General features: G+C 65.8%; 11 protein-coding genes and 2 non-coding genes across 16 annotated transcripts; 10 read left to right on the top strand and 3 right to left on the bottom strand.

Moving 5' to 3' along the window:
* The first annotated feature begins 16034 nt into the window (after positions 1–16034).
* On the top strand, positions 16035–19870 carry RPS11 (ribosomal protein S11). The gene is made up of 5 exons (XM_065639305.1): positions 16035–16075; positions 16328–16459; positions 18222–18297; positions 18887–19016; positions 19696–19870. Exons 1-5 carry the CDS (start codon positions 16061–16063, stop codon positions 19817–19819), a joined length of 477 nt encoding a protein of 158 aa, XP_065495377.1. The 5' UTR covers positions 16035–16060; the 3' UTR covers positions 19820–19870.
* On the top strand, positions 18356–18444 carry LOC135984637 (small nucleolar RNA SNORD35). Its single transcript, XR_010605682.1, has one exon. It is a non-coding gene; the product is annotated as a small nucleolar RNA SNORD35 (small nucleolar RNA).
* On the top strand, positions 19176–19266 carry LOC135984638 (small nucleolar RNA SNORD35). Its single transcript, XR_010605683.1, has one exon. It is a non-coding gene; the product is annotated as a small nucleolar RNA SNORD35 (small nucleolar RNA).
* A 6637-nt stretch (positions 19871–26507) lies between the features above and the next one.
* On the top strand, positions 26508–29574 carry LOC135996290 (collagen alpha-1(I) chain-like). The gene is made up of 3 exons (XM_065648155.1): positions 26508–26695; positions 28225–28429; positions 29014–29574. Exons 1-3 carry the CDS (start codon positions 26508–26510, stop codon positions 29572–29574), a joined length of 954 nt encoding a protein of 317 aa, XP_065504227.1.
* On the bottom strand, positions 29463–40910 carry FHIP1B (FHF complex subunit HOOK interacting protein 1B). Of its 2 annotated transcripts, none has more exons than XM_065634889.1 (13): positions 40807–40910; positions 40332–40375; positions 36801–37058; positions 36129–36731; positions 35497–35655; positions 35263–35349; positions 34996–35163; positions 34301–34380; positions 33952–34121; positions 32308–33240; positions 32062–32240; positions 31226–31388; positions 29463–30068 (listed from the first exon to the last, which is right to left on the bottom strand). In XM_065634889.1, exons 3-13 carry the CDS (start codon positions 36927–36929, stop codon positions 29809–29811), a joined length of 2931 nt encoding a protein of 976 aa, XP_065490961.1. In that variant the 5' UTR covers positions 36930–37058; positions 40332–40375; positions 40807–40910; the 3' UTR covers positions 29463–29808. The 2 variants fall into 2 exon arrangements, with proteins under 2 accessions (XP_065490961.1, XP_065490965.1); XM_065634893.1 differs by having other exon boundaries at positions 40780–40902.
* A 317-nt stretch (positions 40911–41227) lies between these two features.
* Positions 41228–45982, top strand: CNGA4 (cyclic nucleotide gated channel subunit alpha 4). Its single transcript, XM_065648266.1, has 7 exons — positions 41228–41297; positions 41959–42604; positions 42698–42808; positions 42906–43012; positions 43921–44916; positions 44992–45731; positions 45839–45982. The coding sequence occupies exons 1-7, from the start codon at positions 41228–41230 to the stop codon at positions 45980–45982; spliced, it is 2814 nt and encodes a 937-aa protein (XP_065504338.1).
* A 1205-nt stretch (positions 45983–47187) lies between these two features.
* Positions 47188–50579, top strand: CCKBR (cholecystokinin B receptor). Its single transcript, XM_065635118.1, has 5 exons — positions 47188–47338; positions 48403–48654; positions 48727–48991; positions 49104–49231; positions 50071–50579. Exons 1-5 carry the CDS (start codon positions 47188–47190, stop codon positions 50577–50579), a joined length of 1305 nt encoding a protein of 434 aa, XP_065491190.1.
* A 4602-nt stretch (positions 50580–55181) lies between these two features.
* On the bottom strand, positions 55182–56499 carry TIMM10B (translocase of inner mitochondrial membrane 10B). The gene is made up of 3 exons (XM_065635336.1): positions 56389–56499; positions 56153–56248; positions 55182–55786 (listed from the first exon to the last, which is right to left on the bottom strand). Exons 1-3 carry the CDS (start codon positions 56425–56427, stop codon positions 55583–55585), a joined length of 339 nt encoding a protein of 112 aa, XP_065491408.1. The 5' UTR covers positions 56428–56499; the 3' UTR covers positions 55182–55582.
* Positions 56500–56540: 41 nt separating this feature from the next.
* On the top strand, positions 56541–62787 carry ARFIP2 (ADP ribosylation factor interacting protein 2). 2 transcript variants are annotated; one of them, XM_065635171.1, is made up of 9 exons: positions 56541–56652; positions 57876–57982; positions 58087–58195; positions 59094–59201; positions 60030–60145; positions 60220–60441; positions 60791–60948; positions 61027–61201; positions 61603–62787. In XM_065635171.1, the coding sequence occupies exons 2-9, from the start codon at positions 57884–57886 to the stop codon at positions 61753–61755; spliced, it is 1140 nt and encodes a 379-aa protein (XP_065491243.1). In that variant the 5' UTR covers positions 56541–56652; positions 57876–57883; the 3' UTR covers positions 61756–62787. The 2 variants fall into 2 exon arrangements, with proteins under 2 accessions (XP_065491243.1, XP_065491254.1); XM_065635182.1 differs by lacking the exon at positions 59094–59201.
* A 7348-nt stretch (positions 62788–70135) lies between these two features.
* On the top strand, positions 70136–79541 carry TRIM3 (tripartite motif containing 3). 2 transcript variants are annotated; one of them, XM_065640760.1, is made up of 12 exons: positions 70136–70154; positions 71565–71716; positions 73148–73379; positions 73857–74008; positions 74074–74254; positions 74954–75677; positions 76227–76330; positions 76399–76566; positions 76630–76798; positions 77467–77537; positions 77746–77886; positions 78783–79541. In XM_065640760.1, the coding sequence occupies exons 2-12, from the start codon at positions 71586–71588 to the stop codon at positions 78933–78935; spliced, it is 2226 nt and encodes a 741-aa protein (XP_065496832.1). In that variant the 5' UTR covers positions 70136–70154; positions 71565–71585; the 3' UTR covers positions 78936–79541. The 2 variants fall into 2 exon arrangements, with proteins under 2 accessions (XP_065496832.1, XP_065496825.1); XM_065640753.1 differs by lacking the exon at positions 70136–70154 and having other exon boundaries at positions 71546–71716.
* Positions 79542–81118: 1577 nt separating this feature from the next.
* On the top strand, positions 81119–85583 carry HPX (hemopexin). The gene is made up of 10 exons (XM_065648407.1): positions 81119–81183; positions 81402–81475; positions 81632–81712; positions 82140–82294; positions 82555–82708; positions 82879–83091; positions 83536–83643; positions 84052–84182; positions 85044–85188; positions 85309–85583. Exons 1-10 carry the CDS (start codon positions 81119–81121, stop codon positions 85533–85535), a joined length of 1353 nt encoding a protein of 450 aa, XP_065504479.1. The 3' UTR covers positions 85536–85583.
* A 3525-nt stretch (positions 85584–89108) lies between these two features.
* Positions 89109–98114, top strand: APBB1 (amyloid beta precursor protein binding family B member 1). Its single transcript, XM_065627002.1, has 14 exons — positions 89109–89150; positions 89348–89956; positions 93468–93658; positions 93908–93964; positions 94075–94157; positions 94275–94311; positions 94579–94716; positions 94792–94919; positions 95761–95875; positions 96159–96243; positions 96827–96910; positions 96987–97102; positions 97178–97354; positions 97498–98114. The coding sequence occupies exons 2-14, from the start codon at positions 89428–89430 to the stop codon at positions 97663–97665; spliced, it is 1908 nt and encodes a 635-aa protein (XP_065483074.1). The 5' UTR covers positions 89109–89150; positions 89348–89427; the 3' UTR covers positions 97666–98114.
* A 312-nt stretch (positions 98115–98426) lies between these two features.
* SMPD1 (sphingomyelin phosphodiesterase 1) lies at positions 98427–102118 on the bottom strand. The gene is made up of 6 exons (XM_065627003.1): positions 101869–102118; positions 100369–101129; positions 99777–99948; positions 99612–99688; positions 99084–99229; positions 98427–99014 (listed from the first exon to the last, which is right to left on the bottom strand). The coding sequence occupies exons 1-6, from the start codon at positions 102097–102099 to the stop codon at positions 98605–98607; spliced, it is 1797 nt and encodes a 598-aa protein (XP_065483075.1). The 5' UTR covers positions 102100–102118; the 3' UTR covers positions 98427–98604.
* Positions 102119–113237: the final 11119 nt, after the last annotated feature.

Below are 113237 nucleotides of genomic sequence, written 5' to 3' on the forward strand. Positions count from 1 at the left end.
TAATTCACAGGACTGGCACATTAGCCCGATAAATCTTCTTAAGGAAAGTGCAGGAGCAAAGGAGAAGGACTAATTGCTCTGGGGAACAAAGGCTCTGGGTAATCTCCCAAGGAAAAAGAAATCAGGGCATTAAGGCGTGGGAGGGGAACGAGGCTTCCCGAGCAGCCCGTGGGTCGCTGCCAGCCCTGGGACATCCTGCACCGGCCCCACATCCACACAGGCAGGAAAGTGCGGGGAGAAAATGTCCCCAAGCTGGTGGCAGCTCAGCAGGACGTCCTGAGGGTCCCCTGGACATGGCCACGGACTCACCTGGGAATGGGAATCACAGCTCCGGGGAGTCACCTCGAAACGCCGTTCCCGAGTCCTCTGCCAGGATGGACCTCTGGAGGATAGAGAGCAGGGGGATAAACACCGGGAGCCGAGAAGCAGATGGATAAAGCCAGTGCTGCCCTCATGGGTATCGGGACAGACCAAAATGAGATTCAGAACCAGCCATTGAACCACCAAATCCCAGGTTAGAAGGGGCCACAAGGACCATCTGGTCCAGCCTTTCTTGGCACAAGCCTGGTCTAGACAAGCTGGCCCAGCTCCTGTCCAGCTGAATCTTAAAACTGTCCAATGTTGGGGAACCCACCACTGCACTGGAGCAATTATTCCAATGGATGCCTGTTCTTTCCTGGGAACAAGCCCCTCAAGCTCACCGAGTCCAACTGTTCCCCCAGCCCTGGCACTGCCCCGTGTCCTGAGAACCTCATGTCCGTCTGTCCAACCCCTCCAGGGATGGTGACTCCAGCACTGCCCTGGGCAGCCTGTTCCAATGCCCCACAGCCCTTTGGGGAAGAAATTGTTCCCCACATCCAACCTCAACCTCCCCTGGCGCAACTTGAGGCCGTTTCCTCTGGTCCTGGCGCTTGTTCCTGGGGAGCAGAGCCCGACCCCCCCTGGCTCCAAGCTCCTTTCAGGCAGGTCAGAGATCAGAAGGTCTCCCCTCAGCTCCTGTTCTCCAGCTGAACCCCCAGCTCCCTCAGCCGCTCCCATCACACTTGTGCTCCAGCCCCTTCCCCAGCTCCGTTCCCTTCTCCCAACTCGCTCCAGCACCTCAAGGGCTTTCATGGCGTGAGGGGCCCAAAACTGACCGCAGGATTTGAGTTGCGGCCCCAGATATAAGAAGGTGAACACAGAGTTTGATGAGGGGCCCTTTATCGAGGAATATCATTCAGAGAAGGTTGATCAAGCAGTGTGAGCACCACTCGCCTGGGTTGGGCAGGCGTGGGTAATGTCTTGTCCAGCCACAATGTTGGAATCGGTGCTCACCTTCCAGCAGACCACGAAGCAGCATTTGAAAGCCAAATTAGTGCGATTTCAAATGGTTTGAGGTTAAGTCTGGGGCAACTCGAGACCAGTTTCAGCAAGCAGGCAAGTGCTCTTTCACATCAGTAATAATAAATGTGGTTTTTTTAATGCAGCCCCAAGCTCTTCCGCACGGCTGTGTCACTGCCAGAGCACCCCGAAGGAGCAGCCTGCAAGGGGTCACCTTGTGCTCTGTAAGTGCAGAAAAACATCTTTTATTCAAAGCAACAGAAAAAGCCGCTGGGCCACCCTTTGCTGCTGGCTCGTGCTCCGGGCAATGACGCCCTGGCCAAGGAGCGATGGGCTCCTCGGGCGCTCCCTGCCCAGCTGCACTGTGACTGCTCATCAGGTTATCCTTCTCCTTTGGCTTAGTCACAGTTCTCAGCAAATCTGGGTGGACCCAAGTGACAGTCTAGTGTCTGATCTACTAAAACCGAGCAGCCGCACGCTGTCCCCTGTGTCCTGCCCCGGAGCTACCGAGCAATGGGGACGTTTGTGGAGGAAACCCGGTGGGCTGATCTTCAGGCAGCATCACCCTCGCTGGAGGCTGGAGAGGCTGGGAAGTGTTAGGAGCAGATGGAGGTGGTGGGAGCAGTTGGGTGGTGGTGAGAGCAGATGGGAGGTGGTGGGAGCAGTTGGGTGGTGGTGGGAGCAGTTGGGAGGTGGTGGGAGCAGATGGAGGTGGTGGGAGCAGTTGGGTGGTGGTGGGAGCAGTTGGAGGTGGTGGGAGCAGATTGAGGTGGTGGGAGCAGATGGGTGGTGGTGGGAGCAGTTGGGTGGTGGTGGGAGCAGATGGAGGTGGTGGGAGCAGTTGGGTGGTGGTGGGAGCAGTTGGGTGGTGGTGGGAGCAGATGGAGGTTGTGGGAGCAGATGGAGGTGGTGGGAGCAGTTGGGTGGTGGTGGGAGCAGATGGAGGTGGTGGGAGCAGTTGGGTGGTGGTGGGAGCAGATGGAGGTTGTGGGAGCAGTTGGGAGGTGGTGGGAGCAGTTGGGTGGTGGTGGGAGCAGATGGAGGTTGTGGGAGCAGTTGGGTGGTGGTGGGAGCAGAAGGGAGGTGGTGGGAGCAGTTGGGTGGTGGTGGGAGCAGATGGGAGGTGGTGGGAGCAGATGGGAGGTGGTGGAAGCAGATGGAGGTTGTGGGAGCAGTTGGGAGGTGGTGGGAGCAGTTGGGAGGTGGTGGGAGCAGATGGGAGGTGGTGGAAGCAGGCGGGAGGTGGTGGGAGCAGTTGGGTGGTGGTGGGAGCAGTTGGGTGGTGGTGGGAGCAGATGGAGGTGGTGGGAGCAGTTGGGTGGTGGTGGGAGCAGATGGAGGTGGTGGGAGGAGTTGGGTGGTGGTGGGAGCAGTTGGGTGGTGGTGGGAGCAGATGGAGGTGGTGGGAGGAGTTGGGTGGTGGTGGGAGCAGCTGAGGAGGTGTCAGAGTGGCTGACATGGGGTGGCCCATGGGTCAGCACCTCAGCAGACAGCTCTGAAGGGGGCACGTGGGTTGCAATGTCAGACCTTGGCAGGGCAGGAAGGAGGTCTGGCAATTCCAAAATAATCTTTGTTGAGGAGAACCGCAAAGTTCACAGGCACAGAGAACAGCTGAGGCCAGCAGGGACCTCTGGAGTCCATCTGGTCAGGATGGGCCACCCAGAGCCAGTGGTCCAGGACCACATCCCAGCAGGAGCCCCAAGGATGGAGACACCTCGACCTCTCTGGACAACCCAAGCTGTCAACCCAGCAGGCAGCCAAGGTTGACCAATATTGTCATCAAAAATGTTAAGGTGTCAATATAGTTCTCCTTCATCTCCCAAAGCTCACCCAGACCCCAGGGCAAGCAGTAGGTCCTGCACATCTAGACTGGCCACAACGATTTGCACAGCAGTGGGAGAAATGTCTATGGGGAAAATAAAAACGTGTATAAAAGGCTATCACAATGTGTTTTCATTAATAGCGATATAACCACCGAGAAGGCAGAGCACCTCCAGCTCCACACCTGCTCAGTCGTGACAAATCTCAACATCTTCTCTGAGGATCTATAGCTCTAGATCTATGGCTTACAATTATTTGGTGGGAAAGAGAAATACCATATTTTAGGACTCTCCGAGCAGAACATAATCCTGTGTGAAACTACGAGACAGAAGCTGAGTTATGTATTGGAAACAGTGTGAACGTCTGAGCTTTCTCTACAACAGACGCTGTTGATTCCCCTCACATGTGTATTTGGTGCTCGTCCCTGGCTCTTGCCTCTCTGTGCTGCCCCAGCTTCGGACGTCAATCTGCCCGAGGCCTCCTTCATTAAGGAAGAACAATAAATGTGCAATACGTTGTTTCTGTAGTATTTGGTACCTGAGTTCAAGGTAAATGCAAATAACTTCTGAGCAAAGCTTTATTTCTGAATTTGAAATTGGATTGTTGGGCTGTTGGCACAAACAGCAGCTTCCTTTTTAAGACCTTCAGGAAACTTCCAGGGAGACGCAATTTCTTCCTCTGAAGATCTCCAGACAGCCCCTAATTTCCTAAGCCTTCCGGACGAACGTCTCTTTGCTGCCTGTGTCCATGCTGACATGAACCACCCAGCAGACAAACAGATGATCGTGGGGCTGCAGCACCTCGGGCCACACTCTGCAGACCCCTGGTAAGAGCCACGGTCAGTTTGCCTGAAGCACATCTACAGGAAACCGAATGGATGGGCTGAAATGAGGTTTCATAAGAAAACAAATTGCAAGGAATGGCGGCTGGTGGACCATGACAATGCTGAAAGGCCAAGGGGTAGAGCAGACCACGGCTCAGCTGATGGTTCTGCTGGAGCCTGGGAGAGCACATCCACCCACAGATCACAGAACCACAGAATCACAGAACCAAAGAACCACAAAATCACAGAACCACAGAATCCCAGAATCCCAGCATCCCAGCTTGGCTGGGTTGCAGGGCCCTCTGTGGATCCCCAGCCCAGCGCTGCCCACACAGGGTCACAGAGCGGATCACGCAGGGTCACAGAGCGGATCACACAGGGTCACCGAGCAGATCACGCAGGGTCCCAGAGCGGATCACGCAGGGTCACAGAGCAGATCACACAGGTCGGTCCAGAAGGTTTGAATGTCTCAGAGAAGGAGACTCCACACCCGCTCTGGGCAGCCTGGTCCAGGCTCTGGCACCTCCCAGCAAAGAAGTTTCTCCCCATGTTCACATGGACCCTCCTGTGTTCCAGTCTGTGCCCGTTGCCCCTCACCCTGGCGTTGGGCACCACTGAACAGAGTCTGCTCCATCCTCTGACACCCACCCTGAGATATCGATCCCATTGATCAGATCCCTCTCAGCTTCTCTCCTCCAGCTCAACAGCCCCAGCTCTCTCAGCCTTTCCTCGGCACAAAGATGCTCCAGACCCCGCAGCATCTTTGTGTCCCTCCCTGGACTCTCTCCGGTAGCTCCTTGTCCTTCTTGAACTGGGGAGCCCAGAACCGGACACGTTCCATCTTCTCTGCGATCGGTGCTCCTGTGCTCCAAAACCCCACCAGTGCTGACAGATGGTCCAGCTTGTGAAACCAGGAAGAGGGGCAGATCTTCCAGTAGGACCAAGCCAGACCCAACAGCAGACCCAACAGCAGACCCAACAGCAGACCCAACAGCAGACCCAACAGCAGACCCAACACATCAGCGCTGAGGCTGTTGCCGGCCCTGGCTCTGCTGGTCCAGGTGCAGGACGTTCCTGCCAACACCCAGCTCCACCCGACCCCGTGTCCTTCATAGGCGCCTCGTCATGGAGCGGTGCCACGCTCTGATGGCAGCTCTGCAAAGGAGGTGACATCCAGCTGCGTGTTCAGCCAGAGCTTTGCTCTTGGGCAGCCCCCTGCTCCAGCACATGGTGCGTGTTGGTGGTCTCCCACGGAGTCTGACTTTTTAGCTTAGAATAAGGAGATAATTAAGGGCTGAGCATGTTATTTCTTCTGGTATAGAAGGCAAGCACTGACATGTTGAGGGACACGGTGGCAGGGAAGCAGCTGGCAAGAGCATATGCCAACATGAAGCCCAGTAAACGCTTGAGCATCCTCCTGCTTTCCCCACCTCCTGCTCATTTCATGTTTGCTTCCCCTCGCGTGGCCTCTCCGGTCTGTCCCTTCACGCCGATGTCTGTGAGGGGCAGCAGCCTTGGCCGGGACCACGAGCCATGTGCAGGGAACACAGCAGCGCGAAGCATCTCTGAGCAACGGGCTCGTGCTCACCCAACGCCACAAGATGTTTCCTCAACCTGCTGTGCTATTAGTGGGGTTTGTTTTTCACGGCACCTTCCTGACCCCACCACATTCATCCCACCCGGCATCCCCAGCCTTGACGTTGCGTGATCCCTTTTGTCGTCGGCCAGAAAATCCACGTTCATATTCACTGTGACTGATCTTGTCCTCGCTCCAGATATTTTCCATTCACAACCATGGAACGGAGCTGCTGGAGAGGGGCCAGAGGAGCCCCAGAAATGACCCGAGGCTGGAACAGCTCTGCTGGGAGGACAGGCTGAGAGAGCTGGGGGGTTCAGCTGGAGAAGAGAAGCTCCGGGGAGACCTTAGTGCGGCCTTTCCGGACTGAAAAGGGGCCAATGAGAAAGATGGGGACAGACTTTTGAGCAGGGCCTGTTGTGACAGGACAAGGGGTGATGGTTTCAAACTAAAGCAGGGAGATTCAGGCCGGACATGAGGAAGAAATTGTTGCCCTGAGGGTGGTGAGAGCCTGGCCCAGGTTGGCCAGAGAGGTGGTGGCTGAACCATCCCTGGAGACATCCCAGGCCAGGCTGGACGGGGCTCTGAGCAACTTGAGCTGGTGCAGATGTCCCTGCCCATGGCAGGGGGCACTGGGGGGCTGGGAAGGTCCTTCAACCCAAATCATTCTATGATCACCTGGCGATGCACTTTCCTCTGAGATACAAATCCATCTTGCAGCAACAGCCAGGACTGGGACTGTAATGTTTGCCAGAGCAATGTTGCTAATACACTAATTGATATTGTGACGCCAGTGCCCATTTTGGTGAACAGGCTGTCGTGCAGAAGCAATGCCACCCACACTCCTGCAGCCAGCACACGGCTGCGGTGGAACTGGCCTGTGCCAGCCCAACCACCACCAGCACCCAACCACCACCAGCACCCAACCATCACCAGCACCCAACCATCACCAGCACCCAACCACCACCAGTTCCCAACCACCACCAGCACCCAACCATCACCAGCACCCAACCATCACCAGCACCCAACCACCACCAGTTCCCAACCACCACCAGCACCCAACCACCACCAACACCCAACCATCACCAGCACCCAACCACCACCAGTTCCCAACCACCACCAGCACCCAACCATCACCAGCACCCAACCATCACCAGTTCCCAGCCACCACCAGTTCCCAACCACCACCAGTTCCCAACCATAGCCAGCACCCAACCATCAGCAGTTCCCAACGACCATCAGTGCCCAACAATCTGCCTGTGGTGTGAGGACAAAAGAAATCTGCCACGGGATCTCGAGCACCTTTGCTGGAGAGACAGACTCTCCTCTGGAGGTGTCCTCTGGATGCTCTCATGTCAAGACAGCAGTGTGACCTGGGAAAGCCCAGCCCGGAGCCACCACCATGTGCAGGCTGCCAGGAGCTTTCCACACACGTGTCCTTCAAAGGCCTCTCTAATACAAAGTCTGCAGCCTCAGCTGGACTGCGGGTTTGTATAAATAATATATAAGCATGTTTTGCTGATTGCTCAGCTGCTGTTGCCCTACTTAACTGTGTCTTTGTGCCCGGGCTGCAAATCCTCTGAAGAACGCATTGTGCCTCCTCTCTGCAGGACTTCAGCACATTGCGGAGTGAGTGCCACTGCAAATTAACTTTTAAATCTGGTGGGTTTCGAAATCCCAGAGAGTATTGAGCAGAGGAAGGACCTGGAGTCTATCTGAGGTCAAGAGACAGGACTCTGGGCAAACAGAAAATTGCCTGGGTTGGGAAAATAAATGGTTTGCGATATGTGCACATGAACTCAGGCTGTCCCTCCTGCTCAGGGCTGTGTGAGCCACCGGCCTTTGGCGATGGGCTGGAGCTGATAGCATTTGAGCCTTTAGCTATACTTTAGACTCAGACCAAGAGGAAATGGCCTCAAGTTCCACCAGGGAATATTCAGATTGGATATTAGGAAAAAATTATTCGTGGAAAGGGTTGTCAGGCATTGGAACAGGCTGCCCAGGGAAGTGGTGGAGTCACCATCCCTGGAGGGGTTTAAAAGGTGTTTAGACGAGGTTCTCAGGGACACAGGTAAGTGCTAGAGTTACGTTAGGGTTTGACTCAATGATCTTGAGGGTCTCTTCCAACCAAAATGATTCTGTGATTCTATTTGCAGAAGCCTCAAGTTTAAGCTAAGTTCACACAATTACCATTAACTTCACCAGGTCTTTGGTGCTCAATGACAATCTCTAACTCCTCAATTAACCATGTCACGCAGACCTGCGGGAGCCACAGGGACAGCCACACATTCACACTGGAAAACAGAGCAAAGTGCATCAGCAGATAAAGAACAGGACGCGGGACCCGACACACCGGGACAAGGAGCAACAGTGCAGAAGATTCCCCAGCTGGCTTGGAGGTCCTCACTGGTTTCCTTGGGGAAGTTTGGATCAAACTGGGATTCCCTCGGTCAGCTGGCTAACCAAAAGTCAGCGCTGGACTCTGAGAAGCATTTCTCAGCACTCGCGGTTTGGCCTCCCCATTCCCAGCACAGGCCAGTCACTGCCCTGGGCCTGCTGGCCACACCAGTGCTGGTCCCAGCCAGGATCCCGTGGCCTCTTGGCGACCTGGGCACGCGCTGGCTCATATTCAGCTGTTGTTGACCAGCATCCCAGCTGAAGGGAGATCACAACCACCCAGCCAGGCTGCCGAGCTTCAAGAAGGCTCACAGTTATGGAACATCGTGTTTATGGAATAAAGAGGTTGGCTCATAGTCAAATTACATGCAATGGAGAAGGTGTGTGCGAGACTCCTCGTACCCACACCTTTCTTTGTTCCTCAATAAATGGCTCTTGGAAAAGCCACCCCCTATCCACAGGTTAATCGCATGACGGGCGTTCCAAGCTCGTACGCGGTGATGCCCACGGTGTCACTCTGCTCCTTTGTGGTTTTCAGAGAACAGCCTGGAACAAGAAAAGTTCTTAGCCCAGCTACAGCTCAGCCCTTCACCTCCTCTGGAGCCTGAACCAAAACACTGTGAGTTTGGTCAGGATGTCGAGTGTGTCCATCACACTAGGGAGGCTGCAGCCTCCTGTATGACGTTGGGCAGACTGGTGAGGCATCCCTGGTTCTCCTCACAACCACAGGCTGGCTGGGCTGTGCCCTCTGTGGATCCCCAGCCCAGCCCTGCCCACACAGGGTCACAGAGCAGATCACACAGGGTCACAGAGCGGATCACGCAGGGTCACAGAGTGGATCACACAGGGTCACAGAGCGGATCACACAGGGTCACAGAGCGGATCACACAGGGTCACCGAGCAGATCACGCAGGGTCACAGAGCGGATCACGCAGGGTCACAGAGTGGATCACACAGGGTCACAGAGCAGACCACACAGGGTCACAGAGCGGATCACACAGGGTCACCGAGCAGATCACGCAGGGTCACAGAGCGGATCACACAGGGTCACAGAGCGGATCACACAGGGTCACAGAGCAGATCACACAGGTCGGTCCAGGGGGTTTGAATGTCTCAGACAAGGAGACTCCACAGCCGCTCTGGGCAGCCTGGTCCAGGCTCTGGCACCTCCCAGCAAAGAAGTTTCTCCTCATGTTCAGATGGACCCTCCTGTGTTCCAGTCTGTGCCCGTTGCCCCTCACCCTGGCGTTGGGCACCGCTGAACAGAGTCTGCTCCATCCTCTGACACCCACCCTGAGATATTGATCCCGTTGATCAGATCCCTCTCAGCTTCTCTTTTCCAGCTCAGCAGCCCCAGCTCTCTCAGCCTTTCCTCGGCACAAAGATGCTCCAGACCCCTCAGCATCTCTGTGTCCCTCCCTGGACTCTCTCCAGTGATTCCTGGTCCTTCTTGAACCGGGGAGCCCAGCACTGGCCCCAGTTCTGCAGACGGGGCCTCCCCAGGGCAGAGCAGAGGGGGAGGAACAACCTCCCTGCCCTGCTGCCCACACTCTTCCTCACACCCCAGGTACCTTTGGCTACAGGGCATATTGCTGACCTCTTAGAAAACACAGGCCTGACTGGAGAAAAACAGTGTTAGAATGAGATGATGGAGATGACTGGACAGTTAATACTAAATAAATACTGAGTAAGTATCAACAAAGGCCTAAATGAGATATCTATGGCACTGTAAGTAGGATGTGCAGATAGTTCAGCATCTAACCAAACAATTAAAATGCAAAACACATTGAGCACACCACGCTATGGACGTTTGGCACCTGGGAGGGCTCAGTGTACGGATAAAGGAACAGATCACGTCACACATGACAGACAGGTGACAGGAATGCCCCAGGACACTGAGAACGAGGATCTAATTAAGCAGGAGTAAAAAGGAATGACAGTATCAATTCATCTCTGCGCAGTTAGACCCCGGTGTCCCGTTCCTGCTGTCAGCAGCATTGCTGGGATTTAGACACCAGACTAACTAATCCAGGCCTGGCTGTGCTGTCAGGTGAGCCGGGCTGCGGGCGAGTCCACTCCCGGAGCAGATCCCACCGTGGCCGGGGCCGGGAAGCTGCTCCTGGCGTGTCCGTGGGACCCGTGTCCCTGCAGAGCCGAGGTCCCGGGTTCCCAGAGAGGTGGTGGCTGAACCATCCCTGGAGACATCCCAGGCCAGGCTGGACGGGGCTCTGAGCAACCTGAGCTGGTGCAGATGTCCCTGCTCATGGCAGGAGGGCACTGGGGGGCTGGGGAGGGCCCTCCAACCCAAACTGTTCTGTGATTCTGTGACTTCAAGATACCACCAAGGCCAACCCTGCACACTGGGAAAGGACCAAGCTGCCCAAACAGGCCACATTCAATAGCTACCAGTCTATTTTTAAAAACATCAGTGAAAGCAGTTCCATAATCTCTCGTCGTAACCTAACGCTGCTGGTCGTAGAACAAGAGCACAGTTTTCTGGTTTCTTCCTGTATCGTTTTGAAATATTTCAGCACTTCCTCTGCAGCTGAGAGAAGAAACATCCTGACAGGTCACCACCGTTTTCTGGGCTCAGTCTCTGAAGCTACTGGAGGTTCCTTGAGTTTCCTCTCAAACGCGATATGGATTTTGCACATTTCCTCACAACAAAGGCCCCGTGGTATCTGATGCAGCCAGACAACGCCCAGAGGAAAACTCCCCTGTCTGCAGACAATGTCCGTGCTTCACCTCTGCTGTTTCCTCCTCCGACCCACACAACGTTCTCAAGTGTTTCCTGCTGAGGCCACTGGCAGAAATGTTTATTTAGCCTCAAGCAGAGGCTGCTGCAGGACCAGGGGACGTGTCCCGGTGGGACCCGGGGCACCAGCGACTCCTCATCTCCCCATCTGGACGGCACCTTGTGATGGAAGAGCCTTTCCTCACTTTCCAGCAGCCCACCGCAACGCGTGTCCTCTCGCAAAGCCACAGCGCTGTGCTCTGCCGATAATTAATCAGGGGTTAACCAGGGACTCCTGATTAAGCCACCGTCTGAAATTCCCTTTTGCTTTGTTCTGCATCATCAGGACGAAGCTCGGGGGTCTGACACCCACCGCAGCCCCTCGTTCTGCCCCACCAGACGCCACCGCTCCCCAACAACAAGACCCTTCCCTGGCAGCGGCTTCACCTGAGCAGCCACCAAACACCCACAGGGTCTGACCACCTGGAAAAGATTGCTCTCATTTTTTATTCCCCTGCTCTTGAAAATTCGTTACAAGTTAAAGGCCATAGATGACTCAGTTATATTTTTAGTGTCAAAGAGATGAGTAAAGAAATGTTTTGTTCTTTATTTATTCATGAGCTTACGGATAACTTGGGGAGAAGAATGGTAATTTTCAAAATAATCTAGTTACCTATCTCCATTTCGTGCTGCTTTCCCCCTGAGAGTTTGAAAGGACTTTGAAATCAATGAATATAAAAGTCCTTGAGCTTTTCCTACCGACTGCTCAAACCCTGACACTGCAGTGACCAGTGCAAGAACTGACGCAGGCACTTAGACACAAAAAGATCGACGTCCCAGTGACCAGAATTTATAAATATTATAAATTTATAAAAATTATAAATATTCCTTCAGCCACTGAAGCCCCGCTTTTCCTCCTCGAACTTCCCCAGCCCCTCCACGAGCCCCTGTAGACTCCCACCATCCCCAACCCCTCGGCGAGGAGCTCCGGTCCCGCACGGAGAACGAGCTGCTCGTTGTGACGAACCCATTCCCCGCCAGAACCACAGAATCACAGAATCAATGTCAGCGGTTGGAAGGGACCTCGAAAGCTCATCCAGCCCAATCCCCCCGCCGGAGCAGGAACACCCAGATGAGGTTACACAGAAGGTGTCCAGGTGGGTTGGAATGTCTGCAGAGAAGGAGACTCCACAACCTCCCTGGGCAGCCTGGGCCAGGCTCTGGCACCCTCACCAGGAAGAAGTTTCCTCTCATATTTAAGTGGAACCTCCTGTGTTCCAGTTGGCACCCATTGCCCCTTGTCCTGTCACTGGTTGTCACCAATGGCTCCATCCTCCTGACACTCCCCCTTTCTATATTTATAAACATTAATGAGGTCACCCCTCAGCCTCCTCTTCTCCAGCTCCAGAGCCCCAGCTCCTCAGCCTTTCCTCACACGGGAGATGCTCCACTCCCTTCAGCATCTTCATGGCTGCGCTGGACTCTCTCCAGCAGTTCCCTGTCCTGCTGGAGCTGAGGGGCCCAGAACTGGACACAATATTCCAGATGAGGTCTCACCAGGGCAGAGCAGAGGGGCAGGAGAACCTCTCTGACCTACTGACCACCCCCTTCTAATCCCCCCCAGGTCCCATTGCCCTTCCTGGCCACAAGGGCCCAGTGCTGGCTCATGGTCACCCTGCTGTCCCCAGGACCCCAGGTCCCTTTCTCCTACACTGCTTTCTAATAGAACTCATCTCTATGCTGGAACAGTCGATCGCCATCCGCACGAGTCGACGCTTCACGGCCAGAAATTACTTCGCTTTCAGCTGCAAAACTTCCCCCTGTGCTCAGCCCCTAACGAGGAGGATGTTGACTAACAGAGAACAAAACACTTTTTAGCATAAGAGCTCTAAAAAGCCCTTAATTCTCCCTTTAATCCCCAACAACTTGATTTATGATGTGACATGCAGTAAACAAGGCACCATATGCTGTTGGTTCGATGTATGTTTATTTGCATCGCAATAATGTTGAATTATACTGCTGCCTTTATGTAAGACTGAGTAAAGATAAATTTACTGCCTTTTCTGAGGTACTCGGCTGCATGTGATACACTTGTCAGGACACGAAAATCACCAAAAACTCTCATTTGGACCCAACTCTGGTAATATCACTAACAGGTTCTGAAAAAGGCCTTGAAGAAACACAAACTCTTGTCCGGGTGCAGAGGGATCCACCCGGAGGGTGCCCCGTTTTCTTGAGGTCAAGCAGCGCCGGTATGTCCAGAGAGTCCTTGTCAGCATCTGTCCCCACAGCTGCGACAAGCAGAAAAACCCAGCTCAGGAAAACCCAGCTCAGGAAAACCCAGCTCAGGAAAACTTGGCTCAGAAAAACCCAGCTCAGGAAAACCCAGCTCAGGAAAACCCAGCTCAGGAAAACTTGGCTCAGAAAAACCCAGCTCAGGAAAATCCAGCTCAGGAAAATCCAGCCCAGCCAGGGCTGCTCTCGAGATCTCCCTCAATGGAGAATCCCAAGGGAGCTGCTCTTCCAGCTCCTGAAGAAGTTCGGGTTCCCTCGGGTAGAAGATCCTGTCCATCATCTCCCGAGTCCTTCAGATGAATGATAAATAGAGGGAACACCATATGGGGTTGCATTAGTAAGAACTGAATGTTTTTGGGTCCCTGCGTGTCAGCACAGGTGTCATTTTTTGTCCCTCACAACTTGGGACGAGGAGCAAATTCCAGGCAGAACCCTGTTGTGTTTACAGCTTCCTGCACCCAAAGGATCTGGCTGTGGCAGATACACTACAAACCCGAGGTCTATATATCAATAAATAATGCACTTCTGAGGATTTCTCTCCCTGCTCTCCAGGCAAAGAACAAACAACTGACTGGTGTGCAGCCCAATCCAGTGCTTTACAACCCTCCAGAACTCACATTCAAATAAAAGGAAATTATCTTTCCTTACTCTCCTTTTTACTACTCAGGAGTAAACGCTGGATTAATAAAATGGCATAACAATTATTTTTATTTTCTGTTCCTCTCCAAGTAGTTATTAACCTCCTGCACTTTGTATATCCAGGAAATAAGATAGGCCTAAACTCCTTATTTACACTACTTGCCCTGTTAAGCTGCCTTTTTAATTCTTACTCCCACACACACTACTGTTTATATTTTTATATTATCTATTCTGTGATTCTGTGACTCGAATCCTGGGGGCAGTTTTGGGACCCTCAGTGTAGGAAACGATCACCCTGCCAATAGAACAGGCCCCGGCAGGATCTCCCGGCAAAGCAGATTTTATCAGCGATTTTGCCACGCCGGGTGTTGCACCTAAAGGCAGGCGCACGGAACAGGGCAAAAAGCCCCCGCTTATATCCCCCCAAATCCCAGCTGCAAATTCCCCCCCCGTCCCCGGCGGTTGGTGCTGCAGGTTTACAGACTGCCCGACCCTGCCTCAGTTTACCTGTCTCATTCTTCTGATTCTAACAACCCCCTCCCCTTTCTGATTTATTTAAAATATGGATTCCTGGCTCTTTGGCTAATCTTCCCCCAGGTGGAATTTTTTAAAAAATAAGTATCAATTTCCATTCCGGGGTTAGTACAAAGAGACTCTGCTTTCCATTAAGGATTCATGGTCTGATGTCTCTCGGTCCTTCCCCCAGACTGGGATCAGGCGCCAGGTCCCCAGTTTCGTAAAAGCAACATTCCTTTGTTAAACGTTCCTTACGCCCAGGACAAGAAAGGCCTCGAGGTGCAGGAGCGGGTTGAGAGAAGGGAACGGAGCTGGTGAGGGGCTGGAGCACAAGTGTGATGGGAGCGGCTGAGGGAGCTGGGGGTTCAGCTGGAGAACAGGAGCTGAGGGGAGACCTTCTGATCTCTGACCTGCCTGAAAGGAGCTTGGAGCCAGGGGGGTCGGGCTCTGCTCCCCAGGAACAAGCGCCAGGAGCAGAGGAAACGGCCTCAGGTTGCGCCAGGGGAGGTTGAGGTTGGATGTGGGGAACAATTTCTTCCCCAAAGGGCTGTGGGGCATTGGAACAGGCTGCCCAGGGCAGTGCTGGAGTCACCATCCCTGGAGGGGCTGGACAGACGGAGATGAGGTTCTCAGGACATGGGGCAGTGCCAGGGGTGGGGGAACGGGTGGACTCAGCGATCTTGAGGGGCTTTTCCAACCAAAATGATTCTGTGATTCTGTGACACCCCCCAGCAGCCTCTTCCCAGGCCCCCCAGGTGACAGCCACGGCACCACCACCTGCAGACACCAGACCGGGCCGGTTCACCTCCTGACAGCCCCGCCAGGTTCGGGCTGAGCCCGGTGGCAAGAGGTGGCAGCGGGGACACCGGGCTGAGGGACCCCCCTGTGCGGGGAAACGCGTCTGACCCGGCTGCTGTCGGGAACGTTCACCTGTGTCCTGGTGAAAACTGACCCGGGGCCCAACGTCCTCCTGATTGGGGGCACCAACAAAAACATCTCGGTGGGAAGACCCACAGGACCCTGGTTCTTTTCTGTGCTTAAAAGGGGCCCATGAGAAAGATGGGGACAGACTTTTGAGCAGAGCCTGTTGTGACAGGACAAGGGGTGATGGGTTTAAACTAAAGGAGGGAGATTCAGGCCAGACATGAGGAGGAAATTGTTGCCCTGAGGGTGGTGAGAGCCTGTCCCAGGTTCCCAGAGAGGTGGTGGCTGAACCATCCCTGGAGACATCCCAGGCCAGGCTGGACGGGGCTCTGAGCAACCTGAGCTGGTGCAGATGTCCCTGCTCATGGCAGGGGGGCACTGGGGGAGCTGGGAAGGGCCCTTCAACCCAAACTGTTCTGAGATTCACTCTGGGACCGACCAGAAAGGTGCTGTAACATCTCCAGCCTGTTAGAGCGTGAGCGCTTTGCCCAAATCCCACCCAATTCCACCCAGATGAGCCAGGACAGCCCTGCACGTGGCAGCACAAACAGCAGCTCCAACCCAAACACAAGACATTTGAGAGCTGGACGCTCGTTGGTGCGAAATCATCACCAGGGACATGTTGCCAGAGCTGGCCCGGGGTGAGGTGACGCTGCCAGCGGGACCAGATGGGTTTAAAACACCCAATTTTGGTTGTCCTGCCTCTGTTCCTCAGCACACACCCCTCCCGCTGCTCCAGGACCGTGCCACCCACTCCCTGTCGCACCGTCCCTCCCACTCTGCCCCGGAACAGCGGCTGAATGCCGAACAGACGGGGAGATGTGGTGCTTTGCGGACACGAGTGTTAATCTTTATTGGAAGCTGCAACGCTCGGACGCCATCTTGCCTTCCCCTCAGCGCGGCGCAGGAAGCGGCGCGCGACGCCGAAGCCGCTTCCGCCGCCCCTCGGCCCCGCCCCCTGGGATAAGCGGCGCCGCGCGCGGCCCCCACTTCCTTTTCCGCCCAGCGATCCAAGATGGCGGACACGCAGGTGGGCGCTGCGCGGGGTTTAGGCCGCGACCACCGGGACCCACCGAAAAACCGCCCTCGCCGGGCCGGGACGACGCCCCCACGTCCCCCATCGCCCCGGAGGGCGATGGGGGACGTGGGGGCGTCGTCCCGGCCCGGCGAGGGCGGCAACGAGCGACCTGTGGGGCGGTGGCATGGCGGGGGGGAGCGGCGCTGTGTGAGGTACCGAGTCCCGCGGTTTCTGAAAATATTCCCTTCTCTCCCCTCTCTGCAGACCGAGCGGGCCTACCAGAAGCAGCCCACCATCTTCCAGAATAAGAAGCGGGTGCTGCTGGGGGAGGGCGGCAAGGAGAAGTTGCCCCGTTACTATAGAAATATCGGGCTGGGCTTCAAGACTCCCAAGGAGGTAAGAGGTTCACAGGGTGGTTTGGGTTGAAGGGACCTTCCCAGGCTCTCACCACCCTCAGGGGCAACAATTTCCTCCTCATGTCCGGCCTGAATCTCCCTCCTTTAGTTTAAAACCATCACCCCTTGTCCTGTCACAACAGGCCTTGCTCAAAAGTCTGTCCCCATCTTTTTCATCAGCCCCTTTTAACCACAGAAAAGAACCCAGGATCCTGTGCGTCTTCCCACCGAGATGTTTTAGTTGGTGCCCCCAATCAGGAGGATGTTGAGCCCCGGGTCAGTTTTCAGTTCAGATCAGGAGGATTTTGAGCTCCTTCTAAGTAAAGAAAGGCTGCAATAAGCTCCACTTGTAGCTGCAGCTCCTTTGAGCTTCGGTGCTGCCTGAGCTGTTTGTCCATCTGAATGCTGACAGTCACTGAATGTCCTTTCCTGAGGCCATTTCCTCTCGTCCTTGCACTTTGTAAGGAACGTTTAACAAAGGAATGTTGCTTTTACGAAATTGGGGACCTGGCGCCTGACCCTAGTCTGGGGGAAGGACCGAGAGACATCAGACCATGAATCCTTAATGGAAAACAGAGTCTCTTTGTACTAACCCCGGAATGCAAATTGATACTTATTTTTTAAAAAATTCCACCTGGGGGAAGATTAGCCAAAGAGCCAGGAACCCATATTTTAAATAAACCGGAAAGGGGAGGGGGTTGTTAGAATCAGAAGAATGAGACAGGTAAACTGAGGCAGGGTCGGGCAGTCTGTAAACCTGCAGCACCAACCGCCGGGGACAGGGAGGGGAATTTGCGGCCGGGATTTGGGGGATATAACCAGGGGTTTTGCCGTGTTCCGTGCGCCTGCCTTTAGGTGCAACACCCGGCCTGGCAAAATCGCTGATAAAATCTGCTTTGCCGGGAGATCCTGCAGGGGCCTGTTCTATTGGCAGGGTGATCGTTTCCTACACTGAGGGTCCCAAAACTGCCCCCAGGATTCGAGTCACAGAATCACAGAATAGATAATATAAAATATAAACAGTAGTGTGTGTGGGAGTAAGAATTAAAAAGGCAGCTTAACAGGGCAAGTAGTGTAAATAAGGAGTTTAGGCCTATCTTATTTCCTGGATATACAAAGTGCAGGAGGTTAATAACTACTAGGAGAGGAGCAGAAAATAAAAATAATTGTTATGCCATTTTATTAATCCAGCGTTTACTTCTGAGTAGTAAAAAGGAGAGTAAGGAAAGATAATTTCCTTTTATTTGAATGTGAAATCTGGAAGATTGTAAAGTGCTGGAACAGGCTGCACTCGAGTCAGTTGTGGATTCTTTACCTGGAGAGCACAGAAGTGCATTATTGATATATAGCCCTCGGGTTTGTAGCATACCTGCCACAGCCTTTGGGTGCAGGAGGCTGTAAACACAACAGTGTTCTGCTGGGAGTTTGCTCCTACACTAATCGTTTCCTACACTCAGGGGCCCAAAACTCACCCCAGGATTTGAGTCATAGAACCATAGAATGTCCTGAGCTGGAAGGGCCGACAGGATCATGGAGCCCAACTCCTGTCCCTGCACAGGACACCCCACAGGTCACCCCGTGTGTCTGAGGACATTGTCCAGTCTCTTCTTGAACACTGTCAGCTTGGGGCCGGGACACCTCCCTGGGGAGCCTGTTCCAGTGTCCAGCACCTCTGGGTGAAGAACCTTTTCCTCATGTCCAACTGATCCTCCCTGGCACATCTTCCTGCCGTTCCCTCACGTCCTGATGGTTTCTCTCTGCAGGCGATTGAGGGTACCTACATTGACAAGAAATGTCCCTTCACTGGTAACGTCTCCATCCGGGGCAGGATTCTCTCGGGTGAGTTGTGGGGGTGACAATAAAGCCACGACCCCGAGCGCTGCGCTGGTCCTGCAGCCGCAGATGATGGTTTTTCTCACGATGGTCTGCCGAGCCTGCAGTGGAGGCTCTGACGACAATGCCACATGGCTTCACTGATGCCCGGTGACAGGACCAGCTACTGGCAGCGCTCCTTCCAGATGTGCTGGGTGGGTGGAGATCTTGGTGCAATACAGCAGCTTGGAGCGTTGGTTCTAGGGGAGGGGTCACAGCGTCCTTAGAAACCTTCAAAAAATATGAGAAATAATTTGTTTGGTGGTAGAAATTGGAGTTATGTAGCCTGGCAGTAATAGAACTTGCTCACCTGGTAGAACAGGGTCCCAGAGTGTCCCTCAGGGTGTGTTGGGGCTGATTATTGGGGTGAAAAAGGAGAAATTAGTGGAACTGAAGGTGCTGCTGGCCTGACATGTCAAGTACCACTTGTCCCTGCTGATCCTCTTGGATCGCTCCTTCAAATCCCTGTTCTCCGTGAGTTACACCCCAAATCTCCAGCCCGGTTTGCCGCTGCTCAGTGTGTGTTTCCTTGTCCTCATCACTGTCATGTCCCCAGGCGTGGTGACCAAGATGAAGATGCAGCGCACCATCGTCATCCGCCGCGACTACCTGCACTATATCCGCAAGTACAACCGCTTCGAGAAGCGCCACAAGAACATGTCCGTGCATCTCTCCCCCTGCTTCAGGTGCGTGGCCCCGCGGTGACGGGGGGGCAGTGCTCTGAATACCTCATATGTGTGTTTATATAGATATTTTATACTGCTGAGCTCGGCTTTAGTGCTTAAACTGCAGCGAGTGCCGTGTCTGTGTGTCCTGCGCGGTTCATCGCTGCCCCCGTCCCGTCGCGGTGGTGATGTCCAGTCTCACGATGGTCTGCAGAGCCCCGGCTGCACGGGGGCTGCTGAGAGCGCCCACGGCACCTGCTGAACCGCGGCGGGGGAGAAACGTTAAAAAATCGGTGTTTCTGAGTAAACGCTGAGGAGGAAGGCAGCAGGTTTGAAGGGCGGCGGGTTTTTGTTTCCTAAGCTGGTTTTTGCAGTGCATCTTGCCAGAAAAGCCAGGACTAGCATCACATCCCAGCTGATGTGGGTTGAGAAGTGCTTTGAGCCGGCGTGTGACTAGAGCCGGCGTTCGTGCCCAGCTCGTCCCGCTCTCAAAAAGCTGCTGCTGAGCCTCAAGTCCAAGCTCAGCACGGGGTGACAGACCCCGCGGCACATTCGCCTTCGCAGCTCTGAAAATAAGACCTTGTGTGACACTTTGCACACGCGAGGTCCCTCTCGGTAGCACCACACGATGCGAACGGCTGCGCCGCAGCACAAACAGCTGTGGACACAGAGACACTGGAGCACGGGGGTGTCATTGCAGGGACGTGCAGATCGGCGACATCGTCACCGTGGGAGAGTGCCGGCCCCTCAGCAAGACCGTCCGCTTCAACGTCCTCAAGGTCACCAAGGCCGCGGGCACCAAGAAGCAGTTCCAGAAGTTTTAAAAGTGGCCAACGGAAGATCCGCAGGACGAATAAAACTTTTGTAAAAACGCACCTGCTGTGTGTAACCTGCAGTAAATACAGCGGCACGCATGAGCGTATCGCGGTATGGGAAGGGGCGGGAGGAGCGCAGCTCTGGAGGAAAATGTGAGATTTACACTGACACCGACCTGATCCTCCAGATTTTCTGTTCAGAAATGAGGAATTCGGGTGCGGGACGGGGGGAGCGTGTGGCCAGGTCCTGTTCACGGAGCTGGCACAGGATCTGGTGCTGCCGCGAGCGGGACCAGGTACAGCAGCTCCCACGCTGCATGTTTGCGACTGGCCTTTTTTAATGTGTGGGAACTGGGGCACAGTAAAAACACAGAAAGGGGACACGCTCTGATGGCTTTTGGTCACTTTCTGCAGAGTTCCTGCAGATTCCCAGCGCAGCACCGAGTCGTGGTTCATTGTCTTGCCCTCCCAGCAGCAGATGGGAGATCCCAGCACAACTTGGGTCAGAACCTGAAGCTTCTTAGCAGTAACAGGCCAAGGTGGTCTCAAAGATAATTTCTCTGGAAGCTTAAATACGTATCTAAAGAGGAATCTGCCATGTGGTGGTTTCACACACAAGGTGTCCAAGTGCCTTGTCACAGGCTGGTGACCCAGGAAATGGGAATTAATGCTGAAAAAATGGCCTTTTCTGCAGGATTTTATAGAGGTGCTGGTTTGTGGTTCCAACATTCAGCTGCTGTTCCGGGGCAGAGTGGGAGGGACGGTGCGACAGGGAGTGGGTGGCACGGTCCTGGAGCAGCGGGAGGGGTGTGTGCTGAGGAACAGAGGCAGGACAACCAAAATTGGGTGTTTTAAACCCATCTGGTCCCGCTGGCAGCGTCATCTCACCCCGGGCCAGCTCTGGCAACATGTCCCTGGTGATGATTTCGCACCAACGAGCGTCCAGCTCTCAAATGTCTTGTGTTTGGGTTGGAGCTGCTGTTTGTGCTGCCACGTGCAGGGCTGTCCTGGCTCATCTGGGTGGAATTGGGTGGGATTTGGGCAAAGCGCTCGCGCTCTAACAGGCTGGAGATGTTACAGCGCCTTTCTGGTCGGTCCCAGAGTGAATCTCAGAACAGTTTGGGTTGGAGGGCCCTTCCCAGCCCCCCAGTGCCCCCCTGCCATGAGCAGGGACATCTGCACCAGCTCAGGTTGCTCAGAGCCCCGTCCAGCCTGGCCGGGGATGTCTCCAGGGATGGTTCAGCCACCACCTCTCTGGGAACCTGGGACAGGCTCTCACCACCCTCAGGAGCAACAATTTCTTCCTCATGTCCGGCCTGAATCTCCCTCCTTTAGTTTAAAACCATCACCCCTTGTCCTGTCACAACAGGCTCTGCTCAAAAGTCTGTCCCCATCTTTCTCATGGGCCCCTTTTAAGCACAGAAAAGAACCAGGGTCCTGTGGGTCTTCCCACCGAGATGTTTTTGTTGGTGCCCCCAATCAGGAGGACGTTGAGCCCTGGGTCAGTTTTCACCAGGACACAGGTGAACGTTCCCGACAGCAGCCGGGTCAGACGCGTTTCCCCGCACAGGGGGGTCCCTCAGCCCGGTGTCCCCGCTGCCACCTCTTGCCACCGGGCTCAGCCCGAACCTGGCGGGGCTGTCAGGAGGTGAACCGGCCCGGTCTGGTGTCTGCAGGTGGTGGTGCCGTGGCTGTCACCTGGGGGGCCTGGGAAGAGGCTGCTGGGGGGTGTCACAGAATCACAGAATCATTTTGGTTGGAAAAGCCCCTCAAGATCGCTGAGTCCACCCGTTCCCCACCCCTGGCACTGCCCCATGTCCTGAGAACCTCATGTCCGTCTGTCCAACCCCTCCAGGGATGGTGACTCCAGCACTGCCCTGGGCAGCCTGTTCCAATGCCCCACAGCCCTTTGGGGAAGAAATTGTTCCCCAGATCCAACCTCAACCTCCCCTGGCGCAACCTGAGGCCGTTTCCTCTGCTCCTGGCGCTTGTTCCTGGGGAGCAGAGCCCGACCCCCCCTGGCTCCAAGCTCCTTTCAGGCAGGTCAGAGATCAGAAGGTCTCCCCTCAGCTCCTGTTCTCCAGCTGAACCCCCAGCTCCCTCAGCCGCTCCCATCACCCTTGTGCTCCAGCCCCTCACCAGCTCCGTTCCCTTCTCTCAACTCGCTCCAGCACCTCAAGGCCTTTCTTGGTGTGAGGGGCCCAGAACCGCCCCCAGGGTTCGCGGTTTGGCCTCCCCATTCCCAGCACAATGGGATTTTGGTGCTGGAGGTTTCTCTGCTGAAATCTGAAGGATGGTGAGAGTTGGGGTCAGGGCTGGGGGAGGAGGAGCAGGGGCTCAGCTGGGGGTGCAGGATCCCTGATCTGGGGGTGCAGGATCCCCGAGGGGGGTTTTACAGGATCCCCAGGCCGGAGGTGCAGGATCCCAGCAGATCTCTGGAGCTGATGTTCCTGCCAGGGCTGCATCATCACGCAGGAGCCCCCTGTCCTGCCGGGACCTCGGCCGAGGGCACCTCTGGCACCCCCTGCGCACCCAGCAGAGCTGGGCGAAATGCTGATTGTTCTCCCAGCAGATCTGGGTAAAATGCTGATTATTCACCACTTCCCTGAACAGCCAGATGACCTCTGGCAGGTCCCTGTCCTGCTGCCGCAGGGTCCCCAGTGGTCTCGGGGATCTGGTGTTCATCGTGGATCCACTGCCAGCTCCCGCCTGAGCCCGTCAGGGTCTGCAGGAGGGTTTGATCTGCCCCGGAGCACAGAGGTGGATCCGGCTGCTCCTGCTCGCTCAGACGCTGCTGGAGGAGCAGCAACGGGAGCAGCGACGGGAGCAGCAACAGGAGCAGCGACCAGAGCAGCATCGGGAGCAGCAACAGGAGCAGCGACCAGAGCAGCATCGGGAGCAGCAACAGGAGCAGCAACCGGAGCAGCGACCAGAGCAGCGACCGGAGCAGCATCGGGAGCAGCAACCGGAGCAGCGACGGGAGCAGCATCGGGAGCAGCAACAGGAGCAGCAACGGGAGCAGCGACCGGAGCAGCGACGGGAGCAGCGACGGGAGCAGCGACCGGAGCAGCACCAGGACGGTCCCTGAGCTGGGCCCAGCAGAGTGGGGGTCTCACCACACCCTCCATCTCCCTCCCAGCAGGTTCTGGGGCAGAAAACAGCTTTTCTGCTCTCCAGGCCCTTTCCATGAGCTGAATCGCCTCTCAGAGCAGCAAGACGAGAGGGAGGGGAACAAGTGGCCTCACTGCTAATTAAATCTGATCCTTCCCTTCATTAGCATCACTGTATTTGATGAGGCGGCAGCTTCACCGCCCAACCAGCGGCTCCATGATCCAGAAACCTGTTCCTCCTCCTTTCTGTCAGCCTGAGAGCTGAAGGGGACCCGGGCACCGACCTTTGCAGAGATAAAGCTGCTCTGCTGATATTCCCAAACTGCTCCTGGAAATACTAATTACACTGTCTAATCACCCCCATAGCCCTGCAGGGCACCTGGTTCTGAATGTTTTCACCGAGGCTGCTGTCGGCTCTGAGGGATCTTCAAATCAGCAGAGAGACTCAAGGGGGAAAAATTCACCGTTTTCGCTGTGCCAGATTGTGAGGCAAAGTTTCACCAGGGTGAATGTGGTTAAAGGTTTTAGATGGGAGCTTGACTCAGCTGCACGAGGAACCTTGTCATCTTTGCTGGTTTGAGATAAACGGCTCCTTTTGCTTTCAGAAATTATGAATATTTGAAAATTGCGCAGGCGGCATCTCCGATAAACATTCTCGTTCGCTGGAGCAGCGACACGCGGCGCTGGGGAACAAACCCCCTACATCAGACAGGCACAATTTGTATTTATGACAGTACCTCAATGGTTCTGGGGCCATTCGGGCTCATTTGCAATGAGCTGGTTTTGTTCTGATCCCACGTACGGACACAGAAAAATCCCACACGTGGCTCATCAATGAAGCCCTGATGGTTCGTAACAGGAATTGATGCTTCAGCCTGGTTTTAATGGAAAATAGATCCTGGCCAATTAACTTCTGGAAGGCGTTTTATTTAGCGATTGCATAACGCTCTCATTAAAAATGTATCGGCAAATCACAAAGTAAGTAGGTTAGGAAGTGAATAGATTTCCAAATATATCTGCTAATTGATTTAAAATATTAAATAGGGCTGGACAGACCCTTAGTTCAAAACTAAGAGGAGCCGCCCTGCTGGGGAAGATCACACGGAATCTGAACCCGCCGCTGATGGGAGCTGCGTGTTCCCAGGCAGACGTCCGTGTGTCCGGCTGTTCCGGAGCCCGGTTGAGCCGTTTCGAGGTCTGTGCCACCAGGAAGTCGCGATCCGGGTGGAAACGCCCCACAAAGGGCTTTGGAAACCCAGCGCGGGTTCAGGAAAAACCTGCAGAAGTGGGTTGGAGTGGAAATCGTCTTGGGGCTGAGGAGGCAAACCGCTCGGCTTGAACACGAGGAGGCTGAAAAACAGGCTGATTCTCGGCGTTCGTCCACGGGGAGGGTGCACCGGAGGCTGCGGTCGTGCGCCTTCACCTGGAGGAGTCAGAAGAATCTGTTATGATTGTGCGAAACTGAAGACAGGGAGCAAAAAGACCGTTTGAGCAGCTTCCCCTGGGGCAGCCTCGCGTTGCACAAACTTCAGCTCCGTTTCCACTCCCCAAGCCGCTACCTGGGGTCCCGGTCCGGGCACGAGACCCTCGAGCGCTCTGGGGCGTCTGTCCCCCCTCCCCGGGCGGGACGGGAGCTGACGGTGTCCCCGGGGTCGCGGTTTGTGCTGCACCGGGTACGGTCACAGCCAGCGCGCTCCTGCTGCTCAGGCGCCTCGCGACCCGCGGGGACCATGAACCGTCACTGAATAAAGTCAGACAGCCAGGAGAACGCGTGTCACGGCTGCAAGGACAAGAGCCAGGTGTCGCTCCGAAATCACAGACGGTTTGTGCTGAAGGACCTTCCCAGCCCCCCAGTGCCCCCCTGCCATGAGCAGGGACATCTGCACCAGCTCAGGTTGCTCAGAGCCCCGTCCAGCCTGGCCTGGGACGTCTCCAGGGATGGTTCAGCCACCACCTCTCTGGCCAACCTGGGACAGGCTCTCACCACCCTCAGGGCAACAATTTCCTCCTCATGTCCAGCCTGAATCTCCCTCCTTTAGTTTAAAACCATCACCCCTTGTCCTGTCGCAACAGGCCCTGCTCTAAAGTCTGTCCCAATCTTTCTTCTCGGCCCCTCTTCAGTCCGCAAAGGCCGCACTAAGGTCTCCCCGGAGCTTCTCTTCTCCAGCTGAACAGCCCAGCTCTCTCAGCCTGTCCCACAGCAGAGCTGTTCCAGCCTCGGGTCATTTCTGGGGCTCCTCTGGCCCCTCTCCAGCAGCTCCGTGTGTGTCCTGTGCTCAGGACCAGCACAAACGCTGTCCCCAAATCGCTCCTTCCCATCACACACACAGAACGTCGACCCCGGGCTCTCTGCTGCTCCACTTTGTTACCAAACACGCCGCTAAATCCTTCCCATCATTTCAAAACCAGCTTTGAGATATTTGCAAACAACAACCCATCTTTTCTGCAGCCCGGGGGGGCAGCAGCGCTCAGCCCCACAGCTCGCACACACAGAATGGGACAAAACGCCTCGGACCGGGGGGGTTTATCAGCCTTTGTGCGGAATTTCTGCCGAGGTTCCCCGGCTGACGGGGGATCTGCCGCCTGCCGGAGCGTCCGCCTCGGCGTTCCAGAGACAGCGAGACGGGAACGCTTCACGCTGAGCGGTGGTTATTTCTGAATTAGGCAAAGGAACGGTTTGGGTGCCGGCGCTGCCGCGAGCAGGCGCGGCGGGTAACGCGTCTGCGGCTCCGCAGGAGGAACCGGCAGAGCTGGGAGACGCCACCAGCACAGATACAGAGCTGAGGGTTGCCCAGAAATAATCCAGCCTCCGCCATCTCCCGGTTAATTGGTTTGAGATTAAATTTAACTGTTACGTTGAACGAGGCCATGATCTGCAGATTAACAAAAAAAGATGCTTTTCTGTGCACCAGGAGCTCGTCAGCTGGATGTAACACAGCTGCAAATAGAGGGCAGCAGCTTCTCCGGGGTGCTGGCGCAGAAGATGTTGTTCCAGCTGATGGGAAGCGCTGGAGCTGCTGCAGGACTTCCCTGAACAGCACCCACAGTTCCAGCATCCCAGGGACCGGAGCGGGTGACCCAGAGCCCAGCGGGGTCACAGGGAGACCCGAAATAGTGGGGGATCCACGGCCACCTCGGGGAGCAGCGACTCGACATCTCTTACCGTCTGTAGCCACCACGGAGGGAAACGGGGGGAGAAAGCGGGGAATGGGGAACACCCAGTGCAGCTCAGCTGGATGATGATCTCGGAGCAAAACTGGTCACAAATCGATCTGAGCTGGAAATTAGAAAAAAAGTCTTGGCATCAGGGATGCGAAGTCGGTGGTGGGGGCAGAACCCCCAGGATTCCAGCCTGGGTGGGCTGGAGGCAGCAGGAGACCTGCGCCAGGGGAGGTTGAGGTTGGATGTGGGGAACAATTTCTTCCCCAAAGGGCTGTGGGGCATTGGAACAGGCTGCCCAGGGCAGTGCTGGAGTCACCATCCCTGGAGGGGTTGGACAGACGGACACGAGGTTCTCAGGACATGGGGCAGTGCCAGGGGTGGGGAACGGGTGGACTCGGTGATCTTGAGGGGCTTTTCCAACCAACATGATTCTGCGATTCTATGACCCAGCCAAGGGCGAGGGACTCGAGGTCACCGGTCTCCACCGCGGTGACGGGAGGGACAGTGAGTACCCGGGCCGGGGAGGGGACGTCTCCAGCCGGAGCAGGAGGTGCGGGGGGACATCCCCGCGGTGCTCCCGGCAGCGCCCGCAGGACGGTGTCCCCGGGAAGCGGTGACGTCCCCGCGGGACGTCCTTGGTCTGAGGAGCCGCAGTGCAGCTGGACCCTCCCAGGACCGGGGCTCGGAGCCCGAGGTAAGAGCCGGTTCCACGCCAGGATGGAGACGGCAAAGGCTTCCCAAGGCGGTTCGGAGGAATGGGGAGCAAAGTGCTCCCGCAGTTACGGGCGTGTTAACACTGCGTCCTGCGATGAAAACAGCTGCTAGAATCACAGATGGTTTGTGAAGGACCTTCCCAGCCCCCCAGTGCCCCCCTGCCAAGAGCAGGGACATCTGCACCAGCTCAGGTTGCTCAGAGCCCCGTCCAGCCTGGCCCGGGATGTCTCCAGGGATGGTTCAGCCACCACCTCTCTGGGAACCTGGGCCAGGCTCTCACCACCCTCAGCACTGAGATCGCAGACTCCACAGCTTCCGCCAGCGTTCCAGTTTGGTCTCTCTCTGATCTCTGTCGCGTTGCTTCCCAGTGGAAAACTAAGGAAAAGCCCATTTGAACATGTCCCAGGGTGGAAATCCTCGTCTGCCCACCATGCTTCATGAATAACAACATAAGACGACAGCAAACTGAAATCTGGAAGCCGCTTTGCGAGGCCAGTAATGAACAGTTTTGTTGTGTCAGGCTCCTGGGAAATTCAAAAGCACAAACCAGTTAAAAAAGGGCTCAGAGAGCCCGACGGACGGTTTGCAAATGGTGTGCTCTGTGTTCAGCCCCCAGCGGATGTGAATTATTGGTGGGAGTAGCTGGGATAATACGCTTTTTAATCTGCCTTTCGTGATCGTCACCAAATATCCAGGTACCATTGGAGACTGGGCAGGGGGAGAGGGACCCTGGGCACAGTGCTGTCCCCGCTGTCCCCTGGGCACAGGGGGTGGCGGCTGTGGGGATCCCGGGCTGCGGGGGCAATGTGGAGGTTTAAACCCCCTCCCCCGTCAGCACACGCAGGTCCTGCAGCGTCGCCCGTTCTCGTGCCGCGTCCCCCCCGCAGTCACTTGTCCCCACGCTCCAGGTCTCCTCTGCCCCGTGTGCACCGAGTTGCTTCTGACCTTGTTGAGTCTCCCCTCTGCACCGCGGTGTTTCTCACCCACCCGTCCCACAGAAGTCCCTCCTTTCTGACAGAAAATGTAGGAAAACGCAGTTGCTTTCCCTTTAGCCCAGAGCCCTCCAGTTTAACAAGGGCCCTTTCTCCCGCCCCCGCGGTGCAGACACCCCAATCCGTGGGACGCGCCCCCGTCGTGCCCAGCAGAGCCCACAGCCCCGCGCCGCCCCACGGCTGCCCCCCCCGAGGCTGAAGCTGCCACCATCCTCCTCCTCCTCCTCCTCCGGCAGCGCTGTCACTAACCGAGCCGCACGGCTGCTCCGAGCCCCGGCCAAGAAACCCCTCACCTGAGCGCGGAGGCCGGGGCAGGTGGGCTGGACCCGGGGGCAGGGGGGCAGGAAGGGCTCTCGGGGTCTCTGCTCCAAACCCCGTCCCGAGCAGCGCGAACCCCAAAGCCAGAGGGGGTTTTTAAGCTCCGCTTTCTCCCCAGCACGTCCCAGTGCCCCAAGGCAGGTCCTGGTGGAGCAGGTGCCTGTGGGGGTGGCCGGGGGGTATCCGGGGGGTCCCAGTCCCGTGTCCCCCCGTCCCGGAGCCCCAGGAACCTGCTGCAGCTCCGAGATGGGGCCGGGGTCTCCATGGCCCCCTCCCCCTGCGGGGGCGGCAGCCCGGCCCCCACGGATCCACCCACCATCCCGGTGCGCACAGGGTCCTGCAGCCCCCCAGGCACGGACACGCGTGGACACGTGTACACACACGGACAGACATGCACACACATGTACAGGCACAGACACACATGCACAGACACGTACGCACACAGACAGGCATGGACACACATACAGGCACAGACACACATGGACACATGTATATGCACAGATATGCATGGAGGCACATGCACAGACATGAACATGCACAGATACGCATGGATGCACATGCACAGACACACATGCACACACATGTACATGCACAGATATCCATGGACACACATGTACATGCACAGATATGCATGGACACACATGCACACACATGTACATGCACAGACATGCATGGACACACATGCACATATGTACATGCACAGACACACATGCACATGCATAGATATGCATGGACGCACATGCACAGACACACATGTACATGCAGACACATGCGCACACCCACACACAGATGCACGGGGCTCCTGGTCCAGCAGCCGGGGAGGGGTCGTAGGTGACCCCCAAGGCACAAGCTCCCAGGGCAGACGGGGGCGGGGGGCACACATGGTGCAGGACGTGTCCCCCGCCAGGGGAATGATGGGGACACCCGCCCGGGACGGTGGGGACAAGCTGCCCCCACTCCAGGGACCCCCCAGCCCCCCGCCGTGTCCAACACCGAGACCCCACGGTCCCGCGCCCCCCCCGAACCGGCAGCGCAGGCGGACAGCGCCGTGTGCGCACCGGGACCGCCCGGGCCCCCCCAACCCGAACCGGCAGCGCAGGCGGACAGCGCCGTGTGCGCACCGGGACCGCCCGGGCCCCCCCAACCCGAACCGGCAGCGCAGGCGGACAGCGCCGTGTGCGCACCGGGACCGCCCGGGCCCCCCCAACCCGAACCGGCAGCGCAGGCGGACAGCGCCGTGTGCGCACCGGGACCGCCCGGGCCCCCCCAACCCGAACCGGCAGCGCAGGCGGACAGCGCCGTGTGCGCACCGGGACCCCCCGGGGCCCCCCAACCCGAACCGGCAGCGCAGGCGGATCCCGCGACCAGACCCTTTATTTCCGACGGGCGTTACACAGCACAGACACACGCACCCCCCCATGCACCGGCCCCGCCGCGCCCCGGCCCCCCCGGCCGCGCTGTTGCATAGAGAGGGGCCGGGGGCGGGACCCCCGCGCCCCCCGGCGCGGCGGGGGCCAAGGGGGGCAGAGCCAGCCCGCCCCGCGCCCCCCCCCGCCGAGCGCCGGAGCCGCGCAGGGTCCTGCCCTGCCGCCCCGCACGGACCGCGGCGCCGGCTCCGGTTCGTCCCCAATAAATTAAAAAGGTCCGTGTCCCGGGGAGGGGGGGGGGTTAAAAAGGCGGCCGGGGGTGGGTGCGGTGGGGGTCACTCCTCGGGGGGCTCGCAGAGGAAGGGCGAGGTGACGGCGTGGGCTTGCGCGATGGCCGCCAGCTCCTTGAGGAACTCGCAGAAGATGACGGCGCAGTACACGGCGTTCTTGACGCGCAGCGCCTGCGGGGGGGCGGGCGGCGCCGGCCCGTCCCGCGACAGCGGCAGCGGCAGCGGGGGGGGGCCCGCCCGCGCGCGCGTGGGGCTGTGCGCGTGCCGCAGGAGCAGCTCCCCCAGGGACGGCTTCCGCGTGCGGGCTGCGGAGCGGGGGGGTCAGGGACCGGGACCCGACCGGGACCCGACCGGGACCCCACCCGGGACCCCGACCGGGACCCCGACCGAGACTGGAACCAGGAACCCAACCAGGGACTCAACCGGGGACCCGACCGGGACCCGACCGGGACCCCACCCAGGACCCCAACCGAGACTGGAACCAGGAACCCAACCAGGACCCCGACCGAGACTGGAACCAGGAACCCAACCGGGACCCCACCCGCGACCCCGACCGAGACTGGAACCAGGAACCCAACCGGGACCCCACCCGGGACCCCGACCGGGGACCCGATCGGGACCAGGGGTCACAGACCGGAACCAGGGACCCAACCAGGGACCCAACCAGGACCCCGACGGGGACCCAAACCGGGGACCTAACCGGGACCCTGACCAGGACCCAAACCAGGACCCCAACCGGGACCCCAACCGGGGACTGCAACCAGGGACCCCGACCAGGACCGGGGGTCAGGGACCAGGGGTCAGGGACCCCAACCGGGACCAGGGGTCACAGACCGGAACCAGGACCCCAACCGGGACTGGGGGTCAGGGACCCGGACTGGGGATCAGGGATCGGGACCAGGACCCGAACCAGGACCGGGGGTCAGGGACCAGAATCAGGGCCCCAACCAGGACTCAAACCAGGACCCCAACTGGGATGGGAGGGCAGAGACTGGGACGGGGGGTGGGGCTGGAACCAGACCGGGACCCGAAACCGGGATTGGGGGGCAGGGACCAGGGGGCAGGGACTGGGACCCAAACCGGGACAGGGGGTCAGGGACTGGTTTGGGGGACCAGGGACCTGTACGGGGACAGGGGCACAGGGGACAGGGGCACAGGGGACAGGGGCACAGGGGCACAGGGGGACAGGGGCTGGCCCAGCCTCAGCACAGCCCGCTGCACAGCCCCCCCAGCCTCCTGCACAGCCCCAGCCCCCTATTCCCTCTGCACCGCCCCCAGCTCCCCACACAGCCCCCCACCCCCTGCACAACACAAAATGCAGCGCCCCCACCCTCTGTGCAGCCCTCCCTGCGACACAACCTGCAGCCCCCACCCACTGCAGAACCCAGCGTGCAGCCCCCAGCCGCCCCTGCCGCCCCCAGCCCTCTGTCCAACGCCGTGTGCAGCCCCCGGCCCCCCTCACCCAGCGTGTCGCTGCGGCGCAGGGCCGGCACCGCGCCCGGCACATCCGACCAGTCCAGCTTGCCCCGCGCGATCAGGTACTTCTTGGCCTTGAAGAGCAGCGCCGGGAAGTCCTCCTGGCTGGCAGCAAAGCTCTCGATCTTGTTCTTCACTGAGCCCAGGACCTGCGGGCGAGGGCACAAAGTCACAGCGGGGGTCACAGAACCACAGAATCGCTTTGGTTGGAAAAGCCCCTCAAGATCACCAGGTCCAACCATAACCCAGCCCTGGCACTGCCCCATGTCCTGAGAACCTCATGTCCGTCTGTCCAACCCCTCCAGGGATGGTGACTCCAGCACTGCCCTGGGCAGCCTGTTCCAATGCCCCACAGCCCTTTGGGGAAGAAATTGTTCCCCACATCCAACCTCAACCTCCCCTGGCGCAACTTGAGGCCGTTTCCTCTGGTCCTGGCGCTTGTTCCTGGGGAGCAGAGCCCGACCCCCCCGGCTCCAAGCTCCTTTCAGGCAGGTCAGAGATCAGAAGGTCTCCCCTCAGCTCCCGTTCTCCAGCTGAACCCCCAGCTCCCTCAGCCGCTCCCATCACACTTGTGCTCCAGCCCCTCACCAGCTCCGTTCCCTTCTCTCAACTCGCTCCAGCACCTCAAGGCCTTTCTTGGTGTGAGGGGCCCAGAACCGCCCCCAGGGTTCGCGGTTTGGCCTCCCCATTCCCAGCACAGGACAGTCACGGCCCTGGTCCCGCTGGCCACACCAGTGCTGGTAGCAGCCAGGGTGCCGTGGCCTCTTGGCCACACGCTGGCTCACTCAGCCGCTGTCAGCAGCACCCCGTGTGCCGCGGTACCTGCAGCAGGGACTTGACGCTGGGCTGGAAGACCATGTTGGTGTTGAGCAGGAAGGAGCGCAGCAGCGGCTGCGGGTAGCAGGCCAGCTGGGCCACCAGCCCGGTCAGCAGGAAGTTCACGTACAGCGAGTTGTGCAGCATGTTCTCCAGCTTGGCGAACAGCGCCGAGACGAAGGGGCCTGCGGGAGGGACGCGTCAGGGGGGCGCTGGGCGGCAGGGACCCCCCAAACCCGGCCCTGGCCCCACCTGTGAAGGGCTGGCTGGGGGGCGGCCCCACGGCCCGCGGCGGGCTGGCCACCGCCTGCGCCAGCGGGTCCGGCGGCCGCGGCACCACCCGTCCCGCGGCATCCCCTTCGGGCGGCGCGGCGAAGCTGGCGAAGGCCTCCTCCTCCTCCTCCTCGCGGGACGGCTCGGGGGGCTCCGGGGGGCCGGGGAGGGCCCCCCCGCCACCATTCTTCATCTCGGCCTCGATCTCCTGCAGCTCCTCGGTGAACGCCTCGATGGTGACGCCGGCGCCGTTGGGCTCGGCCGGCGCCCGGGCCAGCAGCTCCTCGATCAGTGAGTCCACCGAGGGCAGCGGCTCCCAGCCCGGGGGGGCCCCGTTCTGCGCCGGGACCGGCCGGTGCTCCCGCTCGGGGGGGGGCCCCGCACCGTCGCCCTGGGGGCTGCGCCGAACCTTCTTCACCACCACGTCCCCCTCGGGCCGCCCCGGCTCCGCCGGCCCGTGTGCCCCATTCACCAGGCTCCCCGAGTCCTGGCCCTCAGGGCCGGCCCCCCCCGTGCCGGGGTCACCACCCCTCGGGGGCGCCCCCTGCCCCTCCCTGGCCCTCTCCTCCGGCAGCCCCCGCTTTTTAGTCCGCGGGGTGGGGGGTCCCGGGGGGCCGCCGGGCTCCTCGCCGTCGTAGGGGGCGGACCAGACGCGGCAGGCCCACGCGCAGCGGTCGATGCTGCGCCGCGCGTCCCGCAGGTACTCCAGGTAGTTCCTGTCCAGCTCCGACACCTCGTCCCAGCGGCCGCGGTGGCCGGGGCTGCCGGACGGCGTACCGGGGGAGCGCGGTGTGGGGGCGGCCGCCTCGGGGGCCGCGCTCGCCGGCCGCATGAAGAAGGAGAGGCGGGATGGCGTGGAGGGCTTGGGCACCGTCACCACCGAGGAGGCGTCCACACCGGGGCTGCCGTGGCCTGCGGGACAGCGCGGGGGGTCAGAATCACACAATGTCCGGGGTCGGAAGGGACCTCAAGAGCTCATCCAGCCCAATCCCCCCGCCGGAGCAGGAACACCCAGATGAGGTTACACAGGAAGGTGTCCAGGCGGGTTGGAATGTCTGCAGAGAAGGAGACTCCACAACCTCCCTGGGCAGCCTGGGCCAGGCTCTGGCACCCTCACCGGGAAGAAGTTTCTTCTCATATTTAAGTGGAACCTCCTGTGTTCCAGTTTGCACCCATTGCCCCTTGTCCTGTCACTGGTTGTCACCCAGAAGAGCCTGGCTCCATCCTCCTGACACTCCCCCTTTCCATATTGATCCCCATGAATGAGTCACCCCCCAGTCTCCTCTTCTCCAGCTCCAGAGCCCCAGCTCCTCAGCCTTTCCTCACACGGGAGATGCTCCACTCCCTCCAGCATCTTCGTGGCTGCACTGGACTCTCTCCAGCAGTTCCCTGTCCTGCTGGAGCTGAGGGGCCCAGAACTGGACACAATATTCCAGATGCGGTCTCACCAGGGCAGAGCAGAGGGGCAGGAGAACCTCTCTGACCTACTGACCACCCCCTTCTAATCCCCCCCAGGTCCCATTGCCCTTCCTGGCCACAAGGGCCAGTGCTGGCTCATGGTCACCCTGCTGTCCCCAGGACCCCAGGTCCCTTTCCCCTGCCCTGCTCTCCGGGGGCACGTACCCCTGGACCAGGCTGCGTGTTCCTCCTCGCGCTCGGGCGGCATCGGGCTCTCGGGGCGGCAGCAGCGCGGGACGAGGGACAGGAACTTGGCGGCCGTCTTGCCGTAGATGTCCAGGTCCCGGACCGCCCGCTTCTGGCTCAGCATGACATGGCTGCAGGGCAGCAGGTACCTGGGGGGCAGGGGCTGCAGGTGGGGGCCGCGAGACAGGGGGACCCGCTGGACCCCAACGCCTTCAGCAGTGGGGCAGGAGATGCGGCTGCCCCACGTACTTGGCTGGGGGTGATGCCCCCAACCCAAAGGAGCCCCCTGGGCGCAGGGACCCCCCAGCGGCAGCACGGGGCCGGTTACCTGAGCACCAGCTGCAGCATCACGTCCTCGCAGTTGAGGCTGAGCAGCGTCCGGAAGAGGCTCAGGGACACCATGCAGAGCTGGGGACGGGACGGGGGTCAGGGGGCCATGGGGCGGGAGGGCAGCCCCACGGGGCAGCACGGGGGCTGGAGGGCAGCCCCATGGGGCAACACTGGGGCAGGAGGGCAGCCCCATGGGGCAACAGTGAGGCAGGAAGGCAGCGCCATGGGACAACAGTGAAGCAGGAGGGCAGTGCCATGGGGCAGGAGGGCAGCCCCACAGCGCAGCGGTGGGGCAGGAGGGGAGCGCCATGGCCGGACATTCCATGGGGCAGCACTGGGACGGGAGGGCAGTGCCATGGGGCAGGATGGCAGCGCCATGGGGCAGCAGTGGGGCAGGAGGACCACACCATGGCTGGGCAGCGGCTATGGGGTCCATGGGGGGCCATGGGGCAGTGCCACAGCCAGGCAGCACCTCAGGGGTCTGTGGGGGTCCGTGGGGGGCTGTGGGGGCCAGAAGATTCCATGGGGTTTCATGGGGGGCTGTGGGGCCCCCCACAGCCAGGTAGTGTCTCAGGGGTCCGTGGAGGGGCTAGGGAGGCCCACGGGGGTCAGGGGTTCTGTGGGGTCAGTGGGGGGCTATGGGGGACGGGGGGGTCCGTGGGGTCTGTGTGCTGCAGGCAGCCCCGCGCTCACCCGGGAGTTGCTGTTGATTCGTCCCACCAGCGTGTCCAGGATGGTGGCGTTGTCGTGGCGGTGCAGCAGCACGAACCGCAGGAAGGTTTTCAGCAGCGCCGTCTCGCTCACGCTGCGCAGGAACAGGTCCAGGTAGGCCGTGCTGGCAATCATCTCCTCGATGGACGTCTGGGGGGGGCACAGCTGGGCACGGGGCGAGGGGCACCCCGGGTGCTGCCCCCGCGCAAGCAGGAGCAGGAGCCCAAGCCCAGCAGGGACGTCCCTCACCTTGTGCAGCGCCGGCCCCATCACGGGGACCAGGAAACCGTTGTGGACGTAATCGACCAGCTGCTTCTGCACCAGGGGGTGGGCGACCTGCGGGGGTCAGGTCCATGGGGGGTCAGGGTCACAGCGGGGTCAGGGCCACGGGGAGGTCACAGGGGGGTCAGGGTCACAGGGGGGTCAGGGCCACAGGGAGGTCAGAGCCCCAAGGGGGTCAGGCCCAGGAGTCCCCGGCCCCACCTGTATGACGGCATTGCAGAACTCCAGCGAGTTCATGAACAGCACGAGGGAAGAGACGCCGATCCAGTCCTCGCGGCGCAGGCAGTGCCAGTCATCCCCTCGCGCCTCGATCTTGCGCGGCAGCGACGAGTACAGCGCACTCAGCCCCGTGGCCAGGACCTGGGGACACCGGGACTCAGAGCCCGCAGCCACCACCTTGCCCGCGTCCCACCACAGCCCTGCCCGTGTCCCCTGTCACCACCCTGCCCGTGTCCCACCACAGCCCTGCCCGTGTCCCCTGTCACCACCCTGCCCGTGTCCCACCACAGCCCTGCCCGTGTCCCCTGTCACCACCCTGCCCGCGTCCCCTGTCACCCCCCTGTGCTGTTCCTGCCTCCCAGATACTGGAGTCACCAGGTCTACAGCCCCTGTCCCAACCCCTCCCTCCCAACACCAGTCCCATGGGAAACCCGCCCCCCTGTCCCATTTCAGAGCCGGGGGGCTCTGCTGGGCCCTGTGTCCCCCGTGTCCCCAGCCCCCCGCCAAGCCCCCCGCTCCACCTTCCTCCTGCCCCCCTGTCCAACCCTGGGGACCCGGCCCCGCTGCGGGGACAGGAGGACACAGCGCCAGGTCTCCCCACTCCCCCGCCGTACCGGGCAGAAGTAGGAGTTGTCGGTGATGGACTTGGCCACGGCTAGGTTGCCAGCAGACATGGCCATGATGAGCAGCAGCGCGTCGCGGGCCTGCTGGCCCAGGATGCCCTCGTGGTGGATGAAGGGGATGAGGAGGGAGAAGATGATGAGGTTGGCAGGGCCCTGGTCGGCGGGGCTGTGGAAGAACAGCTCCAGGACGGCGGGCTCCTGCGCCACGGACGCGCAGAGCTGGCTGAGCAGCAGCACCAGGCTGTTCTCCAGCGCGGCCGAGCCGGGCTCGGCGCACAGGCTGAGCAGCCGCAGCAGCGGCGTCAGCACCGCCCGGTGCCGCAGCAGCGGCTGCCGCGCCTGGCTGATGAGCATCTCGTAGAGCTTCAGCTGCTCCACCTTGCGCTCCTCACACGGGTCCCCCTGCAGCTGCCAGCCCAGCAGCCGCTCCAGCACGTCCTCGGCGGCCACCATGTCCAGGATGGGGCCCCGCGGCGCCTCCCCCCGCGGCCGGTCCTGCGCCAGCAGGTTCAGCATCTGGTACGTGTGGTTGCGCACGGCGCTCAGGTCGTCGGGGGCCGGGCTGCAGCCGCGGCGCTCCAGGATGCGCAGGACCTGGGGGGACACGGCGGTGAGCGCTGGGGGTTCCCCGCCTCCCGGCCCCGCCCGGGCCCGCCCGCTCACCTGTGCCCAGTGGTTCTTGAAGACCATGAGGCAGGTCTCGGGGTCGGCGGTGACCGGGCTCTGCAGGCTGGCGCTGCGGGGGGCTCGCTGCCCGCCCCCCCGCGGGTTCAGCTTGCTCAGCCAGCTCATCCTCTCCGTGGGGGACACGCGCTCACGGGCAGCGTGATGTCCCGCGGCGGGGGACGGCTCCCACTGCGGGCTGGCGGCGCCGGGGGGGCCGCGTGGCCCCTCTCTCCATCCTGCTGTCCCCCGGCTGGGCTGCGGGGAGAGCGGCGGCTCAGAGACCGCGGGGTCCGGGGCACCCAGACAGTCCTGGGGGCGTTCACACCGCCGACGGTGGGCACTGCTCCCCGGCCCCTCCCCACGGGGCAGGGAACAGGTCACAGAACCACAGAATCGCTTTGGTTGGAAAAGCCCCTCAGGATCACCAGGTCCAACCATAACCCAGCCCTGGCGCTGCCCCATGTCCTGAGAACCTCATGTCCGTCTGTCCAACCCCTCCAGGGATGGTGACTCCAGCACTGCCCTGGGCAGCCTGTTCCAATGCCCCACAGCCCTTGGGGGAAGAAACTGTTCCCCACATCCAACCTCAGCCTCCCCTGGCGCAACTTGAGGCCGTTTCCTCTGCTCCTGGCGCTTGTTCCTGGGGAGCAGAGCCCGACCCCCCTGGCTCCAAGCTCCTTTCAGGCAGGTCAGAGATCAGAAGGTCTCCCCTCAGCTCCTGTTCTCCAGCTGAACCCCCAGCTCCCTCAGCCGCTCCCATCACACTTGTGCTCCAGCCCCTCACCAGCTCCGTTCCCTTCTCTCAACTCGCTCCAGCACCTCAAGGCCTTTCTTGGTGTGAGGGGCCCAGAACTGACCCCTCCAGTGCCCGAGGCCGCGGCAGGGCCGGCTGCAGGGCCGCAGCGCAGCCGTGCCACTGGGGGGAAGGCGGCAGCGCTGGCGAGGAAGAGGAAGGACGAGCAGCCGGGGCGGCACAGCCCGGGGCTCCAGCTGCCAGCGCCACCTCCGCACCCAGCGCCGCACTTTGAACCCGGGAGCCGGCACAGCCTGCGGCGTGGGGACACCCAGCAGGGGCACCTGGGCCAGCGGGGACACCAAGCTGCCATCCAAACCAGGGCCCGTGCTGGGACACAGAGCGGGCTGGGGCCGATCCCCGGGCAGGGACGGGGACCAGAACGGAGCCCCTCGGGGAGGTACCGGCCACCTCCACAGCGGTGACCCCGGGGGGACACAAGTGTGGGACACGGGGGAGGCAGCAGGTCCTCAAACCCAAATCCTCGGTGCCAAATACGTGAGCTCAGCTGGCATGAGGGCTGCAGGACGGGGCTCCCGGCAGCCCCAGCGCCGCGGGGACGGGGACACCGGCAGCACCGGGCTGCGGAGCGGCGGGGACAGCCCAGCGCGGGGCTGCGGCAGCACCAGCGCCCACGGGCGCTGCGGCACGAATCCAGGGATATTTATAGGGCCCCAGCACCGCGGTGTGGGGACAGGCACCACACTGCCTGGGGGGGCCACCACAGCCCCACGGCGCCCGGCCCAGAGCCCCCACACCCCTGGGGACCCGCCAGCCCCTCGGCAGTGTGTGCGGTGATGGCAGCGGCAGCCCCTGCGCCACAGCCCCCGCAGCCCCAGCTGCCCACCCTGCCAGAAATAACCTCCCGGGCAGCGTGTGCCGCAGGGACACTGGAGCGGGGACAGCCCGAGGGGGACAGCCCGAGGGGGACACTGGAGCGGGGACAGCCTGAGCAGGGGCAGTGGAGCAGGGACAGCCGGAGGGGGACAGCCGAGCAGGGCTGGGTGCCACGCGTGCCGAGCGCGGCAGGCATGCCGGAGCACGCTGGGGTGGCGGGGCAGGCACGGGGCCCTCCCTGGGGACACACTGGGAGCAGCCGGCGTATGAGGCCCCATCCCGCACCGGGCACGGCTCCGGCCTGCACCGCGGTCCCACCGGCAGCACGTGCACACCAGGGCTCGGCAAGGAGCCGGTACGAGCCACCCACGGGGACAGCGAGGGCCGGCCAGGGACACGGCCCCGCGGCACCGGGGACAGAGCAGCTGCCCCAGGCGGGAGGAAAACCGGAGGGGCCGTTAACGCGATGCCACACGTGCGGCTGGAGCAGGGCAGGCAGGCACCCGGCGCCGTCCCGCTGCACAGAAATGAGGGGCTGAAGCCCCGGGCACGGCGGTGCTGGCGGCAGGGACGGGCGCACCCTCCTGCGGTTCAGGGGTATTTATACCACGGCACAGCTGGTGTCCCGTTCCAGCGCGGCGAGGGCTGACCACGGTTCTAAAGTTAGACCTTGCCTAAGACCAGCGTGCCGGGCCAGCCCCTGCAGACCAGCCCAGGGGCAGCACCCAGTGCAGCAGCACCGTGGCCCACACCGGCTGTGCCAGGCTGCCCCGCACGGTGTCACCGCATGAGGGGGACGAGCCGGGCAGAGCAGGGTGGTCACCAAGGCTGGGACACGAAGGTGAAGGCCAGAGTGGCTGTGGGTGTGACACGCAGGGACGTCCCCAGTCCTGCAGCGGTGTGAGGGCCGGCACCCCCATGGCCAGTCTGGCGCAGGACCCGTGTGCCACAGGGACACCGAGACAGCGCCGAGAGCCAGGACTTGCCAGCTCCCCCAGCGCCAGCTCCCTCCCGACCCGGCAGCTCCCAGAGAGGCCCGGCACTGGCCAAGAGCCGCTGGTGCACGGCACGGTGCCCTGAGCCCATCCGTGCACCGGGAGCGCGTCCCTCACCCGCCAGCACCGGCCCCCGGGGACACGTCCTGGATGCAGGAGCAGCCTTGTCCTGCTCGCAGGGACACAGGGACAGCCAGGGTGCCACTGCAGCCAGGGCAGTGACACCGGGGGCACAGCCGCCCACCTGGGCCCCCACCTGGACACCGAAGACCAAGCAGAGCGCGGGGAGCTGCCGGCACAGCGCCTGGCTGTCCCCAGCCCACGGGGAAGGGACAGAGCCCAGCGCAGGCACAGGGGACAAGGGGCTCCAAGCGGCCACTCCCGGGGTCCCATCTCTGCACCCGCTGGTCACTGGACCATCCTCTGCACCCTGGAGCTGGGGACACGGCACTGGGTCACCTGCTCCCCGCAGGGAACCGTGTCACTGCTCATAGCCATGCCCGCGGCACTGGCCAAGCACCCAAACTAGCCCGCTGGTGCCGGGGCGGGAGCTGAGCGCCAGGTATCCCAGCGCCCCATGTCCCAGCGCCCCATGTCCCAGCGCCGGGTGTCCCAGCGCCCCATGTCCCAGCGCCCCATGTCCCAGCGCCGGGTGTCCCAGCGCCCCATGTCCCAGCGCCCCATGTCCCAGCGCCGGGTGTCCCAGCGCCCCATGTCCCAGTGCCGGGTGTCCCAGCGCCGGGTACCCCGGGGGTCAGAGACAGGAGGGGGACAACATGTGTGCCGGGGCCCAGGGACACCCCAGGGTGGCGCATCCCCACTGCTGGGGACATCGCACCCCGGTACCCCGGCAGTACCGGGACCTCCCGGCCCGGGGGCGCTGCCCGAGGCGGAGCCGCCTACCTGGGGTCAAGGTCGCGGCGGGTCCCGTCCCATCAGCGCCGCGCCTGGAGGGGACAGACGGGGCACGAGGCGTCGGACGCGGGACCGGCCCGCGGCCCCCGGCCCCGCCCGGCCCGGCCCCGCCGCTCCCGCCCCGGCCCAGGGCGCCCCCGGGACACCGCCCGGCCCGCAGCGCGCGGGGACACCCGGGGCCGCGCAGCCCCGCTCGGCCAAGGGCAGGCGGCGGCCCGGGCGCCCCGCGGCACCCAGCACAACGGCGCCCGCCCGGCCCCGCCCGGCCCCGCCGAGCCCCGCCGGCGGCCCCTGCGCGCCCCGCCGCCCCCGCCCGCCGCTCACCGGCCGCCCCGCCCGCCCGCCGCTCACCGGCCGCTCACCGGCCGCTCACCGGCCGCCCCGCCGCCCCCGCCCGCCGCTCACTGGCCGCCCCGCCCGCCCGCCCGCCGCTCACCGGCCGCCGCCCCCGCCCGCCGCTCACCGGCCGCCCCCGCTGCGGGCCCCGCGCGCCCGCCGCCATCTTCCCGCCGCCGCCCGACGCACCGGCCGCGGAAACCCCGCCCACGGCCCCGCCCGCCGCGCCCGCGGCCCCGCCCACCCGGCGCGGTAGGCGGGGCCGACAGCGGGGACTGGGCGGGGAAGGGACACCCCGAGCGCTCATTGGCTGCGCTGCGCACGGGGCGGGGCTCGGGGCGGGGCCTGGGGCAGCGTGGGGCCGGGCGGGGCCGCGCGGGGACCGGGCACCACGTGTGCCGGGTGACCCTGCACCGGGTAACCCCTGCACCGGGTAACCCCTGCACCGGGTGACCCTGCACCGGGTATCCCTGCACCGGGCACCACGTGTGCCAGGTGACCCTGCACCGGGTAACCCCTGCACCGGGTGACCCTGCACCGGGCACCACATGTGCCAGGTGACCCTGCACCGGGTGACCCTGCACCGGGCACCACGTGTGCCAAGTGACCCTGCACCGGGTAACCCCTGCACCGGGTGACCCTGCATCGGGTATCCCTGCACCGGGCACCACGTGTGCCAGGTGACCCTGCACCGGGTAACCCCTGCACCGGGTAACCCTGCACCGGGCACCATGTGTGCCGGGTGACCCTGCACCGGGTAACCCTGCACCGGGCACCACGTGCGCCGGGTGACCCTGCACCGGGTAACCCCTGCACCGGGTAACCCTGCACCAGGCACCACGTGTGCCAGGTGACCCTGCACCGGGTAACCCCTGCACCGGGTAACCCTGCACCAGGCACCACGTGTGCCAGGTGACCCTGCACCGGGTAACCCCTGCACCGGGTAACCCTGCACCAGGCACCACGTGTGCCAGGTGACCCTGCACCGGGTAACCCTGCACCGGGTAACCCTGCACCGGGCACCATGTGTGCCAGGTGACCCTGCACCGGGTAACCCTGCACCGGGTAACCCCTGCACCGGGCACCCCATGTACTGAGAACCCCTGCACCGGGCACCACGTGTACTGGGCACCCCGGGTAACCCCCGCACCAGGTACCCTGTGTATCGAGAACCCCTGCACCGGCCAACCCATGCACCAGGTACTCCTGAACCGGGCAGCCAATGCACCGGGCACCCCGTGTACCGGGTACCCCTGCACCAGCTGACCCCCACTTGCAGAGGGCACCGCCTGGCACCAGCCATCAGGCACCGACCTGCCCACGGGCACCGGGAAGGGTCAGCGGGTACCAGCCCTGCGGCCGTCCCGGGACCCTGCCCCGTACCGGCAACCGGGCACGGCCCCGGCACCCGCACCGTGCCCCGGGCCCCGCTCCCACCTTCCCATGGCCACAGTGTCCCCCCCCCGCCCCCAGGTACCCGCTCCCGTGCGCGTCCCTGCCCTGCGGACCGCTGGGGGTGCCCCGGGGTCCTCCAGCAGCCCCCGGTCCGGCGCTGGCACTGAGTCCCCGGCTGTGCCACCCTGCAACCCCCGCACCCCGAGCACCCTTCCCGGCGCTGGGTGTTCCGGGGGGGACCACACGTGTCCCCCCCGCCAGCAGCACGGCCAGGATCGGGCCCGGGCCCGGCGCGGGGGCTCCCGCACCGCCCGGAGCCGCGGCTGCTGCCGCCCCGCCGTCCCGGGGGGCCGGGGACGCCCCGGGGAGCCCCGCGTTGCCAGGACGCGCCCGGTGCTGGCGGAGCTGGGCGGCCATTCCCGCTGCACGATGCTGGGTGCCGGCTCCGCGCTGTCCCGCCGCTGGGCTCGGCCCCGGGAACACGGCACCACCGGCGCCGCCGCCGGACCCGACACCGGGCACGCCCGGGGGTGAGCGGGGAGCGCGGGGCACGGAACCGCCCCCTCGGCGCCGCGGGGCCGGGCGGGTGTCACAGCCCTGAGGTCCCTCTGCGCCCCCCGCAGCGCCGGCGCCCCCCGGGACTGGACCCTGGACCCCTCTGGAGACTGGTACTACTGGTGGATCAGCATCGTGGCGCTGCCCGTGCTCTACAACTGCATCGTCCTGGTCTGCAGGTGCCGGGGGGCGCCGAGGGGGGCCCGGGGTGGGGTACGGGGTGTCCTGGTGTCCCCGGCACTGTCCCAGCCACGGTGACGCCACCCGCGCCACCAGGTCCTGCTTCCCCGCGCTGCAGGAGCAGCATGCGGGGCTGTGGCTGAGCCTGGACTGCGTGTGCGACGGGATCTACCTGCTGGACATCGCCGTGCGGCTGCACACCGGTCAGTGCCGCGCCCCGCCACGCCCTGCCCCGCCACGCCACGCCCTGCTGCACCCTGCCACGCCCTGCCACACCCTGCTACGCCCTGCTGCACCCTGCCGCACCCTGCCACGCCCTGCCACACCCTGCCACGCCCTGCTGCACCTCGCCACGCCCTGCTGCACCCTGCCACGCCCTGCCATGCCCTGCTGCACCCTACCATGCCTTGCTTCACCCTGCCACGCCTTGCTGCACCCTGCCACGCTCCGCCACGCCCTGCTGCACCCTGCCCCGCCCCGCCATGCCCTGCCACACCCTGCCACGCCCTGCCATGCCCCAGCTCCAGCCCCGCCCCAGCCCCCCGCCCGCCCCACACCTGCCCACAATTGCGCACACAAATGTGCACTCAGCGGTGTGCACGGATGTGTTCATGTGCACACAGGTGCACGTGTGCACTCACAGCTACAGGGAAACAGCCCCACATTGCACGCACACGTGTGTGTGTGCCCGTGTCTGCACACACACACACACATGCACATACGCACGTGTCGGGCACAGCCGTCACCAACCCGCCAGCCTGGCACAGGGGGTGCGCCTGGGTGGGCGCTCCAGGGTTCCAGCACCCACTGCCCAGCCCCTCCCTCAGCCCCATGGGCAGGCCAGGGGACCCCCAGCGACACCCCACGGGACACCTGTAGGGTCCCTTCCAGGAGAACCAGGCCCAGGGACACCCCGCGCCCCATCCCAGGCACCCCCCCCATCCTGCACCACCAACCTCCTCCCAGCATGCGGAAACGTGGGGCACCCCGAGCCCCTTACGTGGACCTCCCCTCTTGCTGGGAGCCCCTCCATGTTAACGTGTCCCCACCCCTGCAATGTCCCCCCTGGCTCCCCACCGCATGAGGCTGGGTGCTGATGCGCTCCCCCCAGCCTTTGTTGAGGACGGCATCCTGGTGCGGGACCACGGCCGCATCCGGCGGCGCTACCTGCACTCCTCGGCCTTCCCCTGGGACGTGGCCGCAGTGCTGCCCACCGACCTGCTGTGCCTGCTCCTGGGCACGGCGGTGCCGGCGGTGCGCGCCAACCGCTGCCTGCGGGCACCGCGCCTCTTCGAGGCCTTTGACCGGCGGGAGACGCGCACGGCGCACCCCAACGCCTTCCGCGTGGCCAAGCTGATGCTCTACGTCTTCATCGCCATCCACTGGTACGGCTGCCTCTACTTCGCCCTCTCGTCTCGGCTGGGGCTCGGCGCCGACGCCTGGGTCTGCCCCAATGCCAGCCGCCCCGGCTTCGCCCGCCCGCTGCGCCAGTACCTGCACAGCTTCTACTTCTCCACCCTCATCCTCGCCACCGTGGGTGACACGCCAGAGCCGCAGCGCGAGGAAGAGTTCCTCTTCGTCATCGCCGGCTTCCTCCTGGCCGTGCTGGGCTTTGCCACCATCACGGGCAGCATCAGCTCTGTCATCTCCAACGTGAACGCAGCCGATGCCGCCTTCTACCCCGACCCCGAGCCGGTGCGGCGCTACTTGCGGGCGCAGGGCGTGGGCGGGCGGCTGGCACGGCGAGTGTCCCGCTGGCACCAGCACCTGCGGGCACAGCGCAAGCTGCCGGCGGAGCGGGCGGTGTTGCGGCACCTGTCGCGGGGGCTGCGGGCCGAGGTGGCGGCCAGCGTGCACCTCCCGGCGCTGCGCCGCGTCGGCCTCTTCCAGAGCTGGGAGCCCGGTGTGCTGCGGCAGCTGGTGCTGCGGCTGCGGCCGCAGGTCTTTGGCCCCGGCGAGTTCGTGTGCTGCCGCGGGGACGTGGGGCATGAGATGTATTTCATCCGCGAGGGCCGGCTGGCCGTAGTGGCTGAGGACGGCATCACGCAGCTCGCCGTCCTGGGCGAGGGGCTCTACTTCGGGGAGATCAGCCTCATCAACATCAAAGGTGAGCCCCCCAACCCCCGGCAGCCCAGCACAGCCCCTCGACCCCCCAGCCTCACCACAGCCCCTGCCTCCCCAGGAAACACCTCGGGGAACCGGCGGACAGCCAACATCATGAGCATCGGCTACTCCGACCTGTTCTGCCTGTCCAAGGAGGACCTTGCGGAGGTGCTGGTCGAGTTCCCCAGTGCCCGGGCCGCGCTGGAGGCCAAGGGCCGCGAGCTGCTGCTGCGCATGGGCAAGCTGGACGTGCACGCCGAGGCGGCAGCGGCGGCAGCTGCGGAGGAGGCCGAGCGCCGCGTGCAGGCGCTGGAGATGGCGCTGGAGGGTCTGCAGACCCGGGCGGCCCGACTGCTGGCCCAGCTGGAGTCCAGTGCCTTCAAACTGGCGCTGCGCGTCCAGCGCGTCGAGAGCCGGCTCCGGCGGCAGCAACGTGCTGGGAGAGAGGGTCCTGCTGGGAGAGAAGGTCCTGCTGGGAGAGAGGGTCCTGTCATGCTGGAGCATGCTGCTGGGGCTCAGGGTCCTGCTGGGGGACTGAATCCCACCAGGGCACAGGGTCTCACTGGGGTGGAGGGTCCCAGTGGTGCACAGGGTCCCCCCGGGTCATGGGGTCCCAATGGGGCTCAGGGTCCCCCCAGGTCACAGGGTCCCAGTGGGGCACAAGGTCCCAGAGGGGTGCAGGGTCCCCTCACATTACAGGGTCCTAGAGAGGTGCAAGGTCCCAACAAGGCACAGGGTTCCCTGAGAGTGCAGGGTCCCAACGGGGCACAGGGTCCCCCCAGGGCTCAGGGTCCCCTCAGGGCTCAGAGTCCCGCCAGGGTTCCGGGTCCCCCCAGGTCACAGAGTCCCCCCGAGGCTCAGGGTCCCCCCAGGGCTCAGGGTCCCAGTGGGGTACAGGGTCCCTTTAGGGCACAGGGTCCCCCCAGGGCTCAGGGACGCGCGGGGGGTTGGGGCTCGGGGAGGATGGGCCCCCGTCGCTGAGTTACCCGGGGCTGGGACAGCAGCGACAACAGCTGCTGGGTGACCGCGACAACCGCTGCTGGGTGACCGCGACAATCGCTGCTGGGTAGCCGTGACAACCGTTGCTAGGTAACCGTGACAACCGTTGCTAGGTAACACTGACAGCTGTTGCTAAGTAACACTGAGTTGTTCGTGAACTGGGACAGCGCTGGAACCGCGACGATACGGGACGGGGATGGGAACAGGGACGGGGCAGGGACAGGGGTCGGGATCAGGATGGGGACAAGGACGGGGCAGAGACAGGGACTGGGATCAGGATGGGGACGGGGAAGGGGTAGGGGCAGGTTAGGAACAGGACAGGGCCAGCGACAAGGCAGGACAGGGCTAGGGACAGGGATAAGAACAGGGATAGGCATGAGATAGGGTCAGGGACAGTGATAGGGACAGGGACAGTGACAGGGACTGGGATTGGGATGGGGATAGGACAGGAATGGGGTAGGGCAGGGGCTGGAGAAGGAAGAGAAGAAGGAGAAGAGAAGGAGAAGGAGAAAGACCCGGGCAGGGTGCGGGTGACAGAGGCGGGTGCTGGGGCAGGGACGGCGCGGGGTGCCCGGGGGCTCCCAGAAAAGCGGCGGCGGCGGCAACCGAGCGGGGACCCGGAACGGGGCGCTCCGGGGTGGGGGCGAGCGGGGACCGCGGCTGGGGTCGGGAGCAGCTCGGGTCCCCTCACAGAGGCAGCGGCCGAGAGCGCCGGCACCGCCGCCCGGTGACCGCCGGTGGTGACACCAGCCGGTGCCGACACCAGCCGGTGCCAACCACCACGGTGACAGCCGCCACGGTGACCGCTGCCGGTGACAGCCACCACGGTGACAGCCGCCACGGTGACCGCCGCCGCCGCCTCCCGGTGCCCCAAGAGCGCTCCAGAAGGCGGCCGTGCGAGCGGTCCCGGCGAGCACCGTGCGAGCCCCCCGACCCGGCTGCCGCCCCGTCCCAGGGCGCTCCCGCTCCCCCTGTCCCCTGCCCCCCCGCCCCGCGCTCCCGCCACGCCGGTCCCCCGCACCCCCCGCTCCCGCCGCGTCCCCCCGCGAACTCCCCGGCGTCCCCCCGCTCCCTGGGGCCGCCGCCGCCCCCGGGCTCCCCCCGCTCCCTGCTGCCGCCCCCCGCCCCCGGCCCGCCCCGCGCCCCCGCCCCGGCCCGCGCCGGGCGCCGCCCCCGCTCACTCTCCCGGCGGCTCCGGAGCGGAGCGGAGCGGAGCCTCCTCCCGGTGCCGCCGCCGGTGCCGGCGCGATGGGCGCGGGGCGGCTCTGAGAGCGCCATGGACCCGCGGCGCCTCAACGAGTCGCTGCAGGAGCTGCTCTGCCGGCCCGGGAACGGCTCCGGCTCTGCCGCCGGGAACGGCTCCGCCGGGAACGGCTCCGCCTGCGACCTCCTCCGCAGGGGCCTCCGCGGGCCCCCGGCCCCCAAAGGTGAGACCGACACGGGACGGGAGGGAAATCCCCTTCCCGCCCTGCGCCTCCGCGTCCCCGCCCGCCTGCCCCGGTGGGTCCCGCCGTGCATCCCGGTGCTTCCCGGTGCACCCCGGTGACTCCCGGTGCATGCCGGTGCACGCCGCTGTCCCTCCCGGTGCATCCGCCTGTCCGGTGCAACCCGGTGCCCGTCGCCCCCTGCCCGGTCCATCCCGGCGCACCCACCGCCGTGCACCCCATCGCCCCGGTTCATCCTGCTCTGCGCCCCGGTGCTCCCTGTCTGCATCCCCGGTGCAGCCCACGGCACCCGCCGCACCGGGCCCGCCCCGCCAGCCGCTCCTCCAGCCCCGGTCCCGGTCGGGATGCGGCGCCGGCTGGGGGCTCGGCGGGACGGGCTCTGCCCGGCGCTCCCGGTACCGGCTCCCGGGGCGGCTCGGCGGGGCTGCCCGGGCTCCGAGCGGGGCTCAGCCGGGGGTCGCGGGTTCTACCCGGTGGCAGCGGGAAGGTGAAGGGGACCCTGGCAGGGGCCCGGCGGGACGAGGCGACCCCACGGTGTGCACCCACCGCCCTGCACCCCCACCACGACCCCAACCCGCCCCCCCCGCGCCGGCCGGGACTCCGCGGGCAGCGGCACCGGCTGCCGTTCAGCTCCCGGGGATGAGCAGCCCCGGTCACGTCTCCCCAGCCGGGGAGCGGGGGTTCAGTGCGGGGCCCCCGCTGCGCTGGCAGAGGCCCAGGGTGGCCACGAGCAGACTCGTCCTGCGTGGCCCTGGGGATGGGCAGGACACGGGCAGCACTGCGGCTGCCGCCCGCCCGGCTCGGGGTGTCCCGGCGCTGGAGCCCAGCCCGAGCAGCGGCGTGTCTGCGGAGCCAGCACGGGAGCACATGGGGCATCCCAGCCCCACAGCCGCTGCGGCCACAACCGCCTGGCTCCCCACGGAGCCTACCGGACACGGTGGGAGCCAGCCAGAGCACAGGTGCCGGGGCCGTGCTCGTCCACGCTGCCCGCCGTGCCGGGTGCCGCTGGGATGCCCTCACGGCAGCCACAACCCTGCCACCCGCAGACCTGGACCTGACGGTGCGCATCCTGCTGTACACGCTGATCTTCGTGCTGAGCGTCTGCGGGAACGCGCTGGTGGTGGCCGTGCTGCTCCTGAACCGCCGCCTGCGCACCGTCACCAACTCCTTCCTGCTGTCCCTGGCGGTCAGCGACCTGATGCTGGCCCTGTGCTGCATGCCCTTCACGCTCATCCCCAACCTCATGGGCACCTTCATCTTCGGAGAGGCTGTCTGCAAGCTCATGGCCTACCTCATGGGTACGAGGGGGTGGCGGGGGCCGGGGAGGGCTGTGCCACGGTGCCGCGGGCACTGACCCTCGCTGCCCGCAGGCGTCTCCGTCTCAGTGTCCACGTTCAGCCTGGTGGCCATCGCCATCGAGCGGTACAGTGCCATCTGCAACCCGCTGCAGTCCCGCGTCTGGCAGACGCGCTCGCATGCCTGCCGGGTCATTGCCAGCACCTGGCTCTTCTCGGCGCTGCTCATGCTGCCCTATGCCGTGTACAGCACCACGCGCGCCATGCCCGCCCGCGGTGCCCGCCCGCCCGTCAGCCAGTGCACCCACGACTGGCCCAGCGAGCACATCCGGCAGGCCTGGTGAGCCCCCGGGAACCCCCCGGCATGAGGCGGGACATGGTCCGGCCGCTGGCCCCACTGCTGCAGCCGGGCCGGCGAGGGGCTGGCGAGTGACAGACACCTCGTTGTCCAGGTACGTCCTGCTGCTCCTCATCCTCTTCTTCATCCCGGGCGTGGTGATGATCGTGGCTTACGGGCTCATCTCTCATGAGCTCTACCGAGGGATCCGCTTCGAGCTGGACATCAAAGGGGACAGTGCAGGTGAGGGGCCGGGCTGGCGTGGGGCAGGGTGGGGGGCAGCGCTTGGCCCTGAGCCCCGCATGGGCAGAGCCCCCCACCCTGGGGGGAGGGAGGGAGCTGAGCCCCCACCCCCGGCCCCTGCAGCGGGGAGGGTCCTGGGGACCCTCCCTGCAAAGAACCTATGCCGTGTCCTGTCCCAACACTCCACTGTGTCCTGGTGTAGGATGTGCTCGTGGCCTCAGGGTGATGATGTGGGTCCCCATGGTGACACAGCCGTGAACGTGGCCTCAGAGTGATGAGTGATGTGGGTCCCTGCAGTGCCAGGGCCATGACCACGGCCTCAGGGTGATGTGGGTCCCCATGGTGACACATCCATGACCATGGCCTCAGGGTGATGTGGGTCCCCATGGTGACACATCCATGACCACGGCCTCAGGGTGATGTGGGTCCCCATGCTGACACATCCATGACCACGGCCTCAGGGTGATGTGGGTCCCCATGGTGACACATCCATGACCACGGCCTCAGGGTGATGTGGGTCCCCATGGTGACACATCCATGACCAGGGCCTCAGGGTGATGTGGGTCCCCATGGTGACACATCCATGACCACGGTCTCAGGGTGATGTGAGTCCCCATGGTGACACATCCATGACCACGGCCTCAGGGTGATGTGGGTCCCCACGGTGACACATCCATGACCATGGCCTCAGGGTGATGTGGGTCCCCACGGTGACACATCCATGACCACGGCCTCAGGGTGATGTGGGTCCCCATGGTGACACATCCATGACCACGGCCTCAGGGTGATGTGGGTCCCCGCGGTGCCAGGGCCGTGACCGTGTCCCCTCCGCCCCACAGCTCAGCGCGGCAGGGAGCCGGCACCCGCCTGTGACGAGGGGGACGGGTGCTACCTGCAGCTGTCGCGGCCGGGCGGCGCGCTGGAGCTGCGGGCGCTGGGCGCGGCGGGCGCGCAGCAGGACCGCGCGCGCATCAACAGCTCGGAGGCGAAGCTGGTGGCCAAGCGGCGCGTGATCCGCATGCTGGTGGTCATCGTGGCCATGTTCTTCCTCTGCTGGCTGCCCATCTTCACCGCCAACACGTGGCGCGCCTTCGCCCCGCGCGCGGCCCAGCGGGCGCTCTCGGGGACGCCCATCTCCTTCATCCACCTCCTGTCCTACACCTCGGCCTGCACCAACCCGCTCATCTACTGCTTCATGAACCGCCGCTTCCGCAAGGCGTTCCTGGCCACCTGCGCCGGCTGCCGCCGTGCCTGCCCGCGCCGCGCGCCCGAGGACGAGGTGGCCAACGCCACCGCCTCGCTCTCCAAGTTCAGCTACACCACCGTCAGCAGCCTCGGCCCCCCCTGAGCCCCCGGCCCGGCCCCTGCACGCCAGGCTCTGCCTGTGCCCCTGAGCACCCCCCTGCCCTGGCACCCCCGTGTCCCCCTGCCCCGGCACCCCCGTGTCCCCCCTGCCCCGGCACCCCCGTGTCCCCCTGCCCCGGCACCCCCGTGTCCCCCCTGCCCCGGCACCCCCGTGTCCCCCTGCCCCAGCACCCCTGTGTCCCCCTGCCCCAGCACCCCCGTGTCCCCCTGCCCTGGCACCCCCGTGTCCCCCCTGCCCCGACACCCCCGTGTCCCCCTGCCCTGGTACCCGCTGTGTCCCCCTGCCCTGGTACCCCCCGTGTCCCCCCTGCCCCAGCACCCCCGTGTCCCCCTGCCCTGGCACCCCCTGTCCTCCTGCCCCGGCCCCCGCTGTGCACCCCCTGCCCTGGCACAGCTCCCTGCACCCCCAGGCTCCAGGACCCCCCCACCCCACCTCTCTGCCCTGGGGCCTCCCCAGCCCCTGTGCAGCGCTGGGACCCCCAGCAGCCCCAGTGCCCCCAGCCCCACGCAGGGTCATGCCCCGGCTGGGCTGTGGGCAGGGGCTCCCCAGTGACCCTTGGGGGCGTGGGGGGGGTAGAGGTGCCCCCAGCCCAGCCCAGGGTCTCCCCACTCCGCTCCCAGGCTCTGGCCGCAATAAACTCTCCCTGCGCCCGCCTGCGCCGCGGCTTCCACTGCACTCCCCACCGACCCGGCACCGGAGTGCGCGGGGCAGAGCCGGGGTGCTGGGGGGGCTGCGGGGCCGGACCCTCCCCTGCGGAACCCCCCGAACCCCGGGCAGAGGCCGGTGCAGCTGATGGGAGCAGTGGGGACAGCCCCGCCTGGGGCAGCCCCAGGACGGCACAGAAATGCACGGACACGGGTGTGACGCAGCCCGACCTGTCACAGACACACACACCTGCACACGCGGGTGGCGCCCACGCGTGGACACGCACACACAGCAGCACCCACTGTGCCTGTGCACAAACAGCTGGGCAGGTGCGCGCAGCCGGGACAGACAGAGCTACAGCCACAGCTGCACACACAGACAAGTGAGCACACGTCCACACCTGTGCACAAACACACACGCGTGCACAGATATGAATGCACACGTGAGCACACAGCCACACCTGTGCACACAGATACGAACGCACACATGAGCACACATCCACACCTGTGCGCACACAATTGTGCACACAGATACGAACGCACACGTGAGCACACATCCACACCTGTGCACACACAATTGTGCACACAGATATGAACTCACACATGAGCACACATCCACACCTGTGCACACAGGTATGAATGCGCACGTGAGCACACATCCACACCTGTGCGCACACAATTGTGCACACAGATATGAACGCACACGTGAGCACACATCCACACCTGTGCACACACAATTGTGCACACAGATATGAACTCACACATGAGCACACATCCACACCTGTGCACACAGATGTGAACACATACGTGAGCACACATCCACACCTGTGCGCACAGATATGAATGCACACGTGAGCACACATCCACACCTGTGCACACACAATTGTGCACACAGATATGAACTCACACATGAGCACACATCCACACATGAGCACACATCCACACATGTGCTAACTCCTGCAAACACACAAACACACACACCTGTAGACACAGACACCTGCACACGTGAACACACACAGACACCTATGAACACACGCAGACACACACGTGCACACAAACACCCCCTGCACACGCTCACACAGCAGGTCCCGGCACACACACACACACCCCGGCACCCACGGCAGCTCCACACGGGCAGGGGCTGCGGGGCCAGAACAGGGGGCAGTGACCAACACAAGGGACAGGACCGAGGGGACACGGTGTCCCACAGTCCCCAGGAGACTCCATGTCCCACAAGCCCTAGGAGACTCCATCTCCCACACAACCACAGCATCCCAGGCTGGTGGTGCCCTCTGTGGATCCCCAGCCCAGCGCTGCTCACGCAGGGTCACCGAGCGGATCACGCAGGGTCACGGAGCAGATCGCACAGGGTCACGGAGTGGATCACACAGGGTCACGGAGTGGATCACACAGGTCGGTCCAGGCGGGTTTGAATGTCTCAGAGAAGGAGACTCCACACCCGCTCTGGGCAGCCTGGTCCGGGCTCTGGCACCTCCCAGCAAAGAAGTTTCTCCCCATGTTCACATGGACCCTCCTGTGTTTCAGTCTGTGCCCGCTGCCCCTCACCCTGGCGTTGGGCACCACTGAACAGAGTCTGCTCCATCCTCTGACACCCACCCTGAGATATCGATCCCATTGATCAGATCCCTCTCAGCTTCTCTTCTCCAGCTCAACAGCCCCAGCTCTCTCAGCCTGGCCTCATAATGACCAGTGAAAAGTGTCACCCAGAAAACATGGAGCCCCCAGCTCTGGAAGTGGCCGCGCTGCAGGATCCACGTGCTGGCATGTCAGTGATATCTTGACAAATCGAGCCCAGCGCTGGTGCTGACCCCGGGGACAGACGGGTGACGCTGCGGGGATGAGCGGCGTGTCCCATGGTGGAGGTGGCAGGGAGGTGCACGTCACTGCAGACAGATGTCCCTGCGGACAGACATCCCTGCACAGCTCTGCAGACGGGGGCTCAGCCCCGGCCCTGGGGGCTCAGTCTGGTTCTGCCAGGGGGGCAGCCCCACAGTGACAGCTCCGCACAGAGTACGGTCACCTTGGGGCCACCCAGCACAGCAGCGTCACCTTCGGGCCACTGCGCTGGGGCCAGAAGAGGGTCTGGGGACCCCACAGCCCAGAACGAGTCTCCGCAGACCGAGAGGAGCAGCACCGAGCCCGTTCCCGAGGCTGAGGACGGTCGGGCCGGGGCTCTGCTCACCCTGGCCCTGCACAGGCCGAGGGGCAGGGACCTCGATCGGGGACAAACCCAACCCCGGGAGCTCAGCACCCCGGGCAGGCCGGGCTGAGCCCCCAGGTGGCACCGCTGCCCAGGGCCACGGCCGCTCCGGGAAGGGCTGAGGGGACAAAGCCCCTTCTCGGGGCCAGGGGACCCTTCCTGTGCTGGCACAACCGCAGCCTCACCCGTGCGGCAGCCCCAGAGCAGCCGGGGCCGCGGGAGAGCCCCGAGCTGCGCCGGGACCTGCTGGTGCAGCCGCAGGAGCTGCAGGAGCCGCAGGAGCTGCAGCCTCGGGGCCTTTAAACTCACGTATTGCCAGGTGGACGTGGCTTCAAACTCACGTATTGCCAGGTGGACGTGGCTTCAAACTCACGTATTGCCAGCGGACGCTCCGGAGCCCCTCGCTGACCGCCCAGCTGTCCCTCAGGGGTCACGGTGCCCCCCGCCCGCCAGCCCCACAGCAGATGTGGGGCCAGAGCAGAGCAGCGTGTTTCAGCTGTTTGGAAATGTGAGCTAGCTTCCGAATGAAAGCACTAAATTGAATTTTAGTTTAAAAGATCCTATTACCCTCTGAAGTATGTTGCATAATGGAAGGAAAGAGAAACCTGCCACATAAATATCCTTACATGACCTATATTTATTTTCACTTTTCTTACTGATGGCACGAAGTAAATGTGTTCATTTGGTCCTCTCTAGGAATAGAGCGCTAGATGTTTTCACCTTCTCACAGCTTCCCATTTTCCTGTGAAAGGTCAGATTGTCACATCTGAGTCTGCTACTTCAGAAGCAAGTAAAAATCATGCACTGGGAAATATTTATGTAGAGAAAGCACTATGCATTCATAGTACTTTAAATACGGCTACTACTCACACCTCACACTCCTTGTCTGGGCTCTAAGTAATCGCAGTGGTGTGACATTCACTCCCCTTGCAAAGAGCAAAGCGTGTTCTGACACAGGTTCACCTCAATTCGCATTCAATAAAACCCTGCGGTTGAAGTATGAGCATTGTCATGCAAATAAGCTGTTAGAAAACTGGGGCAGCTCCCAGCAGAGCACCGGCACAGACACCGGCACCGGCAGCACTGACAGCGAGAAGGAGCCAGAGTGGCAGCTTGTGCCGGGCGGTCACACCATCCCCAGCAGCGGTGGCCGTCCCCAGCGCTGCCCACGCACCGTGTGCCACCCAGGAACACGCTCAGCCTCGGCGTCTGGACCTGGCAAGTCCCGAGTGCTGTGAACTCGTGTCTGTCACGCAGCCGGTAGGAACCGGCCCCTCTCCGGAGCTCACTGAGTGCAGGACTCCCCAGACCCCCCTGTGCCCGGGCAGCCCCGGCTGCACTGCCCCGGGACAGTTCTGCCGCCTCAGGGAGGGCTCGGACCCTCAGAGCCGGGACCGGCAGAGCCCGGACCCCCGGAGCTGGGACCTGCAGAATTGGGACCCCCCAGAGCCGGGACCCCCGGAGCTGGGACCTGCAGAATTGGGACCCCCCAGAGCCGGGACCCCCAGAGGCAGGACCCCCAGAGCTGGGACCTGCAGAATTGGGACCCCCAGAGCTGGGACCTGCAGAACTGGGACTTGCAGCCAGTGCTGACACCGACAGCCACAGCAGGACAAACAGCTCCCAGAACGACCAACAGTAGCCCCTGCCCTGGGGAGCAGCCCCTGCCCCATGGGATGCACGCTCCCCTCACCCACACGGCGCATTAGCAGCGAGACATTAACGAAGATGTTTTATTGGCACTGTGAAACCGTCCGCCAGAAACAGGAGCGGTCCTGGTCTGCAGCAGGAGCGCCCAGTGCCGGAGCCATCAGGACAGAGCTCGGGGGAACCGCCCCGGACAGGGGGGCTGGCCAGGCTGATTCCCGCCCGGTGCCTCCCGTGCCCCAGCACCAAGGCACAGAACCGCGTCGGTCGCTGCCGGGCGCTGCTGATGCCGCGGAAGGACGCGGATCCGCAGGGCCGGGTCTCGGATCTGTTTCCTCAGGGCAGCCCCGCGGCAGCGCGTGGAGCCCAGACCGCGCCGAGCACCGGACATCACCTCTGCACAGGAACACGGGGCCCGTCCCGCAGCCCCCGGCCGCGCTGCCGTCGAAGGTGCCACCTGGGCGGCCGCCGCGCTACGTGCCAGTGCCTGGAGCCTCCTGCGAGGGCCCCGGAGTCGCCGGCGGGTCAGGGGGGGCTGCGGGTGCCGCTGTGGCCACGCTGGCCTCGTAGTCCGCGGCGCGGCGCTGCAGCACGGCGGGGATCAGTGCCACGTAGGCGCCCATCAGGCGGTGGTTGGACCGAACCAGCTTCCCAGCGCAGCGGTCCAGGCATGTCTCCTGCGGGACGGGACCGGGGGAGCGGAATGGGGGGACAGAAGAGGGTGAACGGGACAGGGGGGCGGGACGGGGGTGAGAGACACGGGAGGAGCAGGACAGGACGGGAGTGGGATGGGAGGATGGAGGAGGAGGGGAACAAGGGGCAGGAGATGTTGGGGGTGAAGGGGATCGGGGGGGAGCGGGACGGGGACTCCGCAGCCCAGTCCGGGCTCCCCTGTACCCCGGGCTCCCCATCCCCGGGTCCCCCATCCCCGGGCTCCCCCCACCCGGGTTCCCCCCACCCCGGTTCCCCCCACCCCCGGATCCCCCATCCCCGGTTCCCCCGTCCCGGTTCCCCCGTCCCCGGTTCCCCCGTCCCGGGCTCACCTCGCGGCCGGTGAGCAGCCGGTAGTTGAGGTTGCAGACGCAGTGGCGGAAGCAGAGCTCGGTCATGCGGTTGTAGACCAGCAGGAAGTCCCGCAGCTGCGAGGGGCGGCACCGGCGGACGCTCAGCCCGCGGCACCGGGACCACCGGGACCACCGGCAGCGCCCACAGCCCCCCGGCCCCCCGCCAGCCCCTGCACCCCCGCCCGGCCCGGCCCGGCCCGGCCCGCCGCGCTCACGCTGCGCAGCTGCTGCTGGTGCTCGGTCCCCGGCTCCATCCCGGGCCCGGCCCGGCCGCCCCTGCGGCGCCGCTTCCGGCCGGGAGGTCACTTCCGGGAGGGAGGACACTTCCGGGAAAGAGGCCGCTTCCGCCCGGCGCCGCCGATGCCGCCGGTGACGCCACGTCCGGGATCCCGGCGGCCCTCGCTCGCGGCGTGACGCAGCTTCCGGCGCGTCCCGGGCCGAGGCGGAGCGGGGGGGCCCGGCCGGGCCGCGCGGCGCAGGTGGGCGGGGAACCGGAACGGGACCGGAACCGGAACCGGGGCTGCCGGGCAACCGGGGCTGCCGGGGAACCGGGGCGCCGAGGGAGCGGGTGCCCGGGCTGGGTGAGCCCGGCCGGCGGGGCTGCCGGGACGGCCGGTCCCCGGGTTGCCGGGCCGGGGCGCTCGGGGAGCCCGCGGTGCCGGGACCGGAGCGGCGGGAGCCGGGACTCGCCCGAGGGGCTTCCCCGGGCACGCGGGGGTTTGGCCGGGAGAGACCAGGGAGCGGGGCCGGGGCGCAGCCCCCACCTCACCGCGCTCGGGTCTGTCCCGTGTCCCCCCGGGTCTGTCCCGTGTCCCCGGGGCCGGGACCCGCCGCGGGACCCGCTCCACAGACCCACCGCCAGCAGCCACAGTTCTGCCCGTGTCCCCAGGGCCGGTCCCACCGCCAGGCTCTGCGTGTCCCGGGCTGTGGGGTCACCGGGCGCCGCGGGTCCCGCCGTGTCCCCTCCCTTGGGTCCTTTGCCCGCTCTGCTCCGTGGGACCGTGTGTGTATTTGCGGGGCCGAGTGTGTGTTGGGGGCCGTGTGTGTTTGGGGCCGTATTTGGGGCCGTGTGCCAGCGAGGCAGGGGCTGCGCTGGGGTGATGTTTCCTCCAGCCGGGCCCTGTTCCCGGTCCGATCACCGGGCCCTGTCCCTGCCGGGGCAGCTAACGGAGCGGGGAGGGAGGATCAGCCCCGGTGCCACCTGCTCTGGAATGTGCCCAGACCGGTCTGGGTGCTGCTACGTGGCACTGGGTCCCGGCACCCAGCCAGATCCCTGCTGTCTGGACAGACGGACGCTGCGGGGCCCCATGGGGCGGGAGGGACGGGGGGAGCGCTGACCCATGCCAAAACGTGTGAGCCGAAGGGTGAGAGGGGACACAGCGAGGGCCAGTGCAGGGCGGCTGGTGACGGCCACACTGCGGCTGTGACGGGAGCGGGGCCGGGGCGGCTCCAACGGAGCTCTGGGAGCTGGAGGCCGCGGCAGCGCCAGGGCCGGGTGTCCCCAGGGAACTCTGTGCTGTCCCCTGTCCCCTGCTGCTCACCGTTGTCCCCCTCCCCACCCTGTCCTCCACCATCCCCTGCCATTCTCTGCCTGCGCCATCGGGAGCCCAGCCCAGGCCTCAGCCCTGCGGTTCCCCGGCGCTGGGGTCAGTCCCATCTCTGCCCATCCCCGGGCTCCAGTGACAGCTCTGTGTCCCTGCAGGCGCTGCGATGTCGGACGGGATGATGAGCAAGGCGGCCACCATGGAGATCCCCATCAGCAGCAACGGGGACACAGGCAGCCTGCCCGAGGACGACAGCCTGGAGCAGGTTCGTGCCGTGTCACACCCTGGGTGTCACCGTGCCCTTCCGTGGGGCCAGGCTGTCCCCTGGTCCCCTCCACGCCTCAGCTGCCCGTGTCCCCTGCACCCCAGGATCTGCAGCAGGTGATGGTGTCAGGGCCCAACCTCAACGAGACCAGCATCGTGTCTGGCGGCTACGGGGGCACAGCCGAGGGCATCATCCCCACCGGCGCCATCAAAGGTGGGACGGGCTGCGCTGTGCTTGGGCTCTGGGGGGGCTGCCTGGGAGCGGGGGGCTGCTGCCCCCTCCCCTGTGCTCCCCATGGGCACTGACCACGGGGGGGGCTGGGCCGGGGGCTCCCCCTCTCGCAGGTGTGGGCCCCGCTGTGGGGTGTGGGGCACCCCGGGGCCCTGGTTGTGGTTGTGCCGCCCAGGTCTGTACTGCGCAGAGGGGCGGCTGTGCTCGGGCCCTTCCTGTGGCAGCCGGAGAGACGCTGGTGCCACCGCTCTGCTCCGGGATGCACCGGTGCCGCGGCTGTGCCAAGAGGAGGGGGCTGGGCTGCACAGGGGACAGGGCAGGTGGTTCTGAGCCCCCCCGGGAGCTCTGCTGGTCCCTGTGTTCCCTGGGAGCTCTGCCGGGGCGCAGGGACAGCCGTGGCTCTGCGGTGAGGGCCGGTGGTGCTGGGCTGGACCCCGCCAGCACTGCCAGGGCAGGTCTGTCCCAGCCCCGTCACCCTCTGTCTCTCAGGGTCCTGTCACACATGAGCTTCTGTCCCCCGTCGTCCCTCCTGCAGCTGCACCGGGTGCGCGGGTTTCCTGAGCGCAGGGACTTTGTGTTCCCTCCTGTTCCCTGTGCCGAGGAGCAGCGTGAGCGGGTGGCTGGAGGAGCCGCGTGCCATGGCTGCTGTCCTGTCTCCGTCGTGCCATCTGTCCTGCTCCCGTGGCACGGTGACCCCGGCTGAGGGGACAGAGGGAGCGGGAGGGGAGCGGTGTCCACCTGGCAGCAGCCGTGTCCTCAGCCGTCACCTCACATTCGTCTCACCCGCTGCTCTCCCCGCTGCCGTCCTGCCCGCACACTCGTCCTGTGTCCCGGCCATTCCCGTGCCCGTCCCCTCGTCCCTCCGCTCCCCGCCCGCCAGCCCCCCCATTTCCAGGGTGTCTTGTCCAACCTCACCCACCCCGAGGAGCACCCGTGTCCCCCAGCGCGGCTGCCGCCAGCAGGATGGCTGACCCGGCCGGTGCCTCAGGTACTGCGGCTGTGGGGCTGGGGACGGGTGAGCGCGGGGTCCCTCAGGCCCCTCCGCGGTGACTGGGCTGCAGCCACAGCAGCACCGCGGTGCCGGCAGCGAGGCTGTGGGGGAAGAGCTTGCCGGCACCCGCCGGCCCTGCGGCTTTGGTGGAGACCTGGTACCGGGGGCAGGGATGGCGCTGCCAGAGCCACAGGTGGCTCAGAGCTGGGACCTTGCGGTGCCGGCTACAGGAGATGGTTCTGTGGCGCAGAGCCCACCCGTGTGCCAGTTCCCGTGATGCAGAGCCCACCTGTGCCACCCAGGCACTGCCGGTGGGGCAGGACACGGCTCGGGGCTGCCGGGATCACCATGCAGCGTGGGAGGTGCCAGGGTCACCTGGTGAGGGGCAGCCCTGGCCCTGCGGCACCTGGGGCCGGCACCTTCTCCTGCGGTGCCACCTCTGCCGCCATGCCAGGCCCCGCCAGGACCCGCGAAGGGCTGGTGAGCGGTTTCCCTGCAGTGCGCACAGGGTATCAGGTCCTGATGCCCACAGGCCGGGCAGTGGGTGCACAGCACCAGAGAGCGGCCTGAGCACTGTAACGCCCGGCTCGTGCTCTCGCCGCTGGCGGGGAAAATCTGCTCCGGCACGGGGCTGAGCGGGGCCAGGAGCCAGCGGCAGGGCAGCTCCCCACGGCACGGGTGCTGCCGGACCCCGCTCTGCTGTGCCGGGCATTGTGCAGCTCGGTGCTCCCAGCAGTCCCTGCGCGGTGCCCCACGGTGAGGCCGCCCCTGCCCCACACGCGTGGGTGGGTTTGGCTCTGGTGCCAGGTGCTGTGTCTGCCCCAGGCTCCGCGCTGCACCAGCCCCACGCCAGCCCCGCTGCCGGGGGAGAGGAGATTGTCCGTGGCATCGCCGTGGAGAAGTTTGACATTGTCAAGAAGTGGGGGATCAACACGTACAAGGTGAGCTGCCCCGAGTGCGGGGAAGGGGCCGTGGGGGGGACACGCGGGGTCTCCTGACGCGTCCCTGCCCACAGTGTACCAAGCAGCTGATCTCAGAGCGGTTTGGCCGCGGCTCCCGCACCGTGGACCTGGAGCTGGAGACGCAGATTGAGCTGCTGCGCGAGACCAAGCGCAAGTACGAGTGTGTGCTGCAGCTGGCACGGGCGCTCACCAACCACTTCTACAGCCTGGTGCAGACGCAGCACGCGCTGGGCGACGCCTTCGCCGACCTCAGCCAGAAGTCCCCGGAGCTGCAGGTTTGACTGGGGGTTGTGTGTCCTGCAGCCCCTCACGCTGGGGAGGCGACCCAGGGACCCAGCCTGGCCTCAGGTCCTGCAGCACCTGCGTGTGTGGGTGGAGCAGGAGGAGCTTGGGGACACCTGGGGAGGAGTGAGGAGGTTGGGGACACCTGGGGATGAGTGAGGAAGTTGGGGACATCTGGGAATGAGCGAGGAGCTTGGGGATACCTGGGGAGGAGCAGGAGGAGCTCAGGGACAACCATGCTCAGCAAAGGCCATGGGAGGCCGTGTCCCAGCACCTCGCTGACCCCAGGCCAGGCTGATCCCAGGGGCCTGGTACAGACCCTGACTCGTCCTCCCCTCCCAGGAGGAGTTTGGTTACAACGCAGAGACACAGAAACTGCTCTGCAAGAACGGAGAAACGCTGCTGGGGGCCGTCAACTTCTTTGTCTCCAGCATCAACACGCTGGTGAACAAGACCATGGAGGACACACTCATGACAGTCAAGCAGTACGAGACAGCCAGGTAGAGTGTTGGGTGGGCCAGGCAGGTTCCTAGTGGGTGTCCCAGGGCCGCGGTGGCTGTGACGCCATTCCCGCGCAGGCTGGAGTACGACGCGTACCGTACGGACCTGGAGGAGCTGAGCATGGGCCCGCGGGACGCCGGCACCCTGTGCCGCCTGGACGCCGCGCAGAGCCAGTTCCAGAGCCACAAGGACAAGTACGAGAAGCTGCGGGCGGACGTGGCCATCAAGCTCAAGTTCTTGGAGGAGAACAAGGTGGGGAGGGGTGAGGGGCTGGGGTGTCCCTAGGTCCGAGTCCTGCCTGCAGGGGGGCAGCAGCTGTGGGGCAGCAGCAGCTGTGGGGCAGCCTGGGGACCGTGGGGGAGGGCAGGGGAGCGCTGGTCTCTGTCCCCCTCGTGTTGTCATGGCTCTTGGAGCTGCCAGTGGCGGCTCTGACCCCCCCGTCCTGCACTGGGTGGGGGTCCTGTCCCCTGCCCCTGCTGCAGCTCTGAGCCCCCCATCCCTGTCCCTCTGCGGTGCTGCAGCTCTGAGCCCCCCATCCCTGTCCCTCTGCGGTGCTGCGGCTCTGACCCCTGTCCCTGTCCCTCTGCGGTGCTGCGGCTCTGACCCCCGTCCCTGTCCCTCTGCGGTGCTGTGGCTCTGACTCTGGTCTGCAGATCAAGGTGATGCACAAGCAGCTGCTGCTCTTCCACAATGCCATCTCCGCCTACTTCGCGGGGAACCAGCAGCAGCTGGAGCAGACGCTCAAGCAGTTCAACATCAAGCTGAAGACCCCCGGCGCGGAGAAGCCGTCCTGGCTGGAGGAGTAGTGAGCGGCTCTGCCTGGGGGGGCCATGGACCTGAACTCTGGCTGGGGACACGGCCGGGGGCCCCACGGCAGCCGGGGGGGGCTGTGCTGGGGGGAGTGGGGCACTGGTCCTGCCGGGGTGGCGGGGGCGTCCCCCACCTCACACAGACCTCGGCACGGCGGCCGGGAGCCCCCCCGCCTCCCGGCACTCCAGGGACAGCGGACCCCTCCCTGGCTGCGCCACGCATCCCAGCCCCCACCTACACCTTGGGGTGGGGGGACACTCTGGGGTCTCCCTGCGCCCCCCAGCCCTGGGCAGGGCGCTCATTCCCAAATGAAGATGAAGCCGTGGAGCAGCAGCACTGGGGCTGCGGGTGCCCCCTCCGCATCCTGGGGGCTGCGGGTGCCCCCTCCCCATTCTTGGGGGCTGTGGGTGCCCCCCCCACTGCACTGGCATCCGTGGTCCTGCTGTCTCCCCTGCGTTGGGGCTGCTCCATCTCCCTCCCCGCAGTCCCCTGGTGTTCCTGGCTGATCCCCGGTGCTCTCGGTTGATCCCCAGTGTTCCCGGGCAGCTGCTCTCACCCTCCCCCCCAAGCCGGCCCAGTCCCCCCCACCTCACACTACACTCCCCGCAGGGTGGGCTGTCCCGCCTGTCCCCAGGGCTGGGCCGTGTCCCCTGCGGATCCCTGGTGGGGGGGGTCTGGGGACGCCCTGCACGCTGCTGCTGGCGAGGGGGGCAGGTTGGACCCCGGGAGCTGCGGGACTCCCCCAAGGACCAAACACGGCCGTGTCCCAGTGGGTGCATGTGGGTGTGCGGGGCTGGGAGCTGCGCGGGGGGCATGGCCGGGGTCCCGCGCCTGCCGAGTGTCGCTTCCAGCCCCGCCACCTGCAGCACTTGGGCACTTTCTCCTGAGACAAGACAGTTTGTTTTTGTTGCTAATTTAATCCTCGGTAATTTAACGTCTGGATCTGACACCCCCTGTTCCTGGTGAAGGTCTGACTCTTCCTTCCCCCCGCCCTCTGTACGACTCCAGAATAAATGGTACGATCATGGCGTGCGCAGCTGCGGCCAGGCCTGCACTGGGGGGTGACAGGGACATGGGGATGGCCGGGGGTGGGGGCTGTGGACCCGTCACACCACAGGCTGGGGCTCCCCCCGCCTCTGCCCTCCAGGGTGTGAGCCCCAAGGACCTGGGGCCACCAGGGAGCCCCCACTGCCCTGTGTCCACCCAGCGCAGCTGGGGGGCTGCTGGTGCTGGAACAGGGCGCAGGGGTCCTGGTCACTGCCCGTGCTGTCCCCTCATCCCTTGCCTCCTTTGGTTCTTTGTCCCCTGCCTGCTCTGCACACGGAGCTGTAGAGTTGAGGGGTGACCATCACTGATCCTCATGTGCCACCTCACTCCGGTCAGTGGGCGCAGGGACGTGTCCCGGGAGCTCAGGCTCGTCCTGCCCTGCAGTGGGAACGTGGCTGCCTGGAGACAACGAGACAACGAGCCCCAAACCATCCCCAGAACAGCTGGGGACACCTGTGACACGGCCGGGCACGGGGTTTAGACAACCAGCTGGTGCTCAAGGTCTGTCACAGCTGCCACCGGGCTTGGTGAGGGAACCGGGCACGGCCGCAGGAGAAAACGCGCCCGGAGCTGCTGCGGGTGCCCGGCCCTGGCTCGGGGGTGGCAGAGGACGCTGGTGGGCCCCCGCTCATCCCAAAGACTCCCCTGGGCACCTGCTGCCGTTTGTCCTGGGGCGAGGGGCCTCCGATCCATCCCCTGCAGCCGTTCCGACCATCCCGGAGCACCAGCGGGAATCGGTACCGGCTGCGGGGCGATTCCGACGGCCCGGGAAGGGGACAGGAGACACGGGGGAGAACCGGGGCAGCACCGGGGGTCGGAAGGTCCCAGGGGCAGCCGCTGGCCGAGGGCCGGGCTCCGCGGCGGGGCCGGTTCCGTTCCCTGGGCCGCTTCCCTTCCCGGGGCCGGTTCCCTTCCCCGGTCGCGGCTCCAACCGGGCGCCGCAGCCCCGAGGGGGCACCGAGCCGGGCAGGGGGCCCCGCGCTGCACCGCGGCCCCGGCACTCCCTCCGCCACCAGCCCGGGGCGGGACGGGGCCGGGACCGGGGCACCGGGGAGGGGCCGGGGCGGGCGGAGCCGCAGCAGCCGCGGGGCGGCCGTTGTCCCCCGGCCCGTGCGGTCCCGGCCATGGGTTCCCCCCGTCGCCCGGCGCCGCCGCCCCCCCCGGGGCCGCCCCCCCCGGCGCTGCCCCTCCCGGGGCCGCCCCCCCCGCCGGGCGAGCGGCTGCGGGCGCTGCACTGGGAGCCGGTGTCCCCGGCGCGGGTGCACGGCCGCCGCTCGGTCTGGGCTCCGCGGGCCCCCCCGCCGCCGCTCGACCTGCCGCGGCTCCGGCTGCTCTTCCGAGAGCCCCGCGGGGCCGCCCCGGGGCAGCGCGCGGCGCCCGCGGTGAGACCCCCCCCGCACCTCCCCGGCGTCCCCCCGCGGTCCCCGGCTGCACTGACCCCCCCGGCCCCCCCAGACCGCGCTGCTGGAGCCCAAGCGGAGCCTCGCCCTCGGCGTCTTCCTCAAGCAAGTCAAGCGGTGAGCGGAGCTGCCCCCCCGGGACACCCCCCTAGGGACAACCCCCCAGGGACACCCCCTCCCGGGGACACACATACCCCCCAACAATCTGCACCCCCCGGTGCTGACACCCGCGGTGCTGCACACAAGGAGCGGGCGGTGACGCCCATGTCCCCAGGTCCAGCCCACGGGGGGGCAAAACGAGGCCTGTTCCCAGGGGTCCCGGTGTGGGGGACATCGCAGGTACCTGCTCCCCGCCGGGGTCCCGCACACGGGTGGGGAGCAGAGGGTCCTGCTGCCCCGTGCACCCGGGCATGACGCGGGGGGGTCCCTGCCCGCTGCAGGGGGTCGGGTCGGTGTGTGCCCCCCGAGGGACGTGGGGTCTGTCGGGGGGCAGAGCGCTGCCCGCGGGGCCGGGCCGGGGTCACCTGTGTCTGACGCGTCCCCCAGGCCCGTCCGGCAGATCGTGCAGGACATCCAGGACGGCGTCGGGGCTCCCTACGGGGCCGAGAAGCTGCTGGAGCTCTCCCGGCTGCTGCCCGGCGCTGCAGAGGTGAGGGCTGGGGTGGGGGGTCCCCCGGCGGCCCCCCCTGACCCCCTCTCTGCCCGCAGGTGGCCCGGCTGCGCTCCTTCCCCGGCAGCCCCCAGCAGCTCCCCGAGCCCGAGCTCTTCATGCTGCTGCTGACGGAGGTGCCCAGGTGGGAGGCGGGGGTCCCGTGTGCCGGGGGGTCCCGTGTGCCGGGGTCCTGGACGCCCCGCTCACCCCTTGCTGTCCCCAGCTACGCGCGGCGCCTGGAGCTGCTGGTGCTGAAGGAGGAATTCTCCCCTCGGCTCAGCGCCCTGCGCGGCTCCATCCAGACCCTGACAGAAGCCGCCGTCGGTGAGCGGCACCGTGGGGTGCAGGGGACCGCGAGGCGGGGGGACAGTCCCCGCTCACCCCGCGGCCGCTCCCCAGAGCTGCTGGAGTGCGAGGAGCTGCACACCATCCTGCACCTCATCCTGAGCGCCGGCAACCACCTCAACTCGGTGAGCCCGCGGAAAAGGCTCCCGCCACTGCCCCCGCCGTGACTCCCCCGCGGTGCCCCCCCCGGTGACCCCCCGCTCGCTCCCAGGGTGGCTACGCTGGCAGCGCCGCCGGGTTCCGCGTGGCCTCGCTGCTGAAGCTGCCGGACACCAAGGCCAACGAGCCGGGCATGGACCTGCTGCACTTCGTGGCCATGGTGAGCGCCGGGCTCTGCCCCCGCGCGCTGCCGGGGCCGGTTATTGCGGCGGGGATCTTTCCCGGCAAAGCGTTGGGTCTGTGCCCGAGCGGATGTTTCCCTGCTGGGGGGGTCCCGAACGGAGGGGGGGTCCCCCGGGAGCTCCTCTGCCACCGGCCGCTGGACTGTCCCCTCCTGCTGCCGCGACACCGCTGGACTGTCCCCTCCTGCTGCTGTGCCACCGCTGGGCCATCCCCGGCTGCCACCGCGGGTGCACCCAGAGCGGGGCTCACAGGGTGTCCCTGTGGCTGCGGGTGTCAGCGTGTCCTTGGGGACACCTGCTCCCTCCCGTCCCTCTCAAGGTCGCCGCCCGGGGAGGGACGCGCCCGCCCCCGCGCCTGGGCGGCTGTTTTCCCGGCACACGAGCTCCTGCGCGGGGTTCCCACGCTCGGCGCTGCTCTGCGGGAGCCGGTGCTGCCACCCCCTGTCCCTCCTGCCCTCCTGTCGCTCTTGTCTTCCTGTTCCTCCAGTCCCCCATCCCTCCTGTCCTCTAGTCCCTCCTGTCCCGCTTGTCCTCCTGTCCCTCCTGTCCTCATGTCCCTCCTGTCCTCATGTCCCTCCTGTCCCTCTTGTCCTCCTGTCCCTCCTGTCCTCATGTCCCTCCTGTCCTCACGTCCCTCCTGTCCCGCCGTCCCTCCTGTCCCTCCTGCCCTCCTGTCCCTCTTGTCCTCCTGTTCCTCCAGTCCCCCATCCCTCCTGTCCTCTAGTCCCTCTTGTCCTCCTGTCCCTCCAGTCCCCCATCCCTCCTGTCCTCTAGTCCCTCTTGTCCTCCTGTCCCTCCTGTCCTCATGTCCCTCCTGTCCTCATGTCCCTCCTGCCGTCCTGTCCCTCTTGTCCTCTTGTTCCTCCAGTCCCCCATCCCTCCTGTCCTCTAGTCCCTCCTGCCCTCCTGTCCTCCTGTCCCCCTGTCCCTCCTGTCCCCCCATCCCTCCTGTCCCTCCTGCCCTCCTGTCCCTCTTGTCCTCCTGTTCCTCCAGTCCCCCATCCCTCCTGCCCTCCTGTCCTCCTGCCCATCTTGTCCTCCTGTTCCTCCAGTCCCCCTGTCCCTCCTATCCTCCTGTCCCTCCTGTCCTCCCATCTCTCCCGTCCTCCTGTCCCTCCTGTCCTCCCGTCCCTCCTGCCCTCCTGTCTCCCTGTCCCTCCTGTCCTCGGCACTGGCTTGTCCCTCCCTGACTGGGTCTGGACCCCCCTGTCACCGCTGCCATAGCCCTTCCCAAAGCCCCCTGTGCCTTCGGGGACAGTTTTGTCCCTGCTGGTCAGTGCGGCTGTTGTTTCAAGTCACTCCGGCAGTGCCCCCGCAGCACGTCTGGCCGGGGACACGGGAACGCGCACCCCGGGCTGTCCCCAGCCCCTCTGCTGTCCCCCAGCTCATGCAGGCGGCTCTGGGGGCCCCGGGGCTGCTCCCCCCGGCCACTCGCTGCCCCTCTCACCCGCAGGAGGCGGCCAGGGCGGACAAGAACCTCCTGGAGTTCCCCGACAAGCTGCCGCACGTGGGCCCGGCTGCGCGGTGAGGGGGTCCCCACGCCCCCGGGCCCAGCGGGGACCCTGCCCCACGGCGGGGGCGGGCAGGCGGGGGCCCGGCTGCGGGCGCGGCGGGGGCAGAGCGGGCGGTGCGGGACGGGTGACGCGCGCGTCTCCGCAGCATCGAGGTGTCGGAGGTGGAGACGGAGCTGCAGCGGCTGTCGGGGCGGCTGGAGGGGGCGCGGGGCCCGGGGGGGCCGCAGCTGCAGCCGTTCCTGTGCGCGGCCGAGGAGCAGCTGCGCGGGGCGCGGGACGCGCTGCAGCGGATGCACCGGGCGGCCGCCGCCGCGCTCGAGTTCTTCTGCGAGGAAGCGGCGCCCGGCGGGCTGCAGGAGCTGTGCGCCGTGCTGCACGCCTTCGCGGGACGGCTGCGGGCGGCCGCGCAGGTACCGGCTCCGCGTGGGCACCGCCCCGCGTGGGTACCGACCCGCGCAGGCACCGCCCCGCGTGGGTACCGAAACCCGCGCAGGTACCGAAACCCGCGCAGGCACCGCCCCGCGTGGGTACCACCTCGCGTGGGTACCGGCCCGGCACCCCATCATCCGTGGGACCGGCACCAGCTCTGACAGCCCGCGGGGCCGCTGCCGCTTTGGGCTCCGCCAGCCCGTTCCCCCACCCCGCTCCCCGCAGGAGAACCGTGCCCGGGAGCAGGCGCAGCGCCGGCGGCAGCAGCTGGAGCAGGAGCGGCTGAAGCGTCGCTCCATCGCCACGTGTTCGGCGCGGGACGTGCCCCCCCGGGACCCGCGGCCCCGCAGCCCCTTCCCGCTGACCCCCCAGCCCGGCCGGCACGGGCTCCGCGCCCCCCGGCCCAGCTCCGAGCCTCTCGGCTCCCCCGGGAGCCCCCGGCTGCCCCCCGCTCCGCAGGGCCCCCCCTGGCCGCCCGGAGCCCCCCGGGCGCTGCTGCGGCGGCACACGGCCCCGGAGCTGCCCGAGGCGGGGGGCTGCGGGCACGGGGGGCCCTGTGACTCCGGCCCCCCCGAGCCGCCCCCCCTGGCCGGGGCCGCGGCCCCCGCCAGCCCCGCGCCCTCCTTCAGCCTGGCCGCCCTGTTCCAGGGGAGAGGGACCCGCGGGGACCCGGAGCCCCCTCAGCCGCCCCCGGCCGCCCCCCCCGGCGGCTCGGCCCTGCTCGGCTTCCTCCGGCGCCTGGCGGGCGGGAGGGGGCACGGGCCCCCCCCCAGCTGAGGGGCTGCGGGCTCCGTTTTATCCCCTATGTCCCCATCCCCTCTGCTTTGTTGTGACAATAAACGCTGAGAATTTCCACGGCTTCCTGCCCCCCCGGGGGGGCCCACGCTCTGGCACAGCCACCACCCCACGGTGCTGTCACACAAGGCCGAGGTGGCACCTGGCACCTCCACCGGGCACACACAGCGCGGTGCTGGCCCCGTGGCCGTGGCTCCTGCGTGGCCACCGCGGCACCGTGTCCCCCGCCCACTGGCCCAGGCCGGCTCGTGACCCTGTCCCCCCCGAGCGGCCCCGTCACTGCGCCCTTTGTTGCCGGCCGGTGCTGCCCGTGCCAGGCGGCGCGGAGGCAGCTGGAGCATGAGCCCTGGCTGCCGCGGCCCCCATGGGAGCTCGGCCCGGGCGGGCACCCCCAGACACCCCCAGACACCCCCTGGCCCAGCCCGGCCACTGCTCGGGGCTCCCCATCCCCTCATGTCCCCAGCGCAGTGCTGTGCCCTCCCTGGCCCTCAGCAGGCTGTGACCCTGCTGTGGGTCATGCACAGAAGTGGGGGGGCTGCAGAACGATATAGATGGTGGTATATGCATGTGGAGGGGTGCTAGGGTGCTGTAAGCCTTGGGTTTGGTGTGAGGCTCCTGCCTTCTTGTAGGGACACAGGTAGGTGAGGAAAAGCCAGCTGGTCCTGCCGCCCTCTGCCTGTAAGGTGAACAGGGATTTGGGGACCGTGGTGCTGGAGCCCTCCCAAGTGCCTGGCATTTGCCCGGCCCCATGGGCGCAGGAAAGGAGTGCGTGGGTCCAGAGGAAGAATTGGGAACTAGCCTGGGTGTTACTGGGAGGAGAGGGAGCATCTGTTGCTGGGACTGGCTGGATTTGCTGCAGCAAATCCGGGGCTGCTGTGAGTCGTGAGACAGGGACCCTACAGTTCAGAAGGGGTCGTATAGCACAGGTTACACTGAGTGCTGGACAAGGAGCCAAAGGGCAGCTCTGGTGCAGCAGAGCAGAGTTGGGTAGAGCAGAGGAAGCTGCTTTACCAGCGTCCAGGAGCCTGTGCTAGGGAAAGGGTGCAAGAGCTGGATGGCTGTGTCGGGGGGTAATTCAGACCGCAGAGACCTTGGGAAGTCTCTGGTCCAACCTCCTGCTCGAAGCAGGGGCAGCTGTCGGGTCAGACCAGGCTGCTCACAGCTCATCCAGTAGCATCCTGAAAACCTCCAGGGATCGGCAACCTGCTCCGATACTGGGTGGGCCTCGCAGGGAAAAAACTTTCCCCGGTGTCCAGCCTGAAGTTCTCGTTTCAACCCACCCCGGTGGGCTCTTGTTCTCGTTGCCCTTGATAAACCACATCCAGACACCTCATCCCCCCGCGATTTTCCCCATAGTCCATTGAAGGAGGAGACACACAACACGCCCCCCCTCCCCGCCCCATATTTGGGGGGGGGGGGGGGCTCTGCCACCCAGGACCCCCCTCCCCACTTTGAAACGGATGCGGGATGCGGTTGCCGTGGCGACAGCCGGGTACCCCGGGGATGCAGAGGGGGCGCGCCCGGAGCCCCCCCCACTGCAGAGCCACAGCCCGGACCCGACCATTCGTGCCGGGGGGGGTGCGGTGTGGTCTGGCCCCCTCCGCTCTCCCACGGGCCCCCTCCGCGGGTCCCCCGGCTGGGGGTGCGCAACGCGTCGCTCCGCGACGCGTTGCGCACCCCCAGCCGGGGGACCCGCGGAGGGGGCCCGTGCAATTTGTGGGGGTGACACGCGTGTCCCCCCCCATCCCTCGCCGTGGTGCGGTCCGGGCTGGCAGCGCCGTCCCCCCCCCGCCCCTGGCGCAGTCCCCGCCGCCGGACCGGGGCCGAGGATGCGGGGAAGGGGCCCGCGGAGAGGAGGGGGCTGCGGGGGGGGTGAGTGGCACGCGTGGGGGGGGGGGGGGTCACGCGTGGGAAGGGGGACATACACATATACCGGGCGCGGCGTGTGGAAGGGCTTGGGGGGGCGGTGTCTGTGTCGCGAGTGGGGGCCTTGGATGGTTTGGGGGGGATTTGTAGGGAGAGGATGGGGGGCAGCGATAAGGGAGGTGGGGGACAGGGCCAGCGGGGGTGGGGGGACAGGGACAAGGAGGGGTGGGGGTGACAGAGTGAGGATGGGGGTGACAGGGACAACGGGGGAGAGAAACAGGGAGAGGAAGGACGGGGGGCAGGGACAAGAAGGGTGGGGGCTGGGGACACGGGGGATGGGGGGACAGGGCCAGCGGGGGTGGGGGACAGGGACGAGGAGGCGTGGGAGGTGACGCGGGCAGGACGGGGACAGGGACATGGCGGGGCGGGATGCGGGGCCGGGCCGAGCCCGCAGCATCACGGCGGGGACCCGCAGCGGCTCCGCCGGCCGGGGCTGGCGCTGCCCGCCGTGTGCCCCGTGTCCCGGTCACCCGCCGTGTCCCGTGTCCCCCCGCGTCCCCCCGTGTCCGGGGCCCGGCGGGCGGCGCTGCGGCGGGCGGTGCCGCACAATGGCGGCCGGGGCGGGGCCGGGCCCGGAGCGCGGGGGCCGCTGCAGCGCCGTGAGCGGGGCCGGGACCGGGGACCGGGAACCGGGGGCCGGGGGGGCCGGGCCGCTGTGGGGCCGTGGGGCGGAGGATGTCCCGGGGGTGCGAGAGGATATGGGGGGGTCAGCGGGGGCCGTGGGGCGGGGGTGACGTGGGGCAGGGGGTGCCGTGGGGCAGGGGTGCCGTGGGGCAGGGGATGCTGTGGGGCAGGGGGTGCTGTGGGTGCTGTGGGGCTGGCAGGGGCTCTGCGCCGGGCCCGTCGCTATGGGGTGAGGAGCCGCGGACCCGGCACTGGGTCGTGGGGCAGAGCCGTGGGTCGTGTGGGGCTGGGCGGGGTGTCCGGGTGCCGTGGGTCCCCCACGTGCCCTCCCGAGCGTGTGGGGCCGAGGGCTGTGGGGGGCTGTGGGGCTCCTGCGTGCCCAGCGTGTGGGGCCCGATCCTGCGGGGCCGTGGGGCTGATCCTGCGGGGCTGTGGGGCTGATCCTGCGGGGCCGTGGGGCCCGATCCTGCGGGGCTGTGGGGCCGGGGCCGTGGGGCCGATCCTGCGGGGCTGTGGGGCTGATCCTGCGGGGCCGTGGGGCTGATCCTGCGGGGCTGTGGGGCCGATCCTGCGGGGCTGTGGGGCTGATCCTGCGGGGCCGTGGGGCTGATCCTGCGGGGCTGTGGGGCTGATCCTGCGGGGCCGTGGGGCCCGATCCTGCGGGGCTGTGGGGCCGGGGCTGTGGGGCCGATCCTGCGGGGCCGTGGGGCCGCGCTGATGCCGCTGCCGCAGGCTGACCGCGGGGACGCCGCCATGGCCCGGCGCGAGGCCAGCGCCAGCCCGGTGGTGCGGCAGATCGACAAGCAGTTCCTGGTGTGCAGCATCTGCCTGGACCGGTACCGCAACCCCAAGGTGCTGCCGTGTCTGCACACCTTCTGCGAGAGGTGGGGCTGCGCCACGGCACCCGCACCCCCCTGCACCCCTGCACCCCTGCACCCCCTGCACACACCTCTGCACCCTCTGCACCCCCAGCACACACTGCACCTCTGTACCCACTGCATCCCTGCACCCCTGCACCCTCCGCACATATTGCATCCCTGCACCCACTGCACCCCCTGCACCCCCTGCACCCCCTGCATACACCCCTGCACCTCCTGCACCCACCACATCCCCTGCACACACTGCACCTGCTGCACCCGCTGCATCCCCGCTGTGTCCCTCTGTGCCTGTATCCCCGCCGCATCCATGCTGCATCCCCACTGTGTCCCTGGTGTGTCCCTCCCGTGACCTGCCGTGTCCGCAGTCACCCCTGCATCCCCACTGCACCCCCACTGTGCCCATGGGCCTGCCTGTGCCCCCATTGTGTCCTCAAAGTGCCCATGGGCCTCCCTGTGTCCTCCTGCATCCGCACTGAACCCCCATCCCTGTTCCGTCCCCATCCCGCTCCGTCCCCATCCTGCTCTGTACCCATCCCTGTTCAGTCCCCATCCCGCTCCGTCCCCCTCCCGCTCTGTCCCCGTCCTGCTCTGTCCTGCTGCTCCTGCCCCACAGCACGGGGTGTTTTGGGGTTTGGGGGTTCTGGGGTCCGGGGGGGCTGCAGCGTGTCCCTGGGCTCTGGGCTCTACTGATGTTTGTTCTCTCTGTGCCCCACAGCCCCGACCCCCCAAAAACGCCCCCCCAGCCACTCCCCTCTGTCCGTCTGCCCCGCTGTCCGTCTGCCCCTCTGTCCGTCCGCCCCTCCGGGCTCTGGCAGCGGCTGCCCAGTCACCACGGTGCAGCCTCCTGTCCATCTGTCCTGCCGTCTGTCCGCCCTGGCCCCCGCGCTCTGGTGTGCCACAGCGCAGCCTTCTTGTCTGTCTGTCCATCCTGCTGTCTGTCTGCTCCTGCAGCCCCATCCCTCTGCTGCCGTCCCACACCCTGAGGTGTTGCCCTCTGGTCTGTCCGTCCTGCTGTCCATCTGTCCTGCCAGCGCTGTCCTGCTGTTCCTGCCCTGCACACCAGTGTGCCCCAGTGCAGCCCTCCTGTCTGTCTGTCCATCCATCCTGTTGTCTGTCTGCTTCTCTGGCGCCATCCCTCTGCTCCTGCCCCACACACCCTCACTCCTCCTGTCCGTCTGTCCTGCCATCTGTCTGCCCCTCCAGCCCCATCCCTCTGCTCCTGTCCCACACACCCTGATCCCTCCTGTCTGTCTGTCCTGCTGCCCATCCAGTGCCTCCCTCTGCTCCTGCCTGGACCCCCATCTCTCCCATCCGTCTGTCTGTCTCTCTGCTCCTGCCTGCTCCCCGTCCCATCTGTGTATCCATCCCTCTGCTCCTGCTTGCTCCCCGTCCCGTCCGTGTGTCCGTCCCGCGGGGCTGACCCGTGTCCGTCCCCAGGTGTCTGCAGAACTACATCCCGCCGCAGAGCCTGTCGCTGTCGTGCCCCGTGTGCCGCCAGACGTCCATCCTGCCCGAGCGCGGGGTGGCCGCGCTGCAGAACAACTTCTTCATCACCAACCTCATGGAGGTTCTGCAGCGTGAGCCCGACGGGCCCCACCCCGCGCGCGGCTGCGACCCGCTCAGCGCCGTCACCGGGCAGCCCCTGTGCTGCCCCAACCACGAGGGCAAGGTGGGCTGGGACGGGGGGCGTCCGGGGAGGCTGCAGGGCTCTGGGGACTCTGGGGGTCTGAGGGGGCTGCAAGGTTCCGGGGGGGTCCAAGGAGGTTTGTGGGGCTCCAGGAAAGCCACAGGGCCTGGGAGGGCTGCAGGGATCCGGGGGGGACTCCAGGGCACCTGAGGGGCTGCAGGGCTCTGGGGGGCTGTGGGGGTCCAGGAGGGCTACAGGGATCTGGGTGGGCTGCAGGAATCTGGGGGGGGCTGCAGGGATCCAGGGGCATTTGGGAATCTCAGGGGCAAGGGCGATCCAGGGGGGCTGCAGGGCTGCAGGCAAACTGGGGTCCCGTGGTCCGGGGGGGTCCTGGGGGGTCCTGGGTGCACTGCGGGGTCCCGTGGTCCGGGGGGATCCCAGGGGCACAGGGGGTCCTGGGTGCACTGGGGGTCCCGGGGGTCGCGGGTCCGGTTCCCGGCAGCCCCGTGCCCGGTGCAGGTGATGGAGTTCTACTGCGAGCCGTGCGAGACGGCGATGTGCCGCGAGTGCACGGCCGGGGAGCACCGCGAGCACCGCACCGTGCCGCTGCGCGACGTGCTGGAGCAGCACAAGGCGGCCCTGCAGCAGCAGCTGGACGCCGTCAGGAGCAGGTACGGACGGGGGCTCCGGGGTCTCCCTGCCGTGCCCGCCCCGTGCCCACCCGTGTCCCCCGCAGGCTCCCGCAGCTGGCGGCCGCCATCGCGCTGGTGTCGGAGATCAGCCGGCAGCTGGGCGAGCGCAAGGACGAGGCGGTGGCCGAGATCGGCAGCACCTTTGAGGAGCTGGAGGCGGCGCTGCGGCAGCGCCGGGGGCTGCTGGTGCGGGACCTGGAGGCCACCTGTGGGGCCAAGCAGAAGGTGACGGCTCCAGGACGTGTGTCCCATGTCCCCATGCGTGGTGTCCCTATGCCACCATGCACCGTGTCCCATGTCCCCGTGCACTGTGTCCCCATGCCACCATGTCCCTGAGCCACCATGCACCATGTCCCATGTCTTCATGCACCGTGTCCCATGTCACCATGCACCATGTCCCTGTGCCATCATGCACTGTGTCCCCATGCCACCATGTCCCATGTCCCCATGCCACCATGCCTGCCTGTTGCCATGCCCCTGGTGCAGCCCTGCGGGGTCTGATGGGGCTGTGCTGGGGTCTGCGTGCTGGCAACGGTCCTGTCCCGGTGGTCAGGGTCCCATCCCAGTGGTGAGGGTCTGTCCTGGCAGTGAGGGTCCCATCCCACCGATGAGGGTCCTGTCCTGGTCGTCAGGGTCCCGTCCCACAGATGAGAGTCACATCCCAGCAGTGAGGGTCCCATACCTGTGGCGGGGGTCCCGTCCCCACGATCAGGATCCCATCCCCACGGTGGGGGTCTGTCCTCATAGTCAGGGTCCCATCCCCGCAGTAGGGGTCCTGTCCCAAGATCAGGGTCCCATCCCTGCAGTGGGGTCTGTCCCCCTGATCAGGGTCCCATCCCCGCAGTGAGGTCTGTCCCCCTGATCAGGGTCCCGTCCCTGTGGTGGGCTCTGTCCCCGCGGTGAGGGTGACATGTCCCCCCGCAGGTGCTGCAGGCACAGCTGGACGCGCTGCGGCAGGGCCAGGAGAGCATCCTGAGCAGCTGCGCGTTCACGGAGCAGGCGCTGCACCACGGCACGGCCAGCGAGGTGCTGCTGGTGCAGAAGCAGATGAGCGAGCGGCTGAGCGAGCTGGCCGCCCGCGACTTCCCCGAGCACCCGCACGAGAACGCGCAGCTCGACTACGTGGTGGAGACCGAGGGCGTCCGCAAGTCCATCCTCAACCTGGGCGTGCTGATCACCACCAGCGCCACGGCGCACAAGACGGTGGCCACGGGCGAGGGGCTGCGGCACGCCGTGGTGGGACAGCCGTCCTCGCTCAGCGTCACCACCAAGGACAAGGACGGGGAGCTGGTGCGCAGCGGCAGCGCCAGCCTGCGCTTCCAGGTGACGGGGCCGGACGGCGGCGCGGCCGAGGCCGAGGTGCAGGACAACAAGAACGGCACCTACGAGCTGCTCTACACGCCGCGCGCCGAGGGCGACTTCCAGCTGTCCATCCTGCTGTACGGGCAGCCCATCCGCGGCAGCCCCTTCCGCGTCCGCGCCGTCAAGGCGTCCGACGTGCCGCCCTCGCCCGACGACGTCAAGCGCCGCGTCAAGTCCCCGAGCAGCGGGCACATCCGGCAGAAGGCCGTGCGGCGGCCGTCCAGCATGTACAGCAGCGGCAAGAAGAAGGAGAACCCCATCGAGGACGAGCTCATCTTCCGCGTGGGTGAGCGACGGCGGGGCGGCCGGACGGGGCGGTGGGGGCTCCCTGGGGTGCTGGGGGATGCTTGGGGCTCCTTGGGGCTCCCCAGGTCAGTGGGGCTTCCCTGGGGCTCTCTGGGGCTTCCTGGGGATCCCCAAAGAAGTGGGGGCTCCTTGGGGTGGGGGGCGGCTCCTTGTGGCCCCCCAGGGTTGCGGGGGCTCCCTGGGGTGGTGGGGAGTTCCCTGGGGCTCTCTGGGGCTTCCTGGGGCTCCCCAAAGAAGTGGGGGGTCCTCGGGGTGGTGGGGGCTCCCTGGGGCTCTCTGGGGCCCCTCAGGTCAGTGGGGGCTCCCTGAGGCTTCCTGAGGTGGTGGGGGTTCCCCGGGGCTCCCCAGGTCAGTGGGGGCTCCTCAGGGCGGGGGGGATTCCCTGGGGCTCCCCGGGGTTGTGGGGGCTCCCTGGGGCAGTGGGGCCTCTTGGGGGCTCCACAGATCAGTGGGGGCTCCCCGGGGCTCCCCGTGGTGCTGGGGTGTCCCTGGGTGTCGCGGGGCTCCCCCACCCCCCGCTGTGCCGCAGGAAGCCGTGGCCGCGAGAAGGGCGAGTTCACCAACCTGCAGGGCATCTCCACCTCCAGCAGCGGCCGCATCGTGGTGGCCGACAGCAATAACCAGTGCGTGCAGGTAGGACCCGGCCCGGCCCGGCCCCCTCCCGGCCCCGGCCCCCCGCCCGCTGACCCCCCGCCCCACAGGTGTTCTCCAACGAGGGGCAGTTCCGGCTGCGGTTCGGGGTGCGCGGCCGCTCCCCCGGGCAGCTGCAGCGCCCGACCGGCGTCACCGTGGACATGAACGGGGACATCATCATCGCCGACTACGACAACCGCTGGGTCAGCATCTTCTCCCCCGAGGGCAAGTTCAAGGTGAGGGGGGGCGGGCGGGGGGGGGGGCGGCGGCTCCGCCCGGCGCTGACCCCTGCCCCGCAGACCAAGATCGGGGCGGGGCGGCTGATGGGCCCCAAGGGCGTGGCCGTGGACCGCAACGGGCACATCATCGTGGTGGACAACAAGGCGTGCTGCGTCTTCATCTTCCAGCCCAGCGGCAAGATGGTGGCCAAGTTCGGCAGCCGCGGCACGGCCGAGCGGCAGTTCGCGGGTACCGGCTGGGCCGCGCTCCGGGCCGCGGTTCTGGGCTCTGGGTCTGGTTCTGGGCTTGGGTTTTGGGTTCTGGGTTCTGCGTTTGGCCTCTGGGCTCTGGTTCGAGTTCTGGGCTCAGGTTTTGGTTGTGGGGTCTGGTCCCACTTCTGGGTTCTAGGCCGGGGCGTTGGTTCTAGGTTCTGGGTTTGGGTTCTGGAATCAGGTTCTGGGCTGGTGGTTTAGTTCTGGGTTTGGGTTATGGATTTGGGTTCTAGGCTGTGATTCTGGGTTCTGGGCTCGTTCTGGTTCTGGGTTCCAGGTTCTAGCTCTGGGTTCTGGCTTTGGGTTCTGGCTCATGTCTGGGTTTTGGGTTCGGGTTATGGGCTCATGTTCTAGTTCTTGGTTCCAGGCCTGGTTCTAGGTTCTAGCTCTGGGTTCTTGATTCAAGTTCTGGGCTGTGGTTCTGGGTTCTGGGCTCATGTTCTGGTTCTGAGTTCTGGGTTCTGGTTCTGGGCTGTGGTTCTGGCTCTGGGTTCCAGGTTCCGTCCCCGTGGGTCTGGGGTCTCTCGGTGCTGTGGGGCCAACCCCAGTGCCGCTTCACCGGCTGCTGCGGCACCGAGCCGCCCCCGTGTGGCCCCGGGGTGTCCCCCGTCCCGGGGTCCCGTCCCGCTGACCGCTCCCCACCAGGGCCCCACTTCGTGGCCGTCAACAACAAGAACGAGATCGTGGTGACCGATTTCCACAACCACTCCGTGAAGGTGCGTATGGGGGGGTGGCCCCTGTGGTGACCCCGCTGACCCAGTGGTGACCCCGCTGACCCCGTGGTGGCCCTGCACTGACCCCGTGGTGGCCTCGCCCTGACCCCATGCTGACCCCGCTGACCCTGTGCTGACCCCACTGACCCCATGCTGACCCCATACTGACCCCGCTGACCCCGTGCTGACCCCACTGACCCGCTGACCCCAGGTGTACAGCGCGGACGGTGAGTTCCTGTTCAAGTTCGGGTCGCACGGGGAGGGGAACGGGCAGTTCAACGCGCCCACCGGCGTGGCCGTGGACACCAACGGCAACATCATCGTGGCCGACTGGGGCAACAGCCGCATCCAGGTACTGGGGACAGGGAGACACCAGGGACTGGGGGACACTGGGGACACCAGCATATGGGACCCTTGTGCCCCCCCTGTGCCCCCCGTGCTGCCCAGCCCTGGGGTGCTGGGCTGGCACAGTGCCCTCCCCCTCCTGCCCCTGTCCTGTCCCTGTCCCCAGCCCGTCCCGTCCCTGTCCCCACCCCAGCCCCATCCTGTCCCTGTCCCGCTGCAGGGGTGTGGACAGGGACTGGCAGGGACAGGGGGCTCAGCACCCTGGGGACAGGGTCCTGTCACCCTGGGGGCCATTGGGGCAGGGGGGACTCACGGTGCCCAGGCAGGGGCAGCAGCAGGTGGTAGCTGCAGGGACACAGGGACATGGGGACACGGGAACATGGGGACATGAGGACACAGGGACATGGGGACACGGGGACATGGGGACACGGGGACATGAGGACACAGGGACATGGGGACACAGGAACATGGGGACACGGGGACACGGGAACATGAGGACACAGGGACATGGGGACACGGGGACATGAGGACACGGGGACATGAGGAGACAGGGACATGGGGACACGGGAACATGGGGACATGGGGACATGAGGACACAGGGACATGGGGACACGGGGACACGGGGACATGGGGACACGGGGACACAGGGACATGGGGACACGGGGACATGAGGACACAGGGACATGAGGAGACAGGGACATGGGGACACGGGAACATGGGGACATGGGGACATGAGGACACAGGGACATGGGTACACGGGAACATGAGGAGACAGGGACATGGGGACACGGGAACATGGGGACACGGGGACGTGAGGACACAGGGACATGGGTACACGGGAACATGAGGACACGGGGACATGAGGAGACAGGGACACAGGGACACTGTGCTGCTGTCCCACAGGTGTTCGACAGCTCGGGCTCGTTCCTGTCCTACATCAACACGGCGGCCGACCCGCTGTACGGGCCGCAGGGCCTGGCGCTCACCTCGGACGGACACGTGGTGGTGGCCGACTCGGGCAACCATTGCTTCAAGGCCTATCGCTACCTGCAGTAGGGGCGGGAGGGAGGGGGCGCCCGGGGGGCTGCCCCACGGACACCCTGCCCTACAGCATCCCTGCCCCACGGCGTCCCTGCCCCCCAGAGCCGCCCCGGCCTTCACGTGCACTTTATCCGGGGGGCGGCCGGGCCAGCGCGGGGGCGAGGATGGGGATGGTGGGGGGGGATGCTGGGGGTCCGGCCCCCCCTCCTGCCCCACGGCCGGGGGTCCCGATGGCACATGGGAGCGCGTGGGGCCGGGGGAGGCACCAGGCAGGGCTGGGTCTGTGGGGCGGCTGTGGGGCAGCTGTGGGGCGGTGGGTCCCGGAGCCCCCACCCCCAGGGGCTGCCCCCCGCCAGCCCCACACCTGGGCCCCAGCCCTGGCTGTGGGGCCACCACGCGTGCCTGCCCCACGGCGGGTGTGTGGGGTGTGGGGCCGCCTTCCTGCCCCACGGCGGGTGTGTGGGGTGTGGGGCCGCCTTCCTGCCCCACGGCGGGTGTGTGGGGTGTGGGGCCGCCTTCCTGCCCCACGGCGGGTGTGTGGGGTGTGGGGCCGCCTGCCTGCCCCACGGCGGGTGTGGGGCTGCCGCACGCTGACAAACAGTCTGTACAAAATAAAATATTCTGGAAGAACTGGCCCTGGCACATCCAGCCCCACAGCGCGGGGGACAGAGCAGCACTGCCCCAGCAGCACCGTCACCGGTGTCACCAGCGTCACCAGGGGGTTCGGGGCAAAGCTGTGCCAGGGGTGGGCTGGGGGCTCCAGGGGAGGAGGAGCTGAGCCGGGCACCGCTGGTGCTGCCGGGAACCCCGGGCAGCCTGGGGGCAGTGGGACCCCCAGCCCGCGGTGGGACCCTCGCTCCACGGCAGCCCCGGGCAGAGCGGGAGCTCCTGGCACCGGCACCACCGGCACAACCTCCCACTGGCGCTGACCCGTGGCGCAGGGACAGGTCAGACTGGGCTGTACTGGGAGTGGGGACGGGGTCGGACTGGGCCGTACTGGTCTGTACTGGGCTGGGGGCAGTGGCTCTGCCCCCCCTTCCTGCACGCTCCGCACCCCAGGACGTCAGTTTTCCCCGCACAGGGGCTGCCCCCCCGGCCCGTGGGACATGTGGCTGTGGGCTGTGTCCCCCTTGTGTGGGTGTCCCCTCCAGCCCCCCTGTCCCCGGGTCACACACCCCATGGGGGCAGCACCTGCCCCCCCCGGTGTTCCCGGCTGCCCCAGGCACCGAGCCGGGCGAGTGGCCTCTGCCCGTCCCTGTCCCTGCTGTCCCTGTCCCTGCTGTCCTTGCTGTCCCCCCTGTCGCTGTCCCTGTCCCCACTGTCCCCCTGCCCCTGTTCCCCCTGTCCCGCTGTCCCCCCATCCCTGTCCCCGCTGTCCTGTCCCCCCTGTACCTGTCCCCGTGTCCCCACTGTCCTGTGCCACTTGTTCCCATCCCCCCTGTTCCCATCCCTCCTGTTCCCATCCCCCCTGTCCCGTCCCTCCTGTCCCTGTCCCCCCTGTTCCCGTCCCTGCTGTCCCTGTCCCCCCTGTTCCTGTCCCCCCTGTCCCTGTCCCAGCTGTCCCTGTCCCCCCTGTTCCTGTCCCCCCTGTCCCGTCCCCCCTGTCCCGTCCCTCCTGTCCCTGTCCCCGCTGTCCTGTCCCCCCTGTCCCTGTCCCCGCTGTCCCTGTCCCCGCTGTCCCGTCCCCGCCTGCAGCCGGTGCCAGATCAAACATCCACGTGGGGCCAAGTCCCTTCCCAGCACCGGGCTGGGGTGGAATTGCTGGGAAGAGATGGGGACGGTGCCAGAGCCTCCCCGCACCCCCCCAGCTGGGAACCCCCTCCAGCCCCACAGCGTTGGGGTCTGACCCCAGGAGGGGCCCCATTGCAGTGGGACCCTCACCCCCATCCCTGCCCCATCAGGATCTGACCCCCATCCCCAGCCCCACAGCATCAGGGGCTGAGCCTCCGCTGTCACCCCATGGGGTGTGAACCCCATCCCTCTCGCACCCCGCTGTGCCCCCCCACCCCCCGCTGTGCCCCCCGACCCCCACCCGGTTTGGGGGTGATGGCGGGGGGGCCATGTCCTGTCCCGGTGCCGTGTTCCCTCACCCCCCGGGCGAAGGTTGCGTGGGGCGATTGAGCAATGGGGCGGGCAGTTGTGCAATGGCCCCTCCTGCCCCATATAGGGCCGGGGGGCAGCGGGAGCCCCTGCACACCATGGGGGTCCCCACGGCTGCGCTCTTCCTGGCCTGGGCCCTGGCCCTGGGCTGCGCCCACCCCCTGTGAGCAGAGCTGGGGCTGCGGGGGCTCTATGGGGCAGGGGGTGTGGGGCAGGGTCCGTGGGGTCTCTATGGGGCAGAGGCTGCAGGGGGTCTATGGGGCAGGGACTGCAGGGGGCTCTATGGGGCACGGAGTGCTGGGGGGGATCAGTGCCAACGTGGGGCGCACACATGGCAGTTGCGGGGCTGCACCGTGACCCCACAGCGCTGCCCGTCCCCAGGACCCACAGCAAACCGGAGGGGGCCGGAGGAGCAGGAGACCCCCATGGGGCTGAGCCCCCCGGCAACGACACTGGTGAGAGCTCACGGGAGGGGGAGGGTGGGAGGGGGAACGGGGTGTGGGGGGGCACAGAGGTGCCGTGGGGCACGGCAGGTGCCATGGGGCAGCGGGAGGGATGGGAGGGCTGTTTCGGGGCTGTCCGGGGGTCCCCACCATCCTGACCCCCCCCAGACCTGGCCCAGCTCTGTGCGGATGGGGGCAGCTTCGATGCGGCCACATTCAGTGAGAACGGGACCCTGCTGCTGTTCAGAGGTGGGGACACGGGGGGACAGGGGACACGGGGGGACACAAGGGGATGGGGGGGACATGGGGGGAAAGGGGACACAGGGAGACATGGGGGGACATGTGGGGACAGGGGATGTGGGGGACATGGGGATGTGGGACATGGGTGTGGGGGGACATGGGGATGGGGGCGACATGGTGCTGGGGTGCATGGATATGGGGGTCATGAGGCGCTGGAGGAAAATGGGGTCTGGGGGAGATGGTGGGTGATGAGTCTGGTCCTGGGAGGTTGCGGGGAGATGGGGGCAGATGGGTTCATGGGGGCGGGGGGGGATCAGGGGGCTGGATAAGGTGGGGATGGGCCCTGGGGACATCGAGGGGCAGGGGGGCTGCGGGAGGTGGGTGTGGGGCAGCACCGTGGGGCTGTGCTGTGGGTCCAACCACTGTTCCTGCCCAGGTGATCAGGTCTGGGAGGTTTCCTTTAGAGGGCCCCGGCCCCACAGCCGCCCCATTGCTACGTCCTGGCCTGAGCTGGGGGGTCCCGTGGACGCTGCGCTGCGGCTGCACCGGCCCCACAGCCCCCAGGAGCACCGGAGCCTCCTGCTCTTCCAGGCACGGGGGGCAAGTGGGGGGCGCGGGAGTGGGGGCCCAGGGTGGGGTCCTCCTGCTGCCATGGGTCCAGGGGATCTGCCTGGGAACGGGGGTCTCCTCCTCTCCCCAGACCCCCAGGCAGGTCCACGGGGTCCAGGGCTCCCAGGCCGTGGTGGGGTTTGGGGGTCTTGTTGCGGGGGTTCCCCATGGGGTGTCTGTGGGTCTCACCCGCGTGGTGTCCGTGGGTCTCAGCCGTGGGTCTCATCCCGGGGTCTCCACAGGGGGAGCAGGTCTGGGCCTACGCGGGGGGGCAGCTCCGTCCCGGGTTCCCCCGGCGCATTGAGGACGAGTTCCCCGGGGTCCCCGGGGGGCTGGATGCTGCCGTGGAGTGTCACCCCGAGGACTGCGGGGGGGACACCATCCTGTTCTTCAAGGGTGAGCGGGGACGGGGGCACAGCGGGGGCTGCTGGGGGCACAGGGGGCTGTGGGTGCTGTGGGGCCCAGGTGCCGGGAGCGGTGCCAGCAGTGCCAGCAGTGCCAGCAGTGCCAGCAGTGCCAGCAGTGCCAGCAGTGCCAGCAGTGCCAGCGGTGTCACTGTCCCCCAGGGGACCGCGTGTTCTCATTCAACGTGGCGCTGGGGGTGACGAAGCCGCGCGCGTGGCCGGCACTGGGCCCGTGCGACGCCGCCCTGCGCTGGCTGGGCTGGTTCTACTGCCTGCGCGGGACCCAATTCCGGCGCTTCCAGCCCCGAACTGGGGACCTGCTCCTGCGGGACCCCCGTGACCTGCGCGACTATTTCATCCCCTGCCCGGGACGGGGTGAGCGCTGGGGACACACACCATGGGGACCTGCCTGGGGACACACCTACACCTTGGGGACCAACCTGCACCATGGGGACCCTCCTGGGGACAGGGGCAAGCAGGGGTACCAGCCCCGCAGCAGCAGAGGGACCCCAGATCTCCCAGGCTGCCCTGGGGGCTGCCTCTGCTGCCCATCCTGTGTCTCTGCCCCTGCCCTGTCCCCGTCCTGTCCCTGTCCCTTTTCATGCCCTGTCCCTGCTGTCCCTGTCCCTGCTGTCCTTGTCCCTGCTGTCTCTGTCCCTGTCCCTACTGTCTCTGTCCCTGTCCCTGCTTTCCCTGTCCTATCCCTGTCCTTATCCCTGTTCATGCCCTGTCCCTGCTGTCCAAGTTCCTGTCCCTGTCCCTGCCCTGTCCCTGGTGTCCCTGTCCCCATCCCCACTGCCATTGCTGTGGCTGTCCCAGGTCACGGTCAGGGAAACGCCTCATGGGGTGATGCCGGTGACCGGTGCAGCGAGATGCCGTTCCAGGCCCTGCTGTCTGACGACACCGGACGCGTGTTCGCCTTCCGCGGTGAGGGACGGGGCTGGGCTGTGACAGTGACACTGCTGGGGATGTGACAGTGCTGGGGCTGTGACAATGGCAGTACTGGTGGCCATGAGGCTGCAGGACAGTGTACCCAGCCACTCCATGGGGCCTTGGAGTGTGGGGCCGGCTGTGCTGTGGGGCTGTGGGGTGGGAGCTGCTGTTGTGGCTGTGGGGCAGTGCTGTGGGGCAGGTCCATGGGGCAGTGCTGTGGGGAAGGTCTGTGGGGCAGGTCCGTGGGTGAGGTCCCCGGGGCAGGTCCATGGAGCAGGTCTGTGGGTCAGGTCCATGGGGCAGGTCTGTGGGGCAAGTCCACGGGGCAGGTCCGTGGGGCAGCTCCATGGGGCAGCTCCATGGGGCAGGTCTATGGGTCGAGGCCACCGCTGCCGCCCGCAGGGAATCTGTCGTTCCGCCTGGACTCGTGGCAGGACGGACACCACCCCTGGCCCGTGGGACAGATATGGCCGGGGCTGGAGGGACCGGTGGACGCCGCCTTTGCCTGGGACGGACGCATCTACCTGATCCAGGTATGACCCACATCCCCGTCCCCATCCCTGTCCCTGTCCCCATCCCCATCCGTCTCCCCTCGCCGTCCCATTCCCCTGTGGGTCCTGCCCCTCTCCCTGTCTCGCTGCCCCACCGGTAAGATGCCCCAGGGCAGTTCAGGCACCTGGAACCTGGCACCAGGGCACAGGGATGTCACCCCCGGGACCGGGGCACAGGGGATGTCACCCCCAAAACCGGGGCACAGGGATGTCACCCCCGGGACCGGCGCACAGGGGATGTCACCCCCGGGACCGGGGCACAGGGGATGTCACCCCCAAAACCGGGGCACAGGGATGTCACCCCCGGGACCGGCGCACAGGGGATGTCACCCCCGGGACCGGCGCACAGGGGATGTCACCCCCAAAACCGGGGCACAGGGATGTCACCCCCGGGACCGGCGCACAGGGGATGTCACCCCCAAAACCGGGGCACAGGGATGTCACCCCCGGGACCGGCGCACAGGGGATGTCACCCCCAAAACCGGGGCACAGGGGTGTCACCCCCGGGACCGGCGCACAGGGGATGTCACCCCCAAAACCGGGGCACAGGGGTGTCACCCCCGGGACCGGGGCACAGAGGCGTCTCCCCCGCGGGGCAGCCGGGCTGTGGGGCTGTGGTTACGGGGCCGCGTCCCCAGGGCTGTGCTGTCCTCGTACCAAACCTCCCGTGGGATCCCCCTCGGCCCTCCCCTTCCCCGCCCGGAGCCCCTGGGAAGCCCCAAAACGCACCCTGAGCCTGGGGCAGCCCCAGCCTGTCCCTGCCTGTCCCTGTCCCCGCCCGTCCCCGTCCCCGTCTCCGCCCGCCGTGTCCCTCCGCCGTGTCGCACCGCCCGCTGTCCCCAGGGCTCGCAGGTGTCCGTGTTCCTGTCGGACCGGGATCACCGGCGGGTCCAGGGATACCCGCGGCCGCTGCTGGAGGAGCTGGGGGTTCCCCGCGCCGACGCCGCCTTCACCTGCCCCGGCTCCGCGGAGCTCTACGTCATCACAGGTGGGACCCCCGCGGGGGCCGGGGCTGGGCCGGGTGGGACCCCGGGTGGGACCCCCTGGCGCCGGCTCTGTGCCGGCTCTGTGCCGGGGGGTGACAGTGCCGTCCCGTCCCGTCCCGCAGGTGACCGCATCCAGCCCGTGGACCTGTCGCAGACCCCCCGGCGCGTGGGGGACCCGGTGCCGCTGCCCCACGACGGCGTGGACGGCGCCATGTGCACGCGCGACGGCGTGGTCCTGTTCCGCGGGCCCAGTTTGCACCAGTACCCCGGGCCGGCCCAGCTGCTGGCGGCCCGGCAGCCCGCGCCCCCCCGGCGCATCGCGGAGCGCTTCTTCCAGTGCCCGCAGTGACCGCAGCGGGGCGGGACGCCAGCCCACAATAAACACCATAAACACAACAGAAACGATAAACGCAACAAACACGATAGAAGCCGAGAGACCCGGGACGGCCCCGATCTGCCTGGGGGCGCAGGCAGGATGCGGTGGTCGCGGCGACACGGCGCTGTCCCCATCCCTGCGCTGTCCCCATCCCTGCCCGTCCCCGTCCCCTGCCTATCCCTGTCCCCATCCCTGCCTGTCCCCGTGTCACCACACAGGTGCACAGGCACAGTGGTGCAGGGCTGGCGGGTGCAGATGCCCAGTGTCCTGGGGAGGGGACACCGTTTGTGACACAAAGGGATGTGAAACTGGGGGATGGGGGCTGTGCCAGGCTGCACTGGGCTGAACTGGGCTGGACTGGGCTAAGCTGGGCTGGACTGGGCTGCACTGGGCTGCGCTGGCCTGGATTGGGCTGGACTGGTCTCGACTGGGCTGTACTGAGCTGTGCTGGGCTCTGCTGGGCTGTGCTGGGCTACCCTGGGCTGTGCTGGGCTGCACAGGTCTCTACTGGGCTGTGCTGGGCTGCACTGGTCTGCACTGGTCTGCGCTGGTCTGTGCTGGGCTGTACTGGGCTGCACTGGTCTCTACTGGGCTGTACTGGACTGTACAGCGCTGTGCTGTGCTGTACTGGGCTGCACTGGTCTCTACTGGGCTGTGCTGGGCTGCAATGGGCTGTGCTGGGCTGCAATGGGCTCTACTGGGCTGCACTGGTCTCTGCTGGGCTGTACTGGGCTGCACTGGGTTGTGCTGTGCTGTACTGCGCTGCACTGGTCTCTACTGGGCTGTGCTGAGCTGTACTGGGCTACGCTGGGCTGGACTGGTCTCTACTGGTCTGCACTGGGCTGTGATGGGCTGCACTCGGCTGCGCTGGGCTGGACTGGTCTGCGCTGGTCTCTCCTGGGCTGTACTGGGCTGTGCTGGGCTGTACTAGGCTGGACTGGCCTGCACTGGGCTGGACTGGGCTGATCTGGGATGGACAGGTCTGCACTGGCCTGTACTGGTCTGCCATGGCCTGCGCTGGGCTGTACTGGGCTGTGCTGGGCTGTGCTAGGCTGTGCTGGGCTGTGCTAGGCTGCACTGGTCTGTACTGGGCTGCACTGGGCTATACTGGGCTGTGCTGAGCTGGATTTGTCTGTACTGGGCTGATCTGGGCTGGACAGGTCTGCACTGGTCTGTGCTGGGCTGTACTGGTCTGTGCTGGGCTATACTGGTCTGTGCTGGGCTGTACTGGTCTGCACTGGTCTGTGATGGCCTGCACTGGTCTGCCCTGGTCTGTGCTGGGCTGTGCTGGGCTGTGCTGGGCTGTACTGGGCTGTGCTGGGCTGTACTGGTCTGTGCTGGGCTGTGCTGGGCTGTACTGGGTTGCACTGGTCTCTACTGGGCTGCACTGGTCCGCACTCCTCTGTGCTGGGCTGCACTGGGCTGTACTGGTCTGGACTGGTCTGGACTGAGCTGCACTGGTCTGGACTGGTCTGGACTGGGCTGCACTGGGCTGTATTGGTCTGTACTGGGCTGTACTGGTCTGTGCTGGGCTGTACTGGTCTGTGCTGGGCTGGACTAGTCTGGAATGGTCTGGACTGGTCTGTACTGGACTGTACTGGGCTGTGCTGGGCTGTATTGGGCTGGACTGGGCTGGACTGGTCTGTACTGGGCTGTGCTGGGCTGTGCTGGTCTGCATTGGTCTGGACTGGGCTGTGCTGGTCTGCACTGGGCTGGACTGGTCTGTGCTGGGCTGTACTGGGCTGGACTGGGCTGCACTGGTCTGTGCTGGGCTGGACTGGTCTGCACTGGGCTGGACTGGTCTGCATTGGGCTGTGCTGGGCTGTACCGGGCTGGACTGGGCTGCACTGGTCTGTGCTGGGCTGGAATGGTCTGCACTGGGCTGGACTGGTCTGCACTGGGCTGGACTGGTCTGCACTGGGCTGTGCTGCGCTGTACCGGGCTGGACTGGGCTGCACTGGTCTGTACTGGCCTGTGCTGGGCTGTGCTGGTCTGCACTGGTCTGTGCTGGGATGGACTGGGCTGTGCTGGGCTGTGCTGGGCTGGACTGGGCTGCACTGGTCTGGACAGGGCTGCACTGGGCTGTACCGGGCTGGACTGGTCTGCACTGGGCTGTGCTGGGCTGTACCGGGCTGGACTGGGCTGGACTGGTCTGTACTGGACTGTACTGGGCCGTATTGGTCTGCACTGGGCTGTGCTGGGCTGTGCTGGTCTGCACTGGGCTGTACTGGTCTGCACTGGGCTGTACTGGGCTGTATTGGTCTGCACTGGGCTGGACTGGTCTGCACTGGGCTGTGCTGGGCTGTACCGGGCTGGACTGGGCTGCCTTGGTCTGTACTGGGCTGCATTGGTCTGTACTGGTCTGGACTGGGCTGTATTGGTCTGCACTGGGCTGGACTGGCCTGCACTGGGCTGTGCTGGGCTGTACTGGGCTGTGCTGGGCTGTGCTGGGCTGTGCTGGGCTGCACTGGGCTGGACTGGCCTGTGCTGGGCTGTACCGGGCTGTGCTGGGCTGTGCTGGGCTGTACTGGTCTGGACTGGTCTGGACTGGGCTGTATTGGTCTGTACTGGGCTGTATTGGTCTGCACTGGGCTGTACTGGTCTGCACTGGGCTGTGCTGGGCTGTACCGGGCTGCACTGGGCTGTGCTGGGCTGTGCTGGGCTGCACTGGGCTGCACTGGGCTGTGCTGGGCTGTACCGGGCTGCACTGGGCTGTGCTGGGCTGTACCGGGCTGTACCGGGCTGCACTGGGCTGTACCGGGCTGCACTGGGCTGTGCTGGGCTGTACCGGGCTGTGCTGGGCTGTGCTGGGCTGTGCTGGGCTGTGCTGGGCTGTACCGGGCTGTGCTGGGCTGCACTGGGCTGTGCTGGGCTGTACCGGGCTGTGCTGGGCTGTGCTGGGCTGTACCGGGCTGTGCTGGGCTGTACCGGGCTGTGCTGGGCTGCACTGGGCTGTGCTGGGCTGTACCGGGCTGTGCTGGGCTGTGCTGGGCTGTACCGGGCTGTGCTGGGCTGTACCGGGCTGCACTGGGCTGTGCTGGGCTGTACCGGGCTGTGCTGGGCTGTGCTGGGCTGTACCGGGCTGTGCTGGGCTGTACCGGGCTGTGCTGGGCTGTGCTGGGCTGTACCGGGCTGTGCTGGGCTGTACCGGGCTGTGCTGGGCTGTACCGGGCTGCACTGGGCTGTACCGGGCTGCACTGGGCTGCACTGGGCTGTGCTGGGCTGTACCGGGCTGTGCTGGGCTGTACCGGGCTGCACCGGGCTGCACCGGGCTGCACTGGTTGCGGTGCCGGGCCCGGCCGGGCTCACGGTGTCCCCGGGACACTCTGGTCACTCGGTCCCCGCGGGTCCCGGGCTGCCCGGTCACTGCTCCCGGTGGCAGCGGGAGCGGACCGGGGCCGGCCGCGCCGGGGTCCCCCAGCCCGCGGGCGGTGCCGCTGCCGGGGCCGGTCCCGGTGTCCGTGCGTGCCGGGGCCGCTTCCGGTTCCGGTGCCAGTCGGTACCGGGGGTGCTGTCCCCGCCCCGCCCCCGGAAGCGGAAGCGGAGCCCCCCCCCCCCCGCCCCGCGCCCCCAGCGGAGCCGCCGCAGGTACCGGCTGGGCCGAGCGGGGCCGCTCCGGGCCGGGCTCGGGGTGGGGGGTCCCGGGCCGGGGGCTCCGCGGGCAGCGGGGCGGGGGGGATGGGGGGAAGCGGGGAGCCGAGCGGGGCCGGGGTGGCGGGCCGGGTTTGGGGAGCCGGGGCGCGGGGGGTGCCCCGGGTCCGTCCCGCTGCCCCCCGCCCCCGCAGGCCCCATGGACGCGGAGCTGCCGCCGGCCCGGGCGCTGTAGGAGCCGCGGGGTCCCCGCCGCGTCCCCGCCGCCACCGCCATGTCGGGGTCCCTGAGCAAGCGCAGCGACCTGGCCAACGACAACAGCTGCGTGGGGCTGAGCCCGCCCGGCGGCGCCCCCGGCAGCACGGAGCTGCGGGACGCGGGGGGCCCGCCCGGCGAGGAGCCGGCCAACGCCAAGTGGGTGAAGGACGGGCAGAACCAGCTGCGCCGCGCCGCCGAGCGCGACCAGAACCGCAACGAGCTGGGGCCCCCGCGCCCCGCCGAGCTGGAGCTCTCGGCCCGCAACGCCCGCAACGCCGCGGGGGGGGCCCGGCCGCTGCTCATCCCGCTGCGCGACGAGGACGAGGAGGAGGACGAGGAGGACGAGGAGGGCGACGGGGACTCGACGCCGGTGCAGAGCGACCCCGCGACCGGCGAGTCGGAGCCCAGCGGGGAGCGGGGGCCGCGCGAGCCCCCCCGCAGCGCCAGCCGCCTCTTCGGGGTGCGCAGCGGCACGGCCAGCGACGAGGACTCCAGCTGGGCCACGCTCAGCCAGGGCAGCCCCGGCAGCTCCCCCGACGACGCAGGTGGGCCCCGCGGCCCCACGGTGACCCGACTGCCCCACGGCGACCCCGACTGCCCCACGGTGACCCGACTGCCCCACGGTGACCCGACTGCCCCACGGCGACCCCGACTGCCCCACGGTGACCCGACTGCCCCACGGTGATCCCCGACTGCCCCATGGCTGCCCCACGGTGACCCCCGACTGCCCCACGGACACCCCTGACTGCCCCATGGTGATTCCTGACTGCCCTATGGCAGCCTCACAGTGACACACGGTGACCCACAACTGCCCCATGGCTGCCCCACGGTGACCCCTGATTGCCCTACAGTCACCCCTGACTGCCTACGTGGCTCCGTGGTGGGCTGTGGCGGCCCCATGGTGGGCTGTGGCTACCCCATGGCAGCCCCAGTAGTGGCCTCTCCCTGCCCCATGGCTGTCCCTGCCCTATGACCCCCCTGACAACCCCATGGTGTCCCCAGCCTGGCCCCACATCTTCCTCCCCCTGGCCGTGTGCCCACAGCTGCTCCCCAGACCTCCCGTCACTGCCCCCCGTCCCTGCTGGGTGCCATTCCTGTCCCCCAGCCCCTGCTGTGCCCCACGGCACCCCCGCTGTGCCCCGTGTCCCCATGCTGTTGGTGCTGCTGTCCATGTTGTGCCCCATAGCACTGTCCCCATGGCGCTGTCCGTGCTGTGCCCCACAGCACTGTCTGTGCTGTGCCCCATAGCGCTGTCCCCATGGCGCTGTCCATGCTGTGCCCCATAGCGCTGTCCCCATGGCGCTGTCCATGCTGTGCCCCAAAGCGCTGTCCCCATGGCGCTGTCCATGCTGTGCCCCATAGCGCTGTCCCCATGGCGCTGTCCATGCTGTGCCCCATAGCACTGTCCCCATGGCACTGTCCGTGCTGTGCCCCATAGCGCTGTCCCTGCGGTGCTGTCCCTGCTGTCTCCATTGTGCCCCATGGCACTGTACCCACTGCACCGTCACCCACCCCTCTTCGGGGTGCAGCCCCCCTGTGCCCCATGGCACTGTCCCCGCTGTCCCTGTAGCCTTGTCCCCACTGCACCATCACCCACTCCTCAAGGGGTTGCAGCCCTCTGTGCCCCATAGCACTGTCCCCATGGCTCTGTCCCCGCTATCCCCACTGCTTTGTCACCCTGCTCCTTTCAGGGTGCAGCCCCTGTGCCCCATGGCTCTGTCCCCGCTGTCCCTGCTCCTCTCGGGGTGCAGCCCCTGTGCCCCATGGCTCTGTCCCCGCTGTCCCTGCTCCTCTCGGGGTGTAGCCCCTGTGCCCCATGGCTCTGTCCCCGCTGTCCCTGCTCCTCTCAGGGTGCAGCCCCTGTGCCCCATGGCTCTGTCCCCGCTGTCCCTGCTCCTCTCGGGGTGCAGCCCCTGTGCCCCATGGCTCTGTCCCCGCTGTCCCTGCTCCTCTCGGGGTGTAGCCCCTGTGCCCCATGGCTCTGTCCCCGCTGTCCCTGCTCCTCTCAGGGTGCAGCCCCTGTGCCCCATGGCTCTGTCCCCGCTGTCCCTGCTCCTCTCGGGGTGCAGCCCCTGTGCCCCATGGCTCTGTCCCCGCTGTCCCTGCTCCTCTCGGGGTGCAGCCCCTGTGCCCCATGGCTCTGTCCCCGCTGTCCCTGCTCCTCTCGGGGTGTAGCCCCTGTGCCCCATGGCTCTGTCCCCGCTGTCCCTGCTCCTCTCAGGGTGCAGCCCCTGTGCCCCATGGCTCTGTCCCCGCTGTCCCTGCTCCTCTCGGGGTGCAGCCCCTGTGCCCCATGGCTCTGTCCCCGCTGTCCCTGCTCCTCTCGGGGTGTAGCCCCTGTGCCCCATGGCTCTGTCCCCGCTGTCCCTGCTCCTCTCGGGGTGTAGCCCCTGTGCCCCATGGCTCTGTCCCTGCTTCCCTTGGGGTGCAGCCCCTGTGCCCCATGGCTCTGTCCCCGCTGTCGCTACTCCCCTTGGGGTGCAGCTCCTGTGCCCCATGGCTCTGTCCCCACTGTCCCTGCTCCTCTCGGGGTGCAGCCCCTGTGCCCCATGGCTCTGTCCCTGCTGTCCCCGCTGTCTCTGCTCCCCTCGGGGTGCAGCCTCTGTGCCCCCAGCACTCCCAGGGCTGCAGCTTGTCCTGTGTCCCCAGCTCTGCTCCCTGTGCCTGGCAGTGCCACCTCCCTGTCCCACGTGTCCCAGATGGCCCCACGGCCTGTGCCATCCCATCCCCCACTCCCCGTGTCCCTTTCCTGTGCTCCCGCTGGCCCTGCACCCCACCCCCGTCCCTGTGTCCCCCTGCACCCCCATCCTGCACCCCTTTGCTGCCCCGCACCCCCCATCTCTGCCCCCCATCTTTGCTTACCCCACATCCCTGCCCCCCTATCCCCGCACTGGCATCCTTGTGTTCCTCGCTGCCCCCCATCCTGCCCCACATCCCTGCACCCCCTATCCCTGTGCCCCCCCACACCACACATCCTCATCTCTGCCCCCTGTCCCCCCCACGCATCCCAACACTGCTGCCCTCTCATCCCTGAGACTCCCCGTCCCCATCCCCGCCCCGCCATCCCTGTCCCCATCCCTGTCCCCATCCCCATCCACGTCCCTGTCTCCATCCCCGCCCCGCCATCCCTGTCCCTCTCCCCCTGTCCCCATCCCTGTCCCCATCGCTGCCATCCGTGTCCCCATCCCCATCCACGTCCCTGTCCCCATCCCAGCCCCGCCCTGGCCCCGCCCCCGGTGCTGCCGTCAGCCGTTGCCGGGGAAACGCCCGGTCTGGCCGCAGGTGAGCGGGGACCGGGATAGGGACCGGGATCGGGATGGGGATGGGGACACGGATGGGGATGGGGACGCGGATGGGGACCCAGCCTGCGGCTGCGCTGCCCCACGTCCCACCGCAGGCTGGGTCAGGGTGGGTTGGGGGACAGTGTCAGTACCAGCCCCTCGGTCCCCTGGCTGCCCCAGCTCCCCCACTGTGGGGGCTGCAGGCTGAGCATGGGGACCGGCCATGGAAATGGCCATGGGGACCGGCCATGGGAATGGGCTGTGGGACCAGCCATGGGGGTGCCCTGGGGGACTGCAGTGCCCTTGCCAGGGGTCTGGCACCCTGCCTGGCTGTGGGAGCCAGGTCCTGTGGGGCTCTGAGCCCCCCATCCCTCTCGGACCCAGCTGGGGTCCCCCGTCCCCACGGCGATGTGCGACCCCTTCTTAGGGTAGAGGGGAGACCTTGGCCCTGCCTGGCCACAGGTCCCTGTGCTCATGGTGACGGGGGCCCCGCACCCCAGGAGGTCCCCACCTCGCTGGGGCAGGTGCCGGGTCCTGTGGGGCTGTGCCATTCTGTGCCGTGCTGTGCCATGCTGTGCTGCACCATGCTCCGCCATGCTGTGCTGTGCTCTGCCATGCCGCGCCATGCTGTGCTGTGCTCTGCCGTGCTGTGCCATGCTGTGCTGTGCTATGCTCTGCCATGCTGTTCCATGCTATGCCGTGCCGTGCTGTGCCGTGCCGTGCTGGGACCAGCCCCGGCTCCCGGGGCTCCGTCCTGAGTGGCCCTGTTCCCCAGACTCGTTCTGGACCCGCAACTCGTTCGAGACGGACGCGGACCTGCCGGCGGGATGGCTGCGGGTGCAGGACACCTCGGGCACCTACTACTGGCACGTTCCCACCGGCACCACGCAGTGGCAGCCGCCGCCGGGGCTGCCCCAGGGATCGGCCCCCGGCTCCCCGGAGAGCTCCCGCTGCCAGGACCCGCCGGTGCGGCCTGGGGGGACCCGGGTGTGGGGTGGAGGGACCCCTGGGGCTGTGGGGACCCCCGGGGTGTGGGGTTGTGGGGACCCCTGGGGCTGTGGGGACCCCCGGTGGCACAGGGCGGTGGGGACCATGGGGCTGTGGGGACCCCCAGGGTGTGGGGTTGTGGAGTTCCTCGGGGGTGCAGGGTGGTGGGGACCCTTGGGGTGTGGGGCTGCCTCACTGTACCCCGAACTGGAGCCGCTCTCCCCACAGCTGGCCTGGACGGGCTTCGCCCCGGCTGAGCGCTTCGGAGAGGGGGATTTCTGGAAGGTGAGCAGTGGGGGGCACAGCGGGATGTGGAAAGGGGGTGTTGGGGGCAGCCGGGGGGTTCTGGAAGGTGGGGGGGTTGGGGCAGCACCCCCAGCCCCATCCCTCCCCAGGACCCCGTGGAGGATGAGGACGACGACCCCGGAGTGCAGGACGCGGAGCCACCGTCACCGGGCCCGGCCTCGCCAGGCGGGGGGTGCGTGGGGGTCTGGGGGGCGGGACCCCGGGGAGGGGGGTGTGTGTGCAACGCGGGGCCCCTGCTGGGGTGGGGGTGTCTGGGGGAGCAGCTGTGATGTCCCCCTTCCCCTCTCAGGACCGCGCTCGCTGAGGAGGACAAGCCGGGCTCTAAGGTAGGCCTGGCCCAGCCAGACCCCCGCCGCGGGGCCCCTTCCTCACCGCTGCCCCGCAGGGCCGGGCTCTGTCCTGCTGCTGGGGGGCCTGGGACCCCCCCGGGTGAGCCTGGGACCCCCCTGGTGCCTTCAGCACTGCCGTGGGGGGTCAGCCCTGTCCCCAGGATCAGGGACGCGTGGGGCAGGCAGCTGCGTGGGGTCCCTGCGGGGGGGGCTGTGCATGCCCCACACCCCCCGTGCCCCACACGTGCCCCCCATGCCCCCCAGCGCTTTGCCGTGCGCTCGCTGGGCTGGGTGGAGATGAGCGAGGATGAGCTGGCCCCGGGCCGGAGCAGCGTGGCTGTCAACAACTGCATCCGGCAGCTGTCGCTGCACCAGCGCGGCCCCCCCGGTGCCTGGGGGGAGGTGAGTGCCCCCCGCTGCCCCCCACGCTGCCCCCCCGTGCAGCCCCGCTGCGGGACCCCTGACCGGCTCCCCCAGGGCCGTGCGATGCTGCTGCTGCTGGAGAACCAGACGCTGAAGCTGCTGGACCCGCAGGACCAGGCACTGCTGCACGCACAGCCCGTGGCCGCCATCCGCGTCTGGGGCGTGGGGCGTGACAGCGGCAGGTGGGCCGGGGGGCGAGGGGACCCCCACGCACAGGGCAGGGGGCTGTGGGGACCCTGGGGGCTGCGGGGGGAGCGGTGCAGGTGGGGGTGGAGGTCCCTGTGCCAGTGGGTGCTGGGGAGGGGGCGGGGGGGTGGTACTTGCAGGGTGTGGTATCCCGTGCATGTGGGAATGTGGTGGGGGTCTGCATGTGCACAGACCGTGGGGGCCACGGGATCCTGTGCATGGGGGCGTGTGCGATGTGGGTGCATGTGGGGTGCGAGGATGGGGGTCCCGGGCACACGGGGTGCAGGGGTATGGGGGTCCAGGTGCACATGGGGCTGCGGGGGTCCCTGCACGTGGGGCGGGACATGTGTGGATGTGGGTGCATGTGGGGTTGTGGGGATCCTGAGCACATCAGAACGGGGTGAGCGGGACGTGGGTGCATGTGGGGTGTGGGGCCGGGGAGTCCTGTGCACCCGCCATGGGGGGTCCAAGGCTGAGCCCCCAAGCAGTGCCGGGGCAGGGGGTTCTCAGGGGCTCAGTCCTGGCTGGGGGGCTGGTGGGTCTGTGGGACTGGAGGGCTGTGGGGGTCCTGGCTGGGGGACTGTAGGGTTTGTGGGACGGAGGGCTGTGGGTCCGTGGAGTCTGTGGGGCTGGAGTCTGTGGGTCGCGCCCTGTCCCCACTAACTGGGTCTCTGGTCTCTCCGCCGCACTGCCGGACACAGGGAGAGGTAGGGCAGCCCGCACCAGTGCTCCCAGTGCTCCCAGTCCTGCCCTCGCTGGGTGGCACTGGAGGCCCTGGGGGGCGGTGGGAGCTCGGGGGGCTGGGAGGGGTGGGTCCTGAGCGCTCCCCCCCTGCAGGGACTTCGCATTCGTGGCGCGGGACCCACTGACGCAGATGCTCAAGTGCCACGTGTTCCGCTGCGAGAGCCCGGCCAGGAACATCGCGAGCAGCCTGCATGACGTGTGCGCGCAGGTGAGACCCGGGACCCCCAGTGCCCCCAGTGTCCCCAGAACCCCCCGGAATCCCCCAGTGCCAGCAGCCTGCACAAGGTGTGTGTGCAGGTGAGACCCCCGGACCCCCACAGTGCCCTCCAGGCCCCCAGTGCCCCCAGCTGCCCAAGCTCCCAGCTGAGCCCCCGTCCCCCCATTTGGGTCCGAGTTCTGTTCCCAGGGGTCCCTCCCTGTCCCCATGGGGTGGGGGGCCAGGGGTCATGGTGTGATGGCCAGGGGGGCTGGTGCCCCCGTGCTTCCCCCAGATCATGGTGGAGCGGAGAAGCGCCCGGGGGGGGCCCAACGGGCTGAGCACGGACCCAGCGCGGCTGGTGGAGATCCCGTTCCAGGGTAGGGGGGGTGTGGGGTGTGGGGAGGCTGGGGGGGTCCCGTTCCAGGGTAGGGGGGGTGTGGGGAGGCTGGGGGGGGCCCGTTCCAGGGTAGGGGGGGGTGTGGGGTGTGGGGAGGCTGGGGGGGTCCCGTTCCAGGGTAGGGGGGGGTGTGGGGTGTGGGGAGGCTGGGGGGGTCCCGTTCCAGGGTAGGGGGGGGTGTGGGGTGTGGGGAGGCTGGGGGGGTCCCATTCCAGGGTAGGGGGGGGTGTGGGGTGTGGGGAGGCTGGGGGGGTCCCGTTCCAGGGTAGGGGGGGGTGTGGAGTGTGGGGAGGCTGGGGGGGTCCCGTTCCAGGGTAGGGGGCGTGTGGGGTGTGGGGAGGCTGGGGGGGTGCCGTTCTAGGGTAGGGGGGGTGTGGGGGGGGGCCCCATTCCAGGGTAGGGGGGTTGAGGGGTGTGAGGGGGCTGGGGGGTCCCGTTCCAGGGTATGGAGTGGGGGGGGCGGTGGCGATCCCATTCCAGGGTAGGGGTGTGGGGGGGATCCGCGGTGCCGGGTGCTGGTGGCTGCAGTGCCGGTGCAGCCCTGACCCCGCCGTGTGCCGCAGTGGAGTTCCCGGCGCCCAAGAGCGAGGTGGTGCAGAAGTTCCCAGTGTGTTACCTGGGCTGCGTGCCTGTGGCCAAGCCTGTGGGTGAGTGCGGGGCTGGGGGTCCCAGCCGTGGGGCAGGCGCCCCGGCCCCCCGGTGTCCCTGACCCCCTGTCCCCAGGCATGGACGTCATCAACGCGGCGCTGGAGGCAGCGCTGGCGGGCGGCAGCCGGGAGCACTGGACGCCCATCGTGGTCAACGTGGCGCCCGCCACGCTCACCATCACACACCAGCAGGTGGGTGGCCCTGCGCGCCCCCGTGCCCGTCCCCATCCCGCAGCGGTGACCGCGCATCCCCGCGTGTCCCCGCAGAGCGAGGCCGTGCTGTGCGAGTGCCGCGTGCGGTTCCTGTCGTTCATGGGCGTGGGCCGGGACGTTCGCTCCTTCGCCTTCATCATGGCCAGCGCGCCTGGCGCCTTCCGCTGCCACATGGTCTGGTGTGAGCCCAATGCTGCAGGGCTCAGCGAGGCACTGCAGGCGGCCTGCATGGTGAGTCACCCCCCCGGCCCCACAGAGCCCCCACAGCCCCCTCGCTGCCCCACAGACCGTGCATGGTGAGTGACCCCCCATGGACCGCTGCCCAGCCCCACAGCCCTGTCCCCAGCCCCATGCACTGACCCCCCCCTCCACAGCTGCGCTACCAGAAGTGCCTGGACGCGCGGCCCCAGGCCTCCAGCTCCTGCCTGCCCGCACCCCCCGCCGACTCAGTGGCCCGGCGGGTGGGCTCCTCGGTGCGCCGGGGGGTGCAGACCCTCCTGGGCAGCCTGAAGCCCAAGCGCCTTGGGGCCCAGACACCGTGAGCCCAGATGGGAGCAGTGACCGAGACCCCTCCCCACCCGCTGCCACTGGCACATGCCGTGGGGACGGGACGGAGGGGACAGCAGCACCGGGGACACACAGGACGCCGGTGTGGGGGAGCCCACAGCGCGGGTCTCCATGTGCGGGTGTCCCTGTGTGCAGGTGACCCCTGTGCGAGTGTCCCCGTGCGCAAGGGGCCGTGGGGCACATGCCCACACCGGGGTGCGCAGCCCCCACCACGGTTCTGCCCCATGGCCGTGCCCTGGGCCGGGGGTCCTGTCCCCCCTGGCGGGTGAGCCTCCCACGGCGGCGCAGGGCCAGGGGGGTGCGGGGTCCCGCCCCGATGCATGTGGTGTAACCTGGGGCTCCCGGGGCCGCCGGCTCCAGAGCTGCCGCTCCTGCTGTAACGAGGATCTGTGTCGTACTAAATATTAATAAACCCATTCCACCAGCCCGGCCCGGCACTGCGCCAGGAGGAGGAGGAGGGACTCAAGTTGTGCCAGGGGAGGTCGAGGTGGGATATCAAGAAAAAATTCTTCATGGAAAGGGCTGTTGCACATTGGAACAGGCTGCCCAGGGCAGTGATGGAGTCACCATTCCTGGAGGGGTTTAAAAAGTGTTTAGACAAGGTTCTCAGGGACATGAGTTAGTGCTAGAGTCAGGTTATGGTTGGATTCGATGATGCTGAGGGTCTCTTCCAACCAAAACGATTCTGTGAGAGCAGGGCCGCCTGCCCCGGTGTAGCCTCGTCAGGAGCCACTGGGTCCATCACACGTTTATTGTGCCGGTGGGAGCACAGGGACACACAGGGACCACTGAGCCCTGGTGCTGGTCCTGGCTCGGCAGAGCCAGTGCTGATCCCGGCTCAGCAGAGCTGGCGCTGATCCGGCTCAGCAGGGCCGGTGCTGATCCCGGCTCCACAGGACCAGTGCTGATCTGGCTCAGCAGAGCTGGCGCTGCCGCCAGAGCCGCTGGATGTGCGGGAAGGGCAGCGCGGGGCGCAGGGGCCGGCAGAGCGCGGGGTCGGCGGAGCGGCCGGTGCGCAGGGCGCAGAGCAGCGCAGCCTTGCAGGCGGCCCCACAGGGCTCGCGGGGCGGGTGCCCCTTGTGGAAGTGGAACCAGAAGCGCTGGAACAGCCGCTCGTCGTCCTGGAAGCGGCGGAGCAGCCGGTCCCAGTCGGCGGGGAAGGCGCCGGGCAGCCCGTACGCGGCACGGGCGCGGTAGAGGCTCCGCCAGCGCGGGACGGCCCCGGGCGCGTTGGCCTCGGTCAGGTTGAGGATGAAGGTCTCGTGGTCCAGCACGGCCAGGGAGCTGCCGGGGTACGGCCCGTCCACCTCGTACACGCGGTACCCTGCGGGGGGACGGTCAGGCGGCAGCACCGCAGCCAGGGGCGCGGCGGGGAGGGGGGGTCGGGGCGCACCGGGGTTGAGGTTGATGTAAGTGGTGACGCTCGGGGCCACGAAGGCAACAGAGACGGGACGGGTCAGCGTCTCCTCGTCGTAGAACATCTCGAACTCGTCCACGTGTGTGTGCCCAAAGAACTGAGCCGCGATGGTGCCCTCGAACCTGTGCCGGGACGGGTGAGGGGGTGACGTCGGCACAGGGACCCCCGCCCTGTCCCCGCGGTGCTGCCTCCATCCCGGTGCTGCCCCTGTCCCGGTGCTGCCCTGATCTCCGTGGTGCAGCCGGTCCCGTCCCTGCCGTCCCCGTCACGCCGAGCTCAGCTCACTCCGCACGTCCCGGCCGTGTCGCCGCCAGCTCCACCCACCCTTGTCCCCACTCCGGCACAGCCCGGCCCAGCAGTTTTGGCCCCCAGGCCCTCTGGCACGGAACTGTGCCCCCGTCCCCTCTGCTGCCGCCACTGCTGTGGCCCGGGCAGCGTGGGGCCGGCGGGAGCGGCGGCCGGGGTGTGGTGCAGGGCCGGTGCGTGGCAGTGCCTGGCACTGACCTGCTGACGATCCTGTAGTAGTTCCAGCTCCAGCTGCGCAGACAATGCGCTGGGGGGATGTGGCCGATGATGTGCACCTGGGGAAGCGGAGGATGGCGGGGCTGGGGGGTGCCAGGACCCCCCGGGACCCCCCGAGCGCGGGGCCAGGCCTCTCGCCCCCCTCACCTTCTCCCCCGCCCGCTCGGCGGCCGCCAGGACCCCCACGAGCCACTGCAGCTGCCCCGCGGGGTCCGTGGCGTTGATGAGCAGCCAGAAGTTGGCCTGGGAGCAGAAGTTCATGTTGAGGGAGATGACGCGCAGCCCCGGCCAGACCTGCGCTGTGTAGAACCCACCAGCCCTGCCGGAGACGGGGTGGGTGAGCGCTGCCCCCCCCGCCACAACCCCCTGCCCACCCTGAGCCCCCTCCCCTGCCCACAGCACCCCCACCCCATCCCTGCCCGCCGCGGCACCCCTCACGCCCTCAGCCCCCCACCCACTGCACCGCCCACCCCTGACTCCCTCCCTGCCCCCCCACCAGCCATGAGCCCCCGCTGCACCTCCCAGTGCGGAGCCCGCACCTCACCCCTGCTGACCTGGGGCACCTGCACCCTCCAGCCCCGCTCATCCCCCAGCCCAGGGCCCATCCTTTGCCCCCCAGCACAGAAACCGCTCTGTGCCCTCCCAGCTCTGAGCCCCCGCAGTCCCTGCGAGCCCAAAGCCCCAGCCCTGAGCCCCTTTTGCCCTCCTGCCCCGCCAGCCCCCACGGCCCCATCCCCACCGGAGGGTGTCCAGCGCCGGGGGGGGCAGCCAGTCCCGCCAGGCCTCGGCCATGGCGTCGTACAGCCAGGCTGAGGACTGGTTGCCGTGCACGTATGGCGGGGGGAAGGCGTTGACCGGGGTGGCCTCATGGTTGCCCACGGCCGGGTAGACGGGCAGGGGCCCCAGGTGCCGGCGCAGCAGCGCGGTGACGGTGCGCAGGGCCAGCAGCTGGTCCTGCCGGCTCTGCTGCCACACGTCGTGCGCCGGGATGTCGCCCGTCCAGTACGCGGCGGCGAAGGCGGCGCTGGGGAGTTGCGCCAGCAGCGACTCGATGGTGTGCAGCGGCAGGTCGCACTTGCCGTACTCGCCCCAGAACCCGGCGCCGCCGGGGCCGGGCCGCGCGGCACCGCGGCAGCACAGCGGGTCGGGGCAGGCGGCGTCGCTGCCCGGCGTGTAGCGCCGGTCCCAGTGCAGGTCGGTGAGGAACAGCACGTGGGCGGTGGGCGCGCCGGGAGGCGGGGGCGCCGGGGGCCGCACCGGCGGCTTGGGGGTGTCGGGCAGGGTGACGTTCCAGTCGCCGAAGATGTCCCAGTGTCCGCACCGCTGCCCCAGCAGCAGCCCGCAGGCCTCGGCCGGCCGCAGCACCGAGCGCGCCCAGGCCGCCACCACGTCGCGCTGGAACAGCTGCACGGCGTCGCGGCAAACCTCGGGGCGCGCCAGCCGCAGCGCCTGGCACAGCCGCGACGCCACGCGCCCCACGCGCGCCACGTTGGGCTCCAGCTGCGGGACAGGGCGGGACGGGGCTCAGACGGGACCCCGGGACGGCCCCGTGTCCCCCCCGACACCCCGACCCACTGGAGGCCGCGGGACCCACACCTGCCCCGTGCCCCCTGTTCCCCCATTGTCCTGGCCCGGTCCATAGAATCATAGAATGTCCTGAGTTGGAAGGGACCTGTTCCAGTGTCCAGCACCCTGGGGATGAAGAACCTTTTCCTCACGTCCAACCTGACCCTCCCCGGCACATCTTCCTGCCGTTCCCTGGGGTTCTGTCCCCCGCCCCGGCGAGCCGGTTCCAGCCCCTGTTCCAGTTCCCATTTAGGAGAGGAAGCCGGGCCCGTCCTGTCCTGTCCCCGTCCTGTCCCCGTCCTGTCCCCGTCCCTCACAGCGGAGCCGCTGGCACGTCCCAGCGTGTCCCAGCCTGTCCCCGTCCTGGTCCCGTGCCTGTCACAAGCCAGGACGCGCCCCAGCCTGGACCGGCCCCGGCGCTGTCACTAGGTCCCGGCCCAGCTCCTGCTCCGTCCCGACGCCGTCCCTGTCCCACGACAGCCCGTCCCTGTCCCACGACAGCCCGTCCCTGTCCCGCGTCGCTGTCCTGCCCCGTCCCATCCCCCGCCCGTCCCTGTCCCCTCCTGACCCCGCTCCGCTCCCGGCCCCGCGGGGCCCGCCCGCCCCGGTGCCGGTGTCCCCTGGGTCCCGGTGTCCCCTGGGACCCCCCCGTCCCGGTGTCCCCGGTCCCCACCTGCAGCGCCAGGTCCAGCGCCCCGAACAGCAGCCGGCACACCGGGCACGACACGTTCCGCCAGCCCCAGCGCGGAGCCGCCTCCAGCAGCGGCCCCGGCCCGGCCGGGGACAGCGGCAGCGCCAGCGCCAGGGACAGCGACAGCGCCAGGGACAGCGGCAGGGACAGCGGCAGGGACAGCGGCAGCCGGAGCGGCGGGGCCGGGCCGGAGCCCTGACCCCGCGCAGCCATGGCCGCTGGAGCCTCCGACGGGCGGGGCCGGGGCGGGACCAACCACGGGAACGTTTAAATAGCACGAGAGAACCGTGGGAGGAGGAGCCCGAGGGAGGAACCGTGGGAGATGGAGTCCCGTGGGGGCGCTCAGGAAGTGTGGGCTGGATGAGTGTGCGGTGAGGTGGATCATGACCTGACTGGACGGCAGAGCTCAGAGAGCTGTGATCAACGGTGCAGTCTGGTTGGAGGCCTGTAGCTAGCGGTGTTCCCCAGCGGTCAGTACTGAGTCCTGTCCTGTTCAACCTGTTCATCAATGACCTAAATGCAGCGACAGAGTGCACCCTCAGCCAGTTTGCTGATGATACTGGGAGGAAGGGCTGGCACACCAGAAGGCTGTGCTGCCATTCAGTGAGACCTGGACAGGCTGGAGGGCTGGGCAGAGAAGAACCTGATGAGGTTTAACCAGGGCACGTGTAGGGTCCTGTACCTGGGGAGGAACAACCCCAGGCACCAGCACAGGTGAGGGGTTGACCTGCTGGAGAGCAGCTCCGTGGAGAAACACCTGGGAGTCCTGGTGGACAACAGGGTGACCATGAGCCAGCAATGTGCCCTTGTGGCCAAGGCCAATGGTACCAGGGGTGCATTGAGAAGAGTGTGACCAGCAGGTCAGAGAGGTTGTTCCTCCCCCTCTGCTCTGCCCTGGGGAGGCCACATCTGCAGAACTGGGGCCAGTGCTGGGCTCCCCGGTTCAAGAAGGACCAGGAATCACTGGAGAGAGTCCAGGGAGGGACACAGAGATGCTGCGGGGTCTGGAGCATCTTTGTGCCGAGGAAAGGCTGAGAGAGCTGGGGCTGTTGAGCTGGAGAAGAGAAGCTGAGAGGGATCTGATCAATGGGCTCAATATCTCAGGGTGGGTGTCAGAGGATGGAGCAGACTCTGTTCAGTGGTGCCCAACGCCAGGGTGAGGGGCAACGGGCACAGACTGAAACACGGGAGGGTCCATCTGAACATGAGGAGAAACTTCTTTGCTGGGAGGTGCCAGAGCCTGGACCAGGCTGCCCAGAGCGGCTGTGGAGTCTCTGGAGACATCAAACCCCCTGGACCAACCTGTGTGATCTGCTCTGTGACCCTGTGTGGGCAGGGCTGAGCTGGGGATCTACAGAGGGCACAACCAGCCTGGGATGCTGGGATTCTGCTCTGGCACGTGAGCCGCCGGGTGAGGCCACCCCTGGATGGCAAATCCAGCTGTGCCATGGCGGTGCCCACAGCTGGGTCAGCCAGGGCCAGTCGCTGCCGGCGCAGAGCCAGGACAGGTCCTGGAGCAGCTGCAGGGACAGGGACAGGTCCTGGAGCGGGCACAGGGATGACGAGGCCAGGGCATGGCCTCTGCTGGGAGGTGACCCAGTGCAGAGCGGGGTCACTTCTCCCTGCCGAAGGAGGTGCTGGGGGGTCCCCGAGTCCCTGCGGGCGGCTGCAGCTCGGTCCCGGTGCACGATCCGGCACCGCGGCTGAGAATGTCTGTTCCCCGCCCCGAGGTGACCGACGTGGGTAATTCAGCTCTGGGGAGCTGCTGCGGGACACGGCGTGCTGTGCGACACGGGCACGGTCAGCCCAGTGTGAACAAACCCATTTCACACTTGGCACATGAGCGATGAGTTGAGAGCCGGCCGCAGCCCCGGGGAGCCCGATCTGCGGGGTATCTCTGTGCTAACAGCAGCTGAGTGCTCAGGGGTGGCCACAAAACAAGTGAAAGGAAAAGGACCAAAGGCGATAGTGCAGGACAGGACAGGACATCTGCACAATCCCCTCTCACGCTGGGGACGGTCCTGAGCACGGTGTGGGGGTCAGCGGCTGGAGCTGGTGAACCCGCAGCAAATCCTGGTGGGAAAAGCTGCTCACCGTGTCCCGGTGCTGGGTCCTGTCTGAGCAGCAGCGGCTCCTTCATCTGCCCGGAATGCGGCTGCGACAAAAACTGCTTTGCGCAACGCGAGTCAGTTCAGTCTGTTCATTTACAAGAACTTATGTTCTAGCAAATGCTTAATGTCCTTCTAGATTTCTTTTCCTTCCTTGCTTGCCAAGAACCAACAGCTTCACAGTCACAGAAACTGAAAAACATCTTCCAAGTTTCTTCTGTCTGAAAATTTCCGCCTTGTGGAGTTCAGCGTGGGCTTTCCCCAGCCATGGGAAATGAACCTTTGTGCAGCATCACTGCTGCTGTCGCTGGCCCCACAGGTTGTCCTGCTCAAAAATCTGTCTGCATCACTTTTTGTGCTAAAATTTATGGATTAAAATGTTCCAGGTGCTCCAGTGATGATTTATTCCAGGCTAACTGGTGGCTCCAGCATCCGTCTCCCAAACCGAGTCCTGTTATGCAGCAGCTTTTCCCCTGCACGTTGCAGCCGATGTTTGCAGCAAACACGCCTTTTCTTCCTTGTCCAGCGCGGTCCCCAGACACGTCCGGCAGAAATGTGGTGCCAACCTGCCAGCTCTGAAGGAAACGCCGGTGTCTTTAACAGCAGTTACATCATCTTCCTCACACGCAGGCACTTATTTTAATCCACGTTATCAGACCACAGACAGTCCTGGCAGTGTGTGTGAGCGGCGCCGTGGGCCGGGCGCTGGGCTGCCCGAGGTCCCGCCGTGACCTGGCCGCTCCGCGTCCGTCCGTGGCCGAGGAACAGGACCCAGGGACCTGTCACCCGCACAGGGTCCAGCTGCGGGGACTGGAGCTCCAGGCGACAGAAGCTCCTTGTCCAGGGGCCATCGTCACACGGCAGAACTGGGGCCAGTCCTGCTGCTCGGTGTGGCTTTTCTCCCGCTGCTTTTCTCCCGTTGCGGTTTTCCCGTTGCTTTTTTCCCATTGCATTTCTCCCCCTGCTCGGTGCCGCTTTTCTCTCGCTGCGTTTCGTCTCGCTGCGTTTCTCCCGCTGTTTTTCTCCCATTGCGTTTCTCCCATTGCATTTCTCCCGCTGTTTTTCTCCCATCGCGTTTCTCCCACTGTTTTTCTCCTATTGCGTTTCTCCCATTGCGTTTCTCCCGCTGTTTTTCTCCCATTGCGTTTCTCCCATTGCGTTTCTCCCGCTGTTTTTCTCCCATTGCATTTCTCCCGCTGTTTTTCTCCCATTGCGTTTCTCCCATTGCATTTCTCCCGCTGTTTTTCTCCCATTGCGTTTCTCCCGCTGTTTTTCTCCCATTGCGTTTCTCCCGCTGTTTTTCTCCCATTGCGTTTCTCCCGCTGCTTGTCTCCTGGCTGCCCCAGCTCCGCAGCCGGACCCTCCCCAGCCCGCGGTGGTTCCCACCGAAGCCGGCGACGTCTCCGGTGCCACAAACGCTGACGTGCCGGCAGCTCCGATCCCGCTGCCCAGACGCGGCCATGAGGGTCTCAGAGGCGTCGGGTCTGATTCCTGGTGTGTCCCCGGTGCCGAATCAGCTCCGACACGTCATGTCACGTCTGGGACCCGCGGAGCTGCCAGCACAGCCCCTCGTGTCCCTGCTCATCACTCTGCCTGGCTCGGGCCACCTTCGCCCAAAAGAAAACCGTTCAGAGCCACATTCGTTGGTGGTTGTGCCACTGGCGATGCTGGGGTAGATGTCAGGATAGACCAGGGCGCCTGCACAGAGCGGAGCTCACCTCTCTCATGGATCACCCGTCCTATGGGTCACCAGGTGTTTTCCAGAGACTGCTGAGGAGGGTTCCAAATTGCTCCCGTAAATAGGAAACAGAGCTGGAGCCATCGCAGAGGTGCCTGGAAACTGCTGCACTGGGAGGAGCATTGTCCTTTGGGAAAGATGGGCTTTGCCCATAAATAACGTTGCAGAAAATTCAGCCAAGAGCAATGGCATCTGCGTGGGCTCCCAAGGAGACACTGCATGTTTGGGATGAGAACTAAGATTCTTCTCTTGAACTCTGTTCCTTCATCACTGATGTTTTGCAGCTGTCTTTGAAAAGGCGAAATGATCCGCAGGGGTTCAAAACAGGGGCCCCAGTGACATGTAATTTTTGGGAAATAATTTATCCTACAGGCAAGTGGGCAGGTGTGTTCAGACAATTGCTGCCAAAGTGTTGAGGGCACCGCGCGGGGCGAGGGGCACGTGCAGCGGCTGGTGACACCTTGTGCACCCACACAGCTGCTGGTTGGGTGCAGCTGCTCAGTGCGCTCACGAGCGCTCGGCACCGCGCGGCAGCGCTGGGTGGTTTGTGATGGTGACTGAACCTGTGACCTCCAGCGGGGAGGGGTCAAGACAATTAAATTAAACAGTATTCCCTGAAAATAAAACAAACACTTTCAGAACAAATATGAGGCCTTGGTACTTATTTTTAAAATGTTCTTTAAGCTCCAATGATTGTTTGCCGCTACTCTTACCTACAATCATGCTGAACAAAGCTATAGCTAAATGGAAAGTTAAATGTAGTCACGAGGTGTTAATGTCTACATCTTATTATTTGCAGTCTCTCAGAGAAAGCAAAAGTAACTACAAATAGCACTATGCCAGAAACTGGTTTCTAGACTAACAATGTTGCTTCGGCGTGCAACGAACTGGTTCATTCTAAAGCGGTCACAGTTGCTGACGACAAGAGGCTTTGTATTTGAATACGGCACGTGTTTCGGTCCATGTGAAAACAAGTTTGAATGTTAAACATTTTCTGACACTTTGGAGTTACTGTTGCTCTTCCCATTTTCTTTAGGTCAACATATGGTTCATGCCAATACTGTACAGCTCTGAAATCTCTCACAGGAAGTAGTCTGGGGTGCGACGAGTAACATGCGGTTCACCTCTACGCGGTGCTGGATCAAACTGCAAAAAGGGGTATTTTAGAGTATCATCGAGTTCCATAATTGCAGAGCCCATCCTGCTGCGCAGAGCCGCGGGTTTTTGACAAGGCTTCTGCTCCGCTCCTCCTCGTCCAACGAGCCCTGCCCGCTCCTGTGCAAAGAGCCTCTTCCCCCTTGAGACAGGGGTTCCCCTCGCAGGAGAGATGCTCCAGTCCCTTCTTCATCTTCGTGGCTGGGCTCTCTGCAGTGTGTCAATCTCTCTCCTGTACTGGGGGGCCCAGCACTGGCCCCAGCACTCCAGCCGTGGCCTCACCAGTGCTGGGCAGGGGGAAGGATCACCTCCCTCAGCCTGCTGACAACGCTCCTGATGCAGCCCAGGATACTGTTCACCTTCTTTGCAGCAAGGACACGTTGCTGTCTCATCTTCAACTTGGTGTCCACCAGGAGCCCCAGGTCCTTTTTTGCCAAGCTGCTTTCCATCTGGGTGTCCCCAGCACATACTTTTCCACGGGGTTGTTCCTCCCTGGGTGGAGGACTTTGCACTTCCCCTTGTTGAACTCCATGGAGTTCTTGTCAGCCCAATTCTCCAGCCTCTCGAGGTCCCTCTGGATGGCAGCACAACCCAGTTTTGTGGTGTCTGCAGAAAACCAGGGATTCTGGCAGCAGAGTTCCTTCAGTCTCTGCCTTGGCTGGACAATCTGCTCCAGGAGAACGAGATGTGGCTGTTTTGTAGCTCTGGTCATGGTCATTCCTGCAGAGAGCTCAAAGCTGGGCGCTCAGAGGTGTCACTGCAGCGTCCCCAGGGGCTCTGTAAGCACGTGCGGGGGACCCACAGGGGTTCGCCCGTGTCTGTGTGCTGTGCGGGTGCAGCCCTGGCCGTGCCGGCATCGCTGCGTTTCCAGAGCTGCCAACAACCCGCTGTGCTCGTCCCGCCAGCCCCACCACCCCTCACCCGCCGTGACCCACGGGGTGCCGGTCTCTCACGCGTTCTGTGGGTTGGTTTGCTGATTTACACGAGCTGAGAGCCCCCGGCGCTCTCTGCATTCCACGGACACCAGGACGTTTTTTCTGTGAAATGCTCAGGGTTTGGGGCTGTGCTGGCAAAACCTCCCTCCTGTCACCCCCGTCTGTTGGCCTATAGAGTCAGGGGTTGTTGGCTGGGAGGAGCGGAGCAGAAACGGCAAACTCTGGCTTTTTGCGAGTGGTGCGTGGTGTTGTGTGAAGTGGTCTGACAGGGAAATGTGTCCAGCAGCTCTGCAGAAGCTGCAGGTGACCGGCTGCACAGGCACATGGAACACGAGCAGGTCGGGTTTGCTGACGGGTCCGGGCGGCCGCACGTGGCTGCTCACGCCACAGCAGCTGCGATGGCAGGAACGGGAAACGACGGGTGACGTGGTCCTGCCGTCACCGTCACCATCTGCAGGGAGCCGGGCCAGCGCAGGCACCACCGGCTGCCCCCAAACCGCGCAGGGGACGGGCTGGTGGCCTCGGCAACACCGGGACCGGCGGACTCGCCTTCCTCCGTGAGGGAAACGTGGTTTGGGTCCCCGCTTGGAAGAGCTTCAAAGGATGCTCAAAGGGCGGGAGGGACAACATCAGGCTTGCTGGTGACAAGGAAGGGACAGCACCGGGGAAGGTTCAGATTGGACATTAGGAAACATTTCTTCCCCAAAGGGCTGTGGGGCATTGGAACAGGCTGCCCAGGGCAGTGCTGGAGTCACCATCCCTGGAGGGGCTGGACAGACGGACATGAGGTTCTCAGTGCCGGGGTGGGTTGTGGTTGGACTCCATGATCTTGAGGGGCTTTTCCAACCAACATGATTCTATGATTCCACTAAGCCATGGGGTGGCACGGCAATGTTTGAGGAACAGTGTGCGAGCGAGGGCTTTCCCTCTGCCCCGCGATGCGCACACGCTGAGCACGTCGCTGCGTTGCACAGGGGCTGGGGACCATTGTGTGCCTCTGGTGGGACCGTCACCAGGGCCACGGCACAACCTCCCGCACACCGTCCCTGCCGGGGGGAGGCAGCACCTGCAGTTTCTGCCCCGCAGCACCCACCGCTGTCACCATCTTCCGTGGGACACCCTGGGCTGACGGTGCTCCCGGCGCCGGGCAGCACACACGGCAGGACACGGCCCTGTCACACGCGGCACGGCCCTGTCACACACAGCACGGCCCTGTCACACGCAGCACTGTCACACACAGCACTGTCACACACGGCCCTGTCACACACAGCACTGTCACACGCAGCACTGTCACACACAGCACTGTCACACACGGCCCTGTCACACGCAGCACTGTCACACGCAGCACTGTCACACACAGCACTGTCACACACGGCCCTGTCACACACGGCCCTGTCACACGCAGCACTGTCACACGCAGCACTGCCACACGCAGCACTGCCACACGCAGCACTGTCACACGCAGCACTGTCACACGCAGCCCTGTCACACACAGCACGGCCCTGTCACACACAGCACGGCCCTGTCACACACAGCACTGCCACACGCAGCACTGCCACACGCAGCACTGCCACACGCAGCACTGTCACACACGGCCCTGTCACACACGGCCCTGTCACACACAGCACTGCCACACGCAGCACTGTCACACGCAGCACTGTCACACACAGCACTGTCACACACGGCCCTGTCACACACGGCCCTGTCACACACGGCCCTGTCACACGCAGCACTGTCACACGCAGCACTGTCACACACAGCACTGTCACACACAGCACTGTCACACACAGCACTGTCACACACGGCCCTGTCACACACGGCCCTGTCACACGCAGCACTGTCACACACAGCACTGTCACACACAGCACTGTCACACACAGCACTGTCACACACGGCCCTGTCACACACAGCACTGTCACACACAGCACTGTCACACACGGCCCTGTCACACACGGCACTGCCACACGCAGCACTGTCACACACGGCCCTGTCACACACGGCCCTGTCACACACGGCCCTGTCACACGCAGCACTGTCACACACGGCCCTGTCACACACGGCCCTGTCACACACGGCCCTGTCACACACAGCACTGTCACACACAGCACTGTCACACACAGCACTGTCACACACAGCACTGTCACACACGGCCCTGTCACACACGGCACTGCCACACGCAGCACTGTCACACACAGCACGGCCCTGTCACACGCAGCACTGCCACACGCAGCACTGCCACACGCAGCACTGTCACACGCAGCACTGTCACACGCAGCACTGTCACACACAGCCCTGTCACACACGGCCCTGTCACACACGGCCCTGCCACACGCAGCACTGTCACACACAGCACTGTCACACACAGCCCTGTCACACACGGCCCTGTCACACACGGCCCTGTCACACGCAGCACTGTCACACGCAGCACTGTCACACACGGCCCTGTCACACGCAGCACTGTCACACGCAGCACTGTCACACGCAGCACTGTCACACGCAGCACTGTCACACACAGCACTGCCACACGCAGCACTGTCACACACAGCACTGTCACACACAGCACTGTCACACGCAGCACTGTCACACGCAGCACTGTCACACGCAGCACTGTCACACACAGCACTGCCACACGCAGCACTGTCACACACAGCACTGTCACACGCAGCACTGTCACACGCAGCACTGTCACACACGGCCCTGTCACACACGGCCCTGTCACACACAGCACTGTCACACATGGCACGGCCCTGTCACACACAGCACTGCCACACGCAGCACTGTCACACACAGCACTGTCACACGCGGCACTGTCACACGCGGCACGGCCCTGTCACACACGGCACGGCCCTGTCACACGCAGCACTGTCACACACAGCACTGTCACACGCGGCACGGCCCTGTCACACACGGCACGGCCCTGTCACACGCAGCACTGTCACACACAGCACTGTCACACGCGGCACGGCCCTGTCACACACAGCACTGTCACACACAGCCCTGTCACACACAGCACGGCCCTGTCACACGCAGCACTGTCACACACAGCACTGTCACACACAGCACTGCCACACACAGCACTGCCACACGCAGCACGGCCCTGTCACACGCAGCACTGTCACACACAGCACTGTCACACACAGCACTGTCACACACAGCACTGTCACACACGGCACTGTCACACGCGGCACGGCCCTGTCACACACGGCACGGCCCTGTCACACGCAGCACTGTCACACACAGCACTGTCACACGCGGCACGGCCCTGTCACACACAGCACTGTCACACACAGCCCTGTCACACACAGCCCTGTCACACACAGCACGGCCCTGTCACAGTTGCTCCCCGTCCCAAGCCCGTACCCACTGCAGCCCCGGCCGCTCTGCCATCGCAGCCCCAGCAGCACAGCTCGAGCGGTGCCTTGTGCTGGTCCCCTTGTGGCAGCCAGCGAGGCTGGTGACAAACCCTTCTTCAGGGTCAGGTGGCTGCGTTCCGATGGCAACGCCTGCAGGGCTGGGTCAGCAGGGCCTGGACACGGCCCCCGGCTCCTCTCCGAATCCTCCTCACCCCTCTCTGGCCAGCTCACACGGGCACCGACGAGCTCTTACCTGGGGCAGCTGGCAGGACGTGTGTTTAGGAGAGGGACGGCTGGAAAAACACGTGTTCTCCTGGCACCAACGGCTCCTCGTGGCAGTGGCAGTGACAGTGACCCATCCTCCGCGGGCTGGAGGGGAGACACGAGGCCACCAGCCCACACCCCCAGCCCCAGGCCTGCCCGAGGACAAGGTGACTCCAGAGCCACGTCCAGCGGCTCCTCCGGCACAGCCCAGGGCTTGCAGGGATCCCCGCTGCCCGCCCAGCACCGTCCCTGCTCCATCCTGTTCCAGCGCCGGCAGCCCTGGGGGTCTGGCAGAGGGGGGCCGCGCTGGCTCTGGGGCTGCAGCAGGACCCACGGACACAGGGGCAGGACGCAGAAGCCACTCCCTGCAGGGACAACCTTGGCCCAAAGGCCTGACTCTGCTGGATGAGTGTGGAAGTTTCCTGGCTCCGCAGAACTCGTCCTCAGCTTCTGGGGATGGCGGGAGGGGACCCGCCAGCGCCCCTGCTGCTCTGCCGTCCTGCCAGCGCTGCAGCTGCCGCTGCAGCTGCCCCCGCGCTGTCCCCACGCTGTCCCCGCGCTGTCCCCGCAGCTCCCACAGAAGCAGCTGGAGCCGCTGCAGCGGCTGGTGCTCACTCACCTGGGGGTGACAGTGGGGCCGGTGCCGCCTGCCCAGCTCTCTGCCGTCCCCAGTGTCACCTCCCGCTGCACCGCAGCCCTGGCAGGTCACAGCAGCCGGGCCACAGGCAGTGCCACCCTCCCCGCTGTGGATGCACCACCCGCTGAGCAGCGCTCAGGCCCCGTCTCGTCCCCTGCGGTCACTTCAGATGCCGCACCCACCACCTCCCGCTGCGCAGCCCTGTCCCCTTCCCTCTGCGCGGACCGGAGCAGGACAGACGTGGCTGCGGCACCGCTGCTCCCAGCACAGCCCTGGGGCGTGAGCGCACGGGCCTGGCTGCCCGGGCTGCGTGACCTGCGGCGATGCCCTGTGAGACAGAATCACAGAATCATTGCAGTTGGAGCAGACCCTCAGGATCATCGAGTCCAACCGTTCCCCACCCCTGGCGCTGACCCATGTCCCTGAGAACCTCATGTCCGTCTGTCCAGCCCCTCCAAGGATGGTGACTCCAGCACTGCCCTGGGCAGCCTGTTCCAATGCCCCACAGCCCTTGGGGGAAGAAATTGCTCCCCAGATCCAACCTCAACCTCTCCTGGCGCAACTTGAGGCCGTTTCCTCTGCTCCTGGCGCTTGTTCCTGGGGAGCAGAGCCCGACCCCCCCTGGCTCCAAGCTCCTTTCAGGCAGGTCAGAGATCAGAAGGTCTCCCCTCAGCTCCTGTTCTCCAGCTGAACCCCCAGCTCCCTCAGCCGCTCCCATCACACTTGTGCTCCAGCCCCTCACCAGTTCTGTTCCCCCCTCTTCACTCTCTCTAGTGCCTCAATGTCCTTATGATGATGAGGGGCTCAAAACTGATCCCAGGATTCAAGGTTTGGCCTCACCAGTGCCGAGTACAGCAGCACAATCACTTCTCTAGTCCTGCTGGCCACACTATTCCTGATACAAGCCAGGATGCTGTTGGCCTTTTTGGCCATCGGGACACACGCTGGTTCATATTCAGCTGCTGTTGATCAACACTTCCAGGTCCTTTTCCTCCAGGCAGCTTTCCGGCCGCTCTTCCCCTGCAGCGCTGCCTGGGGTTGTTGTGACCCAAGTGCAGGACCTGGCACTTGGCCTTGTTGAACCTCATAAAAATGGCCTCAGCCCATCGATCCAGCCAGTCCAGATCCCTCTGTATGGCCCTCCTGCCCTCCAGCAGATCA

This window comes from Caloenas nicobarica, chromosome 1 (assembly GCF_036013445.1).
Source record: "Caloenas nicobarica isolate bCalNic1 chromosome 1, bCalNic1.hap1, whole genome shotgun sequence".
Classification (NCBI taxonomy): domain Eukaryota; kingdom Metazoa; phylum Chordata; class Aves; order Columbiformes; family Columbidae; genus Caloenas; species Caloenas nicobarica.

Bases quoted from the DNA above. Each gene is read 5' to 3' on its own strand.
- CCKBR (XM_065635118.1), top strand. From the start codon at position 47,188: ATGGACCCGCGGCGCCTCAACGAGTCGCTGCAGGAGCTGCTCTGCCGG. The intron at 47,339-48,402 runs GTGAGACCGACA...TGCCACCCGCAG, and splicing joins CGGGCCCCCGGCCCCCAAAG to ACCTGGACCTGACGGTGCGC. The intron at 48,655-48,726 runs GTACGAGGGGGT...CGCTGCCCGCAG, and splicing joins GCTCATGGCCTACCTCATGG to GCGTCTCCGTCTCAGTGTCC.
- SMPD1 (XM_065627003.1), bottom strand. From the start codon at position 102,099: ATGGCTGCGCGGGGTCAGGGCTCCGGCCCGGCCCCGCCGCTCCGGCTG. The intron at 99,689-99,776 runs GTGAGGGGGGCG...CCGCTTCCCCAG, and splicing joins CCGAGCGGGCGGGGGAGAAG to GTGCACATCATCGGCCACAT. The intron at 99,015-99,083 runs GTGCGCCCCGAC...GTCCCCCCGCAG, and splicing joins TTACATCAACCTCAACCCCG to GGTACCGCGTGTACGAGGTG.
- RPS11 (XM_065639305.1), top strand. The intron at 16,460-18,221 runs GTAAGAGGTTCA...TTCTCTCTGCAG, and splicing joins GCTTCAAGACTCCCAAGGAG to GCGATTGAGGGTACCTACAT. The intron at 18,298-18,886 runs GTGAGTTGTGGG...TCATGTCCCCAG, and splicing joins CCGGGGCAGGATTCTCTCGG to GCGTGGTGACCAAGATGAAG.
- APBB1 (XM_065627002.1), top strand. From the start codon at position 89,428: ATGTCGGGGTCCCTGAGCAAGCGCAGCGACCTGGCCAACGACAACAGC. The intron at 94,312-94,578 runs GTAGGCCTGGCC...CATGCCCCCCAG, and splicing joins AGGACAAGCCGGGCTCTAAG to CGCTTTGCCGTGCGCTCGCT. The intron at 94,920-95,760 runs GTGGGCCGGGGG...CCCCCCCTGCAG, and splicing joins GTGGGGCGTGACAGCGGCAG to GGACTTCGCATTCGTGGCGC.
- HPX (XM_065648407.1), top strand. From the start codon at position 81,119: ATGGGGGTCCCCACGGCTGCGCTCTTCCTGGCCTGGGCCCTGGCCCTG. The intron at 81,476-81,631 runs GTGAGAGCTCAC...GACCCCCCCCAG, and splicing joins GCCCCCCGGCAACGACACTG to ACCTGGCCCAGCTCTGTGCG. The intron at 82,295-82,554 runs GCACGGGGGGCA...GGGTCTCCACAG, and splicing joins GGAGCCTCCTGCTCTTCCAG to GGGGAGCAGGTCTGGGCCTA.
- ARFIP2 (XM_065635171.1), top strand. From the start codon at position 57,884: ATGTCGGACGGGATGATGAGCAAGGCGGCCACCATGGAGATCCCCATC. The intron at 60,146-60,219 runs GTGAGCTGCCCC...CCCTGCCCACAG, and splicing joins GGGGGATCAACACGTACAAG to TGTACCAAGCAGCTGATCTC. The intron at 60,949-61,026 runs GTAGAGTGTTGG...ATTCCCGCGCAG, and splicing joins AAGCAGTACGAGACAGCCAG to GCTGGAGTACGACGCGTACC.
- FHIP1B (XM_065634889.1), bottom strand. From the start codon at position 36,929: ATGAGCTGGCTGAGCAAGCTGAACCCGCGGGGGGGCGGGCAGCGAGCC. The intron at 36,732-36,800 runs GTGAGCGGGCGG...GTGTCCCCCCAG, and splicing joins TCAAGAACCACTGGGCACAG to GTCCTGCGCATCCTGGAGCG. The intron at 35,656-36,128 runs GTACGGCGGGGG...CGGTGTCCCCAG, and splicing joins ACAACTCCTACTTCTGCCCG to GTCCTGGCCACGGGGCTGAG.
- CNGA4 (XM_065648266.1), top strand. From the start codon at position 41,228: ATGTGCCAGGTGACCCTGCACCGGGTGACCCTGCACCGGGCACCACGT. The intron at 42,809-42,905 runs GTGCCGGGGGGC...CCGCGCCACCAG, and splicing joins TGCATCGTCCTGGTCTGCAG to GTCCTGCTTCCCCGCGCTGC. The intron at 45,732-45,838 runs GTTCCGGGTCCC...GGGTCCCCCCAG, and splicing joins GGGCTCAGAGTCCCGCCAGG to GGCTCAGGGACGCGCGGGGG.
- TRIM3 (XM_065640753.1), top strand. From the start codon at position 71,550: ATGCCGCTGCCGCAGGCTGACCGCGGGGACGCCGCCATGGCCCGGCGC. The intron at 76,331-76,398 runs GTAGGACCCGGC...CCCGCCCCACAG, and splicing joins GCAATAACCAGTGCGTGCAG to GTGTTCTCCAACGAGGGGCA. The intron at 76,799-77,466 runs GTACCGGCTGGG...GCTCCCCACCAG, and splicing joins GGCCGAGCGGCAGTTCGCGG to GGCCCCACTTCGTGGCCGTC.
- TIMM10B (XM_065635336.1), bottom strand. From the start codon at position 56,427: ATGGAGCCGGGGACCGAGCACCAGCAGCAGCTGCGCAGC. The intron at 56,249-56,388 runs GTGAGCGCGGCG...CGCCCCTCGCAG, and splicing joins ACCAGCAGCAGCTGCGCAGC to CTGCGGGACTTCCTGCTGGT. The intron at 55,787-56,152 runs GTGAGCCCGGGA...CCCGTCCCGCAG, and splicing joins GGCTGCTCACCGGCCGCGAG to GAGACATGCCTGGACCGCTG.
- LOC135996290 (XM_065648155.1), top strand. From the start codon at position 26,508: ATGATTCTGCGATTCTATGACCCAGCCAAGGGCGAGGGACTCGAGGTC. The intron at 26,696-28,224 runs GTGACGTCCCCG...CTTTCTCCCCAG, and splicing joins GACGGTGTCCCCGGGAAGCG to CACGTCCCAGTGCCCCAAGG. The intron at 28,430-29,013 runs GTGCGCACAGGG...GTCCCCCGCCAG, and splicing joins CGGATCCACCCACCATCCCG to GGGAATGATGGGGACACCCG.